The 144,179-nt window shown below is 44.9% G+C and overlaps 1 long non-coding RNA gene and 1 other non-coding gene across 2 annotated transcripts; one reads left to right on the plus strand and one right to left on the minus strand.

The window, feature by feature from the left end:
* Window positions 1-23,416: 23,416 nt before the first annotated feature.
* LOC119934050 lies at window positions 23,417-88,223 on the minus strand. The gene is made up of 2 exons (XR_005452849.1): window positions 88,154-88,223; window positions 23,417-26,015 (listed from the first exon to the last, which is right to left on the minus strand). It is a non-coding gene; the product is annotated as an uncharacterized LOC119934050 (long non-coding RNA).
* A 48,359-nt stretch (window positions 88,224-136,582) lies between these two features.
* Window positions 136,583-136,719, plus strand: LOC119935400. The gene has a single exon (XR_005453284.1). It is a non-coding gene; the product is annotated as a small nucleolar RNA SNORA7 (small nucleolar RNA).
* Window positions 136,720-144,179: the final 7,460 nt, after the last annotated feature.

Below are 144,179 nucleotides of genomic sequence, written 5' to 3' on the forward strand. Positions count from 1 at the left end.
TCCTAAATATCATGATGAAAATAAAATAAAATAAAATAAAAAGTCCTATGGTTTTTACGTTTGCTTTGATACTGTTCTTCAAGAGTTCAACAAGATTCATTCATTCAATCATATTTATTGAGCGCTTACTGTATGCAGAGCACTGTACTAAGCACTTGGGAAGTACAAGTTGTTTTCTCTTAGTAGCGCCGTATGTATTTTGGTTGGGTGCAGACCTGGATGTATTTTAATAATAACAATAACGATAATAAAAATAATAATTGTGGTTTTTGTTAAGCGCTTACTATGTGCCAGGCACTGTACTAAGCGCTGGGATAGATACAAGGTAATCAGAGTGGACAACTCCCTGTCCCACATAAGGCTTGCAGTCTTCATCCCCATATTCCAGATGAGGTAACTGAGGTATGAAACATAAAGAGACTTGCCCAAGGTCACACAGCAGACCAATAGCAGAGCCAGGATTAGAAACTAGGTCCTCCTCACTCCCAGGCCCCTGCTTTCTCCACTAGGCAACTCTGTGTTCAGATCCCTGAAAGTTCAGACAAAACCCTCCTGTCCCCCCATCCCCACTACAAACTTCACCTTTCTCTTGCTTGAAACTCACCAGGGTGAAAGGGGCAAGACAATACAGCACGTAGTAAAGTGCTCTGCACATGGTAAACACTCAGTAGATACTGCTGAGGGAATGATTCACTTGGTCTCAAATGATCTGCATTGTATGTCTACACTAAAGTCATTAGGCTCATCCATGTAGTCTGCAAAGTGCTACACCTTTGCCCGTCTGCTCGCTTGTGCCACCCTGTGCCCCACTGAGGACACGATGGGCAAGGATGAGAGAGTATTCCCCTTCTAGACTGTAAGCTCTCTGTGGGCAGAGAATGTTTCTACCAACTCTGTCGTTATGCTATACTCTCCCAAGCACTTAGAATAGTGTTCTGCACACAGTCAGCTCTCAATAAATATCTTTGATTGATAGATGGTCGATTGATGATTGATTGATTTGGACGGTGTCAGAAGGCAAGCATAGTCTAGGGGAAGCCCAGTTCTGGGAAGCTGGAGAGCAGTTTTCTAATCCCAGTCAATCAGTCAATCAATCAGTCAAACAATGGTATTTATTGAGTGCTGACTGTGTACAGAGCACTGCACTAAGTGTTTGGGAGTGTACAATACAATACATTTGGTAGACCTTTTCCCTGCCCACCAGGAGCTTACAGTGTCATGGATGGGAATCCAGAATCTCAGCTCTACCATTAGCTTGCTGTATGACTTGGAGTAAACTACTGAATCAATCAATCAATGGTATTTATTGAGTTCTTACTGTGTCCCCTCCTAGACTGTAAACTCATCGAGGGCAGGGAATGTGTCTATTTATTGTGTTACTGTATTCCCCCAAGCACTTAGTACAGTGCTCTGTACTCAGTCAGCACTCAATAAATACAATCGATTGTCTGACTGACTGTACTTTTAGACTGTGAGCCTTTTAGACTGTGAGCCCACTGTTGGGTGGGGACTGTCTCTATGTGTTGCCAATTTGTACTTCCCAAGCGCTTAGTACAGTGCTCTGCACATAGTAAGCGCTCAATAAATACGATTGATAAATACGACTGATTGTACAAAGTGTGCTTGGGAGAGTTCAATACAACAGAGTTGGTAGAATCATTCCCTGCCCTCAACGAGCTTACAGCCTAGAGGATGATTTTACAGTCTACTTAATCTCTCTGGGCCTCCGTTTCCTCATCTGTCAAATGGGGACTAATAATATCTGTCTCTTCTTACCTGTTGTTTGGATGAAACGAAATAAAAGGCATGAAAGAAAAATAAATGTACTACGAAGCTATCCTTTAGATGTTCAAACTTCAGGGGGATTGGGAGGGGTTCAGATTAGGGCAGCAGTGTCACGGGACCTCCTGGAGCAGGGGTATTTAGAAGCAAAGAAACTTGAACTTGAGGCATTCCCGCCACCTCCAGCCAGCTGCTCAAAGACAAAGGTGGAGTGTAATTGAAACAAATACCAGACCCGTTAACAGGTTCTAGCTCTAAACAGCTTAAGGTGACTCTCCATCTTCCCTCTGATCTCCAGGACAAAAGATTCAAGAGATTCAAAAAGCACACGCAGAGGATTGCAACTCAAAACACCGCCTGACCAATAAAACTCATTTTACAGCACATTCTCCGTTTAACAAGAAAATCAGCCGTATAAAGGAATTCTCTGGTGCCCGAGATTTATAAACGACCTAACCTGATAGAGACATTTGAATGGCCCCTTCCCTCCCTGCTGTCCGCCAAAAAAGGATCTGGAAAATAATCAGATGTTCTTAAAAAAGCACGCAAGTTTAGATGTTGAGGTACGGAAATGTATTCTGCTCCAGAAGGTATTAGGCCACCTATTTCAGGAATTAATTTGGGTTAATTCAAATGGCAAAGATGAGGAATAGCCAAAAAACAAGCAATTACCTTTTCCTGCCTTTTGAAGAACAATGAATCTGGGATGAATCCAACTTTGTCAAATGCAGTTACTGATTTTAGATTCATTCCTCCACCAGAGAGATCTCCATATTTTTCAGCACCTTTTTTGGCTATTTTCTGTTCCACACGCATTGGGCACTGGGAGAATTCACTTGAACCAAAGGTTAGAGTAAATTATTTATTATGTACCACACTAATCATTTTTCAAAATGAGAAAGACTGCAGAAAGGAGGCATCATTTAGGAGGAAAAACTTGCTTTTTTAGCTAGCTCTAGCCTGGTCACTCTCTGTGGAGAATGTTATCATTTAGCTGTTTGCCTGGATGAGGTGGGGAGGGGGTAGAGGGGGCGGATTTCAAATGGGAAAGGAAGACAGATGAACAAATTGCAAATTAAATACTTTGGGGGGGCGGGGGGGCGGTATTTCTACAGGTATCAATTATTGCCGTTACAAGTAATAAATAATGTTAAATAAAACATGTAACTAAATGGGCATTAAAGGCCTTTTACATACTTAGAAGAAAAGAAAACCGTTTTTTTTTTCCTGTGCTGCAAACTGCAGGCATTTTCCTCTCTCTCTGTCAAGTGCAATTCTTTCTTGATGAATGACAAGGCAGGATAATGGGCTGTGGTCTCCATGGTAACGAGACAGCAGAGCTGTGTGCCTCGCATTTTTTCATCTGAAAATGAAACCAGAAGCAAAAGAAGAGCTGAAAATGTAACCAACAGATTAACTCATACAAAAAAGGAAAAGGAAGAAAGGGGAGAAAAAGGAACAAAAAGAGAAGTTAGATTACAAGCAATTAAAATTACAGTACCTTGTTGGGAAAAGACGGCTCTAGCATGCCCTCACTGCGAATTTCCACATACTATTTGTCAAACATAAAACAGTTGTGTTTCATCTTTATTTTTTCAAATACCTCATTTGTTTTCGAAATCTGTGAAGAGCTATAAAAAAAAGAGCGGCACTTAATTTACCAAACCTCTGCAATTTATTGAGCTTCCAGGGTGGTGTTTACATTTGATTTTCGAAACACCTTTCCTTTTGAACCCCTCCAGGAAGGCATTTCCCATAAAGATCCAGAGTTTAGGTGCAACAGTTTCATTCTAAGCAAACAAGGTTGAACGAACTGAGTCCTTGAGATTTCACCAGGCCAGAATGAACCCTCCCGTCTGCCAACACACACACACACACACACACACACACACACACACACACACACACACACACACACACACACACACTCACACACACACACACATACACACACACGCGCACGCACACACACTCACACACACACGCAAACACACACACACACACACACACACACACACAGAGTTTACCTCAGGGCAGCCTAGGAGGAAAAAGAAATCATTGCAATCAACTGTCTCAGACTCCAGTCCATTCCTAAGCATGAGTCTTACTTCCAAACCCCAGTTGTAAATGCCATTGATCATATTAATGGCATCTTGAATTCATGTAGCACTTCCATTCTTCCCAAATGCTTTCACATCAATTACCTCATTGAATCCCTTAAGCATCCCTGCGACATAGGAGAGATAGGTAACATTTTCCCCATTTAACAGATGAGGAAAGTGAGGCACAGAGAGGTTCAGTGACTTGCCCAAAGTCACCCAGCAAGCCTGTGGCCGAGATGAGATTCTAATCCAGACTTCTGGCTCCCAGGCCCAAGGCTCTTTTCACTTGACTTCTCACCTGTATCTTCCCTGGAGAAGAAATGGGCACAATTTGCCGCAGGTTAGATTTAGGAAAGAAGGTATGTCATTAATACAAAACACCAGATAATAAGAACAGGGACATTTTAAAGTTCAGAAGATGGGCCCAGGGACCCTATCTGCTGAGCAGTTCAAAAGAACTTGTGGGTAGTGGAGGAAATGTCAACGTGGGAGAAAGTTGTAGAAGACAGGTCCATAGCATATAAGACAGAAAAATAGGGAGAATTGGGAGAATTCTGGTATTCGTTAAATACTTACTAGATTCCATTGAGATCTGGGTTAGATACACGATAATCAGACACAGGTGTAAAACTCCCATTTTACAGATGAGGAAACTGAGGCACAGGGAAGTTAAATGACTGTCCTAAAGTTATACAGCAGGCAAGTGGCAGCACAGGGATTAGAACCCAGGTCCCCTGACTCTCAGTCCTGTGCTTTAGCCATGCTTCAAGACTCTAGATATTCCACAAAGTGGTTCATCCAATTGCAGATAATCAAGAGGTTATGGCTTAAAAGGCCACAGCATGCTCTCCCCCTCTGGACTGTAAGCTCCCTGTGGGAGGGGAACTGGGCTACTCACTCTGTTATATTGCACTCTCCCAAGTGCTGAGTACAGGGCTCTGCACACAGTAAGAACTCAATAAAAATTGTTGATTGAATGATTTCTTGAAAGTTGTGATCTGGTGGCAAATTCTGCATTTGTGTGTATCAGAGGGGTAAGTGGAGACAGAGATCTAGACAAAAGGAAGGAATTGTCAACCACTCCTTGAGAACCTAATCCAACCACCAGCTATGCCAGCTGCTAATTTAGAACCCAACTTTGGGGAAGTAGCATGGCCTAGTGGAAAGAGTGCAGGCTTGAGAGTCAGAGGACCTGGATTCTAATTCTGGCTCTGCCAATTGCTTGCTGCTTGAACTTGGGCAAGTCACTTAACTTCTCTGTGCTTCATTTGTCTCATCTGTAAATTGGGGATTAAGACTGCGAGTCCCGTGAGGGACAGGAAGTGAGCTCAAACTGCTTAGGAAAGCAGCATGTCCTAGTGGATAGAGCATGGGCTTGGGAGTTAAGAGGACCTGGGTTCTAATACTAGATTTGCCACTTGTCTGCTGTGTAACTTGGGACAAGTTGCTTAATTTTTCTGTGCCTCAGTCACCTCACCTGTAAAATCTAGATGAAGATTGTGAGCCCCATGTGGGACAGGGGCTGCATCCAACCTGTTTATATAATAATAATGATGGTATTTATTAAGCGCTTACTTTGTGCAAAGCACTGTTCTAAGAGCTGGGGAGGTTGCAAGAATACCCCAGTATTTAGAACAGTGCTTGACAAATATCATCATCATTATTTATTAGCTTGTATATTCCCCAGCATTTAGTATAGTAGATGGCACATAGTAAACACTTAAACAAATACCATTCAAACCACCCCCCAAAAACAAGATCTTTGCTGATTTATTAGAATGAGAGATTATGTATGACTCAGGATTCTATCCCATTCTTCTCTTGCTAAATAAATGGAATTGGCTGAATCTATTCAGGATTAAAGAAGAAGCATTCAGTCCCATCTTTTCCTCTGCCAGATGCACTGCTTTGCCTTCACCTCCAGAACTGATGGGTTTACCTTGTCCAGGGTTCCCAGCTAGGCATTCTCTAGGCTAAAAAAACACGGGCTTCTGGGAGCCCCTTTGAACAGGGGAGGGGGAAAACCATACTATCCAGCAAGCTGCAGTAGTGCTCCATTGTTTTTCTCCAATGGAGTCATCTCGAAGCTGCCAGAAGACGGAAGGAAGCCAAACAGGTGGTGGTTTGGTAGGGTTGGAATTTGGAAAGCTGATCCTCCTTCCTACCCACGGTGATTCCCTCGCTGTTTTCCGGAGGATGTGGAAGCCCTTAGATCCCTGGAATACCACTGCATTAAAGGTTCTTTCTGGGATCTGGGCTGAGTGTCAAGAGATTGAGGCCATAGACGAGGGGTGGCCAAGTTTAGCTGTCTCTGGACATGCCCCCCATGGAGGGAGGAAGGGTAATCAGAGATGACCTAGCGACACCTGGAAAGGAGCCCCCCACACCCCCACCAATCCCTGGCCCCCTATTTCATACTCACTTGATATCTCAGTCAATCTCTTTAGAAACAAACACCCTGAGAGCCCCTATTTCTCCCATAACTGGATACCTTGGGCTTGTCTCTGAACTTCCCTGTTTTACACTCTCCATATATAGAGTAGTTCAGTAATCCCAGCCTCTCCCTCTCCCCCAGAGGTTATGATGAGGTAAGAGAGTTAAAAGATAGGGGAATCCCTTTGGAAACAAAGTTGTAAAAATGCAAGGACTTTTCTGCTATGGGAAGCACTCGAATTGGACACTGCAAACGTCAGCCAAAAATATTCCCCATAAGCTGCAGCAGCTGCAAACTTGAAGCTTTAAAAAAAAATCACCATATTGAAAGGTCAAGGAAAGGATTCAGGGAAATAGTTTTGTGAAAAAGGAAATCGGATCTGGACTTTGATGAAAATAGAAATGTCCATAACTAAAAAACACCACAGTTCTTTCAACAGACAGGGTAAAATAATCTCCCTTTCATATGAATGGGGTTGGCAGAGGGGAAAGGGAGGAAGAGATAGACAGCGTTGACTTTGAGGGTCTTAAATTTCTCCGGGACTGGGGCAGATACCCACTTGGTAAAAAAGCTCTCAAGTTAAATGTCTAAAAACCCGTCATTACAATTGGAAAAATGCCTAAGGTTGAGAAACAAAGTCCATCAGCTCCCACAAGGACCTAATTTACTCTTTTACGACCAAAATAGGAATCATAATTCTGGTATTTGTTAAGCACTTACTGTGTGCCAGGCACTCTGCTCTACAAGCAAATTGGGTTGGACACAATCCCTGTCCCATGTGGGGCTCAAAGTCTCAATCCCCATTTTACAAATGAAGAAACTGAGTTCCAGAGAAGTGAAATGATTTGTCCAAGTGATGGAGCTGGGATTAGAACCCACGACCATCTGACCCCCAGGTCCATGCTCTATCCACTGCTCTTTGATGCTTCTACAGGGACCATAGAATGTTGTTGTTGTCTTATGCAGCATGGCTCAGAGAAGCGGTATGGCTCAGAGAAGCAGCATGGCTCAAGAGAAGCAGCACGGCTCAGTGAAAAGACCACGGGCTATGGAGTCAGTGGTCGTGGGTTCAAATCCCGACTCCACCAATTGTCAGCTGTGTGACTTTGGGCAAGTCACTTCACTTCTCTGAGCCTCAGTTACCTCATCTGTAAAATGGGGATTGACTGTGAGCTCCCCGTGGGACAACCTGATCACCTTGTAGCCTCCCCAGTGCTTAGAACAGTGCTTTGCACATAGTAAGCGCTTAATAAGTGCCATTATTATTATTATTATTATTATCATTATTATTATTCTGTTGAGTCCTGCCTGACCCATAGTGATGCCATGGACACATCTCTCCCAGAATGCCCATCTTCCATCTGAAATCATTCTGGTAGTGTATCCATAGAGTTTTCTTGGTAAAAATATGGAAGTTGTTTACCATTGCCTCCTTCCACTCAGTAAATGAGTCTCTGCCCTTGAATCTCTCCCATGCCACTGCTGCCCACCACAGGTGAGTTTTGACTTGTAGCAGATTTCCTTCCAGTCACTAGCCACTGCCCAGGCTAGGAATGGAATGGGTAAGCCTCTATTCATTCATTCATTCATTCAATCGTATTTATTGAATGCTTACTGTGTGCAGAGCACTGTACTAAGCACTTGGGAACTACAAGTTGGTAACATATAGAGATGGTCCCTACCCAACAGTTGGCTCACAGTCTAGAAGGGGGAGACAGAGAACAAAACAAAACATATTAACAAAATAAAATAAATAGAATATGTACAAGTAAAATAAATAAATGGAGTAATAAATACATACAAACATATATCCATATATACAGGTGCTGTGAGGAAGGGAAGGAGATAAGGTGGGGGGGATGGAGAGGGAGAGGAGGGGGAGAGGATGGAGGGGGCTCAGTCTGGGAAGGCCTCCTGGAGGAGGTGAGCTCTCAGTAGGGCCTTGAAGGGAGGAAGAGAGCTAGCTTGGCGGATGTGGGGAGGTAGGGCATTCCAGGCCAGGGGGATGATGTGGGCCAGGGGGTGATGGTGGGACAGGCAAGAACGAGGCACAGTGAGGAGATTAGTGGCAGAGGAGCAGAGGGTGCGGGCTGGGCTGTAGAAGGAGAGAGGGTGGTGAGGTAGGAGGGGGCGAGGTGATGGAGAGCCTTGAAGCCGAGGGTGAGGAGTTTCTGCCTGATGCACAGGTTGATTGGTGGCCACTGGAGATTTTTGAGGAGGGGAGTAACACGCCCAGAGTGTTTCTGGACAAAGACAATCCGGGCAGCGGCTTGAAGCATGGATTGAAGTGGGGAGAGACAGGAGGATGGGAGATCGGAGAGGAGGCTGATACAGTAATCCAGACGGGATAGGATGAGAGCTTGAACGAGCAGGGTAGTGGTTTGGATGGAGAGGAAAGGGCGGATCTTGGCAATGTTGCGGAGGTGAGACCGGCAGGTTTTGGTGACGGCTTGGATGTGAGGGGTGAGCGAGAGAGTGGAGTCGAGGATGACACCAAGGTTGTGGGCTTGTGAGATGGGAAGGATGATAGTGCCATCAACAGTGATGGGAAAGTCAAGGGGAGGGTAGGGTTTGGGAGGGAAGTAGAATACTGGAAACTCTCCAGGTGTGACCCTGAGTGGGGGTCCATAGAATACCCATTAGGAAATTTTTAACTTCCAAAGGTATCTTTCACTAAAATACCAAATGCTCCCCTTTTGTCCTACAGGGATTAAGGCAGTTTGTATCAGGGGACTCAGAGGGCTTCACAGAAATCATTCAATCAATTAATGTTCCTTATTGAGCATCTCCTGTGTGCAAAGTACTGTACTAAGCACGTGGAAGGTTGATAGACATGATCCCTGCCCTTGAAGAGCATACAATCTCCTAGGAGGGAGAGGTACTCAAATGATTTGAATGAGAGGAAGAAGGAAAGTGGATATCTACGTGAGGGAGTGGTTAGGTAACATGGTAGCATGAGAAGCAATGTGGCCTAGTAGAAAGAGCACAGACCTGGGAGTCAGAAGGCCTGAGTTCTAATTCTGTCTCTGGGACCTGCTGCTATGTGAACTGGGGCAAATCACTTAACTTCTCTGTACCTCAGTTACCTCATCCTTAAAATGGGAATTAAATCTGTGAGCCCCATGTAGGACATGGACTGTATTCAGTCTGATTACCGCATTTCTAGACTGTGAGCCCACTGTTGGGTAGGGACTGTCTCTATGTGTTGCCAACTTGTACTTCCCAAGAGCTTAGTACAGTGCTCTGCACACAGTAAGTGCTCAATAAATACGATTGATTGATTGATTTCAACCCCAGTCTTAGTACAGTGCCTGGTACCTAGTAAGTGCTTAAGAAATACCATAAAAAAAGGTATGTACAAGAATGCTACAGAGGATTGCAAGTCCATATGTATGTGACTGGTGAAAAGTACTGGGGTGGCAATTGGTTGGGGGTAGACCTGGGGGAGAGGAGAAATTAAAGGGAAAAATAAAATCCCCAATTTCAGGAAAATCTGTTCATCACAGATTGAAAACTTATCATTCCTTATATGAATACCCATGGCAGATTTTTGCGCTATCAACTTACTGCTTGAAAATCCAACTGCTGCCGTGCTCTGAGAGGAGATTCTGCAAAAATAGAAGCTGGAGGAAATGGTGCCCCTCTGGAGTGCCTGCTGGCTGTCAATCAATCAATCAATCATATTGATTGACATTTTCCTTGCCCACACAGAGTTTACAGTCTAGACAAGGAGCTGACAATCTAGAACAGAGGCTTATGTTGGCAGGGGCAAATGAAGTCAAATCCATTTCACTGAGGAATTCCCAGCTGCTGAAGAATGTGTGTTGGGCCAGCGGGTTAGAGTCTATTTATCCTGTCTATTTATCCTTTTTGGAGTAGCCCCTGACTGGGAGGGATGGGGAAAGAGGGAAGGAGGGATGGGATGGAACTGCTGTTATCCTGAGGATCCACAAGTGGAGCCACATGCTTCCATGGGCAGGACAGTTCTGGGGCAGCAGATGTTTCATCACTGCTTTCTAAGGCAATTGAAACATCTGGACCACTTGGCTCCAGTGCCTGGAGAAACAGCTGCTGGCCAGGAAATCTCTACTCGGCCTGGGAAGACAGGACAAGTCACACGAATTGCAAGTGAGCCGTTGAGGCTGGACCGCAGTTTTGATTCGCCACCCCACCCTCACCCCCTTCCTGTTCTCATGATTTTCCTCCTCCCCCAGTTTCAAGACCCACAAAATGTTGTCTCCATCTTCCCAACTGTCCTGGACAGATGCAAATATTTCTTGATTCCCCTTCTTGGAAGGCTCGGGAAACTCGGATCAAAAAGGGGTCCTTCAGCTGACATGAGAGAAGAGAAATCTGGGATGGTCATTGGTCTAGTCTTTAAAATCCTCTTGCTCAGGGGCATGCCATTTTTCAATTTCAAGGATGCAGTAAGGCCCAGCCTTTAAACTGAAAATATCGAGACAAAGATTGTCAAAGGACATGCCTGGTATAGCTGCAAGTGAGAAAGAGTGGTCTTTTAGAGTGGAAGCATCACTAGGGTAATGACACAAAGAGGCAAAAGTGAAAAAAGGGCCAGGCACTAGGAGCAACAAACACTACAACCTGTGTAGTCACAGAGTGTGGTCAGAACTGACGGCATCCACATTGGCCTTGTCCTTGTCCATCGGAGTGTGCGTGTATGTGTATGTTTGTGTCTGTAGAACACAATATTATAGGTTAGCATTCAATTCAGGCCCACCAACAGACTTGTCCCTGTCTTTGAAAACAGTTATTGTTGAGGCTGACATCTGTATTATCAAAACGAATGCACTGCAGTTTTCTCATTTTATCAGTTGATATGGTTATTCCAAAGACAATGGAAGGCAAAACATCAGATTGGTCATATTCTCCTCTGCTACCTTCAAATATGAAAGGTGACTCTAATACCACTTCCCCGGTGATAATACATAAAAGTCCTGTTAAACACTACCACCTCATTTGGTCCAATTTGGGGACCAATCGAGTAGTTGGTGACTTGAATTTTTGCAATAGTAGTTTCGGGGCCAACAAAGAGGCATTTGAAAACCCACCTAATTCTTCTTTATGACTTCCCAATAATCTGTCTCCCTCTGTAGACTGTAAACTCGTTGTGGGCAGGGAATGTGTCTGTTTATTGTTATAGTGCACTCTCCCAAGCTTAGTACAGTGCTTTGCACACAAGAAGCCCTCTGTAAATATGATTGAATGATGAATGAATGGGAGTACAATGTAACATTATAACAGATATATTCCCTACCTGCAACAAGCTTACAGTGTACAGGGAGAGACAGACTTAAGTATAAATAAATAAATTATGGATATGTACCTAAGTGCTGTGGGACTGAGGGGGCGTGAATAAAGGGAGCAAATCAGGGCACTGCGGAAAGAAATGGGAGAAAAGGAAATGAGGGTTTATTCAAGGAAGACCTCTTGGAGGTGGGGAGAGTAATTTTTGGTCGGATATGAAGAGGGAGGGTGTTCCAGGCCAGAGGCCTAGAGGGAGGGTGTTCCAGGCCAGAGGCAAGAAGTGGGTGAGAGGTTGGTGATGAGATAGGCCAGATCGAGGTACGATGAGAAGGTTGGCATTAGAGGAGCCAAATGAGACTAATCTCTGTAGGTCTGGAGAAGCGGGGAAAATGAGGCAGATAAATTCTTCAGAAGGCCTATAGTCATTCATTCATTCATTCATTCAATCGTATCTATTGAGCACTTACTGTGTGCAGGGCACTGTACTTAGTGCTTGGGAAGTACAAGTCAGCAACATATAGAGACGGTCCCTACCCAACAACGGGCTCACAGTCTAGAAGGGGGAGACAGACAACAAAACAAAACATGTAGACAGGTGTCAAAATTGTCAAAATAAGTAGAATTATAGCTATATACACATCATTAACAAAATAAATGAACAGTAAATATGTACAAATAAAATAGAGTAATAAATCTGTACAAATATAAACAAGTGCTGTGGGAAGGGGTAGGAGGTAGGGCAGAGGGGAGAGATGGGGAGGAGGAGAGGAAAAAGGGGGCTCAGTCTGGGAAGGCTTTCTGGAGGAGGTGAGCTCTCAGTAGGCTAGTCCCCAAGAGAAGCAGCATGGCCTAGTGAAAACAGATCAAACCTGGGACTGAGAAGACCTGACTTCTAATCCCAGCTCAGACACTCACCTGCTGTGTGACCTTGGACATGTCACTTAAATTTCATGTCCCTTTTTTCCCTCATCTGAAAAATGGGGATTCAATGCCTGTTCTTGCTCACCCTTAGACTGTGAGCCCCATGTGGAACAGGGACTGTGTCCGACCTGATTACCTTGTATCTACCCCAGGGCTTTAGTACAATGTTTGTCATACAATAAATTAAGTACTCAACAAATACCACGTTTATTATCATTATTAGAAGGACAATTGAACCTGTGGAAGCCAAGGGCACTATCATGTCCCCTTGGTCATCTAGGATGTCTACTGAATTTTCTTGCATAAGAAAGGGTGAGATTAAAGCACTATGGACCTTGATTACTCTCAATTCCATGCTAACAGACAGGAATTCAGTGTGACTGGTTTAAACTGAATCTTAATCGCTAATGCAAAAGGCTAATAAGATAATTCAGGTTAAAAAAGGCACATTTTTGCCTTAAATGAGAAAGCAGGAATTTAAGGGCTTTAATTAGTCACTTAATCACCTCAGTGTGCTGTTCACTTTGCCCTCACTGAAAATGGACTGAGAATAAGTGTCAGAGTTTTTCTTCTCAGAGAGTTCGTCCTCCATAATCTAGGGTTTGGGGGCCTGGTCTCTCCTGGTGTGGGAAGATGAGATGAGGGGTGGGGTGGGAGCAGAGGGCAGTAGAATGGAGCATCCCCAAGTCTTCATCTGGATTGCTGATCTCTTCGATCCCCAGTTTCTTCATCTGTGTAATGGGAGAGCAAACCTACTTCACAGGCATGTCAAGAAGATGGGTGTGTGCAGGGGTGTTTTTATGGGTCAGCCCTTTGGGCTCGAAGGTGCACCTTCTGATGGTGAGATTTCATCCATGAGTGTAGGGGAGGCTGTGAAGTACTGATGTGGGGCAAGAGATCAACCTTGTCCTCACACCAAGGTAGCTCTTTGCTGGGTTGATGCATCTGCAATTTGCAGAATCTAATGGGGTAGTGCAGTTGTGCAAGTGTTGTGAGCTCACAAGTGGTCGGGGCTCCATTCGTGCAAGGAACTCTCAATCTCCGCTGAGAACCCGGCTAACAATAACAATAATGATAATGGTATTTGTTAAGTGCTTACTATGTGCCAAGCACTGTAGTAAGCATTGGGGTAGATGCAAGCAAATCAAGTTGGACACAGTCCCAGTCCCACATGTTAATCCTCTCTTCCAACTCTCTCCTGGACCCCCTCCAATCTGGCTTCCACCCCCTTCACTTCACTGAAACTGCCCTCTCAAAGGTCAACAATGACCTGCTTCTTGCCAAATCCAGTGGCTCCTACTCCATCCTAATTCTCCTCGACCCCTTAGGTGCCTTTGACATGGTGGACCATCCCCTTCTCCTCAATATATTACCCAACCTTGGCTTCACTGGCTCCATCCTCTCCTGGTTCTCCTCTTATCTCTCTGGTCGCTCATTCTCAGTCTCCATCATAGGCTCCTCCTCCCATTCTCATCCCCTAACTGTAGGGGTCCCTCAAGGTTCAGTTCTTGATTTCCTTCTATTCTCCATCTACACTCACTCCCTTGAAGAATGTGTCTACTCCTACGGTTTCAACTGTAATCTTTATGCAGATCCACATAGAGATTACAGACAAATCTATATCTCCTCCCCTATTCTCTCACCCTCCCTCCAGGCTCACATCTTCTCCTGCCTTCAGGACATCGCTTCTTGGATGTCTTCCCACCACCTCAAACTCAATATGTCCAAGACAGAGCTCCTTATCTTCCCTCCCAAACTCTGTCCTCTCCCAAACTTTCCAGTCACTGTAGATAGCACAACCATCCTTCCTGACTCACAAGCCGTAACCTTGGTGTCATCGTTGACTCCATTCTCTCATTCACCCCACATATCCAATCCGTCACCAAATCCTGTAGACCCCACCTTCACAATATTGTCAACATCCACCCTTTCCTCCCCATCCAAACTGCTACCAAGTTAGTGCAATCTCTCATCTGATCCTGACTAGATTACTGCATCATCCTCCTTTCTGACCTCCCAACCTCCTGCCTCTCCCCACTTCAGTCCATACTTCACTCCACTGCCCAGACTATCTTTCTACGAAAACGTACAGGGCATGTCACTGCCCCCACCCCCACCCCCCACCCTCCTAAAAAATCTCCAGTGGTAGCCTATCAACCTGCACATCAAACAAAAACTCCTATCAGCTTCAAAATGCTCCATCACCTTGCCCCTTCTTACCTTATCTCCCTTCTCTCCTTCTACATCCCAGCCTACACACTCCGCTTCTCTGGTGCTAACCTTCTCACTGTGCCTTGTTCTTGCCTGTCTCACTGCTGACCCCTGGCCCATGTCCTACCACTGGCCTGGAATGCCTTCCCTCCTCAAATCCGCCAAACAATCACTCTTCCCCCCTTCAAAGCCCTACTGAAGGCTTACCTCCCTCAAAAGGCCTTCCCAGACTAAGCTTCCTTTTCCTCAGCTCCCTCTCCCTTCTGTGTCACCTCGACTTGCTCCCTTTGATCTCCTTCTCCCCCCCCCACCCCCATAGCACTTAGGTATATATGTATTTATCTATAATTGTACTTATTTATATTGATGCCTGTTTACTTGTTTTGATGTGTGTCTCCCTCTCTCTAGACTGCAAGCCCGTTGTGGGCAGGGATTGTCTCTCTTTATTGCTGTATTGTACTTTCCAAGCTCTTAGTACAGTGCTCTGCACACAGTAAGTGCTCAATAAATACAATTGAATGAATGAATTAATTAATCCCCATTTTACGGCTGAGGTACCTGAGGCTAGAAAAGTGAAGTGATTTGGCCAAGATCACACAGCAGACAGATGGTGGAGCCAGGATTAGAACCCAGGTCCTTCTGACCCCCAGGCCCGTGCTCTATCCATTAGGTCACACTCTACCCGGACCTAGTTCTGGGCTCCACAATTTAGGAAATGATAAAGACAATTTGGGGAAGGCACAGAGGGGTTTTGGGAGAGTGTTGAAGAATTGATTCTAATAGGGAAGCCCAAAAGCCTTGACTTGCTTATGCTTGGCATGAAGAGGAGAAAACAGAGAGGTTGCTTAATGATATATAAAATCATCTAATGGATTCATCATCCCACTAGTCTCAGGATGAATTCTGAAATGATACCTCATTCAATTTTCATTGCCCTTCTATTTGTTTTTCCAAAACACATTCACACTAATCAACTTACCTCATCCTCCCAAAAGCCCTATGAGGTAGAGGTCTGCTGTGTGACCTTGAACGAGTCACTTAACTTTTCTGTAACCTAGTTATCTCATCTGTAAAATGAGGATTAAGACTGTGAGCCCTATGTGGAACATGGAGTGTGTACAACCTGATTAGCTTGTATCTACTTCAGAGCTTAGTACAGTGCCTGGAACATAGTAAGCACTTAACAAATATCATTATTATACCATTAATAATAATAATAATAAAAACAGACATAATTAGCCCCATTTTACAGGTGTTGAAATTGAAGCACTGAGAAGCTAACTTGTCCAAAGTCACCCAGCCAAATAATGGCAGAACTAGCTACCACATCTAGCATTCAGAAATGAGCTGTTTCCATTAGGCTAAACTGTCTCTCAAGGAAGCACCTCTTCATATGTTGGGCTCAAGTCTTAGTGGTTAAGAAGTGATCAGCAGCAATTAGAATTTAAGCCCTCACCCTCTCCTGCCACAGCTGGTGGCCTCAACACTGAGACTGTCAACTTTAATTAGTCAATTGTATTTACTAAGTGCTTACTGTTTGCAGAGCACTATACTAAGAGCTTGGAAGAGTACAATATAATAATAAACAGACACATTTCCTACCCTCAACAAACTTAAAGCCTAGAGGGGGAGAGGGGGAGCTAGTGTGTGTATTTGTGACTGATCTTCTTTTTCCCTTGTCTTTTTCGGGTCCTGTCTTCCTCTGCTTTCCTTTATTTTTCCTAACCCTGAACTCTGAACCCAGGATAATGCTACTACTACTAATAATGATAATAATATCAATAATATTTATTGAGTGCTGTGTGCAGAGCACTGTTGAGAAAGTATAGTATAACAGAGTTGGCAGACATGTTCCCTGCCCCCAGAGAACTTACAGTCTAGAGTGGGAGGCAGATATTAATAATAGTACTCAAGTGCTTACTATGTGTCAAGCACTGTTCTAAGTGCTAGGCACTGTTTAAGCACTTTTCATTCATTCATTCATTCAATCGTATTTATTGAGCGTTTACTGTATACAAAGCACTATACTAAGCTCTTGGAAAGTAAAATTCAGCAATAAAGAGAAACAATCCCTCCCCACAACGGGCTCACAGTCTAGAAGTGGGGAGACAGACATCAAGACAAGTAAACAGGCATCCATAGCATCAGTATAAATTCTAAGGCTGTTCCCCTAGTGAAGCCTATAAATGTGAGTATTATGCAGTGGGTTGAAGCCAGAGCAAGGAAGGAGATGGAAGTAATTCAGATTTGTTCTAATGAAGACCCTTCGGAGAGGGACAGTAGCTAGGGAGTGGAACTCCTTGTTGATGGAAACCTTGTTGCTGGGACTCAGAAAGCAGGAGAGGAAAAGCTGATGCTATCTCATGTCAAAAGGTGGGAAGTTCTTCGGGGTACTTATTCCTCCTTCTCACTCACATCCCTGAATGCACCTCTCATCAGGAGGACATACATTCTTTGGGTGGCTCTCCAGATGGAGCGGGAATTGGCACCTGATGGGACAGGCTAGAGGATAGGCATTTTGGGTAGTCTTGCCCAAAGGCACACAGCAGACAAGAGGTAGAACAGGGATTAGAACCCAGGTCCTCTGACTCCCTGGTTCGGGCTCTTTCCACTAGGCCAAGCTGATTCTTATTATTACAGTAATTGTTCAATAAATACTACTGAATGATTGATTAATTCGTTCTCCTCATATCCATGTAAGGAAGGAAAGGGGAAAGAGTTACTCTAGGCACTTTATAGGTGAGACAGATGAAGCAACTGAGGCTCAGAGAGGTTCAGTAGTTTATCCGAGGTCACAAAGCAAGTCTGTGTTAACTGTGGGACTCAACTCTCTCAGACCAGGGCTGTAAATCCCTCCACCTCCCTTGACATTTTGTTCTTTCCCTGTGAACCTTCTCAACCTTCTGTGTCTTCTGCAATTGCTGAGATGCTCCCAAGATGGGGTCGAGGTGGAGGTTTATCTCAGAGCCGCTGGGTTCCAAGGAGCAGGTCACTATTGATTCCCACTAGCCTGTATCTTGTAGGCTTTTTCTTTTCATGGGGAAAAGGCTTTTTAAAAGCCAGATAGTGACCTAGATACTTTAATCTCAATCCTGCCAAATTCACTCCACTTCTCACCCTTCCTCTCCTCAGGTACAATAAGGCTCCCTAACTTTGCTGTCCTTCTCTGCTTCCCTTCCCTGGGGAATGCGCCAATTAGGTAAATCACTTCCAGACTCTGATCTCTCCCGGCCCACCAGCCAAGTTCCTGAATCTGTTTTGTCGCTCTTGTTTGTTAATAGTATTTGTTAAGCACCTACTGTGTGCCACTTTTCTAAGCACCGGGATAGGTACAAGCTACAATAGGTCAGACACAGTCTCTGTCCGCATGGGGCTCACAGTCCAAGAAGGAAGGAGAACAGATATTTAATCCCCATTTTACAGCTGAGGAAACTGAGGCACAGAGAAGTTAAGCTACTTGCCCAAGGTCACACAGCAAGCAACTGACAGAGCTGGGATTAGAACCCAGGTCCTCTGACTCCCAGGACGGAGCTTTTTCTACTAGGCCATGATGCTTCTCTGAGTCTAAATCAATCAATTGTATTTACTGAGCACTTACTGTGTGCAGAACACTCTATTAAGCACTTGGGAGAGTACAGTATAACATAACAGATACATTCTTTAGCCAACTGCAGGGTCTTGGCCTGAGGATCCTAGGCTAATGATGATGTTTTTCAGTCATAATGTTGGATCTCCACTTTCTAATCTTGGTGTCTCTTGCATTGGTGCCCAAAGCAGTCAGGTAAATCTACTGGAGGAAGACCACCCAGATACCCACAGGAAGACTACCCACCGACAATTCCTCTCCCCACTTCAGAAGTCTTATTGAAAGCACATCAACTCAAGAGGCCTTCTCTAACTAAGCCCTCTTTTCCTTTTCTTCAACTCCCTTTTGGGTCACCCTGACATGCTCCCTTTATTCATCCTCCCAACCAGCCCCTCAGCATTTATATACACAGGTATAATTTATTTATTTCTATTAATGCCTGTATGTCCATCTCCCCATCTGGACTGTAAGCTCATTGCGGGTGGGGAATGTGTCTGTTGTGGTGTTATATTGCACTCTCCCAAGCACTAAGTATAGTGCTCTGCACACAGTAAGTGATCTAAAAGAGCTAGAAACCACAACCTGTGGATAGAGCATGGGTCTGGGAGTCAGAAAGACCTGGATTCAAATCCCTGCTCTGCCACCTGTCTGCTGTGTAACCCTTGGCAAGTCACTTCACTTCTCTGTGCCTCAGTTATGTCATCTGTAAAATGGAGATTAAGCCTGTGAGTCTCAGGTGGGACAGGGACTGTTTTCAACCTGATTGGCTTGTATCTACCCCAACACTTAATAAAGTGCCTGGCACACAGTAAGTGTTTAACAAATACTATACAACAGAACTGGTAGACACATTCCCTGCCCACAAGGAGCTTAGAGTCCAGAGGAGAAGAGACATGGGGCATGGTGGGGAGGGGGCTTTGCTGGAAAAACAGGGCAGGAGAGTGTATGTGATGCACTATTTTGGGTAGCCTCCTCTCATCCCACCCCCTCAACCATTAAAATATCTGTCAGTCAGTCAATTATATTTATTGATCGCTTATTGTGTGCAGAGCACTGTACTGTGTGCTGTTCTTCTCCTATAGCTCTTCCACTCATTTCCAGCCCGTTTCTTGTCACCAACCGCAGCCTCCCTCCTGGCACTGGAGACCAGACCCTCCCCCAGCCTCCCAGTACCACCCCATTAGCTCTGCATCCTGTCCCCCAGTCATAAAAGATTGGGAAGAACCATGGAGCACAAAAATAGCTAGTGAGTTTCTGAAGGGCCGCTAAAGTACATTTTAATAATCACTCTGGTTCACTCTCCCTTTTCAGTCCTGATTTTTCTGGGAGTTCTCCATTTTCTCTGATGTAAGTAAAGGTCAGTTTACACGGACGTCTCAGAGCCAGCACAGAGTGCTTTTGGAGCTGACTTCCCAGAACAATAAATTTTTTTATGGTATTTGTTAGGCACTGTGTGCCAAGCACTGTACTAAGCACTAGGTAGATACAAGATAATCAGGTTGAAAGCAGTCTCTGTCCTACTTAGGGCTTACAGTCTTAATCCCCATTTTAAAGATGAGCTAACTAAGGCATAGAGAAGGTGCGTGACTCTCCCCAGGTCAGTCAAGAGGTAGAGCAGGGATTAGAATGCACTTCCTCTGACTCCCAAGCCCATGATCTTTGCACTAGTCCTCACTGCTTCCATCTAGAGAAGCAGCATGGCTCAGTGGCAAGAGCCCGGGCTTGGGAGTCAGAGGTCATGGGTTCAAATCCTGGCTCTGCCATTTGTCAGCTGTGTGACTTTGGGCAAGTCACTTAACTTCTCTGTGCCTCAGTGACCTCATCTGTAAAATGGGGATGAAGACTGTGAGCCCCCCGTGGGACAACCTGATCACCTTGTAACCTCCCCAGTGCTTAGAACAGTGCTTTGCACATAGTAAGTGCTTAATAAATGCCATTATTATTATTATTATCTTCCCCCCAAGGCACTCCAACAGGACTAGGGAATGAGAATTCCCAAACTGGCCGATGGCAAGGGCTGCACTAAACGTCTTGGGCCACTTTCTGGGAAAACCTTTTAGGTTCCGAGAGGGGGGCTGAACCGTGATGAGTGTGAGCAGTTGCAGGGCCACACCATCTGCTTACCGCATGTTACCAACTCCACCAGGGAACACTCGATATGGCAGGCGGCATCCTGCGATGTATTAAAATGTAAAATGACAAAGCACCCAAGAATGTTCAGACAATTGGATTACTCCATTGACCAAATTCTCCTGCGCCTATTTTTAAAGGCAGCAATGGTGACCCCTGCTAGGTGTCAGGGTAGGGGGCGAGGGCAGGAGGGTTGGGTAGCAGAATGGAATATTCCATTGCCTCCCAGGCAGGGAGAGGTGATTTGAAGGAAGATGAAGCCAGCGCACTGACATGGTTTCCCCAAAATGGCCCCCACCAGAGAATATAAAGACAAGCCATTTCTACCCAATTATGTCCTCTTGGTCCCTATGATTTGTCCCTTCATTCATGAATTCAAAGGCCCAATTGGAGCTTTTTTTCCTCCGTGTACTGCAGTGAGCCGTCACGTGGGGGCATGTACATGTGTGTGATGTAGCTGTGAACTTAAAAGACTTAGGGGCCCTGGAATGAGTTAGCCCAGGGAGCAGCAGGGGGAGGAAAGTTTTCTAGTGTAAGAAGGCTGGTTTTACTCGGAGGACTCCAAACAGCTGGTCTTCATTTCCCCTGAGGGCAGAGCAGGAGGAAACGGGCTTTATGCTGCAGCAGGAGGGATATAGATTAGACACAAGGAAGAAAATCCTGAGAACGTGTGGCTTGTTAAACACTGGAATCTGTGACCCCCGAAGGGTTGTGAAATAGCCTCTGAAAGATCTGGTTCAAGCAAACAGACTGCACATCAGCCCGGGATGGTTTAGGTGTGGTTCCATCTAGAGGCAGAGGGATAGACTAGATGACCTAACACTTCCTTCCTGCCCAAGGATTCTAGGGTCCCATGAGTCATGTTTAAATGCCATGCACCCAGGGAGGTAAGGCGGCTTTACTCTAGCTGACTTAGGGAAGCAGCATAGCCTAGTGGAAAGAACTCGGGCCTGGGAGTCAGAGGAGCTGGGTTCTAATCTCACCTCTGCAGCTCACTTGCAGATTGGGAAAGTCACTTGACTTCTCTGGACCTCCATTCCCTCATCTGCAAAATGTGGATGTTCTCCCCACAAGGGACCTGATCATCTCACATCTACCCCAGCGCTTAGTACAGTGCTTAGCACATTGTAAGCGCTTAACAAATATCAGTTATCTTCACACTGGATCTCTCGTTGCCTGGACAGTCTGTCACTTTACCCTGTATTTTCCACCTGGTCAAGTGAACCATTTTCTCCCTTTTGTGCTCAGCCTAAGTCAAATGGCTGGATGATCTTCCCAAAGCTCTTAAAACCCAGGCTTGATTTCAAGGACAATGCACTCCACCTGCTTTGGACACACTGGAAAAAACTCTATCGACTCAACTGCTGTGTCTCAGTTTCCCCATCTATAAAATGGGGTTAAAATAGCTGTTCTCCCTCACTCTTTCACCACGAGACTTGCCCCAGCCCTTGACCCAATGCTTGGCACATGGTATGTACTGAATAAATACCGTGTTTATTGTCATTATTATTGGGATGTCAAGGGAATAGATCTTCAATTGGTCCCTCTTAAACCTGTATTATGTCCATGTTCCTCTGAATTAATGTGGCTGTTTATTGTTATAGATTTGTACTCTCCCAAGTGCTTAGTGCAGTGCTCCACATGCAATGAGCACTCAATAAATACGACTGAATGAATGAATGAATGAATGAATGAATGAATGAACGAACATTGAATTGATCATCAAATTGCAAGATGGTTCCAGCCTTAGAACCCTGCCCCAAACTTTTGGACAAATTGATGGGTGTGTTTTGCTAGATCAATTTTGTGTTTTCTTGCCAGAGGCTGACCACTTCAGTCTCAAGCCCAGTAGCTAATCTATAGGAATTTCCTGCCTGACTCTATGGCTATGTTTATGCAGGCCAACTGAAGTGAAAAGTGAGAAGCTCCCAGTTCATTCAGGTCCCAAACCCCGGCCCTGCCATTTGTCTGTTGTGTGACCTATATACTTATAATTCTATTTATTCATATTGGTGCCTGTTTACTTGCTTTGATGTCTGCCTCCCCCCTTCTAGACTGTAAGCCTAGTGTGGGCAGGAATTATTATTAATACTAATAATAATGATGATGGTATTTGTTAAGAGCTTACTATGTGTCAAGCACTGTTCTAAGCGGTGGAGGGGATACAAGATAATCAGGTTGTCCCACGTGGGGCTCACAGTCTTAATCCCCATTTTACAAATGAGGTAACTGAGGCACAGAGAAGTGAAGTGATGGATCGAAAGTCACACAGCTGACAAGTGGCAGAGCCGGAATTAGAACCCATGACCTCTGACTCCCAAGCCCATGCTCTTTCCACTGAGCCATGATGAGAATTGTCTCTTCATTGCTGAATTGACTTTCCAAGTGCTTAGTACAGTGCTCTGCACACAGTAAGTGCTCAATAAATATGATTGAATGAAGTCACTTCACTTCTCTGTGCCTCAGTCACCTCATCTGTAAAATGAGGATTGAGACTGTGAGCCTCATGTGGGACAGGGACTGTGTCCAACCTGATTTGCTTGTATCCACCCCATTGCTTAGTACAGTGCCTGGCACATAGTAAGCACTTAATAAATACCACAGTTATCATTAAACCCTGCTATTGAGGAAAGAGCAGTTTCCTAGCTGCCTGGAGCATTAAGATGGACTGTCTTTCCAGATCCAATTCACTGGATTGCTTGGGTCTCTTCCCTTTTAGCCCATGAGGACCCAGCTTCAAAACAAAAGGGTCAGTGGGTGGCTGAGTTGAGGTCAGTGTTCTGTTGGGTAGGCTGGGGGTAAGAGGGAAAATAGGTGTTTTGCCGCTTAGCTTGAATAAAAGTCATCTGAGAGCATCTGACCGCCCACTGTACCGGCCACCAAGGTCTTCATCGCCACGAGTTTGACTTGCCTACAGAGAACGCAAACTGTAATTTGGGGAGGGTGTTGGTATGAACTCTTCCAAGAAATCAACACAAGCAGGACTGATTTTCCGAATGAGTGAGAAGAACATTTTTATTGAAGGAAGAAGTACACAGGTCCTCTCACTACAGGCTACTGAGATTATTCTTCACCCTGCAAAATGGTTGTCCATCCAAAAAAGCACAATCTCCAGCCTGAGGGCAAACTGAAAATAATCCGCTGGGGTAGGTGATGTCATCAGCATTTTACTAGTGAGTGTGGCCAAGTTTCAGTGGCTTCTCCCTGTTAGGATCCATCGCTTGGTCATCTGCATTAGCCGTTTGTCCATTTTACTAGCCATCTTACCAGTCCCATGGGAGTACAGCACTGTTCCAGGACTTGCTCCCATTCTCTCTGGGCCACTTAGCTGATGTTCAAGTATTCTCCAGTCAGGTGCATAGAAACATGAGGATTAAGACAGCTAATAGCTATTGATATCTGTAAAAACCCAAGTACTATTGAAAAACCATTTATGAATATGCGGGCTCAGGTACTCGCCAATATGTTCAGTAGATAAAGAAGGTTGAGAGAGTGCTCATTAACAGGACTAATTTCATTAGCCAAATGAAGAGGCGAGGCTGCTAGATGATGTCGTCCAGGTCTGAAGGATACAGCAACCATCAGATGGTCTGCTGGGATACAGTTCAAACACACCCTCCCCCACACCCACATGCACACACATATGCCCCAAGAAACAAAAGATACTTATAAACAACTGCACTTCTGTGGCCTAGTGGATAGAGCATGGAGTTGGGAGTCAGAAAGACCTGGGTTCTAATCCCAGCTTTGCGGCTTGATTTGCTTGTATCTTCCCCAACACATGGTAAGTGCTTAACAAATGCCATTATTATTATTATAATTATTATTAGAGAGGATGCAGTTTTGGAGACAAAATGAAACAAGCAACCATCCAGATATCATACAAAATTATTGGCCTGGAGTGCATATGTAAGGAGCATAGGGGTTTTATGTCCATCAAGCAATCAATCCACGGTACTTATTTGGCACTTACTGTGCCCAAATCCCTTGAGAGGACAATAAAGTAGGAGATACAATCACTGCCCTCAAGGAGCTTACATAAAAGCTCTCTGACTGCGTGCTTTCAAGGTGGATAAAAGGTGATGAGCACTCTTAGTTTCAGAATGTTGTGTCACCATTTATTGCACATATTAAAAATATGAAGGCTCACTATGTAAATCCACATCAACATATAGATGCATAGAAATATATCAGAGGGGAAAAGACTTTGGAAGCCTCACCATGTCCATTCACATCAATGTATCAATGCCTAGAAATATATCTCTGTCTGACTAGAGAGACTGAATTTCCCAGTTTAGCTGTCTACATTGCCCAAATTCCCTGGGCAATTGTCATTTGGCTGATATGGACCCAGACAGACTGTCTAGCCAAGGCAGGGTCATTTGCTTTGACCATGAATATCTAAGCGGCAAATCCAACATTTGGCCTCTTAGTCTGAAGCCAGCTGGGAAAGGCACTGTAGCCAGGATAATGATTAATAAAAGAAAGCCGAGTGTTTGGTTAGGAAACAAAATTGAGCCAGGAAGAAGCAGAGGTAACCTTGTAAAAATATGCCCCTGCTCACTGCAATCCTCAATTTGGTGACATTCCATTGGTCCCACTTGCCCTGAAGAGTCAAGTAAACAGGTGAACCTAGAGGCAGGTAGGTAGAGGGAACTCCATTTATACATCTCTCTTTTGAACCCTACACCTCTTGCCGAAACTCACCACACATTTATTATGGTCTAGGGAATGCTTCAAGGGCCCACCGGGGAATGCGCACCATAAATACTGGCATGGAGGGAATAGGAGGGAAAGTCCAGGATGCCACTTGGACCTCATATTTGGAAGCTAGGTTTGCTGCCATTTGAATTCTTAAAGAGGTCCTTCCCACTAAATGAGAATTTATTTTTATCCCGGATCCCCATTTGGCATCTTCATCAACAGCATGATCCTCCTCTGGGCTTTCATAGTGACTCCCTCAGTGCATCCTCCTAAGATTCCCAGGAAGAAAAGAAGAGGCATTTTACCCATGGGGACGCTGAAGGTTGGTCTTGCCAGGACCAGAATCCAAGTCTCTGACTCCCTCCTCACAAGAGGCTACTGAACCTTGCTGCCAGACTTCAGGAGAGCTAACCCACTGCTGGAAGATATCGAGGGGCTTCTTACTATGTTAAGACATTTGCTACCATCCCATGGTTTAAAATGGTCAGAATGACAGGCTCTGCTTGCTCTATGACTTAAGAAGAGGAAAACAATGTCACATTGAATTAAAAGACAGACCCACGGACGCACACAGCTCTGGGCAGGCAGCTCATCAGAAATGCTGATTCCACTGGTGAGAGCCTGGTTAGAATCCTGGAACCACCTCATCTTGGTCAGAGCCCTTCATCGGCCACTGGTTGCCACTGTTTCACCAGATTCCATCTCTTCCAGTGCTTCTCATTGGCTGGATCGGCCTCCGCTGGAACAGGGTGAGTTCGGTGTGTTTTAGCAAGAGAAACAATTTCTAGCAGACCATCTTAGCAGTAATAATGGTGTCCTTCCATGTGAGATCTGAGTCCTTTTACTGGGTGGAATTCAGAGGTCAGGCTAATGGAATCGGCTGAAAAGAGTATAAACACAAACTCGAGAAACAACAGAACGTGTCATGGGGATGTGGCCATAATAAACATATTTAGGCAAGTTGGGAACCATGTCCCACTCATTTGTACAATCATATTTCCCCCAGAAAAACAGTGCTTTTGCTCTGTGTTGTTCTGAAATGACATGGAAAAAGGTGGTGGGGAATACCGAACCCATAGATGCAAGGTGGTGAGACACACACTGAGCCATTCAGAGGAAGGGCAATATAGAAGAGGTGGAAATAACATGGAAAACCAACCACTTGCCAGCATGTATCCCATAACGCCTAGGGTGGTAAAACACGAGTAATACGATTCAGAGCTCAGATGAGGAATTTCCTTTTGTCATGTCAGCACTTTCTCCTCTTCCCTTCTAATGAATTTAGCCTAGTAGTAATTCCAGTGCCCGGCCACGAGCCTGCATACCATGAAAGTGGACCTGGGAGAGAAAGGAATTTGGGAGGGGATAACAGGTGGGTGGGTTTGAGCTGAAAACTGGACAATCCAACTGCTGGGTCCCCTTGGCCTTCATTCATATCTGAGGGTGAGACAATCCAATCAAACTCATCCTAAACGAGATAGGCAAAGTACACTGAAAGGACTGTCCTGCCCCTGTCCATCAGCTAGAAGACGTATGGAATTCCAACGTCAAGAACGCTCATCCTCCTTTAATAATTCAGCCCAACTCTCAGAGCTATCACTATGCTCTACAGAACATGACTATGATGCGGATTAGTCAGTCGACAGGGTGCAGAGAACAGAACTAGGGGGTCAGTGATGCTGGGGTGAGTCTGCTGGGGGGATGAGGAAGGGCGCCCCACTTTTAAGCTGGGCATGATTCTAATTCTGAAACTTTTGGAGGGTGACCAGGTGTCCTTTCAGGGGCAGCAGGGGGTCAGTCAGTGAGAGAATATAAAAACCACTATGTTGGATACTGCTTCTTGGTGGTACTGCATACAAACTTTTTCAGTTTCCATTTGAGTTCAGGAAACTCCGGTTTCTAAGCAGCTCAGTTTTCAAAAGAGGAATCCTAGATCCTACACTCCACATCAGCTCTCCCTAGAGCTTTTGTGGGGCTAGAGTGGGCTGGGAAAAGCTAACCCTAACCCCAACTAAATGAACAACCAGAGTGGCCTAGGGAAAGCACAGGAAGACTGGGAGTCAGGTAGATCTGGCTTCTTATCCCAATCCCAACATTTGCCTGCTGGGTGACATTAGCCAAGTCACTTGACTTCACTGTGCCCCAAGTTTCCACAAGTGAGAAATGGCGATAAATACCTGCCTCCCACTCTAGTAGATTGTGAGCCCCATATGGGATAGAGACTGTACCTGATTTGAGTGTCCTGTATCTCTCACAGCACTTGGCACATAGTAAGGGCTTAACTAATACTGTTATTACTATTATTAACAGCCAGACTATTTCGCATGTCCATGTATCAAATGGTTTGCAAGCCAAGCAGGAAAAATATTCTCTTAGGACCTCCTCTGGCTTAAAGGAGCCTGGGTGTGGATAGTAGAGCCATGACATATACGTAGTATTAATATTAGTAGTAGTAGTAGTAATAGTAGTAGTAGTAGCAGCAGCAGCAGCAGCAGGAGTACTATTTATTGAGCACCCACTTGGTGCAGTGCACTGTAGTAGGTGCTGTACCTTCTTGTACGACCTCCTCTCCTGTTACTGGCTGCTCCTGGAAATCTGTTGTTTCCTTACAGAAGGCGGTTGCCCAGCCTCTAGCAGCAACCTCAAGAGGAGCTTGGCTGTGGACGAATCTCACCACATTAAGTTTCAAGCGAGAAAGTTAAAGATGAAGAAGGGAAAGCTAGAGATTGAGAGATGGCCCGTTACCAACCCTAACGAGAAATGTTCACAAGGCAACCACGACATGATTCCACGAAACATTCTGCTGCCGTGAAAACAGGATCCTGGGTTGGCTGGATCATCGATTCGATCCAACAGCTGCCTTGCCTCATGAGCTGTAGATGGAAGACTGTGGATCCTCTAGACTGTAAGACTGCATGGGCAGGGAATGTGTCTGTTCATTGTTTTACTCTACTCTCCCAAGTGCTTAGTACAGTGCCCTGCACGCAGTAAGTGCTCAATAAACATGACTGAATGAATGAATGAGCTTTTGTAGGAAGGGACAGAGGTGCAGCTGTCTGGGTGGTGACGTTTTCTCCAGTGAAAAAGCCCTTGGGTAGCCCTCTACTTTTACGGGAGCCATTTGGACGGTTCTACCAGCTGCCCAGATCTTGATGGAGATCCAGGCTATGAACATGAATGACAGACTACATGGTTTCACTGGGAGCCATGCAAAATGGAGATGAGAGAAAGGAAAGGTGTTTCTCTCATTCTTGAAGTCATTAATCCAGCCCTAAGGCCATTTTCTTGGTGTATGCCCTCTTTTGTAAAAAGAGGCATTCTCTTGGTCAAAATAGAACACAACAGCTTCTTGATACTCATAATGGTTGTTAGAGGGGGATGATGTTTGGCACATAGTAAGCTTTTGATAAATATCCTTATACCAATCAATCAATCTACGGTATTTATTGTGCTCTTGCAATGCGAAGAGCACTGTACTAAGCGCTTGGGAGAAAACAAGTTGGCAAGCATGATCCTTGTTCTCAAGGAGCTTACAGTCATAATATGAAGACAGAACAAAAGGGGATTGGGAAATAATGGGAAGTGATATAGGTATTTATCACAGGGCTCTCGCAGTGTCACAGTGCCACACTGAATGAAGATGGGAGATCAAATATTTGGGGTGTACTTTCCTCCTCTTCTGCAGGGTGGCATATTCAGCATCATTCCTTTCCTCCAGTTTATAACCAGATCAACTGGTTAACAGGGACCTTCTTAGAGTCTAGGTGATTTCACACTGCTCGGTAAGAACACATTCTGGATAAAAAGAAGTGGATTCTGAAAATATTCCAGGGCTGAGCCTCCCCTTGAGCCCTTGCAAATGCCGAGCAATACAAAGGAAATACCTCAAGTAGGCAACACATAAAGCCACACACAAATATATGCACATTAGTGTAATTACAGATTGCAAATTATATCGGATGTATCTAATATCCAATTTTTTGAAAGCTGATTCCACTTGAGATTTCAATAGCACCATCAACATTTTGCAGGTGGTTCCTTCTGCCTGGTATCCAACGGGAGTCATTTCCCTAATGATGCTCCTATTGGCTTGGAGTGAAAAGGGAGCTACTGTTAAAAGATCAGTGAACAGTGTGTACTGGGGAGCATACCTTAAACAGAATGGGGAAAACTAAGTCTTTTCTCGTTTCTTGCGATCAGTGCCTCCATTTCGCCTGTTCTCCATCCTCAATAACGTCTGCTAGCTTCTAGGAGAGGAATGGCTTTTTCTAAAGGATCGTCGAAAAATCAACTTCCCCAACCTCTAGGTTAAAGGCTGAAGAGGAAGCTAACTGGGGGTTGTGGCACACATGCCACTGAATCTAGAGGCTGGATGCTCTCAAAATTCCTGAACAACTGACGTGCAGAAGCACATTTCAGAAAGAGGTACTTTATCTATGACTAAACATGGAAAACCATTCATTACACTGCATTCACTTCTGACGAGCCCCGGGTCCATCCATCCTCAAAGAGGCTTAAAAAATGCAGAACAATTCAAATGTTGGTCACTTTCCTACACAATTCATCACAAAGCAACAATAAGACACGTACATATGTGACCTCTTGAGAATCAGAACCCCATATTCAAGGGGAGTGGAATCATTTTCCAATTCTTCCTGAAAGATCTTTCTTCTAATTAGTTAAGAATACCACTGAATTATTTCATTCTCTGTACTTTTGTGCAATAAAATATGTTGTCATACCACACACTTTATCTTGCTGTTAAGTCCTCACACTTAATGACGCCTTTACAGTTAGCTATTTCCTTTGTTCTGCTCAGTAAGAGGCTTTCAAAGTAGGGTGGGCAGGGAAGAGAAGAGTCTTGAGTGTTTGGTTTTTTTTTTGTGTGTGTGCGTGTGTGTGTGTGTGTGTTTAATGAAATTACACATGTCTGGTGTCCAGGCCAAATTTGATGTATTCCCCCCAATCCAGGTGGTAATCCTTTTTGGAATACGTTCTACTGGAGATGTCACCACCCTGACCACACTGCTCTTCACCACCCTCTGCGTATGTTTCAACTCCAGTGAAACAGTAAAAATCCCCGCTTTAAAATTTGTCTTTTTTTCTTTTGAAATCAGCAAGGAGAGACTTTAACAAGGAAGAGGTAAATTATGATAATTACTCTGAATGGTCATATCCTTGAGCATTACTAATTAGCATTTATTGCCTGGATTATGGAACAATGTGTGTGAAACTGAACAGAGATTGCTCTTTTCTAATGAAGACTGGAAAAAGGCAGTAGACGAGTTTATTCAATCAAGGTAAAGTCTCTCTGGAAGGCACTGGGGATGCCAGGGCTTTGAAAGATAGGCAGTATCTCTAAAGACTCCCTCTCTTTCTATCCTACTCCCAAAGTTTCGTCACCTGGGTTGGACAAAGATTTATTTGCAAAAAAAGCCAAATAGACACTGGGGAAAAAAAATCGCAAACCATTGTTTCTGAGTTATAAATGCGGAATAACTGAGAGGTAACACGATCTCTAACTTGATGGAGGAATAAAATTGTTTTGAAGTCGATTAAACTTAAAGGTGAAACAAAGAATCTGGTCCCAAGAAACAACTGAAATTGAAAATCCAGGATCAGCACAAACATGCTTTGCTCTCAAAGGTCTCCAAATGAAAATAATTTAGTGAAGGTGACTTGCTCCTATCGGGAATTTTCAATGGAAGAAAAGCTGGAATTAGAATTAATTAATCAGCAGACCAGCACCAGCCATTTAATTGCATGTCACTCAGATAAACTTGGCAACTGAACCCATAAATGTTTAAATAACCTGGCAGGTATTTTTAAAGGGAAGTAAGAAAAAAATACGCATTGGCCATTTTTGATGAGGGTTATATGTCCTGATCCAACATTCGATATAGTAAGCGAAGAAAAGGAGCATCAGAATATTTTTTAAGATGCGGTCCTCAATAGAGTCTCTTTTCTTCCCACCACCCCTTTTAAACCTGGAAGAGGAATTTCCTCTAAATCTTCGATGAGAAGCTTAAACACCCTGGTGAAAAAATAATAATAATTCCGCTGAATGAGCAAATGCGTTTGGAATGCAGAGATGCGCAGTCGATAATACGTTTTTGTCTCTTTTACATAGTAAGCGAATCAGCTAAAAATGTTAATTTTGATTTTATTAGAATATATTAGCAATGTTTTAATTAATACTAATGAAACATTCTTTTCCCCTCAGGCGTGATGTGCTCTCAACACTTCTAAATCATCCTTTCTTTTCTTCTTTTCTTTTTTTAAAATTTTTATTCAAAGGCTTCTACAGTCTATCCCAGAGTTTATACTGAAACCAGGAGCGAAACACCAGTTAATCCAGCATATCTTTCCCGGAATGCAGTTTCATATATCCTAGATTTAAAGGGACAGAGAATGCACTAGCATTTTTATGATAGAAGAGTAGTCACAGTCTCGAAAATGAAAATATGCAGTTATTTTCTTTCCAGAAGGGGGGAGAAGGAGCTGCGGGTTGGCTGGTGTGGGTCGGCTTTATTCTCCCTGGAGCTTTCTAATGCTGTTACATTTCCAACTGCACGGATTTTTAGCTGGCACCTTTTCAGCCAGGCAAAAAAAAAAAAAAAATCTAGTTCCCCTGTGAACTGAATTGTAAGTGTAAGCTCCAAGGAGATGTTGCCTGCATTTCACTCATTATTCCCCCACCCTTTTCTCTCAAGCTTCCTGTTCTTCTGTCTCCAAAAGATCTAGTTAAGGTCTTTCTCTTCCCCCTCCCCCTCCTGCCTTTTTTTTAATTTTTTTTTTCTGCCAAGCTGGATTTGCACTTTGAAAGATCAGTATCAATAAGGCCTTGCTTGTTTCGCTTGCACTCTCGCTTTAAAAGACAGCCCCCCTCTAATTGATGCGTCTGGGCTAGTCTAGACTGGTAGTGATTGAACCAACTACCAATTATGTTATTCATTTCACTGAACTTCGCTGATGGACTCGGGAAAGGAGCCGGGGTGCTGCGAAACCGGTCCCTGCCGAGAGGTAGATTGCAGCTGAAATAGAAGAGCTCTTGCATTGTGCTACACTCCCAAATATTCAGTTGACAAACTGTACAATAAAGGCAATCTGGGTCCTGTGGCAGATCAGCCGTTTACATGGAAAAGAAAAAAAAAATATATATATATGGGTACTTTCACCAGGTCAGTAAGACTCCTCTTTTTCTGACTAAAATATGGAATCCTATAGATGATTCATTCTGCATATTTCTATAGGTACAGTTATAATTATCCCAGCATATATTTTCATGGCATCTCCAACCGCAGTCATATATTGTTAGTCTGATAGGCACGTACATCTATGTGCTGGAAATATAGTGTTGCAATATATATTCATTTTTCTAGATTCCGCCTTCCTCAATTTAACAGAAACCAAAGTATGTCCATACTAAATAAAATAAAAAAAAATACAGAGAAATCGTGGTAATGTACAAAAAGGCAACCTGTAAAAATGAAAGTTTTCTTCTAAATATATTCACATTTCTCTTTCAGAGCCTGGAAACCATTATTCATCCAACTGTTTTACATAAGATTTCAACAAAAGATATTGGACGATTATTGCAGAGTTAATCTTTTCGTTTTGGTTTCCCGATACAAAATGGTCTCTGGACCACCATTTGGAATCAATGACGAAAAATTACTCTCACTTATTTTTCAGGCAAAGGACAACCTCCTTGCTAGTTGATCGTTGCAATAATATAAATGTACATCCGATATAAAGATTCATAAAGGTGAGACACTCCTAGTTCATTTTGCAAAGATTTAAATCTTTCTTTTTCCATTTCAAAGGGAAATGAAGGTTCAAAACTGCAACAGGGGGCTTAAAACGGCCTGAAATTGTAGATTGGAAATGTTCACAATGGTAAGGTAAGCTAAGGTATCTCGCATTGAACCTGGAAACAGCAAAGTGGCTGGAAAAGATCAATAGAAATAGATTGCTATTTGGAAATGAATAGGATGTATAACGGTTCTGGCAAACAGAACCGACACAGATTATTTTTAAATATCAAGTTTTCACTGACAAAAATATTTTTTGGACTTTGTCGAGAACCAGATAAATTTTATTGAGCATTCAAAATAGTAGTAGTCATTCAATGATCTTAAAGAGATGAAGTGGCTGGGCTTTTTAACTGTTTCACCGTACGCATTTATAAAATAAAATTTCCAGGGCCAACCAGTTTTAACTCTCACATAAATGTCAATAAAAAAAATCGACAAAAGCACAAATGACATTTGAACCTTTTTCCTCTTTGCCGTTCTTTGAGTTAGCGGTTCAAAATTCGGCATGAGATGGCACTAATCGGTCCTAGTAGCCCCACGGATTCCATCCTTCTAAGAGAACAGAAACAGATTTTTCTGGCCCTTTTTTGCACCACTATTTCAGTCCAGAGACCTCGTGTTGCATTATATACAACATATATATATATGTATATATATATTTTTTTTAACTTGGCATATGTCGGAGATATATTGTTCAGGTTCAAACTTGGAGGCATGGGGCATGCTGGGACTTTTGCTGAAATGTTTTGAGGTCAAGCACCAGGTACTGAGCTGTTGCTGTCACGCTCTCGGGTACTGTGTGTTGCTCTCAAGGAAACATAAAGTCGATGATCTCCACCAGCCTCCAATAACGCGAAAATGGTATAGAGAAGGGAGCACGTGCACGCCTCCAGAGCGTTATTCAGAGGCTAGGAACACACTCACACATGCACACATACACACGCACATTTGAACATAAATGGCAATGCGTAAACTACCACCTTCTAGTCACCTGATCACATCAAACAATGAGAACTGGAAAGGTAACCTCACCCTGTTCATTTAAAGCTTCATCCCCTCTGCATTTCCTTTTTTTTTCCTTTTTTTTTTTTGGAGGGGGAACCAGGGTGGGGGGGGGAGGAGAAAAGGGAAGGGCAATTAAACCCCTCGAACTCCCCCAAGTAGCGAAGTTGGAAAAGCACAACTCACAGCTCCCAAGAACCTAACCCGTGGATTTAAACGGGAAACATCACAAGTTAGGGTCTCAGGGATTGAGAGGGGCGCAGCAAGTAATTCCTTATTGGGGGGAGAATAAGGAGCATGACAGGCACATTCTGAGCAAGAGACGCAACTAAAACACCACAAACAGGTGAATGCAGGGCTCTCGGTTGCAAAAAGAACATTCCATCTCTTGCACACACACAAACACACGCCCACCACGTATGTCTACATACACATGCCAAGGGTCTGAGAAGGTTGTGTGTGCGCGCGCGCGCGTGTGTGTGTGTGCGTGTGTGTGGGTGTAACAAATCACCTAGGAGAAAATCATGACCAAATTGCAGCAGGCTCAAGCTTTGACTCCGGATGACCAAAATGGCAGGTAAAAGACACAATTTGGGAAACGCTTTAAAAATGAGCGTGTGTGTGTCTGTTGGGGGGGGGGGGGGGAGGATCTGTCAAAGCATCAGTACTCCAACCAGAAAAGCAGGGTGAGAAGACGAGGTGCCCTGGTCCAAAGGAAGGGGGAGGGGGCAGGGGGGAGGGGGCAGGGGGCGGGGGGGGGGGGCGACTCGCCCGAGTCCCTAGGACCGGTTTTCGGGGGGAGCCGGGGGTTCCTCTTTTTTTGGCGGGGGGGGGGGGTCCGGGATCAGACTACTTCGACACTCACCCTTCCAGGAGCCGAGCGGGGCTTCAGCCTTCGGGCACCGCAGCCACGGCCCAGGGGAACCGGAGTTGGGTGGGTGGGGGGGGGGGATATGGGGCTGGGGGAGGTCCCCCGAGAGGTCTCAAGGGAGGGGGTCCGAGGGGGTGGGGGTTCCCAGGAGGAGGGGGGCGCTCCCCCTGCATCAGAAGCTGCCCCCCTGGCGTTTTGACCGGAGGGGGGGAGAAAAAAAAAAACAGCAAGCAATGGGGAGAGGGAATTCCTATATGCAAAGAAAAAAAATGGGAAAAAAAATGAGCCCCCCTCCAAAAAAATAAAACTACGAAAAGGGGAGGGGGCGAACCCCAGGACGACTCCGCAGTGTCCCGCTTCCCGACCTGCTGCCCTTAGCGGAGCGGGGACGCGGGGGGCAAGGGGCCGCGGGGGGCAGGGGCCGCGGGCATCGCCCCCACCGCGCCGCGGCTGTCGCGACGGCCGGTGCCAGGACCGGAGGGAAAGTGGAGCGGGAGATGCCAGCCGCTAGATTTTTGCATCCGAGTCTCACCCCCCACCCACCCCCCTCCCCTCCGCCTTTCCCCCCGTCTCTTTTCCTAGTCAATGGAGCCTCACGGACCACCTCCAAAAACCAGCCTGCCGAGAGAGACAGGGGGGTGGGGGATGGAGGGGGGGCGGGGCAGGGAGCTCAGCCTTCCCTCGTCTCCCCTTATTTTATTCTCCCCCCCCCCACGCCCATCTCCCTCCTTTCTCTGGCGGTTTAGGCCCCGGCGTGGTACCCATCTGCCCGGGCACGGCTAAATGGCAGAGAAGAAGCCCGATATATCCATGAATGGTATATCCATCCATTTCCTCCCCCAGTTGCAAACCTTCGGCACCCCGGGGCCCCTAACCTAGTTTTTTTTTTCACTTCTTGGGAGAAACAGACGAGCAAAACCATATCAGCCCGTGCCCCCTCTCTCCCTGCTGCTTGCGGGAAAACTACACGCACGAAAAAGGCGCTGCGGATTCAATTCGGGGAGGTAGCTCACCTTCCTTCAGCCCAAGGGCTCGACGCTGGGTCTGTTCTGTCCTCTCCTTTCCTCTCTTCCATCAGCGCCACATCATTACAGTCCCTCACTTCTCTCTCTCTCCTCTCTCTCTCCACCCCACCTCTCTCTTTTCCTCCTCTCTCTCCCCCTCCCTTTTTTAAAAATTAAAAAAATAATAAAATAAGGGCCCTTTAGACATAGCAGCGGGAAGTGGCTGGCTTTGAGAAAGCGCATTTAATCTTTACTGGCTCCCCTAGGCTTCAGTGAAGGAGAAGGCGAGAGAGGAAAAAAAAATCAAAGAAAGAGAGGGAGAGGGAGGGAGAGACAGAGAGACTGAGAGAGAGGGGAGAGGGGGAGAGAGAGGGAGAGAGAGGGAGGGAGAGGGAGGGAGAGGGAGAGGGAGAGAGGGAGAGGGAGAGGGAGAGAGAGGGAGAGGGAGAGAGGGAAAGGGAGAGGGAGAGGGAGAGGGGGAGAGAGGGAGGGAGGGAGAGGGAGAGAGCGAGAGGGAGAGGGAGAGGGAGAGGGAGGGAGAGAGAGAGAGAGAGGGAGAGGGAGGGAGGGGGAGAGAGAGAGAGACAGAGAGCGAGAGGGGGAGAGAGAGAGAGAGAGAGAGAGAGAGAGAGAGAGAGAGAGAGAGAGAGAGAGAGAGAGAGAGAGAGAGAGATAGAGATTGCAAGGGAGGCTGCAGACGGACAGCAAGCATCAGGCTCCAATCAGCGACAAGTTGAAATTTCCTGGACCAACACTGCCCCCTTTCTTCTCTTCCCTCTCACTGGGCTCCTGGAAAGCTGCAGTGTCTGGTTTCAAGAGCTTCAGATCCCCTTTTTTGCCCGAACACCGTACAGATTCCTTATGTGCTTGCTTAAAGCTCTAGCAGAAAAAGGAATCAATACCTCCCCCGCCCCCCCCCCGCAACCACACATACTCACAAATCACCTATAGCTCTTCTATTTTTCTGAGAGTGATCTCCCTCTAACCCCCCCCCCCCCCCCCCCGCGCCCCCACCGCCCTCAGGCCTGTCTCCTCTTCCTGCCAGGCTCACACATTCGGAGCTGCAGGACTGTCATTTTTCACTTCCTTCATATCTTGGAGACAGGAGCTTGAATCAACCCTCCTCTTCTAATATTCTCATATTCTCATGTTCAGTCTCTCTCTCCACCTCCCTCGCTCATCCCTGACTTACAGCAACGGATGCTCTAAAGCATCTTTCTGACTACTAATGAGACCCAAAATACACCACCAGGTCAGGGATAAGGCCAGACACTGTATTATACAAATAAAAAACTCTCAGACGCCCAGACACACGGATCAGGTATCACATTCTCTCAAAGAAAAAAAGGGCAAGGCAGGAGGAAGGGGGGACGAAAAGGAGGCTATAGAGGGAAAATATGCAGTACTGTTCTCTCACCCAGAGTGAATTGTTAAAAAATTAAGATGTAATTTCCTTTCTGGTTTCTTTTTTCAGAAAAGTCAACAGATCCCAAGCTATTCTTTGAACCCGGCATCTCTTGGGTTGAAATAGCAACGCTTTAAGTCTGCATTCAAAAATGCAGACACTCTGTCTCTGGCTTTTGATGACTTCAAAGCTGAAAATCTCTCTCCACACTATTCAATAGCAGGGCTGCGCTCGTAGACTATATTTGCAATATGCGCTCATTTACCACTTATATGCCCTTGGATTTCAAAACGAGTTCATCAGTCACCATATCTCGTCTGAACGCTGCCTTTCCACTGCAGACATTTTCCTCATTTCTCCTCTCAAATGTCCGTCAGATACATATACACTTCATTGATCAGCCTAAAGCCCCTTGATCATGATAAATAATCATTCAGATGGCAGAAAAAGAGAGAATGGGAGGGAAGGAGGGAGGGAGGGAGACAGAGAGAGAGAGAGAGAGAAATAGGGAGATAGGGAGGTGGGAAAGACATCACGACAGCCTCTTGGAGCATTTCTAAAGCATTCTGCTGGCGCCCATTTTAAGAGCTCTGCTAAACAATGAAACATTAAAGCAGGTATCTCCCAAAATAAGGGCAACTACCTCTTCTCAGCCACATCGAAGAATATTGCTTACCTGACCCACTTTCCCAGGCTAGAATCATCCAGGGAATTGAACTGCTATTCAACTCACAACCCCTAAGGAGGCAGATCTGATGGGCCCAAGGGTTTTTCTCTCCTTTAAGTCTATTTTATTTTAAAGGGAAGCCTCTTTAGGTTCCGACACGGTGCTTTGTCTCTGGCTGAGAGTCAGGCAGAAATCAGGCAGGTGCCAAGGAGAGGGGAAAGGTGAAAAGTGAGGGAGAGAGAAAGATCCAGAAGGAAGGGGAGAGATGCAGACACTCCCATAAGAGGGGAAAGACATTCGGGGAGTGAAAGAGAGAGAAGGAAAGAGAAAGGGAGAGACGAAGAAAGAAGGAAAGATAAGGGAGAGAGACCTGTGGGAGAGAAGAAGAGGGAGAGAAAGGGGAGAGGCAGGGAGGATGGATGAAAACAGCTGAAGTCTTTGGAGTCCTTAATTTCTGCTTATCGGAGAGGGGGAAGGGGTGGCTGTCATCCGCTGGTGAGGGACACAGATCCTTTTTCAGATTCTGGCTAACTGGACTAGCCCAGAGAACAAAACGTGTTAAGGAAGTCAGAAAAGGTGGAGCTGTCAAAAGAGATTTGACACACTGGGGTGCCTCCCTGGAACACAGAAATTAATCATCCCCCAAGTGAGCCGGCGATCAACTGTCTCAGGTGTTACAGTGCAAGCGCTTAGTACAGTGCTCTGCACACAGTAAGCACTCAATAAATACGATTGAATGAACGAATTCTACCAACCCCGGACTTGGGAACGAGAGACTGTACCTGGCCAAGATGGGCTGGTGTGGGTGAACCAGGACCGGGAACATGGATTGTCCCGAGAATCGGACTTTGGACTGTCCTGCCTACCTCCCGGGCACGAGCATTGGTTTAATTTTATATCCCAAGCCAAACTTCGATTCCTTTCCCTGCCTTCGACTCCCCGCCATCAGCCCCTCATCTGAGCACATAGATCCACATATGTGACTTTTAAAAATTTTGCTAGGAACGCATCATTTTCTTTATACAACTCAGCTATGTCTTTGGAGGATACTTATTTCAAGCAGTTAACACCTGACCCCAATTTCTGTGGGTAATTAGTGAACTAGATAACCACATAAAGTGGGTAATTATTTAGTACCCAAGGGTACGCTAGAAGTGGGTAGTAGCTTTGTTAACAAAAGCACATCTCTAATTATTGTATCTGCGATGGGGTGTTTTAAAAATACCAGTTAATATATCAAATGAAGCATGATGAATAGTAAACTATTTTGCTGTCCTTAGCATATATATAGGGTCCAGTCTATCACAGCCAATAATACTTACCTACCTCTTAGGGATGTTGGGAAGATTAGTTAACATCTGTAAAATGAACACGGCTAGAGAACTGCTAAATACTAGATTATTATTATTGTTATTAGTGTTGCTAATAATCTCGGGGGCAGGAGGGGGCAGAGGAAGCAAACACATCACCTTTGACAGTTGAGATCCGGGCTCGTAAATATGCTGAGACCACAAGTGAGATGAATTTGAGTGTCGCGAAGGCCTCCCGCCACCCTCCCAATGAACCTCTCAGGGGAGGGCTACTCTCAGCACCCCCATGGAGCAGGTGATCTGAGCGACATGGCCCACTGGAAAGAGCACAGTCCTGGGAGTCAGGGGACTTGTGTTCTAGAGCCAGCTCCACCACTTGTCTGCTGTGAGAACTTGGCCAAGTCACTTAGCTTCTCCAGACTTCAGTTTCCCAGTTTCCTCACCTATAATATGGAGATTCATTATCTATTCTCCCTCCTGTTGAGACTATCAGTCCCACCTGGGACAGGGAATGCATCCAACCTGATCATCTTGCATCCACGTCGGTGCTTGGCATATAGGAAGCACTTAACAAATACCGATCAATCAGTTGTATTTATTGAGCACTTACCATGATCAGAAAACTGTACTAAGTGCTTGGGAGAGTACAACACAACAAAATTAGTGGACATGGTCCCTGCCCATAACAAGCTTACCATTATTATTACAATTATTCTCATCATAGTCCAAGTCATTTACGGTGGACAGGCGAAACGACCGGGACAGGGGGTCAATACCTAGGCTGGGGGGAAAATCCATTGCAGTAGGACCCACCTCACCCAGCTTTGGCCAGGCATAGTCCTTCCTTACCTTTGATGAACAGCAAATACATGCCCCAGTTTGAAAGAAAAATCCATGTAAGTACTGGAGCGGATTTAGCACAATTACAATCAATCAGTCAACACTACAGTATTTATGGCGGAGAAAAACTATCCAAACAAACTGTTTGAACAAGTGTGAAACATTTTGAAGTATTACAATGTGGAGAAGACATACACATACACACACACACATACATACACACACTACTCCCCCATCCTTCAGAAGTAAGAGAGAAGCACATTATGGTTTAATTGCATTTGTAATCACCATTAGTATCCAGGGACATTATATGCTGGTATTGCAGATAACTTCTGGCCAGAGACTTCAAATCAGAGAAAACACAACCAGCTCAAGACCTACAGATTGACTTCAACTTCACAAAGCATCGTCTAGTGAAAAGAATGTGGGCCTGGGAGTCAGATGATCTGGGTTCTAATCCGGAGACCAACACTTGCCTGCTATGTGGCCTTGGGCAAGTCACTTCATTTCTCCGCTCAGTTTCCTCATCTGTAAAGTGGCAATTCAATACCTGTTCTCCTTCCTACTTGGACTGTAAACCCCATTTTGAACAGGGACTCTATCTGACCTGTTTATCTACCCCAGTGTTTACTACAGTGCTTGGCACATAGCAAGCACTTAACAAATACCACAGTTATTATCATCATCATTACACCACCTCTTTCCTCTTTGGGAGCCTGATGGGTAAGGTGATTAGTGTGGACGGAGTCAGTAAGACCTGATATGGTGGAAAAACATGTGTCAGTGATCCCGAGCTGGCCACTTAGAGACAAGGGAAAATTCTTTCTAGTTCCCTGAGATGGGTATGGACTGCTTCTTTTCCAAGTGCAATTAATCAATCTATGGCATTTATTGAGTGCTTACTGAAGTTGTAAGTTCATCGTGGGCAGGCAATAGAGTACCAACTCTATTGTTTAGTACTCCCCCAAGAGTTTAGTACAGTGCTCTATATACAGTAAGCGCTCAATAAATATCATTGCTCATAAATATCATAAATTTCACAAGGATGATGATGATGATGATGATGATTATAATGGCATTTGTTAAGCACTTACTATGTGCCAGGCACTGAGGGCAGTGCACTGTACTAAGCACTTGGGTGAGAATATCGATCAATCAATCAATGCTATTATTGAGCACTTTACTGAGTGCAGATCACTGTACTAAGTGCTTGGGAAAGTACAGTAAATACAACAGTGTTAGTAGATGCAATCCTCTGCCCAAAAGGAGCTTACAGTTTTACAGGGAGAGACAGATATAAAAACAGATTCAAGATGGGAGAAATAGTAGAGTATAGGAGTAAAATACTAGGGAACTGGCAGACACTATTCCTGTCCTCAAGGAGTTTACAATCTAGTAGGGGAGACAGATATGGAAATAAATGATAGGTAAGAGAAGTGGTGAGTAACAGGCTATGGATATCAGTGATGTTGGGAGCATTGCAGAGCCAGACTGACATTCCTTGAAGCTGCCCAAGGATCCGGCCCCCAGCCCTGCCTCCTGCTGCTGGGAATGTGGTTGACCAGCACTGGGCTGTGAGGAGCCAGATTCCCTTTACGGTTGCCTGGCTTGGCTTCCACTCCTGCATCCTCATCCTGGGCTTCTGGCTTGATGACAGAGGGGGAAATCTGTTCCATGTAGTCTTAAACACCTCAATTTTGATCCCTCTGAATTTCTGCATCTTGAAGCTGGCAGAATCTCCCACTCCACTTCTCTAGCCAAGGTTGGCTTTCCCTGGAGCGGGCCTGGTCTGTGACCAGCAATCCCTCCGGAGGGTCAGTCGAACCCACCGTGACAGGACCTGGGAGCGGCTGGAGTTTTCTGTCCAGTCTCAACCCTGCCCCGGGTTCCCACCCGGGATTGGTGCAGCGGTGATTTTTTTCCAGCTGGCACCTGCCCTAGACTCTGTGAGAGATTCCTGGGGGGGTGTCAGAGCAGATGTGTTTCCACAAAGGCCACAGCCCTTGCTCTGGCCCATGGGAAACCCATCAGTATCAGCTTCTGCCCTTCACTGTCACCCAGCTTGGCCCCAGGCATTTTCCAGATGAAAGGCAAAATGAGGACCATCCAGATGGGCACTGAATTGGGAGAGAAAAGAGGCTATTTTGAATTTTGCATGATTGTATGAATTTGACAGGAAAAGGCCTCAGAAATGTGGGTGGGAGGAAGAGCAGAAAACTGAGCCGGGTATATTTATGGATGTTTAAATAGAGGGACGGAAGTCAACAATCGGGAGGACTGGGAAGAAGCAAGGACAAACATATCTGCTTCAGTCCTCATTGAGACCAGAGTGATCTACCCCACCCAGGGTCTTAGGATGGACACTCCTTTCTGTCTATAGGCCACGTAGCTCTGAAACAGGGTGGAGAAGCCCAAAACACAAAGGCGGGGAATCCTTAGATTGTAAACTCCTTGAGGGGATCAACAGTGCCGTGTGCACACTATACTGGCAACTGTGCAGAAGTAAAGTGAGGGTCCCTACCCTCTAGGAGCTTTCAGTTTAACGGGGAAGGCAATGATAATACCTGTGGTATTTATTAAGCATTTACTGGATGTCAAGTGCTCTGAGAACTGGGGTCAATATGAGGTAATTGGGTAAGACACATTTCCTCTCGCATCAGAGGCTCACAGTCTTAGAGGGAGGAAGAACAGGTACTTAAACCACATTTTACGGATGGGAAAAAGAAGGCCCAGTGAAGTTAGGTGTCTTATCCAAGGCCTCACAGCAGGCAAAGTGGTGAAGCCAGGATTAGAACCCAGATCCCCTTATTCCCAGGCTCTTTCATCTGGGCTGTGCCACTTCCCAAGTCATAGGGAAAAGAGTGAGAATAGTAATAAACCCATGTGGGTAATCAATCAATATGAAATAAGAAGAAATAAGGGCATAAAGGAGCTGACAGAGTGGCATCACTTGAGGGGAGTAAGCAGAGAGGGTCTCCTGGAGGCAGCAGCTTTAAAGACTTGGATGCTCCCAGCTCCTTGACCAGGGCATTCCTACATGGTATGACAGAAAGCCAAATGGTGGCCAGAAAGGTGATTCCCTTCATTCCACCCCGACCAAGAGCCTCGGCTCTGACACTCCTAATCATCTCTCAATTCTTGGCCAAGAAGCCTTGTGGAGGTGCCAAGTGGTTATTTCAATTTGACTGGTTCTCTGTCATCCAACCACTTTGCTGGAACCGGCCAGAATGTCGGCTGTTTCTGCCCTGAGATTGGAAGGTTCAAGACCTAGAGATGATTCCCTTTCGGGGACGGGTGGGGAAGACGTGGACCTCAGTTTTTTTAATCAACCATAAAACTGCTCTGTGGTCGTGCAGATTGAAATAGTAAAAAAGGGAGGTGGAGGCTGGGGGGCGGGGTGAGAGGTCCATACTTGGAGCCAAGGGACAACTAAAATCCACATGCATAGATCTCAAGAGCTCAGGAATGGTCTCTGATGGCCTAATTAAACCACTTCATGAAAATGTCAGCCTCCTCCAGAGCACTGGCTCTCCTAGATCTCAAAGCCTTTTTCAACCTTCAATTCCCCATCCATGAAGAACAGAGAAATCAATCAACCAATCAATCAATCGTATTTATTGAGTGCTTCCTGGATGCAGAACACTTCTCCTGCTCCCTTCTACATCACTCTTGAACTTGGATTTGCTCTTTTTTATGTCCCCCCATCCCACAGCACTTATGTACATATCCGTAATGTATTTATTTATATTAATGTCTTGTCTCCCCCACTAGACCGTGAACTCGTTGTGGGCAGGGAATGTGACTACCAAGTCTGTTATATTGTACTCCCCCAATGGCTTAGTACAGTGCTCTGCCCACAGGAAGTCAACAATAAATATGACTGATTGATTGATTGCTGGCCTATGTTTTTTTCTTTCATAATAATAATAATAATAATAATAAAGCACTTACTATGTGCCTAGCACTGTTCTAAGTGCTGGGTGGGGGGGATACAAGGTAATCAGGTTGTCCCAAGTGGGGCTTGCAGTCTCAATCCCCTTTTCACAAATGAGGGAACTGAGACACAGAGAAGTTAAGTGACTTGCCCAAAGTCACACAGCTGACAAGTGGCAGAGCCGGGATTAGTACCCATGGCCCCTGACTCCCAAGCCCGGGCTCTTTCCACTGAGCCACGCTGCTTCTCGTAAGATGTATTACGTGTGTTTGTGTGTGTGTGTGCTTATCTCTCCGTCAATTACAAAGAAGACATTCTTCAAAACTGTCTTTTCTATGTTATTAGTGGGCACAAACTACAATATGGTCCCCATTTTAGAGATGGGGAAACTAAGGCTCTGGGAGGAAATTATTTTCCTAAAATGGCTGTAACAGAAACAGAAAGAGAACCTCAGACTCCCCTGAGAAGATACAAGCAAAAACCTTGCCCTCATCAGAAGAGAGATGTAGTACTAGTTCAAGGTATAATTAATATTAATAATAATCATAACCTGAGTGTCTCTGTTTCCTCCTTCATTAAATAAGAACAGCCTCACAAGGATATTGTGTAATTTACTTACACATGGGCAAAACGGAATGGAGCTATGGAATGCTGAGTCTTTATTGCTTTTACACGTTTAATAAAAGAATCTTGAAGACAAAGGAGGCGGCATTGGTTAGGCTAGTCTACCTTAAGCAGGCAGGTTCTGGAAAGAGACAGGAAGTGCTGGGGAGAGAGAGGCAGCAGAGAGCATTTGGGAGCAGCCCTGATTTATTTAGGGAATGGGAGCATGGGCAAGTTCTTTGTTGTTTAATAAAACTTGCAGGGACTGTCTTGATGATAAGAGACTCATCAGTGCCTAAGGGAGGACTGACATGAATTTGGAGATTTCATTTATTGAGTGGCACTTTAAGTGGCATCCTGAGTGAAAACATGCGAAGCAAAGAAAAGAGCAAGTGTTGATGGAGGAGCTGGAGAACATTATTTGAAAGGTGTAAGCAGCCACCTTTGGGAATTTAAATTTGGCCAGTTGGCCACGTCTCAAGGAGGCTCTCCATGCTACAAATAGCAGCGACATAAATACCACGAGGGCTACATCAACAGGAGCCGGCCTCTGCTTCTCCTCTCTATCTCCAAACCCGCCTGCCTGACACATTGATTTCGGTATTCTGGCCTTGTTAATAGCTCTCATAATGGACCAGCCAGCCCACCTTCACTCCTCCGTGTTGCAAAGAGGAAAATAAATGAAATCACAAACCCTCACGGCTGTAGAGACCTAACTACTAGGACTGGAGCTGGCTTTTGTGTAGGCTGAGGGAGGCTAGGCTTAAGTTCATTTGCAAGGCTGATGCACACTGCTTAAAAATATATTTACCAGCACATGTATGTATTTGCAGATTCTGCATGCAAAGATTTTTTTTATTGAAGTTATTCTTGCACCACAAAGGATTTAGTGAGTTATGCCAACAAAACAGGCTTTGCTGCCCAACCGAAACAAAACCAACATGCAAAATGACATCAGGGCAAGTAGGAAAGATCCAAAAAAGATCCAATGAAAAGGCACTAAAAAAATCAAACCAATAAAAATATTAGTCCCAAAGAAATCTGCCAACCTTCGAATTCCATTTACAGTGCAACTGAGGCTCTGGCAGCATCCTAATAGGTTAGGCAAACTTTTAGGTGTTTATTTAGTGCAGTCCTTACCCAAAAAATGACCTACTCACAGGGACAATCTTGTAAATTCCAAACCCCTGGATTAGGCTGTATGCTTTTTGAGGACCAGGATTGTGTCTACTTACTCTATTGAATTATACTCTCCCAAGCCCTTAGGACAGTGCTGTGCACCCGGTAAGTGCTCAGTAAATAAATACCATCAGTTGCCAATTAGGGGCAAGTCGCACTCAGATTGGGAGACTTGGAAATCAAGCCAGAAATAGAAAAATTGGTGACTGATGAATTAAACTAAATGCGTACAAATCCGGAGGCTTTCATGACTTTGTCTCAAGGAATCTAAAAAAAAAACTGTCTAGAATCACTATTACCATTTCTGTGGGCTTGTGAGATTGTGGAAGAGCCAAAAGATTGGAAAAGAACCAACGTGCAGTCATTTTAAAAAAGGAAAAAGATATCCCTGGAAATTTCATACCCGCAAGTTTAACATCTCTCCTTGGAAGAACAGCAAAAAGGTCATTACAGAATCAATTTGTGTGGTTGGAAAGAAGAGAAAATAACCAATATGGCTTTGCAAAGGGTGCTGCAAGTGAAGGCTGGAGCTCAGACCAAAAGAGAGATTTTGGGGACCAACTGGGAGCAGGGGCCAGAAGGGGTCTTGGTCATCATGTAATCCCTCCCTCCTACGAAGAAAATCTTGGGACCCTGTGGGATTCACCCCCAATCTGCAGGTGGAATTTAACTAGAATTACACAAGGCAGAGTGTGGATATACTCAGGGGTGAGAGTAGAGGAGGAGATGGCTGTGGGTTTCTACCCTGGTCCCCATCACATTCATGTGAAGTAGAGGGTGGGGCATGATTGTACCAAAAGACACAGAGTAAACCAGCCAGGAAGAAAACCTGGGGATCCGGATCCTTTTCACTCAATTGTTTTAAATTTCCAATGTCTAAGCGCCCAGGGAAGATGACCTTGGGTTTTGTTTTGTGACCCAAGGTCAGCGTCGGTTCCAGCATCACCCATGTTGAGACTGCTCTGTCTGAGGCTTTTCTGGAGGGATCTAATGCCCACAGATCCTGAAATGGCTCGCTTGTGGGGCTGGACAAGAATTTGTGAGACCAACAATCTAGAATCGATGCCACCGGATGCTGATCGTTCAGTCGGACACAGGGAAGCAGTGTGGCATGGTAGAAAGAGCCTGGGCTTGGGAGTCAGAGGATGCGGGTTCTAATCCCAACTCCATCACTTGTCAGCTGTGTGGCAGACAGCAAGCCACTTAACTTCTCTGTGCCTCATCTGTATAATGGGGATTAAGACCGTGAGCCCCACATGGGACAACCTGATTAGCTTGAGTCTACCCCAGTGCTTAGAACAATGCTTGGTGCATAGTAAGCACTTAACAAATATCATAATTATTACATAGTAAGCGCTTAGCCTGTACCATAAAAAAATAGTTGGGGAACCTCTCCCTTTCTACTTCCCGTGATTCTGCTCTGAGCCAACCATTCTTACATTTGATGGGCAGTTCCGACCATTTTGACCCCGCTCATCATTGTTATGTGGGAAGCAGCGTGGACTATGGATGGAGTATGGGACTGGGAGTCAAGAGGACCTGGGTTCTAATCCCAGCTCCACCACTTACTTGCTGTGTGACCTTGGGCAAGTAATTTCACTTCTCTGTGCCTCAGTTACCTCATCTATAAAATGGGGGTTAAGACTGTGAACTCCATGTGGAAAAAGGACTTTGTCTAAACTGATTGGCTTGTATTTACTCCAGCGCTTAACAGTGTCAGGCACGTATTAAGCACTTAACAAATACCACAATTACTATTAACCAAAGGTCAATTTGGGTCACAGACTCCCTCCTGGCATTTTTCCTCCCTCTTCCAACAAGGGACCTCCCTCAATTCTCCTGGGGAGAGGGAAGGAGGTGGAAGAGAGAAAAGGAGGACGAAGAGGAATCTGTGACCCAGGCTTGCCAGAAATTGATATCTGGTGAGCTGATGGGCTAAAATAGTTTGTCCTACCGTGTTAGGTGAGAGAGGAAAGAGAAGGGGAATAGAGAGAGAGAGAGCTAGGAGGTCAGGGATGTTGGAGAGAGAAACTTACCTTATCTTTCCTGGTCTTCTTGCCCACCTGGGCTGAGTAGCCTTAGCAGCAGACCCTCCCTGCAGGCTTCTACAGAGCTAAATGGAGTCTGTCACTGCAAAGATGTGATGTTTAGCTGCTGCTGCTGCTGCCGAAATTCCTCCTCAGACTTCCTATACTTTCGTCTTGCCCTCAAATCAGGTTGCCTGGGTTCCATTTTGTCCTTCTGAACATTAGTTTCTCCACTCATAATTAGGGATGAGCAAGATGACATCTATCCAACAGAGGCCCAGCTCAACGGCCCATACCATGATTCTCCCCTTGCTCTGCACGGCCAATTCCCTAAATCAAATGAAATTTTACCTCTGTGCCCAGTTTTTAAAATTGGGTATAGATATATGTGCCTATTTAATAGATCTCTATAATTTCCTTCAGGATAGCGAGGAAATCTGTTTTCAAATCAACTGCTGCCCTCTCCTCAGACTTGATATATTGCCTGGCCAAGCCGTTCTCGATTAACACAGTTCTCTCCTGGGGAAAGTCACAGAATAACTTTATTGATTTCCCTTTACCCGCCTCCACATTTCCCTACCAAGACCCTGTCTTAACTCTTACATGTAAGAAAATAGAAGATGAAGAAGAAGCTTCAGAGGGAAGCACGGATTCGTTCCTTTCCCTTTCTGTTTTATTTTTTTTCTATTTAATAAGAGAAGCTATGAAGCACAGATTCGTTCCTTTCCCTTTCTATTTTTTTTTTCTATTTAATAAGAGAAGCTGTGTGGTCTAGTAGAACTAGCACGGGCCTGGGCATTAGAGGACCTGCTTTCTAATCCCAGCTCTGCCACTTAACTACTTAGTGACCTTGGGCAAGTCACTTAACTTCTCTAATCCCACCTCTGCCTCTTGTTAGCTGTGTGATTTTGGGCAAGTCACTTAATTTCTCTGTGCCTCAGTTACCTTATCTATAAAATGGGGTTTAAGACTGTGAGCCCCATGTGGGACAACCTGATTATCTTGTATCTACTCCAGTGCTTAGAACAGTGCTTGGCACACAGTAGACGCTTGACAAATACCATTTTTATTATTATTCTCTGTACCTCAATTCCCTCATCTGCAAAATGGCGATTCAATCCCCGTTCTCCCTCTTATTTAGACTGTGAGACCCATGTGGGACCTAATTATCTTGTATCTACCCCAGTGCTTAGAACAGTGTTTGACACATAGTGAGCACTTAACAAGTATCACAGTTACTAACTGTTATTATGAAAAGGGAACAAAGATTAACCTGATAGTGGAGATTTTTAAGCAACAGATGATAACTACAGTGAGACGAGGCTCTAAATGGGATTTTGGGAGTGGAGCTGCATAGATCTGTTACTACCCCATTCCCTTCAGACTTGGCCGGCTTTCCTCCTTGGAAACTGCCAAGGCGTTTTTGGCAAATCTCTCTCCCCATTCCAGGAAGACATGGAATAACAATGAACCGTAGCACCTCCTCTCTGCATTTGTGCCCACCGCTCCTTGTCTCTCTTAAAGCAAAGACCCCAACCAACTTTCCCGAGAACCTCTGTGGAAAAAACACTGCAGAAAGGATTTAGGGTTCATTGAGCACTCGGCCACCAGGTGACAGTGCTGGAATAATTTATTAATTTATATTAATGTCCTTCTCCCCCTTGAGACTTGGCGAAGTGGATAGAGCATGGGCCTGGGAGTCAGAAGGTCATGGATTCTAATCCCGACTCCACCACTTATCAGCTGTGTGACCTTGGGCAAGTCTCTTCACTTTTCTATGCTTCAGTTACCTCATCTGTAAAATGAGGATTGAGACTGTGAGCCCCAAGTGGGACAGGAACTGTGTCCAACTTGATTTGCTTGTATCCACCCCAGCCCTTAGTACAGTGCCTGGCATATAGTAAGTGCTTAACAAATACCATCATCATTATTATTATTAGACTGTAAGCTCATTGTGGGCAGGGAATGTGTCTATTATATGGTCATGAGGTAGTCTCCTAAGCACTTAGTACAGTACTCTGGATACAGTAAGTGCTCAATAAGTACGATTGATTGACTGACTGGTGGGCTCTGGAGCTGCTATAGGGAGCGATTAAAAAACAAAATGTCCATGTCAGGCAAAGTGCTGCCTTTTGGAAGGTGTGTGGGATAATAATAATAATAGTAATAATAATAATGATAATAATGATGATGATAATAATAATAATAATAGCATTTAATAAGTGCTTACTATGTGCAAAGCACTGTTCTAAGCCTGGATGGGTTCCCTCGGGAACCGAGTTAGCTTCCTTGCTGAATCCCCTTTCCAGCTCTCTGCTGCAGAGTTGAGCAGCTCTGTGGCTTGAGGCTGACTGAAGCCTGGGGATGTGGGCCCAGGGAGGGAGAAAGCCAGTGCCATTTAAAATGACAGCTCTAAAAATAGCCTCTGTGGGGTATGTGTGCCCGGCATGGGTGCCTGAAAGTCTTCAAAGTCACAGGGTTCCCCTCTTTCCCATCCTAACCAACCTGCTCTCTTCCTGCATGGTGAGAGAGGATCCCACCAAACTTTGCCACCTGAAGCCAGCGGAGATGCCTGGTGAGGTTTGAAAGCCAAAATGAAAGCATACGTGGCCACTGTGATGTTTGGAAACTGGCTGGATTGAGATGGCAGCCCTGTTTTTTCTGTGGGGAAAGCGATGTTTGGGAGGCTTGGGCAAGTCCCTTAATATCTCTGTGCCTCAGTTTCCTCATTTGTAAAATGGAGGTTCAATTGGTGTGCTCCCCACAACATAGACCTTGAGCCCCGGGTGGGACAGAGACTGTGTCCAACATGATTATCTTTTATAATAATAATAATAATGGCATTTATTAAGTGCTTACTATGTACAAAGCACTGTTCTAAGCACTGGGGAGGTTACAATATGATCAGGTTGTCCCACGGGGGGGTCACAGTCTTCATCCCCATTTTACAGATGAGGCAACTGAGGCCCAGAGAAGTTAAGTGACTAGCCCAAAGTCACACAGCTGATAATTGGCGAAGCCAGGATTTGAACCCATGACCTCTGACTCCAAAGCTTTTTCCACTGAGCCACGCTGCTTCTCATCTGCCCCGGCACTGAGTACAGTGCTTGGCAGACAATAAACGCTCAAGAAACACCAAAATTACCACAAATATTAATAGTAACTGCAGACCCTCCTACTTTCCCCTCCACTGCCATCCTCAGAGATCAATCTGGGGCTGATGAAGTCTCCAGAGCAGAATATCAAGCTTTCTGCCATTTGGGGGACTCCAATTGAATTCTGTGCCATGTTGTGGCTGTTTCTGTAAAGGATTCTAAGGAAAGTTGGCTGGAAAAATTGGGAAAATCCTGAATGTGGGGCCATTTTAGGGCTGCAAAGGCAGGGTGGGGTTGAGGAAAGACTACTTCTTGCCTCTCCATCCTCCCTCCCCTTTCTCTGGGGGCTGCAACTCACTAGGATACACACCCACTTGCATCCAGGACTGATCTTTGAGTGCGGACCACTCAGCCCCCTAAAGGAGCTGGTGCTGGTGGCAAGGAACAGAGGGTTTTGATGGTTTCCATTAGGGAATGGAGACAAAGGAACCCATGTCCTCATTGACACCGAGTTGGGCTGGGTTTTTGTTTTTATTTTTTATGGCATTTGTTAAGTGCTTACTATATTTTCTAAGTGCTGGGGTAGGTACAGGTTAATTAGGTCAGACATAGTTCCTGTCCCGCATGGGGCTCACAGTCTTAGTAGGAGGGACAACAGGTAGTGAATCTCCATTTTACAGTTGCGGAATCTGAGGCACAGAGAAGTTAAATGACATTCCCGAGGTGAAACCTTACACAGGTACCATTGGCAATTCTTGGAGTGGCCGACCGGAAAAGCCAACCTTCTGAGTCTGGAAACTGAGGAAGTCCACATGCGTAGTAGGGTTACCACGCTCTTGCCCTGTTGTCCTCACACCTTGTAGCCTCCACCACTTCGCCCTGTCCTGTTCTCTAGGAAATTAATTCTCCTTCCGCTGGAAGGATCCTCCAGAGCTCAATGAGCCCATCACTCTACTTCCTGCCAGTCAAGTGGATAACTTGCATCTTCCTTGAGCAAAGGTCTCACTAAAATCTATTTTATGTCCCAACAGAGTCTGAATCTTGCAATAGTAAAGCACAGTCCACAGTTAACTTGTGACATCTTGTTTAAAGCAGGAGTCTGGCTGGATGGGCCTACTGACTGTTGATTTCAAGAGGTCAGGTGTTCTGGATTGAAGGGGTTTTTCATATTATGGTATTTGATAAGTGCTTGCTATGTACCAAGCACTGTTCTAAGTGCTGGGTAGATACAAGTTAATCAGGTCAGAGGCAAAAGCAGCATGGCCTAGTGGTAAGAGCTGGGAGTCAGAGGACTTGAGTTCTAATCCTGACTCTACCATTTGTCTACTGTGTGACTGTGGGCAAGTCACTTAACTTATCTGTGCCACAGTTCTGTCATCTATAAAATGGGGATTAAGACTGTGAGCCCAATATGGGACAGGGGCTGTGTCCAACCTGATTATCGCGTATCTACCCCAATGCTTAATGCAGTGCTTGAGCATGGACTGTGTTTAACCTGATTAGCTCACATCTACCCCGAGGCTCAGTACAGTGCCTGGCACATAGTAACTACTTAATAAATACCATTAAAAATACAGTCCCTGTCCCAGTGGGGCTCCCAGTCTAAGTTGGAGGGAGAATGGGTATTGAATCCCCATTTTACAGATGAGGAAAATTAGAGTCCATTAGAAGTGAAGTGACTTGCCCAAGGTCACACAACAGACAAGTGGAACAGCCTAAATTAGAACCCAGGTCTTCTGACTCTCAGACCCAGGCTGTTTCTACTAGGTCATGCTGCTTCTCTTTGCCCTTTTCCCTAAAACATCCAACTCGCTAAGCACTGGATTCATTTCTTATTCAGAATGGGCGTAGGGCTGGGCTTCGCCTAAGGGAAGTCATGCCAACCGAGACCAGAATTTCAAGAGAGAATTGATCAGATGGATTACTCATACCAGACAGAGGCCCACCACGCCAGACCTCAGGGAATGATCAGTGAGAATTGTTGTCATCTCCTTAATGATTTGTTACAAACACATTCCCCAGAGATGCAGGGAGTTTCTAACCAAAGTACCGTATGTGAATAAATAAACCACAATCTATCTCTGTGCCTGTTCTTCTTGTTGGATAGACACCATCAATATCTTCTTGTAATGGATGAACCATGAGATCAGAAAGAAGTCTGAAACATTCCCCACAATTCCCTTGTTTACTCCCTCTTTTTCCCCTTCTCTGCCTCACCACAGGAACAGGGAGCAGATTTGTATCATTGGGCTGAAGGCTTGGTTAGAGACCTGAGATAAAATCCCAGTTTGGAGAAGGATGAAGTCACTGTAAGATCATTGTGGGCAGGGAGCATGTCAACCAACTCTGTTTTATTGTACTTTCCCAAGCACTTAGTACAGTTCCCTGCATACAGTGGATGCCACTGATTGACCAACCAGGCAATCTGATTTGGGGTCTTTTAAGAATCGTTTCACAGAATATGAAGAAGATTGTAAGTGCTTAGTACAGTGCTCCACCCACAGTAAGTGCTCAATAAATATGACTGAATGAATGAAAGAGAAGAAATCAATCAATGGTATTTATTGAGCGCTTACCATACTAAGAGCTTGGGAGACTACAATCGAGGCAACAGACACACCCCTGCCCTCAAGAAAAAGCACAATAAATGGGAAGATGCTAACTGACAGACCAGAAATCCGGCCATTCTTCCCAAAATGTGATATTTGGGGGATGCTAATATGGGGTCTTCGGGGGCTTCATTCACTGAGAAGACTGGAGAAAACCCCTCTCTGAGGGACAGGGAAAATGTCTAATTCCTACCTGTGTATTCTCTCCCAGAATTTAGTTCAGTGGTCCACACACAGTAAGTGCTTAATAAATACTATTTATTACTACTACTACTAAGCCATTCAGGGCTGAAACCTACGGTGAAGCTAGAAGAATATTATGAATAAATACCACAGGTGGCCTTGAATGGACTGGGGGATGGTCTTGTGGGGATATTCCTGAAAGACGAGACATTCAATGCATGACTGGTCAGAGAAACAGGAAGTCTCCTCTTGAGGAAAACAGGTGCTGGCTGCGCCCAGGAGACAGCGTAGATGCCACAGTAGAAGTTACCAACCACTAATTCCTGAACAAAAACAGAAAAGCTGCCTCAAATTTATAAAGCATTTCAGTAGGATAACTGTTCTAAACACTGTACTATGCACTGGGATAGATACAAGATAATCAGGTCTCACATGGGGCTCAAGGTTTAAGCAGGAGGTGCAACAGGTATTGAATTCCAGTTTTGCAGATGAGGGAACTGAGGCACAGACAAGTGAAGTGACTTGCTCAGGGTCATTCAGCAGACAAGTAGCGGAGCCTGTTTAGAATTCAGGTCCTCTGATTCCCACGCCTGTGCTCTTTTCACTAGGCCACCCTGCTTTTCTCCTCATGAAGGGTGGGGGCAAGGGCTTATCAGTAGCAGGAATCTGATGGCCAAAAAACACTACATCACAAATGTGCTCAATTGTATGGAAAATAGTCCAGAAGTTGGGAAATGGCCAAATTGGAAGTTAGGACATTTGGGGAGATCCCAGTAAAGGTACCTGCTTACTTCAAGCATCCATAAGAAGGAGGAATTCCCCATTGGGGTGACATCACTTCATGGATTTATTTGTCTATAATGATAATGATGGTATTTATTAAGCACTTACTATGTGTTTAGCACAGTTTTAAGTGCTGGGGTAAATACAAGTTAACCAGGTTGGATGCAGTCCCTGTCCCACATGAGGTTTGCAGTCTATTTTCTTCACCCCATAAGGGAGTTAAAAGGACTACCATCATGGCAATAGGAATCATCAGGAGGAAACCAGAGAAATAACAATAATAATAATAATTGTGGTATTTGCTAGGCACTTACTATGTGCCAGGTACTGTACTAAGCCCTGGGTGGATACAAGCAAATTGGGTTGGACACAGTCCCTGTCCCACGTGAGGCTCACAGTCTCAATCACCATTTTACAGATGAGGTAACTGAGGCACAGAGAAGTGAAGTGACTTGTCCAAGGTCACACAACAGACAAGCGGCAGAGCTGGGATTAGAACCCAGGTCCTTCTGACTCCCAGGCCTAAGCTCTCTCCACTTCGCCACACTGCTTCTACAGACAACTGTCCCCTGCCTCCTCCTCATCTATTAATATTTATAGAGCAGAGCCCTGAGTTTGTTGAGAACATTTCCAGTCTCTGCCTTAAGTGGCTCACTGGTTATGGTAGATCTGAAACTACTCTGTGCCCTAAATTCCCGTTAGATCTCATGCCCAAAGATCTTAACAAGAGATAGAATTCTCCTTTCTTTCCAAGCCTGTTAAGACCTGTTCCTTAGTGCCATTAAAGAGCTGCCACATTGTTCTACAAAGGAGGGCAAACCGATCTATAGATGCCTTACCTTGCTCATTAGATGCCTTGAGGCTTAATTTATAATTGCTTCTTTAAGGGCTTTGAGATTCATGAATGACAGTTGCTGCAGAGACAACTTACTCTCCTTTAAGTTGTGGGTATGCAATCCTTCATCATCAATCAATCGTATTTATTGAGCGCTTACCTTGTGCAGAGCACTGTACTAAGTACCTGGGAGAGTACAATCTAATAATAATAATGATGCCATTTGTTAAGCACTTACTATGTGCAAAGCACTGTTCTAAGCTCCGGGGAGGATACAGGGTGATCAGATTGCCCCATGTGGGGATCACAGTCTTCATCCCCATTTTACAGATGAGGTAACTGAGGCACAGAGAAATTAAGTGACTTGCCCAAAGTCACACAGCTGACAATTGGCAGAGCTGGGATTTGAACCCATGACCTCTGACTTCCAAGCCCATGCTCTTTCCATTGAGCCATGCTGCTTCTCTATATAACAGAGTTGGTAGATATGTTCCCTGTCCACAGAGATCTTACAGTCTTCTAAACTGTAGTCTACCACTTGTCTGCTGTGAGACTTTGGGGAAAGTCACTTAATTTCTCCGTGCTTCAGTTCCCACATCTACAAAATGGGGATAACATACCTGTTCTCCCTCCTACTTACACTGAGATCCCTGTGTGGGATCTCTTATCTACCCCACTGCTTAGTACAGTGCTCAGTACATAGTATGCACTTAACAAATACCACAATTATTAGTACCCTACTGAAATGCCCTATAAATGTGAGGCACTTTCCAGCAATTGATATTCTATCTATGCTTTGACCCATGGCCTTTTCACTGGCACTAGCCAAAGGGCTTTGTCACATGGTGATATTCATTCATTCATTCATTCATTCATTCATTCAATCGTATTTATTGAGCACTTACTGTGTGCAAAGCACTCTACTAAGCACTTGGGAGAGTACAGTACAGCCCCTGTGGGACAACCTGATCACCTTGTAACCTCCCCAGCGCTTAGAACAGTGCTTTGCACATAGTAAGTGCTTAATAAATGCCATCATTATTATTATTACTAATAATAAACAGACACATCCATAACTGGTACTGCAGGGGAGTCTTGATGGGGACAGTGGAAGTGGTTATAGGGGTGGTGGATGGAGATCTAACTTTCTCTTTGCTTAAATTCTTTCTCAAAGTTTGCCCTGGCGAAGATTCTACTCTAAGGAAAATATTGTCATGCTTGTCACACTCATCAGAGTGGAAGCTCCTTGAAGGCAGGGATTGTGTCACTTTTCTGTGGCACTTTTCCAAGCATTTAATACAGCACAATTTGTCCAGTTGGCCTTCACTTTTACTTGTTGCTGATGGGCCAGAAATTATCTATGTCTACCCAGAAGCTTCCAGTAACCCAATGGCACTGTTGTCACATTAGTAGAAGTGATAACAGAAAATTTTCCAGTAGAACAAGTCTTCCTCATAATAATAATAATAATGATAATAATAATAATAATAATTGTGGTATTTGTTAAGCTCTTACCATGTGCCAAGCACTGTTCTAAGCACTAGGGTAGATACAAGGTAACCAGGTTGGGCACAGACCACGTGATCCTTATTTTACAGATGAGATAACTGAGGTACAGAGAAGTTAAGTGATTTGCCCGATGTCACACAACAGATATATGGTTAGGAACCGGCATTAAGGAAAACTCACGTGATTGTTCTTATGCCTTGAGCTACACTGCACTCATGTTCACCACCATTTTTACCAAAACGTTACAGTCTACTCAGACAGACACGTGTTGTTGAGATAATGTTCCCTAATTCTTCAGTCACATGTAACGGCATAGGAGAACTAGCTGTGTTGCAATTAGCTTTCCATTTCAACAAAAACACAACTGGGATGGAAGTCAGAGCATCAGTTTCCCCATCTGTAAAATGGTGGTAACAATATCTATCCTGTACCTTCCTCAAATTGATGTTGTGAAGATGAATAAAAAGAAACCCTATAATTATAATTTGAAAGCAGAACACTCTTCTGTTGCTTCTATAATTAATGTTAACCCAAATGGTACTTCTTATTTGACCAATCGCTAAATAAACAATCTTGGCCTTTCATTAAAATCTTTATGTGGGAAGGAAGATAAGCACCTAGGAAAGACTACAGAAGCAAGAAAAGTAAACATTCCCATGTAGTGCCATGCAAATTAAAAGCCAATCAGCATGCTGACTGATGTAATGTGGATAATCTTCCCCAAACAAAGCATTCAAACAGGCTTGCAGATAACCCTCACATACATTAGGAAGAAGTCTGTACTCCTTATCCTTGAAACCTAAACTACAGATAGCATTTTAAAATCATTTCTTGATTCTTCTTCGACTACCCCACTCTCCTTCTGACAGCTCTCTTCCCAGTCCTTAAATTATTAAACTTAACCTCACAAGGTGAGAGCACTTTATCCAAAACAACAGAGCACTACAGTGCTTTTGAGAAAGAGACTGTCCTCTCCTGATCTGCTTAGCTCTGGGGCCTAAAGGCCACCCGGTAACTTTCAAGCAAAGTCAACATGAATGAGTAGAGAAAATGAGACTTGTACTAATTTAGAATTTCATTTTCATGGTGGAGTAGGCAGGGTCCCCAGAAGACACTGACTAGTGTCGATTTCAAACTAATATTTCAGCACTGCTCCCCTATGCCCACCATTTTGCACTGCAAACATTTGAGGAAGAGATGAAAGTTGAGGAGACCTCAAGTTTGAATACAGCACGATTGCGTATAATCAATCCATGGTATTTCTTGAGCACTTACTATGGGCAGAGCACTGTACTAAGCTCTTGGGAAAGTACATCAGAGTTGGAAGGCACAGCCCCTGTCCAAAATAAGCTCACAGTTCACAGGTCTCAAAATATCCTACCTACTCTGCTCTACTATTCTACTTACTTCTCTACTATTTCCCCTCTCCCTAATCAAACCATCTATCAAACATATTTATTGAGCAATTACTATAGGCAGAGAACTAGTGTTTGGGAGAGTACAATCCAACAGAGTTGGTAGAGGCACTCCCTGCCCACCACAAGTTTACAGTTTAGAAGGAGAGACAGGAAACAGCGTGGTCTAGTGAGAAGCAGTGTGACCTAGTGGCTAGAGCACGGGCCTGGGAATCAGAGGGACCAGAAGAGTTCTAATACAAGCTTCACCACTTGTCTGCTGCATGACCTTGGGTAAGTCACTTTACTTTCCAGATCCTCAGTTCCCTCATCTGTAAAATGGGGATAAGACTGTAAGCCCCATGTGGGACATGGACTGTGACAAACCTGACTATTTTTCTCTACTCCAGCACTTAGAACAGCACTTGGCACATAGTAAGTGCTTACCAAATACCATAAGCAAATTTAAAAATTATGGTTACGTTAATAAGTGCTGTGGGGCTGAGGGAGAGGTGAAAGGGTGAAAATCTAAGTGCAATCTTTAATCTATTCTAACGTGTTTCCCCATATGGACTGTAACTCGTTTGTATTGTACTTTCCCAAGAGCTTAGTACACTACTCTGCACATAGTAAATGCCCCCAAAATGCCACCAATTGATTGACTGAGTCATCCTTGATTAATCGGAAGTCCATAGATTGTTGTATAAAGTGGACTTTGTCAAAATCCATGAACATTTCAGAAGGTGCCCTCATTTTTAATGAGATTAATGAAAAGTCATCTGTTCTTCAATGGCGGGGACAGGGGTGGAAATATTTTCAAATCTAGTGTGATTTTTTATTTCTCTTTCTCTCCCCTTAGACTGTGAGTTCCTCAAGGGCAGGGACTGTATCTAATTAATTTTCTCTGTATGTTCCCTAGTGCCCAGTAATGTATTTTGTGCCGGGTAGGCGCTCACTAAATAATCTTGATGATCACGATGACTCTCCACTGTATTTGCTTCCTAAGACCGAGAGCAAAGTGGTTAAATTTTTAATATGAGCGTGCCACCGAGACATGCTTTCAAATATTCTATTGAGGGCTATTTTCCACTTATTGCTTCCATATTTTCCAAGAGTCTTAGAATTTTTGTGTCCCGTCTTCTCTGAACTATTCAGTCTCATGCACTGAATAAGGGTGAATTCAGGGCAAGACTGAGGCACAGCTGCATAAAAGCTATATCACGATAGCCCCCAAGGTTCCCAAACCAGGCACAAATGCCTATGGTTGACAGACCCTGTCTTACAGGAAGCTTGAGTGGGTCTGCCAGATGAAGCCCTCAGCCCAGCCCAGAAATGGGCTGATAAAAGCAGGTGATAAAGCAGATGAAGAAAGGTGAAAGACCAGGACGAGGAGGGCCAGAGAAGACCGTGAGGGGGGATGGCAAAGGTGACAGTCCTGCTGATGTTACATATTATTTCGTACCCATAGGTTAGTGATTTGACAGTGGCATCCTCAATGTTTCCCCAGGAGATGGACAATCCCCAGCTGTAGCAGTCCACGACATTCCTCGGAGGCATCGGAGATGGAGACGTGATAGCCTCTGTTCTGAACTGGGTTCGTTCATTCATTCAATCGTATTTATTGAGCGTTTACTGTGTGCAGAGTACTGTACCAAGTGCTTGGAAAGTACAAGTCGGAAACATATAGAGACGGTCCCTACCCAACAACGGGCTAACAGTCTAGTAGAGGGGGATCACAGTCTAGAAGGGGGTCACAGTGCCCTGGACATGGATGTGGAGGGCATGTAAGCTTGGAGCACACAACATAACCCCTGTCCACAGAAAATGCCGGGACAAGATGTTTAATCTGCTTTAATTTCAGGAGATTAAGATGTGGGCCAGAAGGCATTAGAGACAGTATCCTCCATCCACACAAAAGAACACCTCTGGATTTTAATCTGAAGAATCTATGTACTTTTCTATAAATTATATATTATAAAATTTTTCTTTCTATTAGTGTCTGTCTCCCCCTCCATTCATTCATTTAATCAATCATATTTATTGAGCACTTACTGTGTGCAGAGCACTGTACTAAGCGCTTGGGAAGACGGTCCCTACCCAATAGTGGGATCACAGTCTAGAAGGGGGAGACGAACAACAAAACAAAGCATATTAACAAAATAAAATAAATAGAATAAATATGTACAAATAAAATAAATAAATAGAGTAATAAATACATACAAACATATATACATACATGCAGGTGTTGTGGGGAGGGAAAGGAGGTAAGGCGGGGTGATGGGGAGGGGGAGGAGGGGGAGAGGAAGGAGGGGGCTCAGTCTGGGAGCCCTCCTCTAGCCTGTAAGCTCGCTGTGGGCAGGGAACATGGCTGCCAACTCTACTGTATTACATTCATTCATTCATTCAATCATATTTATTGAGCACTGTACTAAGCACTTAGCACTGTACCAAATGCTTGTTTCTCTCTCCCCAAGTGCTATTACAGTGTTCTGCCCTGGTAAGTGCTCAATAAATAGCATTGATGATGATGATGGGACTGCCCATCCAATAAAGGATCATCCTTTTCCAATTCTCTTACACCTGGACACTACATCAACATCATCCTCACCATCATCTTCATCCTCAACATCTTCAACAAAATAAATTGAGGACTTCTATAGGTAGATCCCACTGATGTTTGGGAAATATACAGAATGCGTATATGTAAGATTCCAAGCACTTAATACAGTGCTCTGCTAACAGTAAGTGCTCAATAAATACGATTGAATGAAATATCTGCCCCTGGGCATTTTATAATCTAATGGGGAGGATGAGTTGATACATGTCGATGAAACCAGAGTTAAAAGAATATAAGAATGGTCATCTGGAGATAAAAAGCCTAATTGGATTGATAAATTAAGAATCAAAGTGTGAATGAGAGGGGATGGTTTATTAGAGAAGCAGTGTGGCTCAGTGGAAAGAGCCCGGGCTTTGGAGTCAGAAGTCAGGGGTTCAAATGCCGGCTCTACCAATTGTCAGCTGTGTAACTGTGGGCAAGTCACTTAACTTCTCTGTGCCTCAGTTACCTCATCTGTAAAATGGGGATTAAGACTGTGAGCCCCCATGGGACAACCTAATCACCTTGTAACCTCCCCAGCGCTTAGAACAGTGCTTTGCACATAGTAAGCACTTAATAAATGCCATTCTTCTTCTTCTTCTTATTATTATTATTATTAGAGAAGGCATCCTGGAGGAGGTGGTTTTTTAAAAATGATTTTGGAGAGCAGACTCTTTAATACAGTGAATTGACTCAGTATTATTACTTTTTAAAAATACTTTCATCATTTTCCAAATTTTCTATCTCCTTGACAGTTGGAACAGTGAGAAATTAAAATACCAATTAAGCCAAGTGCTCGCTGAAGAACTTTCTTAAAAAAACATTAAAAATGATTATTGATTTAACAGATTTTGCATGTGTAATTTCTAGTGGCATAATCTTAACTCAGTGAAGGATGATTCTGATAACAAAATTCCACTCAGTGAGCTATGGAAAGGGGGAGTTAGAGGAAGAAATACCCATAATTTTGATTTACTTATCCTATTTGGAAAAAAATTGTCATTTTAGTCATCTTGGTTCACTCTTGTAAGCATTAGTCATACTGCATTTCCTTAAGCCTGTGAGTGTGTTTCTATGTAAATAAACTCCATGGTTCACGTGGGGGAGAGAAGTCATAGTATTTAGAGATTAAAAAGACCTATTAGATCATCTGGACTGGCCTTACCAAAAGATAGTCCCTGGACAGAGAGCGTAAGTTGATCTTAGCCAAGAAGCAGGGGTTGGAAGAAAAGTTTTCCTATGCTTTCTTTGTTTCTACTTATCTAAAAGCTGCCTGGGTCATTTCCCAAGTGAATGGGTGAGTTGGACATGAAACAAAGTTTAGCTTATCTGAGTTATAATTTTTTTCTTTCTATTAGTGTCTGTTTCCCCTTCAAGGAGACACAAAGTTTAGCTTATCTGAGGTGACGCTTGCCCATCCACCTCCATTGAGAGGGGAAATGATCTTGCTTGTAAAATAATAATAGCATTGTGTCTATTTTCTAAGGGCAATTGGTGGTTTTCCCAGAGGAAAGACAGCAGATAAAAATGTTCTTCCCAGTTGACATTTACTGATTTCTGGGCAGTAAGTTTCTAAAATCGTTGGAAAATTGGCTTCCTAGTTGAGCAAGAGATGGTTAAAGCCCCACTCTGTTGAGGGTCAAAATTATTTACTCCAGTGGCTCTTCATGCCAATGGATAGATAGAAAATCCTGACTCAGAGAAGTTTAGGGCTTTACCCCATCAGAAAAATAGGGGTAAACTGGTACTTACTGAGCACTTACCAAGTGCTTAGTGTACCAAGCACTATACTAAGAACTTGGGAGAGTCCAATTCAACGGAGTTGGCAGACACATTCCCAGCCCTGCTTATTCTTCTATTCCAACCTGCATCTGACAATCCATGTCTAACACCAGAAAAATGGCTTAGGAATGATTCACTTGCTTTTATAAAAACTGTGTCCTTTCCTTGATGGTCTCAGAGGATGCTTTCAGAATAAATCAACCTTTAGCGAACAAGATTAATTTAAAAAGAAGCAGCCCCACCATCAGTTTAATCACTCTATAGGAGATGCCAAGCTATAAAAGTAGTGGCTTTGGGCCACAGCCTGAAGGTCACAGTGAGGTTTTTTGGTATGGAGTTGAGAGGGTGTTGGGAAGATCACTGTCTGACCATTCCATTCTCTAAAAATTTCAAATTACTAACTAGAGCCCAGTGCAAAGAAAACAGCCCTCCAAATTCCTGAGTTTCTGAAGCCAAATCACAACTGCGTTATTGAGAAACCTGGCTCCCTGCAAAAACTCCATTGCTGCTCTAAGATCAGTCGACGGTGTTGACTGAGAGCTTCCTGTGAGCAGAGCACTGCACCAAGCGCTTCGGAGAGCACAACAGGGTAAGAAGACACCATTCCTGCTCTCGAGGTGTTTACAATATAACGATGGTCAGACGGTAGTGAATCGAGCATTAAAAGCAGACTAATCTTTCTGGGTGAAGAAGCAGTAATGACAGGGATGCAAGCCCCATTTCTCTTCCCGTCCTCACCCAAGAATGGGCCTTGCAACCTGCCTGGCTCCATGCCAGTTCTCCACGGAAGCAGACTGGGTTGCTAGTAGTCATCTGGCTGGCTGGCCCAGGGCCTTGTGTTTGGACTGATGCGGTGCAGGGTCCGCTAATTCTGTGGTATTGTACTCCCCCGAGAACTTAGTACAGTGCTCTGTACATAGCAAGTGCTCAATAAATACCATTGATTGATTGATTGATTGAATGCAGGGGCCAAAAAAAAGCAGCATGAGTAGCAACATGGCCTAATGGATAGAGCATGGGCCTGGGAGTTAGAGGACTTAAGTTTTAACCCCGGGCTTCACCACATGTCTGTGTGTGACACTTAACTTCTCTGGATCTGAGTTACCTCATTTGTAAAATGGGCATTATGAGTTTGAGCCCCATGTGGGACAGGGACCGCATCCACCCTGATTAGGTTGTATCCACCCCAGTGCTTAGAACAGTGCCCAGCACATAGTAAGCACTTTAAAAATATTATAAAAAAGAGCCCCAGTTGAAATCATTCAAACTGGAATTTATTTATTCTTTATCTATTCTTTTGCCAGTGCCCGGTTCTAGACCATTCGGTTTACTGCCACCAGCAATATCACTCTTCCTATAAGTAGTAAAGGGCTGCCTCAGTTACCTCATCTGTAAAATGGAGTTCAAGACTGTGAGCCCCACATGGGACAGGGACTGTGTCTGACCTAATTACCTTGCAACTACAGGGCTTAGAACAGTACTTGGCACATAGTAAGCACTTATCAAATTCCACTTTTATCATTTATTTTTTATTGTTATTATCAATTGAGATCTACAAGTACCTTCAACCCTGTGATTCTGATACATATTCCCAAGCATACCCATAAAATCGGTAGGATAAGCCAGTAGAGCAACTTGAACTTTGCAATATCATACAATATCCTATGTAGTCAATAATAATGGTATTTGTTAAGTGCTTCCTATGTGCCAGGCACTGTACAAAGCACTGGGGTGGATTCAAGGAAATCGAGTTGGACACAGTCCCTGTCCTATGTGGGGCTCTCAGTCTCAATCCCCATTTTACAGATGAGGTAACTGAGGCCCAGAGAAGTAAAGTGACTTGCTCAAGGTCACTGAGCAGACAAGTGGCAGAGCTGGGATTAGAACCCATGACCTTCTAACTCCCAGGCCCATGCTCTATCCACTACACCATGCTACTTAGATGTTGCCCTTTCCCCTCAAAGAAGATGCCACCACTAATGAGTTCAGCCATCAACATGTAGGTGGCTGGATAGGGTGGGGACAAAGCACACTATCAACACATCAAATTTATTTTCTGTTGTGCTGTTGTGTTTGTCGTTGGCTGTCATTTTGCTCCCTTGTTTCATTCGTTCATTCATTCAATCGTATTTATTGAGCGTTTACTGTGTGCAGAGCACTGTACTAAGCGCTTGGGAATTACAAGTTGGCAACATAACTTGCCATGATTTCCTAGACTGTAAGCCTTGTGTGGGCAGGGATTGTCTCTGTTTATTGCTGAATTGTACTGTCCAAGTGCTTAGTACAGTGCTCTGCACATAGTAAGTGCACAATAAATACAATTGAATGAATGAATGATCTGCCCAGAAAGAGCTGCTCCTTTCTTCTTGGCAGTGTGCCATATTGGTGCAACTGCCTTAGGTGTCTCCCAGCTGCCAGTAGCTTGTGAGGTTACTGGTTAGCACAGGATGGCAACCATCACACTGTTTCCAAAGCATCATTTGGGTCCAATGTCAGAGGCAGAGCACCGGACTGGGAAAATCACTTGTTTGACCCAAGATAGTATTGGCTATGATAATAGTAACAGTATTTGTTATTAACCTACTGCACGCAGAGCACTTCATTCATTCAATCGTATTTATTGAGCACTTGCTGTATGCAAAGCACTGTACTAAGCGATTGGGAGAGTACAATATAACAATAAACAGACATTTCCTGCCCACAGTGACGGGTTGGGAAAGAGTATACAGGTTGGAATTAGACATGGACTCTGTCCCTCAAGGGACTCACAATCTGAGATAGATATGTGAAATCAATCAATCAATGGTATTTACTGAGCATTGTGTGCAGAGCACTTTACTAAGCAGCTGGGAGAATTCAATAAAGAAGGTAGAGCATTTCACATAGGTTTGATTTCATCCTCTTTCCTCCTGTTTGAATTTTAGAAGAAGTGGCAAAAGGGGAAACCATAGGATCTCGGTCCCCTTCTGTTCTCTATCTACACTCACTCCCTTGGTGAACTCATTCGCTCCCACAGCTTCAACTATCATCTCTACGCCGATGACAACCAAATCAACATCTCTGCCCATGCTCTCTCTTCCTCCCTCCAGGCTCGTATCTCATCCTGCCTTCAGGACATCTCCATCTGGATGGCTGCCCGCCATCTAAAACTCAACATGTCCAAGACTGAACTCCTTATCTTCCCTCCCAAACCCTGCCCTCTCCCTGACTTTCCCATCACTGTTGATGGCACTACCATCCTTCCTGTCTCACAAGCCTGCAACCATGGGGTCATCCTCGACTCTGCCCTCTCGTTCACCCGTCACATCCAATCCATCACCAAATCCTGCCGGTCTCACTTCTGCAACATCACCAAGATCTGCTCTTTCCTCTCCATCCAAACCGCTACCCTACTCGTTCAATCTCTCATCCTATCCCAACTGGATTACTGTATCAGCCTCCTCTCCGATCTCCCATCCTCCTGTCTCTCCCCACTTCAATCCATACTTCATGCCGCTGCCCGGATTGTCTTTGTGCAGAAACGCTCTGGGCATGTTACTCCCCTCCTCAAAAATCTCCAGTGGCTACCAATCAACCTACGCATCAGGCAAAAACTCCTCACCCTCGGCTTCAAGGCTCTCCATCACCTCACCCCCTCCTACCTCACCTCCCTTCTCTCCTTCTAAAGCCCAGCCCGTACCCTCCACTCCTCTGCCACTAATTTCCTCACTATCCCTCATTCTTGCCTGTCCCGCCATCGATCCCCAGCCCACGTCATCCCCCTGGCCTGGAATGCCCTCCCTCTGCACATCCACCAAGCTAGCTCTCTTCCTCCCTTCAAAGCCCTACTGAGAGCTCACCTCCTCGAGGAGGCCTTCCCAGACTGAGCCCCCTGCTTCCTCTCCCCCTAGTCCCCTCCCCATTCCCTTCGCCTTACCTCCTTCCTCTCCCCACAGCACCTGTATATATGTATATATGTTTGTACATGTTTACTACTCTATTAATTTATTTATTTTACTTGTACATATTTATTCTATTTATTTTATTTGGTTTATATGTTTTGTTTTGTTGTCTGTCTCCTCCTTCTAGACTGTGAGCCTGCTGTTGGGTAGGGACCATCTCTATATGTTGCAAACTTGTACTTTCCAAGCGCTTAGTACAGTGCTCTGCACACAGTAAGTGCTCAATAAATACGATTGAATAAATGAATGAATGAAAGTTTGGTCATCTCTTTCTGCCACTAGATCCCATCTGGGTAAATGTGGAATAATGGTAAGAAGAAAGAGGTGTTAGAGGTTTTCTGAGAACTCACAGGCATGAAAATTCTCCTTATGCCTAACTTTGCCTCAGTTGGCTAAAATTATTCCAGGTATTCAGTGATCATCCAGGAAACATCTTTTAATGACAATGGTGACAGACCTAATCAATGAAAACTGCACCCATAATCAATTCTCAGCATCAGTGATACAGAGTTGAAGGCTCTCACTAAATTCCATTATCTAGATAGGCACACTGTCCAGTGACAAAAGATTCACTGTGGGCAAGGAACGTATTCACTGACTCCCTTTTGTACTTTCCCACTCCCTTTTGTACTTTCCCAAGCGCTTAGTATAGTGGTCTGCACACAATAAACACTCAATGAATACCATTGATTGGTTGATGAGGAGATATCAGGAGGTTAAAACACCCAATCAAGAAGGCGAGTTTTCTTACCAGAGACTCAAAATCAGAGTGTCGAGCCTATAAATCATCAAGATTAATACCTAACTGAATGTGCACAGGAAAATTGGAGTGCCTGACCTTTATGGCTGTGAGATGCTACAGTCAACAACTGGAGTTGTTCCACTAACACCAATTAAATGCAATAGTTAACATCAAGTGGCAAGCAGTGTGGCCACAGTGGAAAGAACACAGGCCTGGGAGTTAGAGGATCTCGGTTCTAATCCGGACTCTGCCCATTGCTTGTTGTGTGACCTTGGGCAAGTCACTTAATTTCTCTGTCCCTCAGTTTCCTCAAAGGTAAAATGGGGATTAAGAAGTGATAATAATAATTGTGGCATTCATCAAGGGCTTACTACATGCCGAGCACTGTTCTAAGCACTGGGGTATTCATTCATTCATTCAATTGTATTTATTGAGCACTTACTGTGTGCAGAGCACTGTACTAAGCACTTGGGAAGTACAAGTTGGTGACATATAGAGACAGTCCCTACCCAACAGCGGGCTCACAGTCTAGAAGGGGGATACAGACAACAAAACAAAATATATTAACAAAATAAAATGAATAGAATAGTAAAGATGTACAAGTAAAATAGAGTAATAGATATGCACAAACATATATACAAGTGCTGTGGGGAGGGAAAGGAGGTAAGGTGGGGGGATGGGGGGGGAGGAGGGGGAGAGGAAGAAGGGCTCTCAGTCTGGGAAGGCCTCCTGGAGGAGGTGAGCTCTCAGTAGGGCTTTGAGGGAGGAAGAGAGCTAGCTTGGCAGATGTGCAGAGGGAGGGCATTCCAGGCCAGGGGGAGGATGTGGGCCGGGGGTCGATGGCGGGACAGGTGAGAATGAGGCACAGTGAGGAGGTTAGCGGCAGAGGAGCAGAGGGTGCAGACTGGGCCGTAGAAGGAGAGAAGAGAGGTGAGGTAGGAGGGGGCGAGGTGATGGAGAGCCTTGAAGCCAAGAGTGAGGAGTTTTTGCCTCATGCGTAGGTTGATTGATAGCCACTGGAGATTTTTGAGGAGGGGAGTAACATGCCCAGAGTGTTTCTGCACAGAGATCATCCAGGCAGCAGCGTGAAGTATAGAATGAAGTGGGGAGAGACAGGAGGATGGGAGATTGGAGAGGAGGCTGATGCAGTAATCCAGTCGGGATAGGATGAGAGACTGAACCAGCAGGGTAGCAGTTTGGATGGAGAGGAAAGGGGAGGGGACTGTGTCTGACCTAATTAACTTGGGCCTATCCCAGCATTTAGAACAGTGTTTGAAACATAGTAAGTGCTCAACAAATACCATTAAAAAAAGATAGGATCAGAAATAAGCAGGTTCTAGAACACAGTAAGACCACCAGTACTGATGAACCACCCAATAATATCCAAAAAGGCACTCTATGGTGAGTTGGAAAGGGTTAATCCTAATAAAGGTGGATGCAAGAACTGTTTTAATGAGGAAATGAAGTAGAATTTCAAATGATAGGTCTAACATTTTGACTGTTAGGAGACAGTGGCAGTATACAGGCCAGCCTAGTATGCAACAATCAAATGTGCTTGGAACTGGAACTTGGAACTGAGGCTCCAGGATGACTGTCATGACAAGAGGGAAAAAAGAAAACAGTGCAAGGGACTGTGTGGGTAACAAATGCATCAAGGCAGCCAAAGGCAATCTTGACTGGCATATGATGTAGGAGAGATTATAAGTCTCACTCACACTGACCTTTTCAACACACTTCCTCACTCTGATCAAAATCTCACCATCAGCAGCATCATTTTTGAAATGAAAGTCAATTATATGCAGCTTTCAGTTCCCTGCAGAAACACTGAGAGATGGGTAAGTTAGTAGGCACAGAAAGGAAAGTTGGGGGCCGATTTTGCACCCATAATCCTTTGTTCCTCAATTGTTTATAATTAAAAATAACTTAAGGATGATCAAATTCCTTGAGCACTTGGAAGGGATGTGCTGAATCTGTGATGGATTTTGAGATGTAGTATTAATGGGTTAACCCATTTGGGCGTGGGCATAGACTCCTTCATATGACATTGTCTTCCCCTTTTAGACTGTGAGCCCCACTGTTGGGTAGGGACTGTCTCTATGTGTTGCCAATTTGTACTTCCCAAGCACTTAGTACAGTGCTCTGCACATAGTAAGCGCTCAATAAATACGATTGATGATGATGATGATGACGACATTCTGTGAAAAAAGTTTCATTTTTTCAGCTATCAAATCCAAATAGGATTTTCTTCCAAAAGGAATTCTAAGCTTGGACCACCAAGCATTTGGTTGCAGCTTCACCCTAGATTTTGCCTCAAACACCATACCCATGGTTCCCTGACAAAATGATTCAATTACATTCCCACCCTACTTCCCGCCCTAACCACCAACTTCTACCACTCACTCTCTGCTGGCCCCTTCACCTCTACCTGCAAAACACTCACATCCTTCTGATATTTTTAAAAAAACCTTCTCTAGAACTCACCGAACCCTCTGGCTAGCAACCCTTTCCTCGCACCTAAACCCAGAGATCAGGTTGTGTTAATTCATTGCCTCCACTTCCTTTCATCCGACTTCCCCTCTTGATCCACTACACTCTGGTTGTTACCCCTTTCACTCGCCTGATACCGCACACTTCAAAGTCACTGATAACCTCGCCAAATCTAATAAACTCTTTCCTAATCTCCCACTCTTTTCTCCTGGAAGTGTTTTCTGTCCTGGAGACAGTTTTCTCCTGGTTCTTCCTTCCTTACTTTCATCTTTCCTTCCTTCCTTCCTTCAATGGTGTTTACTGAGAACTTTCTGTATGCAAAATGCTTTACTAAGCTCTGTACTGAGAGCTGGGAAAAAAAATAAAGGATGAATAAAATATTCCTCCCATTCAATCTGTTCTTCTACTTTTCATCCCCTAATTGTGGCAAGGTCCTGTTCTAGTTCTTCTTTCTCATCTCACTTTGCATTCCCTCCTTTGAGGAGCTTATCTGCTGTCATGGCTTCAGTTCTCAATTTTCCAAGGATGACTCCCAAGTCTGTTTCTCCAGCCCCTACCTCTCTCTTCATCTGTAGTTTCACATTTCCTCTTGCCTCAATGAAATTTCCACATGGATGACCTGCCAGGACCTTAGACACAACATGTCCAAAACTGAACTCCTCCATCTTTCCTGCCAAATATTATCCCCTTTCCCATGATAGTTGACAATGCCACCATCCTCCTAGCTCTTAAGTTCGCCACCCTTGGTATTATTCTTGACTCCTTGATCTTATTCAAATCATTTCATTCAATCTGGTGTTGAATTCTAACAGTATAACCCCCACATTTCTCTGATTTACCCTGGGGGAGAGATGAGAATGAGACAGACACAGTGATAATGTGAGCTTGACTAGAATGAGGAGTGTGAGCAAGGGTATGCTGAAAGAAGAGAGTAGTCAAAACTGCTCAATCTTAGTGTTCTCTTATGTAGGTTGCCAGTCTTAGAAGGAAGCTATCTGGCCTTAAGTGGCCCTTTGGAATTCCCGTTATGTCATGAATTCTATACATTTTATCCTGATTTACAAATGGCATCAACAGAACACTTAAGGCCTTATTCATTAAACAATGAGTCATTTTGGCTCCCCTCTCCTTCATTCTTGCTGCTGATTAACTTATATGCATGAATTTGACTGCACTTGAAGAGACTGAATCAACAACTGGAGTGTTCATGGGTAGTGTATCAGCATATTTTAGGTAAGGGTCAAGATGCTTCATGCAAAGCATGAAAACCTAATCAAAATGCCTCTAGAAGCCAGCTTGGTGGTCTTAGTCTAGGAAGAAAACATGGAGCATTGTTAGAAATGAGACCCCATATAATGCTGTTGAATACTAACTAAACTGACCGTATGTCTTGATTTAAGTGGGACAGTCCCCAAATTTGCAGGCTGTGGTAGAAAAATATGCAAATGTCTTAGAAATGGAACTGCCCCAGTTTAATGGGTGTGCTCATATTGAAATGACTCTTCAGTTACTCTCTCAATAGAGAGGTTTGACTTTCTCATTTGGGCTGGAGTGAGCACAGATTACGTCCCAAGGTATTCTGATACTTGTGGCCTGGGTATCCCAAAATACTACTGGCCTTAAACCATATAATTCAAACCCTTTCCACACTCCTATGGGTTGCTGAGAAGTAAGGGGAAGGAGGGAAGAGGTGAGATATCCGGAGTTAGAAGAAGGGATAGGTGATTCATTTCATTTATTTAAACCAAATAAGTCATTTTAGAGATCTTAATTCGATGGCCTCTTCTAGGAATTTCCAAGGGGTCACCTTCAGGTGTTATGTAATAGTTGAAGGGGTTTTAATGTTTTTGCATCTTATTTGCATAAGTTTACAGGAACTGTGCAGTTTATTTTTAGACAATTTTCACATAAACCTGTTACGATTACTCCTCTTGAGCTTGTCATTTCTCGATTTTCCCCTTCATTACCTCTCCTCACTTATTCAGTTTCCCTATTTCAGAAGCAAACATGAAAGAAATTGGAGAGAAATCCTAATGCTGAGTCTCTCCATTTTATTTTATGTTTCTTTTAGGTGGAGATGGTGGGGCATAGAGCCACTAGGAATCTTTGCTAAGCCATATTTGAGGAAATTTTCTCAAGTCCTCTGTGCTATCAAAATAATTATTCTTCTCAGATTCTTCTGATGATACATTTCACTTCCTGAGCTACGACTATTATCCATTATCTGCTCAGTGAAGAAAGAGATTCTCCATTACCACAGTAGAAACAAAAATGGTGGAAAGCCGAAGCCAAGAGTCACATGACCTCTTTCTTCGGCCTTTCCTTAGTGCCTCATCTAGAAAAAGGCCCTCATGTTGTGATGATGTGATGTATATATTTTCTCTGCTCTATGCTTTCTGAAATCAGTCAATCCATAATATTTGTTGAGCGCCTACAGCATGCAGGGCATTAAATTAAGCTCCTGGGAAAGTACAATTGAGTACTCTCAAGCCTTCCAAGAGCTTATCATCTAATCGGGGAGATTGGAGGATGCAGGGTATTCACAAGTATTTAGAAGAAGAGAAAGATACAGTGCTATAGCTGTTATTAGCCGAAGTACGGAAGGATAAAGAAATAAATGAATAAACCTAAGTCAGGAAGATGCACGATTGCCAAATTGTACAAACATGATTTTCACTGAGCCCCACAATTCTTCTGCAAGTATTCTTATGCGCTATTATTCATTTATTAATTCATTCAACCATATTTATTGAGCACTTACTGTGTGCAGAGCACTGTACTAAGCACTTGGAAAGTACAATTTTAATTTTAGTCTCCCCCTGTTGACTGTAAGATCCTGTAAGGCTTGAGAGAACTCAATTTACTGAGTGTGCATTGGTCATTATTGAGCGTTTACTGTGTACACAGCACAATACTAAGAGCTTTAGAAAGTTCCATACAGCAGAGTGGGTAGACTCAATACCTGTCCTCAGGAAGCGCCAGATGAATACCATTGATTGATAGGGTGACTTCAGAATGGACATGGGTCTTTTTTGGAGAGTGCTTCCTGTAGGAGGTAGACTGGTAAGAGGACTTTGAAGATGGGAAGAGCTGTGATGTGGTGGATTTGAGAGGGGAAGAAGATTGAGACAGGAGGAAGAGCATCAGCAAAAAGGCGGGAGAGGCACAGTGAAAACAGCACAGGAGACACAGAGAATGGCATCTTGGGTGTAATGGAGGAAGAGAGAGAGAGAGAGAGAGCTGATGGAGAGCCTTCAAGCCAATGGCCAAAATTTTCAAGAAGAGAAATGGGTGACCACTGGAGTATTTTGAGGAATGGTGAGATGGATGTAAAATAGTATTTTAGAAAGATGATCCAAGTGGCAGAGTGGAGTATATTCTGGAGAAGGGAGGGCAGGAAACCAAGAAACTCCTGAGGAAGCTGATACAAAATCAATCAGTGGTATTTACAGAGTGCCTACTGCATGAAGAACACTGTACTAAGCATTTGGGAGGGTACAATACAACAGAGTTAGCCGACTATTTCCCTGCCAACAGTGAGAGTGCGTTTAGGGAATTAGAAAATGTTATTGCTATGACCCAACTGCAGTGTTGGAAGAAACAGTTATGCGCATGCCCATTTCACTGACTAAGGTAGGTGTATCATGGCATGAGTTTCCCTTAATGATACCTAACTGACTAAGCCTCATTTCCCTCATCCGCCTTCTCCTCTGCGTCACCAGCGCACTTGGCTGTGTAGCCCTTAAGCACTTTGATACTTATGAAAAGTGATCCAGCCCCACAGCACTTCTGAACATACTCTCCCAAGTGCTAAGTATAGTGCTCCGCACACAGTAAACACTCGATAAATGCCATCGATTGATTGATATACTTATATTCTACTATCTCCTCTCTTGATAATTTATTTTAATGTCTGTCTCCCCTGTAGACTATATAATCTGTGTGGGTAGGGAACAGATCTACTAACTCTGTTGTATCGTTCAGTGCTTGGCACAGAGTAAGTGCTTAATAAATACCATTAGTTGAATGATTGTTTGATTGATTGGTAAGGGCTGTCAGGAACAGTACCTCCACGATACAGGAGACCTGTGCCTGACATGGTGATCATGTATCTATTCCAGCACTTGGCACAGGGCACATAGTAAATGCTTAACCAGTACCAGCTATTATTAAACTGTCAAATCATAAAATTCAAATCACATACTTCACTTTGCCAAATCCTATTCATAAAGGGATAGTCAAGACAGAATAATTCACGGCAACAGCTGAATTCATTGCTGTCCTCTCCTGAGAATCAATCACATTTATTGAGAGCCTACTGTATGCAGACAACTGTACTAAGTGCTTGGGGGAGTAAAATGGAGTTAGCGGAAACAATCCCTGCTCTCAAGGAGATTACGGTATAGCCAGGAAGACAGATTCAAATACAATATACAGATAAGAGGAAGAAAAATTGGACATGTAAATGAATGAGGGCTTAAGTAGTAGAATATGAAAGACATTATGTACAGAAATGCTGCAATTGGTTGGGAGTAAAGAAGTGTAGTTTGTGAAGAAGTGTTGAGGGGGAGAAGAAACCTGGGGAAAAGAGAATATTAAATGGGGAAGGCCTCCTGGAGGAGATGCTGTTACTGAAGGGCTTTTTTCTCCATTCATGTATCCCCACTAATGTAAATGGCTATAAATTTTTCTCAAATGTATGCTATAATATGACGGAAACTGTAAACTCCTGGCAGACAGGGATTATGTCTCCCACTCAATTGTACTTTCTCAAGCACTTAGTACAGTGCTCTGCACACGTTAAATGCTCAATAAATACCATTGTTTGATTGATCTTATTATCAGAGGGGCCATTGAAGACGTGACCTTCATATTATCATCTCTTAGGAAACACTCTTGAAGGGTGGTTTAGTAAGAACAAAGCATATTTGTTTACGTGGGGTTTAGCTGGGTCTGAAACCTCATGTGTACAAATTAACTTTGCCTGAACTAAAAATGGATTAACTCCCTCATTTTCTGACGGAGAGTTCAGAGGCATCTAGGAAAACAAGTTCATTGAGACGACCGGTAGCAAGCTTGGAATGGGACGGAGATCCTAAGGGGATATTGATTTTGAAAATCTTTGTTTCTCGACACATTGTAGTAAATGAGAACATGATGACTTAAAATCAAGTAGCAGGGAGTCCTTGGCTAATAAATAAACAGAATCTTACAAGCTTACTGATCTCATGGCCACAAAAATGGGTGTTGGGGAAGTGCTGACCCAAAATATGAAAACTTCTCCCTAAATGTTTTGGATTCAATATGGCTCATGTTCTTCAATGGATCCTGAATCAAATGGCATATCAGACACAAAATAATTGGGTTTTCTGACCAGGATTTGGGAAATTTGGGTGTGTCTACACTATTAGAAGAGTCATTCGTTGGCATTGAGAATTCCAGTTGTTGTCAAGAGTATCTAGTTGTTTCCAATCTGATCAGCTCGTATCTAACCCAGCACTTAGAACGGTGCTTAGCACATAGTAAGTGCTTAACAAGTACCATAATTCTTCTTATTATTATTATTCCAATGGAATTGACCCCCCAGAAACAAAATGGTTGAATGCATGGCAATCAGCGCAAACCGAAATGTGGCTTCGTCGGCTGGATTTTCAACTCGAAAACCCAATGTGCAGTCTGGCCATGTAGAGCAGTGCTACACACCCGGACTAGAGAACTTTAATAACTTACCCCGGGATCCATAAAAATGTACTCTAAAGAGACCCTAATTACCTAAACCATATATGTTGAGCAAACGTCCAAACCTCCTCTTTCAACAGAGCAAATACTTCACTGGGTGAAGCGGGTAGGCTCAGGATCATCTGGGCTGTGGGAAAGAGTGGTACTAGTCAAAAAGCAACAGACAGGCTGCACCCAGACGTGGTGAGTGTGCAAAACAGCATTGAAATGAAATACTGCAGAAACCTAAATACAGTCCTCTTTCACTTGGGGAGTCTGCTTTGTTCTCAGGAATGTGGCATACCTCTTTAGTGCCTGCCCTTAGTTCTGACCTATGGGCCTCTCCTTCCTTTGCTACTGAGGCAAATAAGTCATAAAAAGTCCCACTTGTTTTTAAAAAAAACCGCAGAAATATTACACAAACAATATTAAGTAGGTCCTTATATGTCAAGTGGATGCAGATGTTTAATATACAAACCCTAATAAAGCAGAGTCATAGGTAGTCAGCCTAGCCTATGATACAGTCTTGGAATAAATGGGATTTGGGAGGGGCTGGCAGAAGGGTCCGTACCTCAATTACTCATGGAGGGTTTAGCACAGCCCAGGACACATAAATTGAGGGTGTCTCTGGTCTGCAGTGTGACTCAAGGAAAAGTCACTTCACCTCTTGGTGCTTCCACACTAAAGTGGCAGCAGTTTTTCCTGACCTCCGGGGTATGTGACGATAGCTCTGACTCATTTTGAAGATAACATTTTTTGTGGTATTTGCTAATAACGATGGCATTTGTTAAGGGCTTACTATGTGTCAAGCACTGTCCTGAGCTCTGGGGTAGAGAGAAGCTAACCAGGTTGGACACAGTCCCTGTTACATGGCGCTCATTGTCTTAAACCCCATTTTACAGATGAGGTCACTGAGGCACAGAGAAGTGAAGTGAATTGCCGAAGGTCACACACCAGACAAGTGGTGGAGCGGGGATTTTGAACCCAGGTCCTTCTGACTCCCAGGCCCATGCTCTATCCACTAGGCCACACTGCTTTCACTTGTGCACCAAATCGTCATGATACCTCTGAAGGAATCTTTCACTTTGAGGTGGAGCAGAAAGGCAGGGCAGGTAGTGAATCCAATTTAATTCATAAGGGTTAAGTGCAGAACTGTCTATTGGCAGGGGGCTGGATTAGATGACCTCTTGTAGACACTTGGTGCCTGCTACGGCACAGCCTGACTTAGGGGCGCTGGTCCTGACCCTATTTGTTGAATCTCTACCTACCCTTCAGGCAAGTTATTTCATCTTTCCGACTTCATTCTCCTAGATTGTTAATTAGGACAAAAATTCCCAGCTGCTCCACATGTTTTAAAACATTTAGGACTTCAGACTCCTTAGAAGTTCGTCGAAATGTGAATTCAAAGTATTATATTGGGCCTTCACTAATAAACTGAATTGGCTTACACTCTAGTACAATATTTCTCCATCAGAAGCCATCCATGCATGTCCCTAGTAATTCTGGGGGGAATACATGCAGGCTCTAACAGGAGGCAAGCGAACTCAACACCTCAACAGACACATCAACGAACATGCAGACCAGTTACTTTCAACACCAAACAGATTGTTCCAGGACTTTCATGAACAGCCATGCTTTACATCACTTTGGGAGGTTCCCATGAGGGGAATGGAAAAGCTTCAACATTAGGACTTAAAGAAAGCACAAAAAAATTCCAAGTGAGTTCTACTCTTCCAGTGGCAAAGACCACAGAAATAATGCAAGTATCAAGATAGGACAACCACTCTATAACATCTGTAAAATAGCTCTTTACCAAGCCTTACCTTGAAAGGGCGTTCCTAAAGACAAAGCCTTCGAAGGACCATGTTCATTCACCCATGATGCTTTTGGCAGGTCCCAGGGAAAGCTAGGAGGCTGTACAGTTATCTCCCTTGATGTAATTCTAAACTATACAACCTACTACCTCAACCTGGGTACCGGCATTCCAAGGGTCATTTCTTGGGATCAAAAGTTAAGAGTCAGTCTACCCGCCTTCCTTGGGCTGTCACTGATGGCTCAGCCGTTAGAAGAAAAAAACCTATCTTCAAACCAAAGGTGCAGGGTTAAAGAAAATAAAGAGAAATCTTGGTCCTAGATCCTTTATTCTGCAAACAGAAAGGTTGGGAAAAAAAATGAGGGGATTGGGCCACATGGTTGCTCCCCAAAATTATGGTTATTTTGATGTGACAGCACAGTGGTTCGGGTTATGCGGAAGTAATGTTATGGTCTGTTACATGCACTGCCTATACTTGGAAAGGGGAAGAAACTTGAACTTGGCTACCTGTTGGAAGGACTAGGAAAAAGCACTTTTGGGGAAATTGTCATCCATCCTAGACCATCTCGTAAAACATCATTACATAAGGAAATGACATGATCAAGAACAAAGTGGACAGTTTTCGCCATCTGAAAGACCCCAGAAGACTTATGGAGGCCATGCTACAAGTGAGTTACACTTGTACGTATTTACAGAATATAAGCTTCATAGCAAGTGAATTTGTGATTTTCCAGAATATAAGCTTCACAGTGCATATTGATCACATATTTAACACTTACAAGCTCAGCCACACATTCAGCTAATCTCTCACAATAACTTTTTAATTTAGCTATGACAAAGTTTATCTCCAAGAACCACACTTGGTAAACTCTGCACCCACCTCTCCATTGTCTGGAGAACACCAACCATGATTCCATCACCACTATAAGGACAGAGGATTTAGAGCATCGGTGAAGCTGTAAAATATCCAGTCCATGAGTAAATGCTTTCAAATCCCATAATCACAGGCAACCAGTAACCTCTGAAGCATAATTACCAACTTGCTAAAAATAATACCTGGACTTCATATTATTATCTGTCTCCCCCTTTAGACTATAAGCTCATTGTGAGCAGGGAACGTTTCGCTAATTCGGTTGTATTGTACCCTCCCAAGCACTCAGTACAGTGCTCTGAACATAGTAAACACTCAATACTGATTGATTGATCGATTGATTCCTCAGTTCAGAATAGTTCTCCTTATTGAGCCATAGCAATTTCTTCCTGCATTGCTCTATTAATCAAGTCATCTCCTCGGTGAAGTCTTCCCAGATTAACCTCACAAATCTCTAGGCCCTCCAATTTCCATCCATATATTATCAGCATTTATCTAGATCTCTAGACAAAAGGCCTGTGTGTGTCCATTCGCTGGGCTCTTGTGGTGTTTCTCTAATTTGGAAGGTATTTCCCTTACGTTGTGTGTCTTTGTGCAGTTGTGTTATGCCTCCCTCTACTTCCATGTAGGATTCTGGAAAGGATGGAGACCTAGCTTTTTTTTTTCTCCTTTCGTTACTTTCCATGGATCCAAGCCTAGGACTCTGCTCAATTCCACAGGGTTGACCGACTGAATGACCCACCCAACACTTCCCTGCATGGAAATTCCAGAATTTTCTCAAATCATCAAGGGACCTTATTCCTCACAGGTAGGCCACAGGGGACGGGAGGTTAAGAGCCATTTCCAGGAAGGTCCCCTGGCTTGACTCTTGGATTATCAGGGTTGGGGGGGGATGAGGTCTCTGGACTGACAGCAGAGGCAGCACAGTTGAATATGGTAATGATGAAGATTATGGTGTTTGTTGAACACTTACTATGTGCCAGGCACTGTACTAAACAACAGGGTCGATTCAAGATAATCAGGTAGGACACAGTCCGAGTCCAACAGTTCAGCTGAGATTTTCCACTGATCACCATTTTGGGTTAACACAAAACTCAGATAGTAAAACTCCCACCAATCTATAAGTTTCATGTTGGCCGGAATGGTGTCTACCAATTCTATCGTACTGTAATAATAATAATAATGATGATGATGGTATTTGTTAAGTGTTTACTATGTGTCAAGCATTGTACTAAGTGCTGGGGTGGATACAAACAAAAAGGGTTGGACACAGTCCCTGTCCCATGTGGGGCTCACAGTTCAATCCCCATTTTACAGATAAGGTAACTGAGGAACAGAGAAGTGAAGTGACTCGCCCAAGGTCAAAGACCACACAAGTGGCAGAGCCAGGAATAGAACCCATGACCTTCTGACTCCCAGGCCCGTGCTCTATCCACTCTGCCACTGTATTCTCCCAAGAACTTCATAAAGTGCCTGGCACCCAGTAAGCACTCAATAAATACCACCGATTGATTGACAGATCAAGTTAACCAAATCCAGACTCTGGGCCACTTAGGAATTCAGGGGACCATTTTGTCATTCCCCAATTTGCTCTATAACTGGAGTCAAAAATCTCACAAAGATTTTCCAATTATTAGAGCCCAGGGTTGAGGGATAGAGAATGAGGACTTTCCATGTAATGGAGACAAATTCCTAAAAGCAACAGGGCTCCCATTTTCTCCCACTGAATGTACCTAAATCGAGACACGTCATCAGTATAATATGTCCTGCCATCAAAAGGATAGTGACTAGATTCCCTTTTAGAGAATCCGAAGGAATATTCACATCTTCAGTTAACCTCACTTTGTGGACTCAGAGATACTTGGACGTGGGATACTTGGATGTGAAGAACCAATCTTTCTCTGGGACTATTCTTGCTTTTGAGAGGTTTGGCCAGGGAATACTAATAGATTTTAATGCCCTCTTATTTTGATTGTGCGAATTTCTTTGTTTATTTACACTGATTTTAGCCCATTATCATATATTTACTCAATTAGTGCAATTACATTCATTATGCAATTAGTGTAAATATTTGCAGTCGTGTAACAGCAACGCGTAATTATGATATGGAATGATGTCATAAAATTCCTATTGGAAACAGAGCAATTAAAACACAAACTGCAAAGAGAAGGAGATGGTGAGTCCTTCAGTTCATTACACTGAGATTGCCAAAGTCCTTCAGGGACTTCTCAACAGGGGTTCCACATAGGTGGAAATAGATTTGGGGATCAATCTGTCACAAATTGGGATTTGAGCTGACTCTATCCACACCCCTCAAAATATATCAAATCTTTGACTCTCTGAATAGCATGGGATGGATTCCCTATGTGCAAGACCTTTGAAGAATTGGTCTGAATGTCAAATGAAGACCTAAAGATACTACCTCATGCATCTGTTTCTTTCCCAGAACTTAGTACAATGTTCGGTGATAAATACTATTACTGGAATCCACCTGAGCACTTAGTACAGTTCCTGGCACGTAGCAAGTGCTTAACAAATACTGTAACTACTACTAGATGCTCCTGAAGATGTAAGAAACCAAAACAACTCAGAAGCATCTGTTGAATCTTTTGAGCACTTCAAGGGAGTATACTGTAGTGCACTGAGCACTGTACCAATGCAAAATGACAACTTGGCTGTGAAGAGACCTGGGTTCTAATGTCGACTCTGCTGCTTGTCTGCTGTGTGGCCTTGGACAAGTCATTTTACTTCTCTGTGCCTTAGTTACCTCATCTGTAAAATGGGGATTAAGTCTGTGAGTCCCATGTGGGATATGAATTGTGTCTGACCTGACTAGTTTGTATCTACCCCTGGCACGTAGTATAATGCCTGGTACATAGTAAGCATTTAACAAATAACATTAAAAAAAAAAAGAATCCAAATGCACCATACAGAAATTGTCATCTGAATTCTGAAAAAATTGCACTTGTAAAATGCTGCGGCTGGAAATGAGTAAGAGTTTTTGTTTCATTTCTAGGAGGAAACAATCACTTCCAATAAGCCACTGAAATGAGGGATATGGACTTTATAAAGAGACAGGGATATTGAGTGCTTAGTTTTTCTCTTTTCACTAAGGCGAACCTAGAAAATGAATCGCACCTTTTCTAAGAAATTCCATGCAGACTATCCACAAATCTCCTAAGGAGCAAGTGGTTTGGAATCAATTGAGTTGAATCAATTGAGTTGAATCAATTCTATTCAAAAGCTCTGTCACAACGAGAACCCAGAATGTCCTGGTTCCCTGACCACTGGACGATAGGGATCCTTGCTCTGTAGCCATCATTTCCTCACTGAAATTCCAAGGAATTTCTCCTCCTAGCTTGCTTTAAAATGATCGGAGGATGCTACGAGAGCTTCCACATACCCACCAAGAGCCTACCTACTGTGGGTATACATTTCACATTCCTAGCTGCCTCTTTTTCGTCCTTGGTTCATCCATTAGATGGCAACCACTTCAAAGATGCACTTGAACTCTACTAGCTATTTTGCTGCCTGGGTGTGTGCTCCCCTGGGGCAAAGTAATAAACATGACAAACACCAAAGAGGAGGAAACAGAGAATTTTTCCCCTAGATTTAGTGTTCTACAAATCCCTAATAAAAACAGAAACATCTTGGCAGGTTGAGGAATAGCTGGGATATACATTCAAACGGCCTTGAAGCTTTGCAGAACCAGCTCAAAGGAAAACACATGAACATTGACATCCTCTGGGCCCAGCCTTTGCAGAAGCAGTGTGGTCTAGTGGATAGAGCATGGACCTGGAAGTCAATCAATCAATCAATCAATCGTATTTATTGAGCGCTTACTATGTGCAGAGCACTGTACTAAGCGCTTGGGAAGTACAAATTGGCATCACATAGAGACAGTCCCTACCCGATAGTGGGCTCACAGTCTAAAAGGGGGAGATAGAGAACAGAACCAAACATACCAACAAAATAAAATAAGTAGGATAGAAATGTACAAGTAAAATAAATAAATAAATAAATAGAGTAATAAATATGTACAACCATATATACATATATACATATGGTCAAAAGGACCTGGGTTCTAATCCCGGCTCTGTCACTCATAGGCTGTGTGACCTTGGGCAAATCATCTAACTTCTCTGTGCCTTAGTTACCACATCTGTAAAATAGGGGATTAAGACTGTGAGCCCAATATGGGACAGAGACTTTGTCCAACCTGATTAGCTTGTATAATAATAATAATAATAATGGTATTTGTTAAGCACTTACTATGTGCCAAGCACTGTTCTAAATGCAAGGGTAGATACAAGGTAATCAGGTTGTCCCATGTGGGGCTCACAGTCTTAATCCCCATTTTACAGATGAGCTACCTGAGGCACAGAGAAGTGAAGTGACTTGCCCAAGGTCACACAGCAGACAAGTGGTGGAGCCGGAATTAGAACCCATGACCTCTTCCCACTAACTCACGCTGCTTCTACTGTATCTATGCTAGAACTTAGTACAGTGCCTGGCATATAGTTAGCACTGAGTGTGGCTCAGTGGAAAGAGCTCAGGCTTTGGAGTCAGAGATCATGGGTTCAAATCCCGGCTCTGCCAATTGTCAGGTGTGTGACTTTGGGCAAGTCACTTAATCAATCAATCAATCAATCGTATTTATTGAGCGCTTACTGTGTGCAGAGCACTGTACTAAGTGCTTGGGAAGTACAAATTGGCAACATATAGAGACAGTCCCTACCCAACAGTGGGCTCACAGTCTAAAAGACTTAACTTCTCTGTGCCTCAGTTACCTCATCTGTAAAATGGGGATTAAGACTGTGAGCCCCCCATGGGACAACCTGATCATCTTGTAACCCCCACAGTGCTTAGAACAGTGCTTTGCACATAGTAAGCGCTTAATAAATGCCATTAAAATATAAAATAAATTAATAAATAAAATACCATAAAAATATAAAATAAAAAAGACCTTATTCTCTTGTGATAAACAATGTATCACAAATCACAAGCATCCCAATCTCTACAATAAGGGAATCTATGCCTGCATTGTCCTAATAGGATAGTGTCCCAGTCAACCAATCAATCAATCAGTGGTATTTATTGAGCACTTACTGTATACAGAGTTCTTTACTATGCCCGTAGTACTGTAATAATAATAATAATAATAATAATAATAATGATAATTCTGGTATTTGCTAAGTGCTTTCTATGTGCCAGTCACTGTACTAAACGCTGGGGTGGATATAAGCAAATAGGGTTGGACACATGAGGCTCACAGTTTCAATCCCCATTGTACAGATGAGGGAACTGATTCACAGAAAAGCTAAGTGACTTGCCAAAGGTCACACAGCAGAGATGTGGCAGAGCCGGGATAAGAATCCATGGCCTTCTGACTCCCAGGCTTATATTCTATCCACTATTCCATGTTGCTTCCCCATCTGTACTCATCTGCAAAATGGGGATTCAATACCTGTTCTCCCTCTTAGACTGTGAGAACCATGTGAGGCTTAGTATAGTCCTCGGCACATAGCAAGAGCTTAACAAATACAACTATTATTATTATTATTATTATTATTATTATTATTATTATTATTATTATTAACCCATTCTGAACTAAATGGTGTCCAGAAGAAGACTGGGAACCTCCTCTTCTCACCTCCGAAATAAAAAGCAAGAATTGGACCTGAATTTCCAAATTCTTCTTTTGATGGCCCACCCAACCCTGATTCCTTATCAAACCTTGACACCAGTTTAGCTGTTAATATTAATACCCCCAAAATAATCTGACTGAAATTCCTGATCATATTTTCGATCATAAGGAACGATGATGGCTCAGATTAATTTTCACCCAAGTCGTCTAGGAGGTTGAAACAGAACTAATTCATTTTAGTTTGGTCTGAAGCTATTTTCTTTTCCAGTTCTACTTCATCTCACAATAAGGGGAGGCTTAAGTGGCAAGAGAAAAATGACTTCCATCCCCTCATGGCAGACATTTTGAAGACAAACAAAACAATCTAAAGGAAGAGTCCTTCAGCTGGCCGGGGTGACAACTGCTGGTCACATCTGTTCCCCAATAATTTTGTTCATGGTGAAAGAAAACACCTGACTCCAAAACACCTGACTCCACCAGGAAATGTGGCTTGTCCATCTCTCTGCAAGTCTGTTAACTGTAGTTGGGGAACAGCGAGAGAGAGAGAAGCTGCCAGACCGGTGGGGGAGGTATGGAGGGGCAAAGCTTCTGGAATAATGGTCTCATAAACAAGTCACTGTCACTTTCCAGAGAAAACCGCAAATAACTCTGTTCACATACCAATTAATCAATCTTTGGGGAAGCAAAACAAAACCAGGTCTGGCGAAATGCTTACTCATCTATCAGCGGCTGGATATTAGAATGAACCGACCTATGGGTCCCTCTCGCCAGTCACCTGTAATCTTAGTTTATTCAGTCTGACACCTGAGATCTGTTATTCAGGCCAACCCAGGAGTATTTTTCTTCTAACCAAAAAAGAAAGCAAAGAAAAACAACAAAAGACCCAGAATAGAGTCCTGCAGGGCCACAGCACCACCTTAACTTCTCGTTCTGGAGGAGTGATTAAAGTCTCCCCCACCCCACCCTGACACCATCGCCTTTTATGGCAGGTAAAATGGCATAAATAAAAGTCCTGCGTCTTGTGAGATCGCCCACAGACACATACCTATAGACACAAGCTTGTGTGGAATATCACCACAAGTTCGGATCTACGGGTTTGTGGCAACAGGCTCCAGAGTCTTCTCTCTTTTGGGGTGGGGGTGGGGGGTGTTGGGTGTGTCTGTGGATGAAACTGTGAGAAGCTGTTAGTAAATTTCCGCCTTGATCCAAAGAGGGAAACCTATGACCCTCCATGGCCAAGCCACGGCTTCCAAATCCCCCTCCGTCGCTCCCCACCGCCACCCCCGTGAATTCAACCCATGCAGTGCAGGGTGACCAGGATATATTTCAGGGTGTCGCCCCTGTTCGTGGAAATACTTGCCCCTCAAGGGTTTGCATCTAGCAGTACTGTACATGCACACTCAGTAAGGGCATTTCTTGGATTTGTGTGAGAGACTCACAAAGTCACTAAAAAAAAAAAAAAATGGAAGTTGTTTTCCTTTCCAAAACCATCCTTTGATGAAAGAGTTTCCTTCTGTCCCATTTTCTCTTCAGCCCCCGGCACCCACCCAAGCTTCTTTCTCATTCCATTTTGGCAGATTTAGGAACAACTGGAAAAAACTAGCAAGTGCTACTAATGCAGGCGGCCTTCATTTCCAGAAAATAATCACCATTTTATATGGGACTGTATTTAAATCGAAATGACAACTTCAATTTGAAGATCAGTCTGAATGGTAGTGCTGAGCAAAGAGAAAGGAGGTGTGGATTTGGGGGCGTGCGTGCATTGTGTGGGTGAATGCGCATAACACGTGCAGGTGCTTTCTGTGCATGAGGGTGAATTGTGAGCACGCTTTGCTGTGTGTTTGTATTAGCCAAATGTGGGTGCACCTGCACATGAACTAAGCACTCAGTACAGTGCTCTGCACAAAGTAAGTGCTCAACAAATACGACTGATCGATTGATGTGTCTGTGTGTATAGGTGTGTGTACCTATTTCATCATGTCACCCAGAAACCCCAACCTCTGTAGCTCTGAAAAATTCCCACGTATAAAGTTGATCCTGGCTGATACTGTTCACTCTCCCTTGGAATTGCCAAGGACGACCTATAAAATATTTGCATGTTTTCACGGTTTGAGCAGAGGGCAAGAGGCAACACAGGTCATCAGGATGCAGGTTCCCATTATTACCTCCTGGTGACAAGGGCAGTGTCACTGTGGTCGGGGAATGTACATGTTTATTTTCATTCTGTGCACTTGGTGCAGTGCTCTGCACATAGTAAGTGCTCAATAAATACAATTGTATGTATGAATGAATCATGCACGGGGATGGGGAAAAAGTGGCCATCTCTGGTGTTCTTCCAGAGGGACTGGCCCTGGGTCTCTTTGGCTAGTAGGCCCAGCCAAGGAAATATGAAATATCTTTCCCCTTATCAATGGGAAGAGCTTTCCAATGGCACTGAGGTCGGGATTTGCTTCTTCCTGCCCTCCTGCACTCTGGGGCTCTCTGTCCAGAGGCCCTGGTGGTGAACTGAAGCCCCAAGGTCACTGAGGCCAAACTAGAAAGATACACCGACCGGATGGATCCGAAGGAGCCCCACTCCCAAACAAATCCCAAAATATGGGGTGGGAAGAGAGGGTTTCCGAGGACTCAAAGTTCTAGCTTCTCAGGCTCACCCTCTCGGCCCTTTAATCCCCGACAAGTGGCCGTTATAGGGTCTGTTGTCTCTTCTCTACCGTTCTCATCAACGGGAATGGGAATTTGGGTTGGATCTGCTGGGCCTACCTCAGCTTAATCCAGTTCCCAACAAGAACCGCTCTTGGCAACAATCCCATGGGCTCCTTTGAGGTCACAGAGTCCCATCCATCTCTTGCCAAAATGCTCTTTCTTCCTTTGTCTAAAGGGGCACCTCTCTTTGTGGTGAATGCTCTCACCCACTCCCCGCCCCCTCCCTGGCACTGGACATCTTTTATCTTTATTCCTTCCCGAGAACGTGCAACAGAAACAGGGTTGTTTGGGAGCGAGCCACCCGACTGCCTTTAAGGAGGTTTAGAACATCCTGGATATATCCTAATTCATTCATTAAAATGGAAAGGGTTGCACACATGTTCCTGAAAAGAATAAGAACTCATTTTTTAGAAGCAATGTTTGTAAAAGGGTGAATCGGGAAATGTCCAGAAAGCAGACAGTTACTCAAATAGGCACGGCTCTGTCAATTGGACCCACCCTCTTTGCCTTCCTCGGCGGACACAGAAAGGAGTTCAGAGAATTAATTTCACACGGGACCATTTCTCTATCTTTCTGAGACAAATGGCTGGGCCAGAGGAATTCTAGCAGTTCCTAGCCCTTTAGGGCTTTGAGAAAATTAATTGCTTTCAAGTGCAGGAATTGAAAAAAAAAATCCGAACACCACCCATCCAGACTACAGAGAGAAGACCCAGTCAAATTTCAGAATCGGTCATAATGACTGCCGAAAAGGATACCTTATCTTTTTCCCGTTCTGCATGCTGCCAGGGGCAAAAGTAAGAATTTAATTCACTGGAATATTTTTACTTGGCATCTCAAAGGGACTTTTAAGAAAGTATTATGGAGTTCTCTTTGGGAAACCCAGAGTTAGACTCTGAAGAGTGGTTGCCAACATCACAGGATTAATTCAAGAGGAGAGAATCAAATTTACCAATCCAGATGATAGGGACAATATGAATGCAGTGAGAGGTGTTTTGATTCAGCTAAGAGAAAAATCACCTGGGTGGGGAAAGCTAAAGTCTTTCACTGACTGCTTGTCCCAAATGTAAATGGTTCCAGGACAGTGTCCATGCTACGGCACTGATCACCCAGGGCCAAAGTGAAAACATTGATTACAGCGCAGAGCATGATTCCATAATCACTGGGCTACATATCGGGCCTAACCGCATGAAGCTCAAAGTGCATTAGAAAGTTGGAGAAGACTAGGAAGGGGGTGGAAATGACCAACCAAATTGAATTTGAATTGAAATACTCTGCGGCTGAATGGGGAGATATACTCCCGATTCCGGGCCAGGGAACATTTTTCCTAACAGTCTTGAAGGGCTTTGGTCTGTAAGTGGCCCAGAAAGCGCTCACATTGAAAAACGTTCATTTGCAAAGAAATTCCCCTTCGACACCTAGCCGTACACCATGGCTCCTAGCCCATTTCTTGGGCTGCACCCATCTCTTCTTTCCCCCATAAGAAAACGACCCCACCGCTCCTAATTCATCTTTAAGCTAAGCGCTCTGGGAAGCACACATTGCTTTTGCAAACGCAATTATTTTTCAGAATAACATTTTTTAAAACTTCTCAATATAAGCCTGCAATAGCTAAGGAGAAACAGGTTTCTAAAAAAGATGGAAATTTCATTACCTGCAAGGAGGAGCTGTAGATGAACTCGATTTCAAACCTGCGGCCATCTTGCTAGGCCTGAGAGCAGCAAAATCGCCCACATCTGGAAAACAAAACCGTGTTGTTGTTTATGGTAAATGAACAAAGGAATTTTTTCAAATCCACCTTAATTTTTCTGGACGCTGGATCAGGACTAAGCCAAAGCAGGGAGGACAGAGGCAAATGTTCAATAAATATCATTGATTGATCAATCGATTGAAATAAAATAGCACTTAAAATTCAAAATTAGAGGCATTCATTTACCCCATTTTTCACGCTGCGGGAAAAACAATACAAAATCTTTGAAAATCAAAGGCCGTTGTGGTTTACCTAGCAATCCCCAGCTCGTGGTGGGCCCTGGGGATAAGTCAGGGGCCTGATCCCAGAGGAATTGTGAGTTTATCCCAAAACATTTCCCAGCTTTTAGGTTTGGGAAGAGCCAGGCACTTGTCTAAACAATGAGTGGGAGCAAGAATCCCACTCTTTCCACAAGCCCGGTGAACTAAAGGAGAATCAAACTGGGGGATGATTACCTGGACCGAGGTAGCATCATCAAGTCCGCGTTCTAACTTTTTGACTCTTTGAAAGCATTCTGAAGTAATGATTTCCCTCCGCAGATGGGATGGTTGGAGAGAAGCACAATCCCTCATTCTGGTGGATTCATGGAGTCTTTTCTCCTCTCCACCCCTGCAGGATTCTTGGCTCCCTTTCCACCTTCCTTTCATTGGCCATGTTTTAGACGCCGGTTTTGCCTTTCATTTTATTGTTCCTTTAGTAATGTAAAAGCGAACTAACCCTGCAGCTGCCTGCAAGGAGGGGAAAAAAATTACTTGAGTTTTGCCCAGCCGTGGACTTGAACACCAGATACGTTGTGATGTCAGCATAACGGCACCGACAGCAAGATTTCCTCTCTCACTCTTTTTTCCTTTCCTTTTTTAAAGGTGTACCCCTCCCATTCAGGATCATGGAACACCAATTTGGTTCTAAGGGGCGGGGGAGATAAATTCATCTTGGACTTCTATTTGAGCCCAGTCAAAGCTATAGGCTTCACATCTGCCTGAGAGTTATGGAACAGAGAGAGAGCGGTTCTGTTCAGCCTCCCTGTGGCATTCCAGTTTTTTTAGCAGCAATTCCCCTGCCACCCTTTACCGCCCTCATTTTGGCCAAAAGTCGCCAAAACCAAAGCAGCATGTCCTGGCCCTGCCTTTCTCCAAAGGTAATTTGTCTTGTGCTAAGTAGCATCCAGATCCTCGATCGATGCCATTCTGAGGGGTTTACAGACTACAACGTGGCAAGATTCTGTCAAACGGGCCAACTTAGGGGTCTGTAGGCACTTTCTACCTGATCGAGGCTGAATCATAGTCGATGCAGGAAAGACAGGCCAGAGAAAGAGGGAAAGCAGTGCCAGCAGGTCTTTCGGGTTCCTTTTAGCTAAACAGAAAATTAGAATTGGGACCAATTAGAATGGGTAGAATTTGGAAGTCATCCTAAAATAAACACCGTCCCGGGAAGTGAAATAGGAAAATGGGAGGCTTTGTAAAACTAGAAGAGGAACTTGAAAAACAGCCCCACAGACGCTGGAATGGGCAGGATAGAGCGTGGGAAATCAGAAAGATTTCTCCCCATTTCGTTGGGTATTTGTGGAGGACTTTTCAGGGCAGAAACTGCAACTTGCTGAGCACAGAGGACTAAAACCCCATAGCCAACCAGAACGCCAACTGCCTCAGAGTTCGATACAGCAGAAATATCAGGCAAATCTCTTTCGAGCGATAAAACAAAGAAGAAATGTCAGTCACAAGTTTTGTGTGCAGCTGGGGAAGGGAAGAGGCTACTTTCAGTTCAGAGAAGAGTAAGTTTGTACAAAATTGTTATCCTGGATTTTGTTTTGTTTTGTTTTTTGGAATAGTAAACCAAGATACCACTGCCCGAGATCTTTTCTATCACAAGGGAGAAGCAAAGTATGCAACATTTTCTTGACTTAATTCAACATCGGGTTCTAAAATGGAAGCAGAAGATGCAAAATTTCAAAATCAGATGGCTGCCTGTGATTTCTTTCATTTAAACGGACGGATTTTCTTCTAAACTGCTGTTCTGCTGCCAACTCATTTTAACTCTTTCGGTTCAAAGGCATATTTAATCCCGAGCATTTTGCAAGTCGATTAGAAAGCGAGAAAAGAAGGGGGAAAATTGTGGATTAAATTAGATCGCACATGCAGCAAAAACAAAAAGATCGACAATATGGAAAGAATCAGGGTTTCGTTAGAACATTTACTGTATAACAATGTGATTTTTGTTCTGGAAGAGGCGACAAAAGGCCTCCAGCCTCCACAATGGTACTTACAGACAGAATCTACTGACAACTCCATCAGAACTGGGTTACGGCAGAAACGGAAGGCTCTCTGCCTGAGTCCAGAGTAAACACTCACTTACCGATAGTGCCTTAAAATTCCCAAAAGAACCCTTCTGGGTGCATTGCACCCACAGGATATCGCAGCTGGTATAACTTAGGGGTTTCAGTCTCTAGTATTTGCCACTTTTCTCCCATTCAATATTTTTTATAATAGAAAAATTGTGGCTGTCATCTTTAAACTAAATTCCGGAAAGTAAAAAAAAAAAAACCCACCAAACCCCCCCCGACAATACTATGTACCCCACACCATTGTTTTGGCCCCCCTACTTTTTCAGACTCCGCAGCCGTCCCCCCTAAACTGCTGCTTGCTCCAATCTGGTGTCTGCTTAACAGCGGAATGACAAGCAACATCTGTTTGTAAAAGAGCCAAGATCAAGCCTTCAAAATTTTTTTGGCTTGTTTCCTTTTTTCTCTATGGAAAGAGAGAGAGGGAGAGTGAAAGAGAGAGAGAGAGAGAAGAGAAAGAGGGAGACAGAGAGATAGAGACAGAGAGAGAGAGACAGAGAGAGAGAAAGGAGAGAGAGGGAGAGGGAGAGAGGAGAGAAGCGAAAGCGAGCAGAGAGAGGGAGGAACAAACAGCAAGATTTCAAAAGCAACTCAAGTGAGGCAGAAACTATGTTCCTTGGAGTTATTTCAAGGTATAGCATTTGGCAGTAAAACCACTGGAGTGCCTGTTCATTTCTCCCTTGGAACACACACAGTAACACAAAATCCCACGTACCTTGATCACTAAAAGCCAGCCTCTCCTAAGGGTTTTAGACTCGTCTTCCAATGAGATTTTTTTGTATGTGGGGGGTTGGGGGTGGGTTGGAGGGTGGGGGGGGGTTGGAGGATGGGGGGGAGAAAGGGGGAGCTTGACAATTCTTTTTTTTTTCACTAGCCTTATTGCATGCACACACACACAGACTCTCTCTCTCTCTCTCTCTCTCTTTCTCTCTCTCTCTCTCTGGAAGCAGCTAGGAAATGCCAGCTAACCACCACAGCTGTGGCATCAGAAGCAGGCACTATCGTCTCCCAGGGTGAGATGCGAGTTTCTGGAAAGCGGTCAACTGTCCAGACAGTCACAATGCAAACGAGGGAGAGCTAAAAGGGGGAAGGAAAGTTGGGGGGGGGGGTGCAGAAGAAAAACTAAAAGAGTCACCCCACCAAATTGAAACAACACATTGAGCCCAAGAGAAGGGGTTAAACTGAACTAATACTTTACTCGCTGGGGGCTCACAGACACACACACACACAAAATATTAAAGGAAAAATGTCAGGCAAGTTGCTAAGGAGACTTGTGTAAACTCCAAGCCCAGACATATTTCTTAGCCTTTCCCCTGTGTTCCATCTTGTATTCTGATCACGCCTCTCTGCGGCACTGCTGCACCAGCCCCTCTGCATTAATCTCAGCCTTAACTGCGCTGCCTGGCAAAGCAAACTGTGTGTATATATCATCTTTCAAACTTAACAAGTTAAAGTGTGTGTGTGTGAGTGGATGTATGTGCGTGTTGGGGTGGGGGAGAGGCAAAATAAGTGAGGGAGGTCAGCGAGGGTGGGGAGACTTAATTCTAAATTTTAAAATGTAGGTGCCAAGCTCAGTGAGGGAATTAAGACAGTCGAGAGGGCCTCTGGATATACATTTACAGCTGCAATCCCGTTAGGACTTCCACTGCTACTGCTTCTCACTTGCTCCCCACCCATCTGCCTCTCTTGCTTCTCCAGATGGAATACCGCCTCCCTGGGGATCTGACTCCCTGCCAGCTCTGGCCCCGTGGGACCCAGTTTTCACCAGCTGACGCCAGGCGCTGCGTGGCCGAGGAACACATATGGATCCGAATAACCGGGTTTCCCTTTAAGAAGTAGATTGTGCCAATTCATACTATGCAGGGACCCGAAACCAAAACAGTTCCGCTTAAGGCCCCGGCCAGGGTTCAAACCTCAGAAGGCAGACCGAAGGCAGACCGTCTCCCTCTCCTGGGTCTGAGGAGTCCTGTTCTCCCAGGTGATGCCCCTTCAGTGCCAGATGACACAAATGTCAACATTTGATTTGGGGGGAAATTAACATTTTCTTTCAGGACGGAGATGTTTGTACTGTGGCGGCCAATATTTTCCTTTCTCGGACTCTGGGATTAGAAATGCTAAACTCTTCCCCCAAAGCAGGGGCAGAACTGACAACAGCCTTACTCATTCTGTGAGTGTGGAGCCCTCGCTCCCTTGCCCACCCCATCCTCTCCCAGAGTTCAGTTCTTCCAGGTCCCCCGGCCCCAGTGGAGCAGCGCCAGCCACTGACCATCGGGGAGCGGTTCTCGCCCCTGTCCCAGATGGAGACGGGTGTCACCTTGGGGCCATAACAAAGGCTCCACTCTGGGGTCCCCCCTTAGCAATCATTTGCCCTCCCCGCAACACACCAGCTCTCATGCAACCTGGACCTGTGAGGGGTTTCTGTATTCAGGACCCAGGTTTAAACGCGCCCCAACTTGGTTGAGAGTCAGACAGACGTGCTTTCTTTCCTTCCCAGACCCATGTTTGCTCAGGTTGAAAATGGGGGCCCAGTAGGCACAGAGAGAGCCTCCTTAGGGCCCCCAGAGCTGGGGGAGGGACCTGGGAGACATATGAATCGTGAAGCTGTTGGGTGGGCTCACCCCAGCCTAACACGAAGCTGATGTGTTCCTGCCTCACCAGCCCCCACTCCTTACACAGGTCCCCGGAGGTCCCTCCATTCCAGGGAAAGAGGATCCAATCATTTCATCATCTCCTCCTCTCAGAACCTCCCATCCTGTTTCACCAAGCCAATACAACTGAACAATGAACCCCCAAGGCAGGGAGTACAGGCAGAGAGGCCAGGAAGAGAAAAATACCAGGTGAGATGCCAAGGTAGAATGGGCCTTGTGGAAAGGGAGGGTTCTGTTTTCAATTTGCTTTTTAATGGTATTTCTTAAACACTTTCTGTGTGCTGGGCACTGCACTAAGTGCCGGGGTAGGTACGAGTTAATAAGGTTGGACACAGTCCCTGTCCTACATGGTGGGGCTCACAGGAGACCCTTTCCCAACACTGGGCCTAACAGAAAGACCATGGGCCTGGGAGTCAAAGGACCTGGATTCTAATCCTGGCTCTGTCACTTGCTTGTTATGTGACCTTAGACAAGTCATTTAACTTCTCTGGACCTTAGTTTCCTCATCTATAAAAGGGGATTCAATACCTGATTTCCCTCCTATTTAGACTTGAAGCCCCAAGAGGGACAGGGACTGTGTTCGACCTGATTATCTTGTAACTACCCTAATGCTTACTACAGTGTTTAGCACACAGTAAGCACTTAAAAAATACCACAGTTATTATTATGCCACAGACTGACTCTTTCGGCAGTGGACAGGGGTGAAGGAGGAGAGATCACCTTGAGGTGACTTGAGAAGACAACAGCTCTCAGGCCAGAGAGGAGGATTTCTGAAGATTTTCACGTTGTACCTCATAAAGTAAAATCACAACAGGAAGCAGTCACTCAATCAATCAATCAGTGGTATTTATTGAGCACTTACTGTGCTGCAGAGCACTGTACTAAGTGCTTGGGAGAGTACAGTATAAGGGAGTTGGTAGGCATGTTCCCTTCCCACCTGCCAAAGTAGAGAAATTCCATCTCATCACTTCCAGCTGTGGGTATTTATTGTATGTATGCATGCATCCACCACTGCTTATTAGTTGTAAACCTGATTATGCTAATATGTGCTTGACTGCCCTGTTGCCCCTTAGAGACTGAGATTTGTAAGAGAAAAAGTATGGCCTACAGCATAGGCCTGAATCCCAGCTCTGCCGCTTGCCTGCTGTGTGAACCTGGGCAAGTTACAACTTCTCTGGGCCTCAGTCTCCTCATCTGTAAAACGGGGATTCAATATGAACCCCAAGTGGGACAAGGGACTGTGTCCAACTTGATTATTTTGTCTCTACTTCAGTCCTTGCCATCTAGTGAGTATTTACCAACCTTGTTATAGACAAGGAACATGTCAACCAACTCTGTTATTTTGAACTCTCCCAAGTGCTTAGAACAGTGTTCTGCACACAATAAGTGCTCAATAAATACAATCAATACCACAACTATGACTCCGTTTGTTCTCAGAGACTCCCAGGTCTAAGTGTTCTTTTAGGCCTCTCCAAGTCTATTGTCCATCTCATCACACACAAACAGTGTAAACCCTAAGTGGATATTGGTGGATGGTGAAGCACAAAAGAGAATCAACTTAATTCCTTAAAAGTATTTTGGTTAACCAAGTTCTTTTCAAGATTTTAGAATCTTCTGCCAGGAAAGTCTTAAGACCAGTTCATGTTATTACCCCCATTGTGAAAACTGAGACTCAGAAAAGTTCAGTGAAGGCAGCATGGCATAATGGAAAGAGATCAGGCTTGGAGTCAGGGGGCCTGGGTTCTAATTCTGCTCTGACAATTGTTTGCTATGTGACTTTGAACAAGTCATTTCACTTCTCTGTGCCTCAGTTCTCCTGTTCTCCCTATGACTTAGACTGTGATCCCTATGTGTCCAATCTAATTAACTAAGTGCTGTACTAAGCGCTCGGAAGATTACATTAAAACAGAGTTGGGAGATAAGTTCCTTTCCCACAACAAGCTTACACTCTAGAGTTCATGATCCTTTGGGAAGCCCAGTGCTTGCAAGGGCCTGCAGCATGTCCGTATTTGGATATACAGATGGACAGAATCTCACCTTCAATGGCATCCTTTTTTAATTCACAGGAAAATGCTCTTTCTCTTTATATTATATAGAAAATATGAGTATATTCCTGAACCTCTATTCCACACTGCATCCCAAAGCACTTAGTACAGTGCTCTGCACACAGTAAGCTCTCAATAAATACAATTGATTAATTGGGCACTTCTTGTGTGCAGAGTGCACAAGAGTACTAAGCGCTTGGGAGAGTGTAATATAACAGAGTTGGTAGACATGCTCCCTACCCACAAAGATCTTACAGTTATTGAGCACTTACTGTGTGCATAGCACTGTACTAAGTACTTGGGAGAGTGCAATACAACAGTGTTGGTACACATATTCCCTGACCTTAAAGAGCTTACAGTCTAGAAGGGGAGGTGGCATAAAGACTGTCATTTGGCAAACTGATTCATTTGTTCCTCCCAGGGCCTGTCACTGCTTTGGAATCTGCCTCTGGTCTCTGAATCGTCCTGAAGTCTCTCGCTCGGGAAGATCCACCCCTACTTTGAATGCAGCATGCCAGAACTGACTCTGCAGATGTTTCCCAAAAGTCCATGGCTCAAACCACATTGAGGGGGAGTTTTACTGGGACATTAAAATAATTGTCCTACCCTTCACGCTTGCGTGAATTCAGTTTTGGTCCATCGTACAGTAGCTGGCTTGGGCCCCTGCAGTCATTCATTCTCCTCACACATCCTGCCCAGCAAATCTCATCATAATGGCTGTTACCTCAATGCGGGTGAGGAGACTTCCTCCCAGGGCCTTGTTATTAGGGATGTCGTTTGGTCTCACCATTTGATGATAACAATAATACTTATAATAACAATGATAATAATAAATGTGTTATTTGTTAATGCTCTTATTATATGCCAGGCACTGTACTAAGAACCGAGGTAGATATAAGATAATCGGGTAGGACACAGTTCAGTTTGATGTTAGGGATTGGTCATAGATGATTCAATTGCTTTAAAAAGCTGGATGCCTTTTGTTATTTCTAGAGCCATGTAGAAAGTGGGACCCTACTCTTTGTAGATTTTCCATTTTTCTTTTATAATATTTGTTAAGCACTTACTATGTGCCAGGCATCTTGCTAAGCACAGGAGTAGATACAGGTTAATCACTCTGGATACCGTGCATGCCCCCATGGGGCTCACAGTCTTAATTCCCATTTTACAGATGAGGTAACTGAGGCCCAGAGAAGTGAAGTGACTCACCCAAGGCCACACAGAAGACAAGTGGCAAAGAGGGGATTAAGACCCAAGTCCTTCTGACTCCCAAGCCCATGCTCTATGCACTAGGGTACACTGCTTCTTTGTCATTTGACGCCCTGCTGATGCCAGACTGTGTCTTCCCATTTCCCAAAGAAGAACACTTATCAAATGCTCCCAAACACACTCAGTTTTTCTACAACACGTGTTTTCCCTGTATTGTCGAGGAGTTAGGGAACAGTCTTCCGACAACATGCATTCAACTGGATAGAGCATGACATGATGTCAGAAGAAATGGTCACGTGTATGTGGCTGAGGTTGGCCAGGGAGTGCGTACTTCCCAGCAAGTCTTCCTTAATGCAGGATTCATCGAGAATATTAACACCCCTAAACCCCCACATTGGAGGATAACTGCATATATTTCACAAAGCAAATTTGGGGGGATTGCAAAAATTCAGTTAAGAAATTTTCCCTGGCCCTCTAGGAGCCCACATCTAATAGGATTGTAAGTAGACAAAAATATTGATGGAACTTCAACAAATTAAAAACGTCAATGGTTAAAAATATCTAAGAGTCCAATGGGGGCAGTCTTAGATCAGTCTGCCACTTGAGGCAACAATCATTCTTGGTGAAATGCCCCCAACCTCCCTGGTGTTCTAACAGAAGAAACCTGGCCTAGTGAAAAGAGCACAGGCCTGGAAGTCAGGAGACCTCCGGTCAAATCTCGGTTCTGCCTTGTCTACTGTGAGACCTTGGGCAAGTCACTTCACTTCTCTGTGCCTCAATTTCCTCAGCTGTAAAACAGGTATTCAATACCTGTTCTACCTCCTGCTTAGACTGTGAGCCTCATGTGGGACCTGATAATCTTGTGTCTACCCCAGCACTTAGAACAATGCTTGGCATATAGCAAATGCTTAAGAAATGCCACAATTATTAAAATGTGGGATGAAATACTCGGTTCTCCCTCCCTGTTAGATTGTGAGCCCTGTTGGGAGAGGTACTGTGCATATACTGTATCTATCCAAGCACTTGTTACATGGTTTGGCCCATAGTAAATGCTTAAGAAATACCACAGGAAAAATAGTCAGGCGCTTCCACCCCCATTTTGGAATTTCCTATAGAACACACAAATGAACAGAGTAGAAAATGAAATTTTAAAATGTTAGTAATCATAATAATCTACTCTAATGTACAGTTATGCTACCTGTCTGTAAGCTCACTGTTGGCAGAGAAGGTGTCTACGAACTCTGTTGTATTGTTTTCTTCCAAGCGCTTAGTGGAGTGCTCTCCACAGAGTAAGCATTCAATAAATACCCCCGATGAGGATAATCAACCTAGATAGCAGAATCAAGTGACAGGATTCAGCTAGGTGACAATGAAAGTCTTTGATTGTGAATAGAATATTCACAGTCTTCTTCAAGTTTATAGTCCTCCCAAAGTGCCATGCTGCCTCTTCTTTGTAGAGTTTCCTATTTGTTATAGCATTGTAAGACTAAACCACGGTCCTCTGATGGGTCTGTTTTGGGTAAGGGAGAGAGGAAATGTTGAGGATACCTTTTATAGTGCTTAGAACAGTACTTTGCACATAGTAAGCGCTTAATACATGCCATTATTATTATTATTGTAGTCTTCTCCACACTCATGGTGAGCAAGGTGAAAATAGAAATCCCCAGGGTTGCAGTTTCTTCAGCAATTGAGCAACCCCACTACCTGGGCAGTTGCTTGAAGAGGACTTTGCTTAGCATAAGGTAGAGGTATCGCCCCCATCAGCAGAACTTGTCCTTGATTTGGTTTTTCCCCCTAAAAGTGATGGGTGGCCCTGAGCCATACTTGTTCTCTTGCCTGATTACCCCATGTGTTGGGGTTTTATTACCCCACTGAAAACTGAGCAAGAAAAAATAAGAGCCTCTTTCTCTCGAGCCCCAACAAATACCACAGGTTCAATAGGTCTTGCTGGCCCCATTATACAGATGGATAGAATGAGGCCTTTGGTGGAAGACTGCAAGGAATTTACAAAAATAAAACTCACAGCCCCAGAATCGACTCGTTGTCAGTACCTAGCCCAATGCTGGAAAGAACATATGTTGATGGACAGGGACCGTGTCCAATCCAATTTGCTTGTATCTACCCCAGTGCTTAGTGCAGTGCTTGGCACAGGGTAAGTGATAAACAAATAATAATATTATTATTATGAAGATAACAGGGATTATGATGCCTAACTTCTACCTGTAACCTGACACCTATTTCAAATAGGTTAAGGTTGGCAGTCAGGGTGAAGGTTAGGAAGAATTCCAGTTCATAAAGGTTAGATTATAAATTACTTGAAGAGAAGGGTTTTTTCTTTTGCCTCTATTGTATATGTACTTTCCCCAAACACTTAGTCCAACACTTTGCACCCAGCAGGCGTTCAATAAATGTTGACTGACTAATTGCATTCATTCATTCATTCAGTCAGTCATATTTATTGAGCACTTAGTGTGTGCAGAGCACTGTACTAAGCACTTGGGAAGTACGAGTTGGCAACATATAGAGACAGTCTCTACCCAACAACAGGCTCACAGTCTAGAAGGGGGAGACAGACAACAAAACAAAACATATTAACAAAATAAAATAAATAGAATAGTAAATATGTACAAGTAAAATAAATAGAGTAATAAATCTGTACAAACATATATACAGGTGCTGTGGGGAGGGGAAGGAGGTAGGGCGGGGGGATGGGGAGGGGGAGAGGAAGGAGGGGGCTTAGTCTGGGAAGGCCTCCTGGAGGAGGTGAGCTCTCAGTAGGGCTTTGAAGGGAGGAAGAGAGCTAGCTTGGTGGATGTGCAGAGGGAGGGCATTCCGGGCCAGGGGGAGAATGTGGCCCGGGGTTTGACGGTGGGACAGGCGAGAATGAGGCACAGTGAGGAGGTTAGCAGCAGAGGAGCAGAGGGTGCGGGCTGGGCTGTAGAAGGAAAGAAGGGAGGTGAGGTAGGAGGGGGTGAGGTGATGGAGAGCCTTGAAGCCGAGAGTGAGGAGTTTTTGCCTGATGCGTAGGTTGACTGGTAGCCACTGGAGATTTTTGAGGAGGGGAGTAACGTGCCCAGAGCATTTCTGCACAGAGATGATCCGGGCAGTGGCGTGAAGTATAGACTGAAGTGGGGAGAGACAGGAGGATGGGAGATCAGAGAGGAGGCTGATGCAGTAATTGAGTCGGGATAGGATGACAGATTGAAGAGTCTTTGGTATCACCTTAATTTTAGGAATAGGAGGAATGTCCCGTGATGGAGGAAAAATTGTTTCTGCAAAGTGAGGTGCCTGGGAGGTGTTTTTAACAAGCCAGGTACTTGTGCACAGCATGGAATTTTAAAACACAAATGCTAGGAATTTTTTTTTTTTAGCTTTCTGGAGCTGGGGCATGGCTGATGTGAAATACGTGCTAATGAGCTGGGCCCTAGGAACCAGGTGAATCCAACTGGGCAAAATGGTCCAGAACAGTTGTGTTGCCAAGGCAACCAACTTTCTGAAGAAGACATACCCACGGAAGTCGTTGGCCACTTAAGAGGAATCAAGTCCCCAAAAGAACAGGAGAAGAAAGTGACAGAAAGTCCAAATCTCTGGTATGAATGGCTATGACAACCTCGAGATCCCAAAGCAGTGGAACCAGGAAAAGTCTTAAGAGGATTGATCGCCTTTGTGCTGACGTTTATATATAAATGGTATTTGTTAAGCACTTACTATGAACCAGGCACTGTACTAAGCACTGGGGTAGATACAAGATAATCCGGTGGGACAGAGTCCCTGTCCCTCTTAGGGCTCACAGCCTTAATCCCCATTTTACAGATGAGGTAAATGAGGCCCAGAGAGGTGAAGTGACCTGCCCAAGGCCAGACAGCAGATAAGTGGTGGAGCTGGGCTTAGAACCCATGACTTCCTGACTGCCAGACCCATCCTCTATCCACTAAGTCATTCAAACTGAGGCACATGGAAGTGAAGTGACTTGCCTGAGGTTACACAGCAGACAGGTGGAAGAGCTGGCATTAGAACCCTGGTTCTCTGACTCCAAGGCTCATGTTCTTTCCACTAAGTCACGCTGCTTCTCTCTACCCAAAGGGAAGGCCCTCATCAAAGCCAGATCGACTGAATAAACTTTTCTGGAATTCTGAGCCTAAATATGTGTAATCAAGATTTAGCCTAAGTCAGGCAAAGATAAGTGTGGCCTAGTTGATAAAGCACAGGCCAGGGAATCAGAAAGGCCTGAGTTCTAATTCCAGCTCTGTCACTTGTCTGCTATGTGACCTTGGGCAAGTCGCTTAATTTATCTGTGCCTCAGTTATCTCATCTGTAAAATGGGTATTAAGACTGGGCACCCTGTCTGGGACAGGGACTGTGGCCACCCCAGTGTTTAGTACAGTGCCTAGCACATAGTAAGTGCTTATCAAATACTAGAGTTATTATTATTATTATTATTATTATTATAAAGAAATAGCGTGGCTCGATGGAAAGAGCACGGGCTTGGGAGTCAGAGGTCTAATCCCGGTACTGCCACATGTCCGCTGTGTGACCTTGGGCAAGTCACTTAACTTCTCTGAGCCTCAGTTTCCTCATCTGTAAAATGGGGATTAAGACTGTGAGCCCCACATGGGACAACCTGATGACCTTGTATCCCCCCACCAGTGCCTAGAACAGTGCTTTGCACATAGTAAGCACTTAACAAATGCCATTGTTATTGTTATTATTATTATTATTATTATTATTATTATTATCTTTGCCCAACTTCGGCTAAATCTTGACTAGATGTATTCAGGTTCCCATTTACTTCCTACTACTAAAACTGTGAACCCCATGTGGGACAGGGACTGTGTCCAAGCTGATGAACTTCCATCTACATCGGCACTTAGAATAGTGCTTCACACATAGTAAGTGCTTAACATGTACCAAAATTATTTCTACCTGGATTTGGGATGAGGACTTGTGTTTAGAGGAATGACTGAAATGTGTACCTTTTCAGTGTAATAGTCTAAGTTATTCATTAATTCCCTAACATCTTTAGTTCAGTCATTCAATCATATTTATTGAGTGCTTACTGTAAGCAGAGCACTATACTAAGCTCCTGGGAAAGTGTAATGTAACAGAGTTACTAGACATATTCCCTGCCCACAATGAGCTTATAGTCTAGAGAGAAGTCTAGTTCATAGTAAAAACACTACTGTCAGTATTTCAAAGAAGGAATACCTGGGCATTTTGTGCCTGGATACCCACTTTTTCAGAGAGGAAACAGAAATTGCTAGAAGTTTTTGTTGACCACCCAATTAGCTCAATGCACTGTACTTGGAAAGTAGAGATGACTCCATTTAGCCCAAGAAGCTGACTTAGATGAAAATCCATTCTGCTGTTTCTAGTGCAGGTTTGGGGTACCTTTCCAAATCCCTGAGGAAAACCTCACAACATCAAGTTCCAATACCGGACATCACCTCACACTGTGGATCGGAAGGCTAAGAATGCTGAATCCTGAAGATTTCTACCATCTGTATCTAAGGAAAGAAACACCATGACCTAACTGAAAGAGCCCAGGCCTGGGAGCCAGTGTACCAGGGTTCTAAGCTTGGCTCTGCTGCTTGCCTGCTGTGTTACATAGGGAAGTCACTTAACTTCTCTCTGCTTCAGTTTCCTCACTTAAAAATGTGGGTTCAATACCTGTTCTCCCTCCTGTTAAAACTGTGGACCCCATGTGCGACGGGGACTGTACCCTACTGGATTATCTTGCACCTATCCCAGCACTCAATATGTTTTTAACACACAGTAATGCTTAACACCACTATTATTATTACTTTTATAATTATTATTATGAGAGCTGTGAGCTTTTTGGGAGAAAGAAACCACAGCCTACCCTACACAACCTTGGTGTCATCCTCGACTCTTCTCATTCACCCCCCATATCCAATCAGTCGCCAAAACCTGCTAGTCTCACCTTCACAACATCGCCAAGATCCACCCTTTCCTCTCCATCCAAAGTGCTACCACACTAGCGTAATCACTCATCCTATCCCGACTGGATTACTGCATCAGCATCCATTCTGTTCTCCCAACCCCCGTCTCTCCTCACTTCCGTCTACACTTCACTCTGCTGCCCAGATTATCTTTCTACAGAAACACTCTGGACAGGTCACCCCCTTCCTCAAAAATCTCCAGTGGTTGCCTATCAACCTCTGTATCAAGCAAAAACTTCTCACTATTGGCTTTAAAGCTCTCCATCACCTTACCCCCTCCTACCTCCCTTCTCTCTTTCTACATCCCAGCCTGCACACTCTGCTCCTCTGATGCTAACCTTCTCATTGTGCCTCGTTCTTGCCTTTCCTGCCATCAACCCCTGACCCACATCCTACCCCTGGCCTGGAAAACCCTCCCTCCTCAAATCCGCAATCACACTTCCTCACCTCAAAGCCCTACTGAAGGCTCATCTCCTCCAAGAGGCCTTCCCAGACTAAGCCCCCCTTTTCCTCAGCTCCTCCTCCCTTCCCCGTTGCCCCAACTCACTCCCTTTTCTCTACCCCCCGCCCCCCAGCACTTGTGTATACATGTACATATCTATAATGCTTATTTACTTGTTTTGATGTCATTCATTCATTCAATCATAGTTATTGCGTGCTTACTGTGTGAAGAGCACTGTACTAAGCGCTTGGGAAGTACAAATCGGCCACATATAGGGACGGTCCCTACCCAACAACAGGATGTGTATATATCTACAATTCTATTTATTTATATTGATGCCTGCTTACTTGTTTTGATGTCTGGCTCCCCCCTTCTAGACTGCTCTGAACACAGTAAGCACTCAATAAATACGATTGAATAAATGAATGAATACCCAGCCCTCCCAGCCCCAGTTAAATATTTCCACCTCCTCTAGACTGTAAACTCATTGTGGGCAGGGAATGTACCTGTTTATTGTTATACTGTACTCTCCCAAATGCTTAGTGCAGTGCTCTGCACACAGTAAGCACTCAATAAATACTATTGGATGGCTGACTGGCTTCTGCCTGTGGCTAGTTGGCAAGGAGCATGTGGTTGTACAACTGGAAGATGAGCAAGTCCAGACTAAGCACGTGAGCTTCCTGATGGCTTCTCTCCAGATTCCAGTCTCGGTATCGACATGCCCCAGCAGACGCCATCTTGGGTGCCCTCCTCAGAAGCAGGGTGGGGGGTGTGAGGAGTCCCCACAGCTGCTTCAGAAAATGATCTCTTCTATCCCTGATGAAGGAAGAATGTGCCACCTGGCCTTCCTTTCTAGACAGAGATCCTCAGCAGCTCCAAGTCAGCAGCATGGGAGAACTGGCTCAGCATTGCCCAACACAGTGGTATTTAAAAGATTTCCCCTGGCAAAAGCCAGGGCCTCTTGTTACAGGTTTCCTCTGTCAACTCCCACAGTGCCTTATGCAGTGCTCTGTATGCTACACTCTCCAATGGAGAGTGCAGTGTGGCCTAGTGGATAGAGTGTAGGTTTGGGAGTCAGAACGACCTAGGTTCTGCCACTTTTCTGCTGTGTGACCTTTGGCAGCCAAGAGGCATTTCTATGTGCCTCAGTTACTGTATCTGTAAAATGGAGATTAAAACTGTGTGCCCCATGTGGGACAGGGACTGGGTCCGAACTGATTAACTTGTATTTCTCCCAGCATTTAGAACAGTGCCTGGCACACAGTAAGTGCTTAACAAATACCATAAAACAATAAACAAAACAAACAATAATGGAGGCTCTAGCAGGATGCACCAGCCTACCCCAAGTAGTATCAGCCCTAACATGACCCAAGGAGTATTGCTCACCAACTTCAGAGCTTTCAAGGCATCCTGGGGTCAGAAAGGACTTTGCAAGTCATCCAATCCATCCTATTCAATCAAAAAGGGGTACTTATTGAGTGTTTACTGCATGCAGAGCACAGTACTAAGCAATAGGGAGAGTACAGTAGAGCTGTTGGACAAAAATCCCACCTTCAAGGAGCTTACAATCATTTCTAAAACCATCCCAGGTGGATGAATCTATGCAAAAGGGGAGTCTACAACCCCTCTTGGTCCTCTTTTCCAGTTTTACCCCAGTAACTTCCACCATCAAGCAGTTCTTTCTTGTGTTTCACCTAAATCCTTGCTGCTGAAGTATGAAAAAGCCTCCTCTCCTTCCATCCTCAGTAAAAAAGAACAGCCCACCCCACCTTATCCTCAGAAACCCTTCCTGGGCTTGACAACAGTTATCAAGTTTTGCTCAGTCCTGGAGAATACAGCTGACAGCAAAATTCCATGAGGTGTGAGGCAGGAAATAGGGCTCAAGCTTTGATCTGGGGGGCTAAATGACATAGTCATGTGACTCCTTAGCGCAGCACTCTTTCTGGCAGAAATGGCTCCCTGAGGCCATTCTAAACAGGCAAGGGGTTGCCTCAGAGCTGGACTCTGATTTGTGGCCCCTTTCCAGGTCAAGGTGGCAGTGACCCCTAGGGAGGTCCCTACACCAGGGAGAGGACCTGGCTCTTTTTTGGGGGGAGGATGGAAAGAACAGTGTAATGAGATATGGATTCTTTCCTTCCTAGGTCATTTGCCCTCCTCAAGCTTCTCTGAGGTTGGACCGGGGCAACCAAACAGGAATCATGAGACTCACACTTCAACCTGCCAGGTAAAGGAGGCCCTTGAGCAGGATGCCAGAATACAAGTTGGATGGGCCAGCGGTCAGTTCGTCTGACTTCACTTTAACCTCCGGGACTGGTCAGAACCTCACTCTTGCCAATATGCATAATAACTTACTAGTTCACACCTTTTCCTCGGGTCTCTCTTGGAAGTGTGTTGGTTGTGATACAACTGAAAACAGCATCCTTGACCTATTGCCTGGGCTTAACTCTTACTGGCCTGGGAGAGAGGTTATTCGTAAGGGTGTGGACAGGGAACATATCTCCCAACTCTGTTACACTGTACTCTCCCTAGTGCTTAGTACAGTGTGCTGCATATAGTAAGTGCTCAATGAATACAAATAATCAATCGATTGGTTGCCTGGCTAGGTGAAACCAAGATTCCAGGGAGGGATTAGTTGGATCAAGAGACTTGATAATATTTATTATTATTGGGGTATTTGTTAAGCGCTTATTATGTGGCAAGCAATATCATCAATCAGCGGTATTTACTGAGTGCTTACTATGTACTATGGGACAGGGATGGTGTCCGGCCTCATAACCTGTACCAGGTCTTAAAACAGTGCATGACACATAGTAAGCACTTAACAAATACCATAAAAAATAATAAAATAGAGTTGAAAGACATGATTCTAATGGGGGCTTACAGTGTAAAGGGGGCACTAAAGGGATGGGGCAGATACAATAAACTGATCCAAACAGCCCCTTTCCCACTTGAGATTTACAGTCTAAGGGGTAGGGAGAACAGGTTTTGAATCCCCATTTCACAGATGAGGAAACAGAGGCACAAAGAAGTAAAGTGACGGGCCCAAAGTCACCCAGCAGGCTAATGTCAGAGCCAGGATTAAAACTCAGGTCCTCTGACTCCAAGACCCATGCTCTTTCCCCTAGGCCACACTGCTTCTCTGATTTTCAAAATGTGAGCACGGAATGTGGCTACCAACACTGTTGTATTGAACTCTCCCAAGTGTCTAGTGCAGTGCTCTGCACCCAGAAAGTGCTCAATAAATACCAGTGATAAATGAACATCAATACCAACTAGAACGAGTACCAGGATCAGTACCAACCAGTTCAGTCTTTGTACTCCTGTTTGTGATTTGCTCTCTAGGTACTCAGGTAAGACACATCTCCTCCAAGAGGCCTTCCCTGACTAAGCCCTCCTTTCCTCTTTTCCCACTCCCTTCTGCATCACCTTGACTTGCTCCCTTTATTCATCCCCCTTCCCAAACCCTCAGTACTTATGTACATAGCTTTAATTCATTTCTTTAGTCATATTGTCTGGCTCCTCCACTAGACTGTAGGATCATTGTGGGCAGGGAATGTGTCTGTCTATAGTTGCATTGTATGCTCCCAAGGAATTAGTGCAGTGCTTTGCACACAGTACGCACTCAATAGATATGACTGTATGAACAAATGAATAAATGAAAGGAAATGACTAAACGAACACTCTCTTCTGTTGTTCAGGGCATCCCAAGGATCAAAGGGATTTAGGTCATCTGGTTCATCCCTTTGAGGCTCCGAAGCATTACAAAACCTCCTATTTCCAACCCAGTTGCCAATATCATTCCTGTGAACCTGTAGGGGTGGAGGAGATGGACTCTCCATGCTTCCTCCAGATGTTTTTCAAGTTCCCGGCAGATGCAGGGAAGGGAATTGGCTTTGGTCCCTGATGAATTTTCCATCTTGGACCACTAGCAGAAACGAAGGGCACGAAATTTGGGCGGCTTGCTACCTGAGCGGCTGCTGTTTTCTGGGAAACCCAGAGGCTGAAAGACCAAGAAATTCCTTCTTAGAAATAAAAATGACACTCTGGCCCCGGCCAAGAAGAGTAGGCATGTGGGTCTCTGAACTCTTGCTAGGAATTCCATCAGCCAGCTAAGGGTCGCTTCCCCTATTCACTTGCATGTCTGTAACTCCCATTAGTGCTTTTGGGAATTTCTTGCCCATGGATCAAGCGGGAACTGATCTTCCATCCTCCAGCCATAAGGTCTGGGAGGATATAAGCAGTCACATCAGCCTCCATTCATCGTGATCTCCTGTTCAAGCACTCCCAGAGAGGACTTTGGCTCCAAGGTGCTATTAATGGCCTAGCTGATTGTGTTTCACCTCCTGGAACGGTTTACTTGACTGGGCGAGGATGAGGAAATCCATTGGAGAGAACTACTGGGTCACTTTGATGAGGAGGAATGGTACACTTTTAAGATTGTTAAGCCCTTAGAAGTGTCATTTTGGGTCTTTCCTATCGGTATTTTGGCTGTTCTCTCCTTAGAGAAGAGGAAAAGGTTACAGTACAGAAAGCAGTATGGCCTAGAGGTAAGAGCACAGGAAGGGAGCCAGAGGACATGGGTTCTAATCGTGGCTCCGCCACTTGTCTGCTATTTGAACTTGGGCAAGTCACTTACCTTCTCCATGCCTCAGTTACCTCATCTGTGAAATGGGGATTAAGATTGTGAAACCCATGTGGGACAGTGAATGAGTCCAACCTGATGACCTTGTATCTACCCCAGTGCTTAGAACAGTGCTTGGCAAATAGTAAGTGCTTAACAAATACCATCATCATTATTATTATTATTAGAAAATCTTTTCAGCCAATGGTGCAAAGAAGGAAGAAATAATAATGATGATGATAATAATAATGGCATTTGTTAAGCACTTACTATGAGTTAAGCACTGTACTAAGTGCTGGGGTAGAGACAAGACAACCAGGTCTCTCATGGGGCTCACAGTCTAAGTAGGAAGAACAGGTAGTAAATCCCCATTTTGTAGATTTGGAAACTGAGGCACAGAGAAGTTGAATGACTTGACCAAGGTCACACAGCAGAAAAGTTGTGGAGGCAGGATTAGAACCCATGTCCTGTGGTTCCCAGGTCCATGCTCTTTCCATTAGGCAACGCTGCTTCCCAGGAAAGCACTGCCTTCTGTGAGTATCCCTCCACTGACCTCTCTGGCACAGAAAGAACACAAGGGCAGGAAGACAGCGGTATCCCCATATGTATTTTTTTAAGGTATTTGTTAGGCACTTACTATGTGCCAGGCACTGTACTAAACGCTGGGGTAGTTACAAGGTAATCAAGTTGGACACACGTCCCACATGGGCCTCATTGTCTTAATCCCCATTTTACAGTTGAGGGAACTGAGGTACAAAGAAGTGAAGTGACTTGCCCAAGGTTACACAACAGACAAGTGGTGGTGCTAGGATGTGAACCAATGTCCTTCTGACTCCCAAGCCCATGTTCAATCCACTTCTCAATATATCTCTCTTAGAATGGCTTCTGGGCAAGCTACAGAGGCTCGGCCTGGCCCTGACCTCTCCAAACAATGACCAATTGGCAGAGAACATGAGCAGAACTAGAGTCTCCATCTGCAGACACCGAAGTAACTCAGTCAATATTAACCAAAAGTACCTTGGTCAGGACATTCATAAGGACCCAGCCCCAGTATGCTGTCACTCAGTCACTCAGTATGTGAGTTAATGACAGACTTGAGAATCGAAGGGCTAAAGGGGTTATCCACCCCCCGCCTTCAGGAAAGACTGCATCTAAACTCTCTCAAGCAGAAGGTGGGAAGCAGAGTGATCAGTCTGAGCCTGACTTCTAAATCCTGGCTTTGCCACTTAAATCACTCAACTTTTCTCTCCTTCAGTTCATGGGTAAAATGGGGATTCAATACCTGTTCTCCCACCCCTTTAGATGGTGAGTTCCATGTGGGACAAGGACTGTGTCTGTCCTATTAGTTTGTACTTACCCCAGTGCCTGGCACAGAGTAGACACTTAACAAACACCATCATTATTATTATGAAGTGATCTACTCTTTTCTTTAAAGATTCTAGAGAAGGCAACTTGGGTTCTAGTTCCAGCTCTCTCATGGCCTGATGGGTGACCTCAGGCAAATCACTCTTAATAATAATAATAATAATAACGGAATTTATGAAGCACTTACTATGTGCAAAGCAATGTTCTATGAGCTGGGGAGGTTACAAGGTGATCAGGTTGTCCCACAAGGGGCTCAGAGTCTTAATCCCCATTTTACAGATGAGGTAACTGAGGCACAGAGAAGTTATGTGACTTGCCCAAAGGCACAGCTGACAATTGGCAGAGACAGGATTTGAACCCATGACCTCTGACTCCAAAGCTCGTGCTCTTTCCACTGAGCCAAGCTGCTTCTCTCTAGTGGTCAGTTTCCTCATCTGTAAAATGAAGATAATAGCATCTTCCTCTCCCTACCTCATAGGGATGTTGTGAGATTAAAATGAGATAATTTATGTGAAAGCATTCAGGAAAAGAAAAGTACTATTCAAATTTGGAGGATTTTTTTAATGGTATTTTGTTAAGTGCTTACTATGTATCAAGCACTGTTCTAAGCACTGGATAATTAGGATTCTGCAACTTCCCTGTGATGGTGCAGAACCTTTGAGGCTGGGGGAGTTCTTCCTCAGATCTAACCATAATCCTTCCTGCTGTGGCTTTAGCCCATTTCTGCTCAACCTCTCCTCCCTGCAGACTACCACCAGACTAGACTATCCTTGGGCTGTTGGGCTATTTTGGATGTTCCCTGGGGTGTGCGAATTTGTTCATGGCTCCTTTGTTTGGACAGTCATCCCTGACCTGTATAAAACACAAACCATGAGAAAATCCCCTTTCTGAAAGAGGGAGGAAGTCTCATTAAGAAATTGGGGTTGGAGGAAGAGAGAGAGATCTTGACCATCTTGGCCAGGATTCAAGGAATGGATTCTTAAAAAATTCCTGAGGCCAAGGCAGGATAAGAGGGAAAGGGTAGATGTTGCTTCTGGAAAGCAGAGGCTAGAAGAACAGAAATCTGGGTCATCCAGAGATTCTCTAGCTCTGCCAGCAGCCTCTTCCCAGCCCTAGCCATGGTGGCTTTTCAGAGGGCCATTTGAGGGTACGACTTCCCTTCTCTTTCCCCTGTCTTTCAGAAGAGAGGCACAGAGAGTAAACCAAGGAGCCACGAGGGCCTGCTTCTCTTCTTCCTCCGGGAATACAAATGAGGGCATCGTCCACAGCTGCTACGCTGTTGAGTCAGTGTCTCTGACTGTCCCTGGAGTCTCTCTGGACAGATGTCTGTCCAGGGTCAGGGCAGCCCCAGTGGCTTCCACTCTGTAAAGATTGTCTATTTGGGGCAGGAGTCCAGAGAGACCCAAGGGCAGAGGTGGCCGAAAAGGAGGATCCACGTTAAAGCAGGTTGCTTAGAAGTGAGTTCATCCCATCCCTTTCCTTCCAACTATGTGGATTGGTTCAAACCCTTTTGAGTAGTGTTCTTGGGGCATTCTAACTAAATCCTCTACTAACTTTGGCTCCCAGTTGATTTTCTGTTTTCTGTGGAATTACATGAGGAAATGCACAGAGGATGCAAGACCTTCATCTCCTTGCAGCAAAACAAGGGGCTCACCACGATGGGTGGAGGAGCAGAATGGACCTGTTCCTTCTCCAGCTGTGATGTCAGGAAGAGTTGCAATTTAGTTCTAGATTATCCAGAGTCCTGCATTAAACAGACCCACACTGGTGGATCCTTAACAGAGTGGATAGAGCCTGGGCCTGGGAGTCAGAAGGCCATGGATTCTAACCCAGCTCCACCACATAATAATAATAATAATAATAATAAATAATGGTATTTGTTAAGCACTATGTGCCAAGCACTGTTCTTGTCTGCTGTGTAACCTTGGGCAAGTCACTTCATTTTTCTGTGCCTCAGTTAACTCCTCTGTAAAATGGAAACTGAGACTGTGAGCCCCACATGGGATGGGGACTGAGTCCAACCTGATTTGCTTGAATCCACCCCAGCACTTAGTACAGTGGCTGGCCCCAAATAAACGCTTACCAAATATTACAAACATTATTATTATCATTGTTATTTCCGCTGAGTGAGCTGAAGTATTGGGACAAAGGAAATGTTTTCAAGAGACAGTGAAGCCCCCAAAACTTAACTTCTCTGTGCCTTAGTTTACTCATTTGTAAAATGGGGATTTAACCCTTGTTTTCCTCCCATTTTAGTCTGTGACTTCATGTGGGACAGAGACTGTGTCTGATCTGATTGTCCTGTATCTTCCCCAGCATTTGACACATAGTAAGCACCTAACAAATAACACCACCATTATTATTATTGTTGTTGTTGTTAGTTGCAGCAGTCATAGTAGTAGTAGTAGTAGTAGTAGTAGTAGTAGTAGTAGTAGTAGTAGTAGTAGCAGCAGTAGTATTCTAGATAAATATTCAGGAGGCAACAGTGGCAGAATTGGTAGATTCTGGTAGATGACAATTGGGATCAGGGAAGATATTTTGGAGCTGGGTATTGTGAGAAAATCAGAACAAGAAGCAAGGTCAGGAGCGGCCTCTGGCCCCACAGGTAGCAAATGTGATCCCTGCACAAAGTGGCAGAGATTATTGGCTGGGTAATAATGGTAGCAGGATACCTGAGTAGCTCCTCTTGCTCTACACACAATAAGCACTCAATAAATATGATTGAATGAATGAATGAATGAATGAATGAATGAATGAATGAATGAATGAATGAATGAAATGGGAAACCACTGGAGGATTCTGAGGATAGGGGAGATGTGTAATGAGCAACACTTGAAGAATAGGAACCGGGCAGCAGCCACGGATGTGTCTGGATGCAGGGAAAGGCTGGGATAAGGAGGTCAGGGAGGAGAAGAGCCTCATCGCCCCCCCCCCCCCCCCCCCCCCCCCACAACTACTTTCCATCTCTGCTGGAAAACAAAAAATGGAAAGAGCATTCCTGGATCCATGAAGGGCCAGCTAGTGATTTTTGCCTGATTTGCGGAGGAAAATCACTGTTATCGACTTGCTGCATGACGCATTTGTGCTGCCTGCCCCGTTTCTTCTTTTTTTTAATGGTATTTTTTAAGCACATAGTGTCAGGCACTGTTCTAAGCACTGGGGTTGATACAAAGTACTGAGGTTGGACACAGTCCATGTACCGCATGGGGCTTACGGTCTTAATCACCATTTTATAGATGAGGTAACTAAGACACAGAAAAGTGAAGTGATTTGCCCACAGCATAGAAGTGGTGGAGCTAGGATTAGAACACAGGTCCTTCTAACTCCCAGGCCCATGTCTATCCATTAGGCAACACTGCTTCTTCTTCCTCCTCCTCTTCTTTCTCCTCCTCCTCACACTAAGCAAGTGGGGAAATGAATAACCCAAACTCTTCCAAGAAGAGGAGGGGGAAGCTTGGAATGGTTGGAAAATGGCTTTGATTTATGGAACCACTTTCCTCTAAAGAGCTTCCGGCACTGGACAGAGAATGCCAAACTTAGCACTGTTTGCACTGCGATGCTGAAAATGTGGAAGGAACATAGAGAATGGTGGGGTTTTTTTTCACTGCTAGGGATCAATTCTGATCCTGAGCTTTTATTATTTTTTCCTCCATTTCACCCCAGACTCCCGCTTCTCCACAGTTCAAACTATTGCTTCTGCCCCTGGATAGGGATGCCAAATCTCCCGTGGAAGGGAACACACGGACAATGCCTCTGGGCTTTCAGGCTGGCCCTTGGCATGTGCCCGGATTTCAAAGATGTCCCGGCCTGAATTGGCCTGCAGGCGTTGAGATCGTGGGAGCGGCGAGGGAGAGAGTAGTCCCCTCTTCTTCTCCCTCCCCCAACTCCCCTTCCCCAGCTTTGTCCCAGAATCCACCTCCCTCTGGGACAGGAGCTCTGTAAAGTTTCCCAGCACTGCCAGCTGCTGCCCTGACTTTGTCTTCGCCCCAGAGACGGGCAGTGCCTTGGAATTCTCCCCAGGACGGTTCTCTCTTTCAAGAAAGGCAACGTTGGGACCATCAACAAAAGAAGCCAGCGGCCTCCAATTTCATGTCCTGAATTTCACCTGATGCTCTGAGGAGACAAAATCCTAATTCAGAAGTGGATTGCGAAGGAACCGGTTTACCTGCTCTACTGAAAATAACCTACATTTTGATGGGAAAACAGAGCCTAAGAAATGAAAGAAAAAACTTTTTTTTCCTCAATCAGCTTTGCTTATGCAGAAGAAAAAGCTGACTGAGGAGGTCATAATTCTCTCTATCAGTTTACATCAACGTGTCCCTAAACATATAACCACACTCTCAGAAGCAGTAACTACATACCCTCACAGTTCATCCATCACTAGAATCTCAAGTGGTGCTAAGGGCATATGTATATGGAGGATATGCATGTGTAGATCATATTACAGGGAAATTTGCTGACACCCTTCTGGAAAATTCCTGATGTTGGTAATGACTCCTACTTTTAGCACATTCTTGTTTTTAGCATTTTCTGGAGTGTTTGCAAAAATGTCACTCTATATGCAGGGGGTCTGGGTTTTCTTCTTGCCCAGGAGAATGATGAAAATGATAATAACATTATTATTATTACTGTATCAATCTATCAAAGTTATTTAGTGAGTGTTTACTGTGTGCATACCATTGTACTAAGCACTTGAGTATAATACAAAAGAGTTGGTAGACAACATATGTTCCCTGCCCACAATGAGCTTACAGTCTAGAGGACAAGATGATGATGATGATGATGATTATTATTATTATTATTATATTTGATAGGCACTTACTATCATAATAGGTCCTTGCTATCCCCTTCCCCACATTGATGCTCTCCATAGAAACCCATCAGGGATTGCCTAAATTCTCTGTGGCTCGAGTAGTTAAGGTATCGTACCACTAATTCGTTGTACTTGGTCCCCAAGGTTTCGAATCACATCCTTGTTGTAGTACCTTCCCTCAGACTATGAGTCCCATGTGGGACAAGGACTGTGTCTGACCTGATGGACGTGCATCTATCCCAGTGCTTACTACAGTGTTCTGCATGTAGTAAGCGCTTCAAAAGTACCATGATTCTTATTCATTCATTCAATCGTATTTATTGAGCGCTTACTGTGTGCTGAGCACTGTACTAAGCGCTTGGGAAGTACAGGTTGGCAACATATAGAGACAGTCCCTACCCAACAACGGGCTCACAGTCTAGAAGGGTCACTCAAGGCTTCACCTGACCCGAGAACCACCCATCACTGGGGCCTCTATAATCCTTAAAGGTGGTGTACACTGTCAGCTTTGAAGGACAGAAAGCTCCCAGCTTCTGCAGGAAGTAGGTTCCCAGACCAACCCACCCCTGCTGATGAAGCTTACAGTCCTTCCATTTTGTACTTTCATTTGTGGTGGTACAGGTTCAGAACCCACGTTGAGACCTCACCCGGCTGCCTCTGCTGAAACAAAACCCTACACTTGCTCTACTGATGGGCCGTCATGGGTAGCCATTCATGAAAATAAGCACTAGCCCAGATGTCTGGGCCTAAAAGAAACCAGGGAGACCAAGCCACTTTTCCAGAGCTTCATGCTCTGCCATTCTGGAAAGGCACTGAGGGAAAAACAGGGGGCATAGGAGCAAAAAAAAAAAAACCCAATCGGGCTGGGAGTCAGGACCTGGGTTCTAATCCCAGCTCTGACACTTGTCTGCTGTGGGAACTTGGGTAAGTCACTTCACTTCTCTGTGTTTCAGTTACCTTATCTGTAAAATGGGGACTAAGGCTGTGAGCTCTATGTGGGGCAAGGATTGGGTCCAACCTGACCTACTTGTATCTACCCCAGAGCTTAGTAAAGTGCCTGGCACATAGTAAGTGCTTAACAAATACCAGTAAACAAAATAAAACCCACCAGATCTCCTCCGTCTTTTCCACGGCAGGTCTGTGGATGAAGCGAATGAGCAGGGAAATGATGGGAGAAGGCTTGAGTTAGCAGAACTGAGGAGAGGCTCGCAGAATGACTCAGAGTTCTCTTGGAGCTGCCTCAGTGAACTGAGTTCATTGAAGGCTCCAATGCTCCTCCCGCTTCCAACAGCCCAGGTCCCAGTTGTCCCATTAGAAACACACATTATGTTTGACACAATGCATTCTGGGCCATGGTTTGGGGAAAATTGCATTAGGGGATAAGATCACTGGTGAATGATGGCCAATTTGGGGGGACTGGGCTGAAGCTGGAGAAAAATGTCTTTTGGCCCTCCACCATCCGAACCCGGCTCCCCCACGGCCCCCTCTCTCAGAAGATCCTGGACATTTTAGTGCTGGCCAGAAGTGAGTGGATTTGCCACTAGGATGATGAAAAATTAGGAAGGAAGTTGAATGGACTTGTTCTCAGGGTGGACTAGTTTAGAAACTTCTTTGGCACATGGTTTACAGAGAGAGTGGAGGAATATGAGTCAAGGTGTCCCTCCGTCTATCTGAGGGCTGGGAGAGGCCTTCGTGGGATCTCGAAGTACATCTCCCTATCTCCAGGAGAGACTGTCTCTCTACCATCCCAGAAAGACGGAGAGTGGAGGAAGGGGGACAGAGACTAGGCTAATATCCATTTGTTCCTGATGATCTAACAATGATAATACTAATGATAATAATAATAATAATAATAACAATGATGGTATTTATTAAGCACTTACTATGTGCAAAGCACTGTTCTATGAGCTGGGGAGGTTACAAGGTGATCAGGTTGTCCCACGGGGGGCTCACAGTCCTAATCCCCATGTTACAGATGAGGTAACTGAGGCCCAGAGAAGTTAAGTGACTTGCCCAAAGTCATACAGCTCACATTTGGTCGCGCCAGGATTTGAACCCATGACCTCTGACTCCAAAGCCCATGCTCTTACTAAGCACTGGGGTAGATACAAGTTTACCAGGTCAGATACAGTCTTGTCCCACATGGTGCTCACAGTCTGAGGTAAAACAGGTGCTGTATTCTTTTCTAACTATTATTATCATTGTTACAGCATTTGTTAAGCACTTACAATATATCAAGCACTGTTCTAAGAGCTGGGGTAGATACAAGTTAATCAGATCAGACATAGTCCCTGTCCCTCATGGAGTTCACAGTCTATGTAGTGGAGAGAACAGATGTTGAATCCTCATTTTTCAGAAGAGGAAACTGAGGCACAGAGAAGTTAAGTGACTTACCCAGGGTCACACAGCAGGCAAGTGGGGGAGAAAGGATCATAACCCAGGTCCTCTGACTCCCAGGCTCACATTCTTTCCACTGGTTCATGCTGTTTCCCTACACGAGGTGGGTGGGGGGTGATGCATTGTCAAAGGTAAGTATTGTCATGGATTTTTGAGCTGCACCATAAGGGTATTTTGAGAAGAAAGCCCCAGCTGACTAACTATAGGGGATGTTTAAAAACTCTGAATTAAAACTTTCTCCCACAGATGACCATTTCTTAGTGTCCTTCACAAAGGATGTTTGTGTAAAATGTGGGCTGAAGCCACCCCCACTGGCCTTGTAATATGCACTTGGGGGTACATTTGGAAGAATCACCATCTGCCTCAATGAGATGCCTAACACAATTGATTGCAAAAGTAAACTTTTCACAGGGGGCCCATTTGTAATTGTACTTCATGGAAGCCTAAAGGCACACATGGCCTTTCAAAGACCCCAGGGATAAAGAGCTTCCACCACATCCTTTATTTGATCAATTCCCAAGTCTACCCACTCTCTTAAATTCAGAAACCAAAAGCACAGGCCTGGGAGTCAGGAGACTTGGGTTCTAGCCCCAGCCCTACCATTTGCCTGCAGTGTGACTTTGAGCAAGTCACTTAACAGTTCTGTGCCTCAGCTTTCTCACCTATAAAATGAGGAATCAATACCTCCTCTTCCTCCCCCTTAGACTGTGAGCCCCATTTGGGACAGGGACTGGATCTGATCTGATTATCTTGCATCTACCTCAGTGCATAACACATTGTTGGGCACAGAGTAAGAGCTTAATAAATATCATTACTACCATTATTATTCTTTCATCATCTTATGTCTAACTTAGACCCCAACCGCTGCAACATAATACCACTTGATTTAGCTTGGTCCTCGGTGGAAAAGCTCAGATGCAATGTATCTACCAACTCTGTTATATTGTAATCTCCCAAGTGCTTAGTACAGTGCTGTGCACACACTAAGGGATCCGTAAATACCACTCATTGGTTGACTGAATTGGGTCTTAGGCTCTGGGTCATGGATCTGGAGTTGGCTTGAGTTGTTTTGAGTCAAGTTACCATTGGGTTACCTTGGGTCACACTGAGTTGCAATGGATTATGGATGGACTTCTAATATAAATTCTACTTATTCAGAGTGTGCTCATTAGAGAGTGACCACATTTAAGGAGAGTCTTAAAAGTACTAAATCACTGTGGCCTTTTCTTCCTCTCCCTTCTCCATTCCAGATGTTTCTTCTCCGGGCCAGAGACGTGCCGTTTGGAAGAATAACTTAAGAAGCCACCCATATCTTACTGTAATCTCATCAAATTGGCTCCAGAAACATTCATCTAACATGATTAATCAAGCCACCTCAGAGATGTGACAAGTTGAAGTGTCTGGACTTTGAGGAGAACAAAGAACAGGTTTGAGGACCAGAGATGTGAACTTCTGTTTGTATAGATGCTCAAATTTATGGGTTTCCAATTCCAAAAGGAATCCTGGTTCCTAGCCTTGGGCATGTGATGGGGGAGGTGTTGTATTTGCGAGCTACTCCCCTTCATTCATAACATGGGGCTGCTCTATATTAAATAGTGATTATCATGAATGAAGTGGGTGTAACTTCCAGAGAATTCTCCAAAAGGCTGTCAAAGCAGAATTACTCTAGTTGGGTTTTCTCCTTGAGGCGTAGAAATTGTTGTTCTAATGATTTTATTTCTGCTCTAAAATGGGGTTGTTTCTTAAGGAAACAGGTAGGAGGAGTTTTAAAAATTCATTTTGGGTCTTCAAAAGGAGAGAAGGAAAGGGGTGAGGATAGCTGAGTGTCTTAGTGACCAAGGATTCATTTTTCTACCTGAAAGGTAAAGTGACTGTGGAAAGTCAGTATGATTGACCTCGTCTAAGATGAAAGAGACCTTTATCATGGGGTTATTAAGATGTGATGGTGGGATTGCTGGGATAGGGTTTCTCTTGTTGTCCACAGAACATTGTCCAAAGCTCTGGAAGTTCCAGCAAAGGGAACCACAATATCAAGGTCAACAGCATGATGACCTTGGGGCTAGAGCATGGTCCTGGCAGTCAGAAGGACCTGGGTTCCTTCTGCTACTTGTCTGCTGTGTGACCTTTGGCAAGTCACTTCGCTTCTCTGTACCTCAAGTACCTCCTCTGTAAAAATGGGGCTGAGTCGGTGAGCCCCTTGTGGGACAGGGACTGTGTCATTGCATCTAGCCCAGCACTTAGAACAGTGCCTGGCAAATAATAAGTGCTTAACAAATACCATAATAAAATTCATTTATTCAATCAATCATATTTATTGAGCACTTACTATGTGCAGAGCACTGTACTAAGAGCTTGGGAAGTACAAATCGGCAACATATAGAGACGGTACCTACCCAACAACGGGCTCACAGTCTAGAAGGGAGAGACAGCCAACAAATCAAAACAGGTAGACAGGTGTTAACACCATTAGAATAAATAGAATTATAGCTATATACACATCATTAATAAAATAGGGTAATAAATATGTACAATTATACACAAGTGCTGTGGGGAGGGGAAGGGGGTTGGACAGAGGGAGGGAGGGGGGTGATGGGGAGGGGAGGAGGAGGAGGAGGAGAGGAAAAAAGGGGGGGCTCAGTCTGGGAAGGCCTCCTGGAGGAGGTGAGCTCTCAGTAGGGTTTACAAGGGAGGAAAAGAGTTAGTTTGGTGGATGTGTAGAGGGAGGGCATTCCAGTATATTGAGTTAGGTCTTGGGCTCTGGGTTAAAGATTTGGAGCAGGGCTGCATTTTGGGAGACTCAAGTGGCATTGAGTGGGTTTGGGTCATATTGAGTTGCAATGCCCTAAAGATAATAATCATAATAATAGTTATAATGGTATTTTTAAGCACTTACTATGTGCCAAGCACTGTTCTAACCTCTGCGGTAGATATAAGGTACTCAGGTTGTCCCACACAGGTCTGAGGTTAATCCCCATTCTACAGATGAGGTAACTGAGGCATAGAGAAGTTAAGTGGCTTGCCCAAGGTCACACAGCAGACAAGTGGCAGAACTGGGATTAGAACCCCTGTCCTCTGACTCGCAAGCCCATGTTCGTTCCACTAAGCCACACTGAAGCCACACTGCTTCTCTTCACGCTGGACAGAGCAATCCACATTCCAGAACTTTCAGCTGATGCCGTGCAATGAAGGGGATTGTCAGTGTAGATTCTCGTTCCCTTGAATTTCAGGCAGGACCCTGGACTTTACCACAAGCCCATTCTACAGCCAGAGAGACCTGCTTTGGTATACAAATAGATTTCCTCTCTGCATGTCCACAGCATCTGTCATCCGATGAGCTTAATCAATCTATCAGTTGATCACATACTGTGTGCAGATCATTGTTCTAAGCACTTGAGAGAGTACCAAACAATAGCTGATAGACAGGATTGATGAGCTCTGCCCCCAGCATATATAAATCAGCGTGATTGAAATAACAGGGATTTATCTTGGGTGGGATCTGACAGAATTCCACATTAGCTTTCTAGAACATTTACTGGGCTAGTGAGGAGACTTGGCCAGGCCTAGGGATCTTAGATCTGTCTTGGAGAACAAGGAGACTCACCATCATTCCATCATCTCCAGCCTCTGCCAAGGGAAGTCCCTCTCGGACGGCCTGGTGCGAGAACTACAGCAATAAGCGTGGTTTTTATTATTCCTTCAAATGGCCTTGCAAAGAGTACCTACCCCTTTGTTTTAATGGTGTTTGTTAAGCATTTACTATGTGCCAGGCACTGTACTGAGCACCGAGGTAGATACAAGTTAAATATGTTGGACACAGTTCTTGCCCACATGGGGCTCCTAGTCTTAATCCCCCATTTTACAGACGAGGTAACTGGGGCACAGAGGAAGTGAAGTGACTTGCCCAAGGTCACACAGCACAGAGAAGTGGCAAAGTCAGGATTAGAACCCAGGTCCTTCTGGCTCCCAGGCCTGTGCTCTATCCACTAAGTCTCGCTGCTTCCATTCCTCCTCTGAAGGACCACCAGGGATGCAAAATGAACACAATCACCATTCACCATCACAGCAACTATAACTGTGGTATTCGTTAAGCACTTAGAGTGTGCCAAGCAAGTAACTGTGTGCTGCGGGGTAGAAACAAGAAAATCAGGTTGGACTCAGTGTCTGTCCCACATGGGACTCCCAGTCTAAAGGGGAGAGAGAGCAAGAATTGAATCCCCATTTTCAGATGAGGAAACTGAGACCCAAAGAAGTTAAATGACTTGGCATGGTTCAGTCGAGTTGTTATTGACACGGCAGAGCTGAGGATCAGAGTCCCAGCAGCCCCATTTCATGCATGAAACTCAATGTGAGCAAGTAATGCGTCTACCAACTCTGCTGTAATCTACTCCCCCATGTACTTAGTTCACTGATCTGCCCACGGTAAGTGCTCAATAAATACATCCCATGATGAATCCCACAATTAGTTTCATCAGAGTCCCCTCACCACCTCTCCTACCTAAGCCTTGGGGAATGCCTCTTCAGGACTTTAGGCTGAAATCAAAGAACGAGGCTGTGAACCGTGCCTACATCCAGTAGCTTTGCTTGCTCATCTTGTCAGCTCTATCCAATCACCCATCAAATTCTGGCTTTCTTCTAGTCGAAGCAGACCAAGGAGGATTCTAAGACTGCTGGAATTTGGGAAGCCCAACCCAATCCATCAGTGGTATTTATTGAATGCTTTCCGAATGCAGAACACTGTACCACAGGCTTGGGAGAGTACAATACAAGAGTTGGTATATAGGTTCCCTGTTCCCAACAAGCTCATAGTCCAGGGCATCAAACCAAGACAGGTAGCCTGCCTATCAGGCCATGGATATAAACTATCAATTGATTGACACCAGAGAGATTCCTGATCAACAGTTCTCCATCTCCTTGGGACAGGAGTAGAAATAGGATGACACCAAAGCAAGAGGGACTTAGGCTAGACTCAAGGAAGAAGATCACTCCCTTCTGCATCGCCCTGACTTGCTCTCTTTTTTCTTCCCCCCTTCCAGCTCCATAGCACTTATGTACATATCTGCAATGTATTTATTCATATTAATGTCTGTCTCCCCTCCTCTAGACTGTAAGCTTGTTGTCGCCAGGGAATGTATCTGTTTATTATTGTATCATACAGTGTTCTGCACACAGTAAGCACTCAATAAATACAATTAAATGGATGAATGAATGAATGGCTTTGGAGTGAGGTCATGGAATCTTTGCCTCTGGGAACATATGAATGTACGAGCGACAGAGACACAATCCTCCTTGGATGGCCTGGGTCCAGACTTGCTTGGAGGCAGTGGGCTGGACTAGATGACTTCTGGAGGTCCTGTATATTGTGCATTTGCCCTTGGCCTCTATGTCATTTTAGTGTTTCATTGTTCCTAAAGTGTTTGTTTCTAGTTCTCGCCCCCCCCATCTTCTATGTCAGCACTTAGAACAGTGCTTGGTACATAGTAAGTGCTTAACAAATACCATCATCATTATTATTACTATTATTTGTAGAATATGAGCCCCTCAAGGGACAATGTCCATGTCTAATTCCCACCTGTATACTCTTCTCCAGAGATTAGAATGGTGCTCTGCACAAAATAAGCACTTAATAAATACTATTGCTACTAGTAATAGACTGTGTGGTCAGGGAATGTGTCTGTTTATTGTTTTATTGTACTCCCCCAAGTGCTTAGTACAGTGCTCTGCACAAAGTAAGTGCTCAATAAATACGATTGAATGAATGAGTAATAATAATAATAATAGTAAGCACTGGGGCAGGTACAAGATAATCAGGTCCCACATGGGACTCACATTTAAGTAGGAGACAAAAGTGTTATTGAATCCCCATTTTGAAGATGAGGAAACCAAGGCATGGAGAAGTTAGGTGACTTGTTCAAGGTCACACAGCCGGTATGCGGCAGGGTCAGGGATAGAACTCAGGTCTACTACTACTATGGACCAGTTCTGGGAGTCTACAGTGACTAATGGGTGGGTGATGGGAGACTGTATTTCTTCCCCTTTCCTTACTGGGCAGACATTTATAGTCCCTGATTTGGAAACACTCAGACATTGCTGTGAAATGTATCAGAGTTCATGACTCACTCCGAAAAGGACAAATGAGCAAATTGCCTAACCAATGAAAAATCCTTTCCCTTTCTTCCTTCCTTGTCTTCTCCCTAGAAAAGGTTCCAGCTCTTCTCTGATTCATATCCTAAGGAAATCAACACAAATCAGAAGAGCTGAGTGTTCAGTCAAATATGTCCGACCCTCTGCTTTGAGACTTTGACGTCTTTTCCTGCCACAAATGGATTCCCTCATGAAGAACGCCTTTCTCTTCAATGGAATTACTTAAGGGTGGAGAATCTGTCTGAAGTATTTTAAACACTGCTTAAGAAATACTACTTTGAAGGTATAAATCCTCTTTAATCCAGGGAGTCTTACCCACAAGTATTATCATTACCATTTTGAGAATATCTGATGGGGATTAACAATCATTCAAAAGGGGGTAGTCAGTCAGTCAATCATATTTATTTAGTGCATACCATGTGAAGAGCACTGTTCTAAGTGCTTGGGAGAGTACAATATAACAATATAAAAGACACATTCCCTGCCCACAGTAAGCTTACAGAGGGTAGCAATTTCTGCCAGTTGAGTGGTAAGGAATATTTTTTACCTGCCCCTATGGAAGACTGTGGGGTAACAAATGCCCCAGATGGCAGGCATTTCTGCATTCATTTGCCAATTTTTGCTATTAAGAATGACCCTTAATTACTAATGTATATTTCTAGCCGATCTGTCTGAAGACAGTGGGCTGGACCTGATGACCTTTTTCAGGTCCCTTCCAGTTCCCTGAGTGGGTGATGCTTGAGGCCAAACCTCTCAAATATACGTAAGGAGCCCACCAACATTGGTGGAGGTAGGCCTCTATCTTATACTGGCTGTCGGCATGGAGCCAGCTGGTGCCAAAATTCCATAGTCTAGGAAGGAGATGGAGACAGTGTGGAGGGAGGAAGGAGGACTAGGAATGGAGATTACGGATCACAGGATGCTGAAAGTTTAGCTGCCAATCAAACCCACCCCGGGGATCGAGTTTCTGAATTTGAGGGATGCCTGGAAACTTGGAGCATCCGGAGGCCAGTGCCCGGCCATTTCCTTGTTAGAATGACACCCAAAGGTCAGCTGTCAATCACATCCCTGTCTGCACGAAACTTGGTGGACAGCACCACTGAGCGCATTGGTTCAATATGGTACCCAGAGTCCTGAGGGCTGGAATGAACCACCTCACCTCATTCCATCCCACCCCACCTCAGCCCAACAGAGCAGGATTCGGGTCCTCCAGATCCGGTGGAACCTGAATGTTTGTGGTAGAAAAATCACTTCCCAACTGAGCTCGGACTCCAGCTCTTCCTCCTATCAGTCAAGACCCCATGAGTCACCGGGCTAGAGAGGGAGAGTGTTTGCGGACAGCTAACCCATTTCCTCTGCTCGATGAGTCACATGGTTAATCATCAGAAGAGCATCCTGTGGAAGGGGTCCAAGCCCATACTTGAGGCAGCAATGGCCTTTTTGGTGTCATGAGTTTATGCTGCTGGCATGCAACGACGCCCCTCATTAAGCGGCATCCCGCTGTCTGTCCCGGGAGGGGTCAGGACTGGGGGTGGGACGGGATGGGTGGTCACGAGAGAGGTGTTTAAATCTGACCTCAAGGCTTCTAACATGAGTGTTTTGTGAATGTGGGATATTTGTGAATTGGTGGATGTCCTGTCTCCATCCTCAGACTGTACTCTCTCCTGTAGTGAGGCCAGGGAAGGAGGGAACAGTATAGGAGAGGAGGAGGGGGAGGGTCAGGTGGAAACTGCAGGAAAAGCCCCCCACCCCTTCCCCTTTCCAGCTGATCTGTGGGGACCAGCCCCTCTTTTTACCTTCCCCTCTAGACCGTAAGCTCCTTGTGGCCAGGGAACATATCTACCAACTCTGTTACATTGGACTCCACCAAGCACTTAATGCAGTGCTCTGCACACAGAAAGTACTCAATAAATACCATCGATTGACTAATTCCTCTAAACTGTAAACTCGTTGCAGGAATGTGCCTGTTTATTGTTCTATTGTACTCTTCCCAAGGGCAGTACAGTGCTCTGCACACAGTAAGCGCTCAGTAAATACCATTGATTGATCGACTAATTCCTCTAGGCTGTAAAATCGTTGGGAGCAGGGAATGTGTCTGTTTATTGTTATATTGTACTCTCCCAAGTGCTTAGTACAGTGCTCTGCACACAGTATGCTCAATAAATAGGATTGACTTAATAAATACAATTGACTGACTCCTCCTGTCTCTTCCTGAGTACCCAGTTCTTGGTGTATGTGTATGCGTGTGGGTGGCCTGTCTCCCTCATAATAATAATAATAATTGTGGGATTTGTTAAGCACTTACTAAGTACAGTTAAGCACTGTACTAAGCCCTGGGGTGGATATAACAAATTGGGTTGGACATAGTCCCTGTCCCACACAGGGCTTACAGTCTTAATTAAGAGAAGCAGCGTGGCTCAATGGAAAAGAGCACGGGCTTTGGAGTCAGAGGTCATGGGTTCAAATCCCGGCTCCACCAATTGTCAGCTGTGTGACTTCGGGCAAGTCACTTAACTTCTCTGTGCCTCAGTTACCTCATCTGTAAAATGGGGATTAAGACTGTGAGCCCCCCGTGGGACCACCTGATCATCTTGTAACCTCCCCAGTGCTTAGAAGAGTGCTTTGCACATAGTAAGTGCTTAATAAATGCCATTATTATTATTATTTTACAGGTGAGGTAACTGAGGCACAGAGAAGTGAAATGACTTTCCCAAGGCAGCAGAGCTGGGATTAGAACCCATAACCTTCTGAATCCCAGGCCTGTTCTCTATCCACTATGCCATACTGCTTCTCCTCATCAGACTGTACCCTCTCCTCCCTCTGTTCTTTGCCTTAGTGCCGTGTGTGTGTGTGTGTGTGTCTGTGTGTGTGTGTGAATGTATGTGTTCTTTCTCCCTCGTCAGACTGTTAGCTTCTCAAGGGCAGGGACCATGCCATTTTCTGTCTCTGTCCTTCCTGCAGTGGCCCAGTACCATGTCTGTGTGTCCCGTCTCCCTCATCAGACTGTCAACGCCTTCTCTTTCCTCCGTCCCTCCCCACAATGCCCAGCACATGGCTCTGAACCTCCACACTGGAGACTCAATCCAGACACTGGGCCGATTGGCAAAAAAAGTAGGGGAGTCCAAAACACTAAACACGGCTTTGCCCGTTTCTCCATCCTTGGAGGAACCCAAGATTTTAAACAGGTCCTGGCCAGCCCTCCAGGCATCTTGGAGGCAGAAATGAAAATCCTGTGGTTCAGAAGATGTGGGGAGAGTCAAATGGCTTTTTGGGACAATGGGGAAACTTGCTTTGACTGGCTTTCTGCTCCTGATCAGAAACAAAGCCTCTCTAGCAGGCATGATTCAGACCCCAAATTTTACAACTCTTTTCCCAATCACTTGACCACACTTTCTTTGGAGAAAGATGCCAGGGATTATTGTTTCAGAAAATATCAATCATACTTGTGATGAAAGGCCGCCACATTTTTTCACAAATTGGTCCTCTGAGCAAGATGAATTTTAATAGATTAGATTATTAACCTAAAGGTTGAGGCAGGCTGGGAGAAGCTGACTGATCTGTTCATAATTAGTATTATTTATAATTATTTTACTTAGGAAAAAAATATCACCTTAAATGTCAGGATGGTGTTTAATTGCATCAGATGAGATTCAAAATAATTGACTTTGCAAATGTATTAAAAAAACTCATTTGAAATTTCTGAAGTTGCTGACAGTCTGTCTGGAGGAGGGAAGATATTGATATTCATTATTGGGAATGGGTGGAAATTGATTTGTGATTTTATTTTAAAATAAATTTTGTTTGTAGTTTCCATCTAGGAGGTTTATCTGGTTGAGCTGAATACTGATTTAGGCTGTTCTACTCTGTGTGCCCCCAGTGCATTAGGAGAGAGTTGGGAGGGGGGGGGGTGTATCTGGGTATGTATGTCTGTGTGTGTGTGTCTATGGTTGGGTAGACCGGGATACAGGGAAGTATACAAGAATCCAAGTATTGGGCTTAGAAACTGGGAGAAAGAAACTGCATGTAGCAAGAAAGCAGTTACGTGAAGCAGCACAACCTAGTGGATAGAGCACGGGCCTGGAAGTCAGAAGGATCTGGGTTCTAATCTCAGTTCGGCCACTTTGCTGTGTGACCTTGGGCAAGTTACTTCACTTCTCTGTGCCTCAGTTACCTCATCTGTAAAGTGGGGGTTGAGACTGTGAGCCCCATATGGGACAGGGACTGTGTCCCACCTGATTTGTTTGTATCCACCCTAGCGCTTAGTACAGTGCTGGCACATAGCAGGCACTTAAAAATACTATAATTATTATTATCATTATTATGGAAGTGTGGAGATGTGTGTGGACCACTTAAAGTATATGAGTAGTTGGAGGATTGGGAAGGAGCATGGATGCAGGATCTCCAAGAATACTGCCAAGACCTCTGGTCCTGATCTCCGCTGAGCGGGAGAGAAGGGTGGATTCTGCACTTCTAAGCTGGTATGGGAGGTGGGAGAGAAAAGAAAGAGGGCTCTGGTCAGTCAGGGTGAGATGGGGGATAGGAGGAGGAGGGGATGAGGAGGAGAAAGTGGCTGATATTGAATGGTAGAGAGAAGGCCAGATTCCCAGAAGTCTGGAGATTAAAGGGATCCCAAATCTACAGGAAATGCATCTACTAACTCTGTTATACTGTACTCTTCCAAGGGCTAAGTATACTGCTCTGCACACAGTAAGCACACAGGAATCAGCAAGGCCTAGAGGAAAATGCATGGGCCTGGGAGTCAAAGGACCTGGGTTCTAATGCCAGCTCTGCCAACTGCTTGACTGTATGACCTTGGGAAGTCACTAAGCTTCTCTGAGCCTCAGAAGTCAAGTAGGGATTAAACGCTACTCCTTTCTACTGTGAGCCCCATGTGGGACAGGGACTGTTTCCACCCTGATAAACCTGTATCTACGCCAGTGCTTAGAACAGTGCAGGACATAAAGTAAGCGCTTAACACATACATAGTAAGTTGGTGATAGATGAGTGAAGCATGCTGGTTGTGTTATAGTATGAATTCAGCAAGGTAACGTAGGTGGGGGAGAGCTGATTGAGAGCCTTAAAGCCATCGGCGAGGAGTTTCTGTTCAATGCAGAGGTGGATGGGCAACCTCGAATAAGTTGCCCAAGAGGAAATTCTTCTCTACATTCAACTGATATCTTTCCTATTGCTTTCTAAGTACATTTCCTCTTATTTAATCCTCGAGGACATGGACACAATGAAGCAGTGTCTACCTTATATAAAAAACCTTACATGAACTTGAAGGCCTTTATAAAATCTCCACTCATCCTTGTATGTATTGTACATATAGGAAGTACTTTCACTGTAGTACTTTCACAGAGAAGCAGCGTGGCTCAGTGGAAAGAGCCCAGGCTTGGGAGTCAGAGGTCATGGGTTCTAATCCCGGCTCCACCACCTGTCAGCTTTGTGATTTTGGGCAATCACTTCACTTCTCTATGCCTCAGTTACCTCATCTGTCAAATGGGGATGAAGACTGTGAACCCCATGAGGGACAACCTGATTACCTTGTATATCTCCCAGCATTTAGAACAGTGCTTGGCACATAGTAAGCACTTAGCAAATGCCATCATTATTATTATAATTAGTTATCTCATTTTAATCTCACAGCATTCCTGTGAGATATTATCACCATTTTACAGATGAGGAGACCGAGGTCCAGAGAAGTGAAGTGACTTTCTCAAGATCACCCAGCAGGCTAGTGACAGGATTAGGAGTAGAATCTTGGATCTACCCCTGCGTTTATCCCAGTGCTTGGACCATAATATGTGGTTGATTAATCTCATTCTGAATATTGAAATGGTGTGGAATGTGTCTACCAACTCTGTTATATTGTACTCTCCCAAGCGCTTAGTACATTGCTCTGCACACAGTAAGAACTCAATAAATAAGGGAAGCAGCATGGCCTAATGGACAGAGCATGGGCCTGGGAATCAGAGAGACCTGGTTTCTAATCCTGGCTCTGCTACTTGTCTGCTGTGTGACCTTGGCCAAGTCACTTCACTTCTCCAGGCCTCAGTTACCTTATCTGTTAAATGTGGATTAAAACCATGAGCCCCATGTGGGACATGAGCCCCCAGACTGAGCCCCCTCCTTCCCCTCCCCTTCCTCCCCCTCCCCATCCCCCCACCTTACCTCCTTCCCCTCCCCACAGCACCTATATATATGTATATATGTTTGTACCTATTTATTACTCTATTTATTTATTTTACTTGTACATATTGATTCTATTTATTTTATTTTGTTAATATGTTTTGTTTTGTTGTCTGTCTCTTCCTTCTAGACTGTGAACCCACTGTTGGGTAGGGACCGTCTCTATATGTTGCCAACATGTACTTCCCAAGGGCTTAGTACAGTGCTCTGCACACAGTAAGCGCTCAATAAATACGATTAAATGAATGAGTGAATGACATGGACTGTGTCCAACCTGATTAGCTTGTACCTACCCCAGCACTTAAAACAATGTCTGGCACATAGTAAGTGCTTAAAAAATACCATTAAAAATAAAAAAATAAATAAAATAAATATAATTACTTAATTGATTATGACTAGACCCTTAACTACCTGGACGGCTGCCCGCTGAGGTCCCTTTACTACCAGACTTGTTGCACTCTGAACTTTGTTTTTTACATTGTTTTTGCCCTGATATTATTTCAGCCTTCCTATTATTTCTGTCAGCAACACTTTCCCATCTTCGTCTTAGAACGTGAGTCACTGGAGGGCTGAGGAACATGTCTAAAACTCACATACAGTAAGTGCTTAATAAGTATGATAACCACTACTACTACAACTTCCCGCCAGATCCCACTGTCGCTCCTTGAAACTCTCCCCACAGAACCTCTACCCTCTCCAACCAGAGCTGGGGTCATATGCCCACCAGACCCCCATTCCCTTGGCCCCCATCCATGAGGAGGGGACTGAGAAGAAGGGGAGACCATCTCCCCATGCCTCTCCACTTCCTGGGCCCCAGCATGGCCACCTTTAGCCCTGACAGTCCTGCCAGAGAGCCAGCTGAATGCCTGGACTACCTGGCCGTGTTCGAGGGAAACAGAAGCCTGGCACAGCCTGGAAGCAGAAGTCGGGGCGATGACCCACAAGAGCTCTCAAGTGCTGACCATCCAGTTCCAGAACATGGCCCCAGATTTAGCCCTGGAAACAGAACTCCCACTACCAAGGTCGGCGGAGAGAGTGGCTGTGAAGTCAGGAGCTGGGTGACGCTGGGGTGCAGGATCCCCGAGAATCTGGTGGCTTTCCCAAGCCCACCCAATCCCCTGCTTTCTCCCCCAAGCAAGAAGACAGTGGGGGTTTGATCCAAGATCCTCAGATGCCCACAGGGGATGATAAACCCCTCAGACAGGGAGGCGCCAAGTTGCGACCTCCCTGCTCTCATCCCTCGTGCCTTAGCCAAACCAGCTGTAAACTAGCTGAGGTCTCAGATTCAGGTTCCCGTTCTCCTTCTCTGCCACCCTTCTCGGCCTCTCTTGCTTCCAAACTCTCAGCCTTCTGCCCATTCTCCCACTGACCCTCTCTGCAGGCCTTCTGCTACTTCTACCCACAAATCCCTGCCCCCCTGCCTGCCCCCCACCATAGAACCCCTGAGGCCCCTTGTTCTGGCTCTCCCAACACTGGCCTCATCACCTGTCCCTTCCCCGCTTCTCACTCTGTGAGGGCTGAGGACCTGCCCCGCCCTCTACACCGGTCACCTCAGCACATACCTGGCTCTGACGTCAGCCAGGCCTGGGACCCGGGCCCTCACTCTGCTGGCCTCCAGCTCCTCGGGTTGGTTTGCTGGGTGTGGCCCAAGCTGCGAGTCTCTTGCAGACCTGGTGTCCTGGGCTCTCTTCTTCTGCTTCTTCAGAACTGTGCTAAGGATGACAAAGAGGGAGTGAGGATAGCCCCAAGTTGCTGCCTGCAGCCACCTCCCGAAGGACAATCCCAGCCCCCAACATTTCAGCCAAGAAATCTTACTGGAGGAGGAAGAGGAGGCTGGGGGGGGGAAGAAAGGCAGAAAAAAACGTCCCGCTCCCCAAATGGAAGTACCCTGGCTGCCCTTCGGGGCTCCCCCTGGTGGGGGATGTGAGCGCCGCAGGTCCCTGAGTCTGGGCCTGGAGGATGGGGGACCTGCCAAAGACAAGGACCCGATCAGTAGGGCCCGGGGGGGAGCCAGGGAAGGGACGCAGAGGGGCAGGGCCAGTTGCCCAGGGGGTGTCTCCTGAGATGAATAGCTGCGTGTGTGTGTGTGTGTGTGTGAGAGAGAGAGAGAGAGAGAGAGAGAGAGAGAGAGAGAGAGAGCAAGCACCAGAATGTCCAGTTATTAATCAGGAAGCACACTTTTTTGGGAGTGGGAGCCTAGTGTCTGGCAGGGGCCAGGGCCCGGCCTGCCCCGCTGCATGAGTAATGAAGTTTGCAGAGCTCGTGCTATGTGTGTGGACGGCCGGCGGTCTGCATGGCCGATCCCTGGGATTCACATCTCCTTGCCTCCGTCAGCACAAACTCATCATAATATCGGGCATTCACACAGCACCGCTCTGGGGAGACAGGCGTGGTCCCAGCGGTCTGGGCGGCCGGTGATGAATCAGAGGCGAAGCTGTGACCAGGGCCGCACCCCCCCAACAACATGGGCGCCGCCGAGCGGAACCGGGCATGGGAGCCCGAGGCGGCGCGGAGGGCCTGGGAGACGTGACCTGGTCCGCGCTCACCATGTCGTTCAGGGAGCTTCAACCCCGCTTCACAGATGGGAAGACTGAAGCCCAAACGGGAGATGTGGGCCATCGGGGCCCTGGGCCAGCCCCTGATAGAGTTGAGAAAGAAGGGTTCTGTGTTTCCAACTAGGTGGGAGCCCACTAGTTGTGAGCAGAAGAGAAACAACCCAGAGGGAAATGTGAATCACGCCCCAGTCATACTCATGAACCACCTGAAAAGGGCCTGCACAGACCCAGAAAGATGGAGGAGCAGCCCCCAGGTCAGGGGACTGAATCCCCAGGGTCACTGAGGTCACTGAGGACTTGGTGGTGCATGCCAGTTGGGAAGGAAACGTCCTCCATTTGCCAGATGCTTTGGAACGAGGATTCTTCGTTTATTCAATCGTATTCATTCAATTCAGTCAACAGTCAGTGCAATCAATGGTCACAGTCTAGGCTTCTTAATCATTTCTTCTCCAAACAATCGTATTTATTGAACACTTACTGTGTGCAGAACACTGTTCTAAGCCCCTTGGGATAGTGCAATTTACCAGAGTCAGTAGACATGTTCCCTTTGCACAACGAGTTTACAATCTAGGGGACCCCCAGAGCCCCTCAGGGGAGGGCTTTGCTACCTTGGTTCTATCCTTCTTTGCCTTGCAGAGAACAGTGGCCTCAGGACCCTCCCCCCTTCAACCCCCTTCCAACTCCCAGCCTCTGAACCCCAAGACTTTGCGAGTCTGAAAAGAAACAAGTTGGGCTGAGTTACATGGAGCTATCCATGGCCCAAACAGGCCTAAACTGATCCACCTCACTCGGTAATAACATGGGCCCAGGGTCCGGGACAGTTTCCACCCACTGGCTGAGGAGCAGCATGGCCGAACGGGATAAGCATAGGATTGAGAGTCAGGTTCTACCACTTGCCTGCTGAGTGACTCTGGGCATGTCATTGAACTTCTCTGGGCCTTGGTTTCCCCATCGGTTAAGTGGGGATTCAATCCCTTAAACAGTGAGCCCTATTCATTCATTCATTCAATCGGATTTATTGAGAGCTTCCTGTATGCAGAGCACAGTATTAAGTGCTTGGAAGAGTACAATATAACAATAAACAGTCACATTCCCTTCCCACAATGAGCTTATAGTCTGGAGGATGAGTTTATGTGGAACAGAGATTGTGTCCATACTGATTGTCTCTTATCTACCCCAGTGATTAGCATAGAGCTTGGCACATAGTAAGTGCTTAACAAATAGCATAGTTGCCTGGGAACCTGGTGCCACTAACAAACCCAAATCTGCCATCTTCTCCAGGAGGCTACTCTTTTGCTCAATTTTAAAGTACCCCCAAAACAGGATCTTGAATCTGGAAGAATTTGCAGGGATTGAGAAAAAAATAACAGAATGCAATGGGCCGTCAGGGAGGGGTGGATAGAAATACAAACTGGCATCTATTATTTTTGAGTTGGAAGTTTAGGGACTTTTTGACCTCACCCTCAAACCTGCTTTAGGGAGGCCTGAGATGAGATGCAGGATTCTTGGTCTTTCATGGCAGCATCCAGGAGGGAACCTGAGATGCTCTGACTGTGCAGCCAGAGGGGACTCCCTGATTGAAGTCCATTGATATAATTATCAATTATATTTATTGAGCACTTACTGTGCACAAAGCATTTGGGAGAGTACAGTACGGTAGAGTTGAGAGCTCATCTCCTCCAGGAGGCCTTCCCAGACTGAGCCCCCTCCTTCCTCTCCCCCTCTTCCCCCCCCCATCGCCCCCACCATACTTCCTTCCCCTCCCCAAAGCACCTGTATATATGTATATATGTTTGTACGTATTTATTACTCTATTTATTTATTTTATTTGTACATATTTATTCTATTTATTTTATTTTGTTAATATGTCTTCTTTTGTTGTCTGTCTCCCCCTTCTAGACTGTGAGCCTGCTGTTGGGTAGGAACCGCCTCTATATGTTGCCAACTTGTACTTCCAAAGCACTTAGTACAGTACTCTGCACACAGTAAGCGCTCAATAAATATGATTGAATGAATGAAATATTCCCTGCCCACAACAAGCTGAGAGTCTAGAGGCACACGTGGATCATTTGGGAACTGTCAGAAGCTAGAGAGCAGCTAGGCTGATTGTGTTTCTGCACAGCAACTAGCAGATTCATTGGAAACCTCTTTGTCCACTCCATCATCACACTGCAAACACAATTGTGCCTCCACGTACCGTAGCCTCCCAAGCGCTTAGTACAGTAGTCTGCACCAAGTAAGCACTCAATAAATATGATTGATTGATTTGGTTCTGTTCCAAGCACCCTTTCCTAGGATGTCTTACTTGTGAGCAAATATACCTCTTTCTCTTTCCAGCTTGATCCCTGAGAGGCACCGGAGTGGTATCCCAGCCTGGAAAGAATTGGTGGCCTGAGCTTGGCTACAGAAGAGAGCAGAATGGCTACTTCCCTAGGCCATTCTCTTGGGCAGAGGCAGTGAAAAAAGCAGCTGTGTCTCAGTGGAAAAGGTGCTCCAGGAATAGAGAATGTAATCTGGTGTTGGCAGGTGAAACAGCAAACAATTAGCAGAACTGAGATTAGAACCCAGGTCTCCCAACTCCCAGGCCCATTAACTTTCCACTAGGCCACACAGTTTCTCATGCTGCTGGTTCTTCTTGTCTGTTGGCCCAAGCCCAGGTCTGCTGCAACCTGAGTGTATAGGAATTTTAATAATAATGATATCAATAATAATAATATTTGTTAAGTTTTTACCAGGTACCGAGCACTGTGGTCTGAAACAGTCCCTGTCCTACAAGGGGCTCACAGTCTAATATTTTACAGATAAGAAAACTGAGGTACAAAGAAGCCATGTGACTTGCCCAAGGTTACACTGTTTTACAAGTGTCAGAGTTGATACTAGAATCCAGGTCTCCTGACTGCCAGTCTTATGCCCTTTTCACTGTCTAGTATCGATATCAAATCCCCTCTCATCAATGGTATTTACTGAATGCTTACTGTGTGCAGGGCACTGTATTAAGTGCTTGGAAGAGTACCATACAACAGAGTTGGTAGACACGTTTCCTTCCCACAATGAGCTTAAATAATTTATAATATATGATTTACAGATATGTTCAAAAGTGCTATGGTGTTGAGGGTGGGGTGAATAGCGAATGTCCAAAGGTCACAGATCAAGTGTTGACCTGAGAATGTCCAGTGGAGTGGTCATGGCTTAGTGGCAAGGGCTTGTGTTGCCGACTTGTACTTCCCAAACATTTAGTACAGTGTTCTGCACACAGTAAGCGCTCAATAAATACAATTGATTGATTGATTGGGAGTCAGAGGACATGGGCTCTAATCCCAGTTCTGCAACTTGTCTGCTGTGTGATCTTGGGCAAGTCACTTCACTTTTCTGGGCCTCAGTTCCCTCATCTGTAAAATGGGGATGAAGACTGAGCCCCACATGGGACAACCTGATTACCTTGTATCTATCCCAGCATTTAGAACTGTGCTTGGCACATAGTAAGTGCTTAACAGATACCATAATTGAATTGACTGATTGATCTGGGAACCAGGAAAGACAGGTAAGAGATGTCTCAAGTGGAAAAGATATGGATTGGATTGGAACAAGTTTCTCACTACTGTGGGCCTCGCAACAAAATACGATTGAATGAATGAGTGGATGACGAGTCCACCTCACACCACCTACTGACCACAGAGTTGGTGTAGTGGAAACCAACAGCCTTATGCCGGAGGATAGGAATTCCCATCTCTCATCATTTCTGGAAGTCTGTGGTTCCCTCCTACTGGGTGAGGGGAAATCCCCTGTGTAGAATCCTACGCCACACCCCCACCTCAAGTCTGCCAAAGAGAGCCTTGAGACCAAACCACATTCTTCAAAACATTCCTAAAATTCTCCTCATCCTCCAGGGAGCCTTCCTAGGTTAACACCACCCAGCTTGCTAGTCATTCCAAACATAACCCTTCAGGACTTCTGTTTGTCTCTGTCACTGAGGAGAATAAGCTTTGGTTTTTGTTCTGGTACATGTCTCCTTCTCGAGGGTTGTGTGTTCATGGCTAGGAGTGTCCTCCTTGGGTGGAGTGAGGCAGATGGTCACTCCAGGTCCCTTCCAGCTGCCTGATTCCATGGTTTTAAGCTCCAAACCAAGAATCCCAATGGCAGAATATCTGCCTTACTGGCAGGGAATATTCCTGTTCTAGAGGAAGTCCCTAGACCCATCTCCAAGCTCTGCAGTCACCCTTGGTTAACTTTTTTTATGGTATTTGTTAAGCACTTACTATGTGCCAGGCACTGTTCTAAGCCAAAGTAAACAGGTTGAACACAGTCTCTATCCTAAACAGGGCTCACGGTCTTAATCCCCATTTTACAGATGAGGTAACCGAGGTCCAGAGAAATTAAGTGACTTGCTGGGTGTGGAGGGGAGCCGCTGTCAATTAGGCAGAAACTAGACCAATCAGGAGGCAGCATACACAAGGACACCCTCTCCTGTAACAATTCCCCATCTGCCCCAGCTCAACAGTGACTTTATTTAGCTCTTTGCCACCGAGTTGCGATGAAACATCTTAATGGCAAATTCTCCAGCCATTAGCCGGTCGAATCAGATGCTGTTAGCACAGTTAAGATCCAGGCAGAAGCCATGAAATGTTGTCAACCTGCCGGCGTGTCTATTGAAGTCAAATTCCACGTTCCCCAGGTAGCTTGACCGCCAAGCTTCAGAGCACATCATAGCACACACAGGATGATCCCAACTCAGCTTCCCCTCCTGCCCCTCCCCCAGGGTCTCCGGATGACTGATCTAAGTCAGGGTCAGGTTGCTGCCTGTGTCCTTTTGACCTCTCACAGGAGGCCTGTTCACTGGCCACACCTCCTGCCCTGGGCTCTGTTTCCCTTCTGAAGTCTAGAGATTTCCCCAAGAATCGAGGTCCCAATCCAGTCTGGGGGAGGCAGTTTTATACCCCTTTCCCTCCCACATCTAGACTTTTCTTCTCCTTTCATTCCTCCTTCCCTAGATTTCCCTTTGATAGTCTCCTCTGGTTCTTCTCCCCATTTCCAGCTCTCATTTGCTCTTTCATCTTCATTTTTTCCCTCTCCCTACTCTCTGCTTTCCAAGTCCTACACAAATTCTCTTTCCTATTGCTCAACGAGGGATTCCAAACATTGAAGTTTGACCACCCAGGGGCTAAAAATTTAATAAGCTCATGGTGGACAGGGAATGTGCCTAGCAACTCTGTTGTATTGTTCTTTCCCAAGTACTTAGTATAATGCTCTGCGCTCTGTAAGCGCTCAATAAATACCCCTGATGATGTGATGATGGAGATGAACATTGTGGCATCTGTTCAACATGTATTATGTGCCATGCACTGTGCAAAGACACAGTGCCTGAGCTGTGTGAGGTTCACAGTCTAAGGGGAGAGAAAATGAGTACCTCATCCCCATTTTACAGATGTGGAAACTGAGGTGTGAGTTACCCAAGGACACAGAGGACACAAAGTGGGTGACACAAAAGACACAAAGCCAGAATCAGAACACAGGCATCCTGACGTCCAGATCCTTATTTTTTCCATTAGGCCAAGCTGTCTCATGAGATTCCTGGCCCTGAAAATCTGTTTGACCCCTTCTGTTCCCCACAGACCCCTCTCAGGGTCCACCTGGAGAGTTTCCAGTACTCTACCAATCTCGACGAAGGAAGGGACAGTCAAGCAGAGGCATACCCATTCCATTCCTAGCTTGGGCAGTGGCTAGTGAATGGAATGCAATCTGCTACAAGTCAAAACTCACCTGTGCTGGGCAGCAGCAACATGGGAGAGAGTCCAGGGCAGAGAATAATGTTTACTGTGTGGAAGGAGGTAATGGCAAACCACTTGCATATTTTTACCAAGAAAACTCTATGGACACACTACCGGAACGATTTCAGATGGAGGTGGGGCATTCTGGGAGAGACGTGTCCATGGTGTCGCTACAGTTTGGAGTCAACTCGACGGCATAAGACAAGTACCCCATAGATGGATGTTTAGACCGTGGGGCATGGAGGGATTTGACAAGGATGGAAGTCAAAGGGTGCCAAGATATGGAAGTGGGAGATGCGGGAAGAGAGGGGCGCTCCCAGATCAGCAGGGATATCTGTGGGGCTCCTTGCCTCCTGTACTGAAGACAGCTGCCTGCTTCCCCACGATGAGGAAAAGCCCTAGGGCCCTAGCATCCCTGTCCTCTCCCTGATATGGTTGGGCTGATGCCCTGACTTTGAATGGATTCCCGCTAGGCCGAGGTGTCATCTCTCAGGCTGAGTTCCTCACAGCCCTTGTCCCAGGGTGGGAGTTAATAATAATTAAAAATTGTGGTATTTGTTAAGCACTTACTATGTGTCAGACACTGGACTACGCGCTGGGGTGGATACAAGCAAATCTGGTTGGACACAATCCCAGTCCCATGTAGGGCTCACAGTCTCAATCCCCATTTTACAGATGAGGTAATTGAGGCACAGATAAGTGAAGTGATCTGCCCAAGGGCATGTGGTCAATGCTCACGATGGGGCAGCCCTGGAAGTTCAGATGGGCCCTCACTCCCAGAATTCACTGGGCCAAAAAGGAGTTGGGCTGTGAGCCGAGAGGAACAGTAATGAAATTGTCCAGTGATAGTCCTTGAGCCAGATCTCGGAATGGCCTCCTTGCCATGAAAACATGATGGAAAAAGCACTGAGGGCTGGAATCATGGAAATACAACTGCTGGGACTGGTGGGAAAAGACCAGGGACATGAAACAAGAGAAGGGGTGAGTGGGAAAGTGAAAGAGGGAAGGGGGAAAAGGAACAGTCATCTCCAGGTTCAATGAAGGGAGGTGTGACTTAGGGAGGAATTCTGAATCAGTGAGGCAGGAAGACCTGCCTGCTTCTGGCTGCTTGGTCTGAGGCAATGGAGCGGCAAGCCCCATCTGAGGAGGGGAAGGAACGAAGATCTGTCAGGAGACCAGCATTGGCAGAACAGGGAACACTGAGGAGCAGGGAACCCAGGGGAGTGAAAAGGAAGTCACAGAGAGGTGGCAGGTGGGCAGAGCTAGCTGAGCAAAGGGAAGGAGCTGAGCAGAATAGTTGAGGTCTGGAGAGCCCTGGTGTCTCTGAGGGCCTGGATGAAGTTAAGGGATTTTCAATGGACTATAGCCCTAATGCCAACCTCTGGCCCCCTATTGTCACCTACCCACTCTGGGCCTCAGTTTCCCCATCCATCTAATACAGGCAAAGAAGCAGCCTGGCATAGTGGATAGAGCACAGGCCTGGGAGTCAGAAGGTCATGGTTCTAATCGTGACTCCACCGCTTGTCTGCTGTGTGACCTTGGGCAAGTAACTTCATTTTTCTGTGCCTCAGTTCCCTCATCTGTAAAATGGGGATTGAGGCTGTGAGCCCCATTTGGAACAGGGACTGTGTCCAACCTGACTAGCTTGTGTATGGTATGGTGCACTTAGTATGGTGCCTGGCACATAGTAAGCGCTTAACAAGTACTATTATTATTATTACTACTATTATTATTAAAGGCCAATACCTTTCCCATAGCCCTCTTTATGGGGTAACATGATTGGACATTGTCCATGCCACCACAACACAAGTACTTATCCTAGACAAGAGGACCAAGGCCAACAGCCCCAAGAGCCAGATTGGGGAAGGTATCCCCTGTGAAGCTTGTTGACATTATAAGATGTTTCTGCCCACTTTGGAATACAGCAACATGACCTAGAGGAAACAACACAGGTCTGGGAGTCAGAGGATCTGGGTTCTAATCCCAGCTCTGTCACTTAACTGCTGTGTGTCCTCGGGCAAGTTATTTCACTTCACTGTGTCTCCATTTCCTCATCTGAAAAATGGGAATTCAATACCTGTCCTCCCTCCCCCTTAGATTGTGAGCCTTGTATGGGTCCAACCTGCTTATTCTGTATCTGCCCCAGAGCTTAGTACAGTCCCTGGCACATAATGGTATCTGTTAAGTTCTTACTCTGTGCCAGGCACTGTACAAAGCTCTGGGGTAGATCCAAACTAAACAAGTTGGATACAGTCCATGTCCTACATGGGACTCACAGTCTTCATCCCCGTTTTACAGATGAGGGAACTGAGGCCCAGAGACATGAAATGACTTGCCCAAGGTCACACAGCAGACAAGTGGCAGAGCCAGGATTAGAACCCAGGTCCTTATAATAATAATAATGATTATGATGATGGCATTTATTAAGCGCTTACTATGTGCAAAGCACTGTTCTAAGCGCTGGGGAGGTTACAAGGTGATCAGGTTGTCCCACGGAGGGCTCACAGTCTTAATCCCCATTTTCCAGATGAGGTAACTGAGGCACAGAGAAGTTAAGCGACTTGCCCAAAGTCACACAGCTGACAATTGGCGGAGCCGGGATTTTGAACCCATGACCTCTGACTCCAAAGCCCGTGCTCTTTCCACTGAGCCACGCTGCTTCTCCTTATGACTCCCAGGCCCATGTACTATCCACTGGGACTATTACATCTATCCATATATTGGGCACTTAACAAATACCTCCATTGTTATTAAAGAAGTCATCCTGGGCTGTGGGAGGGATGCAGAACTCCAACAGCCCTGGGTTCAAAGGGACCATCTTCGTTCTCCTGGAAGCCCACAAGGGTTCAGCATGGGGTGAGGAAGCTCCAGCCAAGCGTAAACTTTGCTGGGTTTTTTGTGGTATTTGTTAGCTCTTACTATGTGCCAGGCATTGTTCTAAGCACTGGAGTACATACAAGGTATTCAGGTTGGACCCAGTCCATGTCCCATATGGGGCTCAAAGTCTTAATCCCCATTCAACAGATGAGGTCACTGAGGCACAGAGAAGTGAAGTGATCTGCCCAAGATCACACAGCAGACATGTGGCGGAACCGGGACTAGAACTCAGGTCCTTCCGACTCCCAGACCTGCTGCTTCTCAACTTAAAAATGAACTCAGCTTAAAATATTGGGGCTCAGAGAGCAGGGTAACACTACTCACCCTAAAGATGGGTGAAGGATGGGCCCTAATGCTCCTGGCTCAGCATTTTGCCCCAGCTCCCAGCCCCCAACAGGGTCCTGGAGAGGGATCTCAACAGTTCTGGGCTCTGGCCTCTGGCCCCACAGCGCAGCCTGGGAGAAAGCCTGGCCTGATGCCAGCTCTCTGAATTCTTTCAGCCCAGGCCAATTACAACAGGCCCGGAAACTGCTGAGCTGCACAGTTTCTGTCAGGCTCCGCTTCCATCCCTACTCCAGCAATCCAGGGGCCCACCTGGGGCCCACCAGGGGCCCACTCTGTGCTGCTCCATTGCATTCTGCACACACTACTTCCCATGGCTTTTTGGGGGGATCTTTTAAGGTGGACTCGCCTGGGCAGGTGTGAGCGGTGCAGGGTGCAGCGTGGCTGATTTTTAATTCAGACCAACCCTGTGAATGGGTGAGGTCACCCTTAGCGTTTAAAACAGTGCTTGGCACATAGTAAGCACTTAACAAGCACCATAATTAAGTAAAGACGTGAGGTGAGGTAGGAGGGGGCAAGGTGGTGGAATACTTTTAAAACAATGCAGAGGAGTTTTTGTTTGATGTGGAGGTGGATGGGCAACCACTGGTGTTTTTTGAGGTGTGGAATGATATGTCCTGAATGTTTTTGTAGAAAAATGATCCGAGTAGCAGAGTGAAGTATGGAATGGAGTGGGGAGAGACAGGAGGCTGGGAGGTCAGCAAGGAGCCTGATGCAGTAATCCAAGCGTGATAGGATGAGTGATTATATTAACATGGCAGCATTTGGGATGGAGAAGAAAGTGCGGACTTTAGCAGTGCCGTGAAGGTAGGACCTGCAGGATTTAGTGATGAATTGAATATATGGGTTGAATGACAGAAAGGAGTCAAGGATAACTCAAAGGTTACAGGATTGTGAGACAGGAAGGATAGTTGTGTTGTCTACAGTGATGGAAAAGTCGGGGAAGGACAGGGTTTGGGTGGGAAGATAAGGAGCTCTGTTTTGGACATGTTAAGTGTGAGGTGGTGGGAGGACATCCAAGTAGAGATGTGTTGAAAGCAGAAGGAGATATGAGACTGGACAAGGGGAGAGAGATCTGGGCTAGAGATGTAGATTTGGGTATCATCCACATAGAGGTGGTAGTTGAAGCCATGGGAGTGACTGTATTCTTCAAGGGAGTGGGTGTAGATGGAGAATAGAAGGGGACCCAGAACTGTACCTTCAGGGATCCCTACAGTTAGGGAGTGGGAGGCAGAAGAGGAGTCAGCAAAGGAAAAATACCAATGTAGATATTAGTTAATCAGGTCAGGCATTTGCCCTGTCCCACATGGGGCTCACAGGCCAAGTAAGAGGGAGCACAGATATTGAATCCCCATTTAACAGGTGAGGAAATTGAAACTCAGTGAAGTGACTTGCCCATGGTCACAAAACAGACGAGTGGTGGAGCCAGGATTAGAACCCAGGCCCTCTGACTCTCAGGCCCAGGCTCTTTCCATTAGGCCATGAACTTTTTGGTGCTTCAGCCTGTGGCTGGAAACAACCCTGAACTCGCTCGTCTTTAGAAACTTCCAACAATGCTGCCCCCGGCCTTGGCAGGGGACCAAATGAGGTCAGGGAAAAAGGAAACTCTCCCTAGCCAGGTGGGCCTCCAGAGGAAGCAGTTTCTCTCCGCTCTGCCTGCCCAGCTTTGTTTTCGGTGCGTTTTTGATCTCATCCTAGTCAGCTTCCAGGAATGTGCCGCCTGGATATCTGAGCAGTCTCCTAGAGACCTGGGGCAGGTCAGCCGCCCACCCCATACCAACTTCTCTGATTTCAAAGGCCAACGGGACGCCATCTTGGGATGCCGACCCTCCCCCAACTGCCCAGTGACCTTCTGGCCCATCCAGGGATACCTTGGGGCCCTGGTCCAGCAGTCCTCCTCTCAGTAGCCAAACCTGCCCACTCCAAAGTGCGAATCTTGCACCAGTGTACAGCCACAGCCTTGGACTCAGCCAGGGACTGGACTGGTTTTTCAAAAACTAGAGATGCCTGCTCCCATTGTTTGATCTGAGGATTTCCATGGCCCCTCCCATTCTAGAAATCTTGGTGGGCTTTCCAAACTCTGCTCCGCCTCCAAGCAACGCGTGACCTGACTCTTCCTAGTACATGAGGCCACCTCTGGGGAAGAATACAACAGCTGCAGAGCAGCAGCAGCAGACAAGAGGGAGCAGGAACAGGAGGAATTCCACCTTGAGGTAACTGCAGCCACAGATGTGCTGTTGGACCTTTGCCCTAGGCCTCAGGCCTCTTTTTATGTTATTTGTGTCAGGCACTGTACTAAGCGCTGGAGTCAAAGGGAACTCCCATTTGACCCTCAGGCACCATGTGGCGAGGCAGAGGGAATGGGTGAAAAGCCAAGGGGATAAGCCCATCAGTGGGAAGTGCTAAACCAATAAAGAAAAGCACCAGGCTAAAGAAAGGCCCTGTTTCCCTGGCAAATACTTCTTCTGTGTGCTTCCTTCCCACTGACAAATACGGATAAGTCAGTGGACGAGGTAGAGCTTGAAATTTGTGAGTGGGAAAGGCAAAAGGAGGAAATGACAGGGAAGTCTTCCTCATGACCATATAAACTCTGGGAATAGAGCTGAAAGGAACTCAGGTCATTTAGTCCAATCCCCTGCCTCTGGGACAGGTGCATTTGTTCCCCCAATCCCCTTTCCCAGGCTTGGGAACTCTGGAAACAAGGCTAAGGGGAGTTCAGAAGTAGTAGAGAAGCAGCGTGGCTCAGTGGAAAGAGCCCGGGCTTTGGAGTCAGAGGTCATGGGTTCGAATCCCGACTCCACCACATGTCTGCTGTGTGACCTTGGGCAAGTCACTTAACTTCTCGGAGCCTCAGTTACCTCATCTGTAAAATGGGGATGAAGACTGGGAGCCCCACGTGGGAGAACCTGATCACCTTGTATCCCCCCCAGTGCTTAAAACAGTGCTTTGCACATAATAAGTGCTTAACAAATGCCATTATTATTATTATTCAGAGATCATCTTAACCCCTGGATCTGGCTCAGGCAGACTTTAATGACTTTTATGACTCCAAAATTTTTACTCTTGCTTCTTCTGAGTGGTTAACTTTCAACAACCGTTTTGCCTTCAATGGTCACCATCCCCTTGAGATTATTTCTAAACTAATGTCCATTAATTCTCTCCAGTGCTTAGTACTGTGTTTTTCATATAGTAAATGTTTAGTCAATGCTATTGATTGACTGATTAAGTAATCTCGCCCAAATCCTGCTTGCTTTAACTTCAACTCTCTCCCTTGTTCTGTAGAAGAATGAGCATCCTTTAACCAGGTGGCAGGTAGAGAGGGATGATTTTGACCCTTGGAGAAGTGAGGAGTAGAAGGGAACAGAGGGAAAAGAACAATAATCTGGGAGCCAGAGGTCTTGGGTTCTAATCCTAGCTCTGCCTCTTGCATGCTGTGTAATCTTGGGCAAGTAATTTAACTTCTGTGGGCCTCAGTTTCCTCATCTGTAAAGTGGGGATTCAATACCAGTTGTCCCTGCTACCTAGACTGTAGACTGTAGATTTAGACTCTCTCAATCGTAAACTTGTCTTTAGACTATAAGTTTGTGTCTACCAACTCTGTTTTACTGTACTCTCCTAAGCACTTAGTACAGTGTTCTGCACACAGTAAGTGCTCAATAAATATCACAGACTGATTTATTAGACTGGGAGTCCTGTGTGGGACAGCAACTGCATCCAACCTAATTATCTTGTATCTACCCCGGAGTTCAGTACAGCGTTTGGCACATAGTAAGCACTTTACTATTAAGCAAGCTTCTACCAACTGTGAGTAAAAGTCTGGAAAATGAAGCTACACATTGCCCAATATGCGTGTATTACCATATAACACCACAGTTACATTGTAATCATGATAAGACATGGAGATAACAAGGCAGACTTAGATAATGTGTTTGGGAAAACAAGACCGCCGATATGTATCTAGGCAGAGATGGCTATCAGAGATGTAATCCTGAAAGAGTGATTTTACTGCGCAAGGAATGCACTGTCTGTCACTCTGATGGCTGCTGCAATGCGACCCTTTCTGGGGTAGAGCACGATGCCCTGTGACACTAACTCTGCCCCAAGTTCAGCCTTCCTCCTTCTTTGGCCCAACGGGCAGAAACCAAACCTCCTTACTTCAAAAGGACCAGAAACCTTCGACCAGAAACTTAATCCACACCCAGGATCCCACCTCCCTTGGCAAG

The sequence above is a fragment of the Tachyglossus aculeatus genome, chromosome 11, assembly GCF_015852505.1.
Source record: "Tachyglossus aculeatus isolate mTacAcu1 chromosome 11, mTacAcu1.pri, whole genome shotgun sequence".
In the NCBI taxonomy this organism is placed as follows: Eukaryota; Metazoa; Chordata; class Mammalia; order Monotremata; family Tachyglossidae; genus Tachyglossus; species Tachyglossus aculeatus.